The following is a 144,179-nucleotide window of genomic DNA, read 5'->3' on the forward strand; positions in this document are numbered from 1 at the left end:
GCTCTCATCTTGTCTGTGCTATCAAATGCAGTGCCATATTTAGGGTGTGTTTGGTTCAATTAAAACTAACGCTGGTGCGATTGTTCTGTTAGTGCGGTTCATTTAAATAAGTGTGCACGCAGCCATCTGAACCCTGGTGTGCATCAAAAAAGATGAGTCTCTGTCTGCTTCCAAACTAACTGGTGCGGTGCCAATGAACTATGAACGCATCTCGAACCAAAAACAGGAAGATGAGACCCTAAAAAGGACAAAATGCTCAAGCGTAGCCTACCTGTTTTTTCTCGTCATAGTTGTGACGTTGCCCATCACAGTTCGGTACAGGGGTCAGAACCGCGTCACCTCGCAGCAGGTCCTGGTTTGTGTGTGTGACGGAGGGATTCCTGACGCTGTTTTGACTCCTGTACACATTTATAAGCTCTTCACGAGTTCTCAGCTGGTTAAAATACCATCATACACTCACCTAAAGGATTATTAGGAACACCTGTTCAATTTCTCATTAATCTAATTATCTAATCAACCAATCACATGGCAGTTGCTTCAATGCATTTAAGGGTGTGGTCCTGGTCAAGACAATCTCCTGAACTCCAAACTGAATGTCAGAATGGGAAAGAAAGGTGATTTAAGCAATTTTGAGCGTGGGATGGTTGTTGGTGCCAGAAACCAAAAATGTTCATCCAATTGATGCATTCGGTCCGAATGCAATGATAGGATGTCCTGCCTCTGTATGTGAAAGCCTCACACATCATCATCAGCTTGTTTCATGAGGTTATGCGGAGTTGGAGACTGTGGACCTGACAAAATACCCACACTTGCAGTTTTTGCTCTTGACCACTTGTCTACTTGCATGACGTACATTTCCAGAGTTTGACCGGGCCAAAATGTTCAAGCGGGCGATTTTTATTTACTCACTGGTACACAATCTCTGAGTGATTGTGGTGCTTCCATTTAAAACGTTTTACAAAATACATATAATCTCTGCACCTTCTGCACCAATAAAATGTGCAACAGTACACTTAATTAATTTAAGTAACACTGGAAAGTTTTCCATGACGCTTCAACAAAAGCATATAGCTTACCATCGATTAACATCCTCATAGCTCACAGTTGGTCTTTAAAGTTTGCCGTTCAAAATCAATTCCCCTATGGAGAAAATGAATGGGATTTGTACTTCGGGAACCGGCTGTTGCACTCTTATTAGAAAGCTGCTATTAAATCGAAGGTAAATGTCGTATTATGCAACTATGAATTATGGCCGGTGCAACCCCACCCATTGAATTATGGGCCAATCAGACAGAAGATGTTTCTATTTTGCAATGTACATGCTGAAATGACATAAAAAAGGACAAAATAGCTACATTCGTTTAATAGAAAATGTTAACAAATTAGAACAAAGACAGGCTTCGTACGGAACAACCATATCAGTGTGTTATGTTTATCTAATCAAGAACATCACTATATAGCATTAACATAAGTTAAGGCCCTTTCATACCAAGGACTAAAACTATAACTATATTTGCATTCACAAGAGCAGACGACAACATTATGTTTACTATCTCTTTAAAGTCCGGTGGATTCTGATTCTGTGGATTCGTTATCATTATAGCTGTGGTGTGGACTTCACAATTCCCATAGAATTGGAACGATAATTAAAAAATTCATAGTTAGTTATAGTCATTGGTGTGAACAGGCCTTAATGCAATTCTAAAACGCTAAAATGGCCATCAGTTAAACAAATTCCATGAATTACATCTTGGTTAATTGGGAGACAGAACCTGAATGTAACATCCATTTAAACGAATGGCACACAAGAACAGTGGAAATATTCCACATCAGACACATCATATCATATTATGTGCAAAGGGGAAATGCCACTGGGTTAACTTTCATTAGTTTAGCTGCAAGATAAGTCTGTTAGCATTAGCATTATCCAACATTTGAATAAAAATATACATAAACTTTGGTACAACAAACAGGTTAGCTTCCCGATCAAATATACCTTTAGTGTACAATATACATATTTTGATAAAGTTTAAATACTATTTGGACTTATATAAGTTTAAAGATGTTCAAAAATAGTTCATGGTAACTTAACCCTGAATTGCTTGCTGTACATTGATCCTGCTCTAGTTACATAAGGCAGTGTTACTGTTTTCTTTTCAACATGTTCCCTTTAAAACCACACTTTCATACAAAAATAAATGTCAGTCATGTATTTTAACCTGCAATGTCATTAAGATACAAGCACCAAACCTTCCAAAGGCTAGGAAATGGTTACCTGCTTCACTTGCTGAAATGGATAAAAGTCACCTGTGCTCCTCATAAAACAAGATACTTTTTAGAGCTTAAATGCTTCGAAATGTATAGTTATATTAAAGGAACAGTTCACTCCAAAAATGTTAATCCTGTATTTTTGTCTTGATGGCATGTTTCTGTATGCATAATATTCATTCAAAATATTATGCTTTTGAGTTAAACGGAACAACAACAAAAAGGACAATGCAGGTTTGGATCAGCATTATGGCAAGTAAATCACTTTTTGGGTGAACTGTCCCTTTAATCTTTCAAGAAATGTTTTGAATCAGTGTAGTGTTTTGAAATGTATATTGCTTTAGGAATGATTCTCCTAAGTGCATTTCTTCTATCTGGGTCCATCATGTAAAATCCATTGGGGTCAAACTCAGTCAAGTCCACGGTTCAGACCCAAAAAGAACAACAAATGACAGGACAAAATGCAAAACACAATAACAAATATATATGCTGGTTGATTAGAAAATGGAATATAAACAAACAAGTACAAATGACACCTAGACTGACATTAGTCAGTGGTCCAACTGTGGTTCAAAAATGTCTGCGTGGTCTTTGTAAATGGAGGTTCCCACTTTTGTGTTCAAGAGTTCTTCTCAGCTCTCCATCGGAAAAATAAGGCAGAAGAAACCATGCTTCTATACGTAGATCTCTATCGTCCTGTTTCTGGGCCATCACAAAAAAAAAAACCAAACAATTCCATCCAGGAGAATTTTTAATCCAGCATAGCATCCAATTGATCAGCAAGGTCATCAAACATGTTCCCAATGTCATCCAGAATGTTCCCCGCAGACTTCACCATGTGAGAAGTGCTAAAAGTGATGCAACAGAATGTTTAATTAGGAGTGATACATTTGTAACGATTGAAAGGAAACATGAAAGGAATAGTTTCAAAAATGAAAGCTGGTGGAAAGTGTCTCTCACCCCACGTTGTTGTTCTCAAGAGTGAGTTTTCTCTCCACAGCCTTCAGTGCTTCCTCCAGGGATGAGCTGGTCTTCTCCAGCCTCTGATGCTTCAGTGTTGACCCTTGACCACCTTCCTCCAGAGCCTGGGACCTTCCTGACATCACACTTTGGCCCGTGTTCTCTGCTGAGGGGGAGTACGGCACTGGAGACTGAGGTGCTGCAAAGGCAACGCTCTGTACAACACTGAGAGTGACACTGGGGCCGACAGCTGTGGACAGAACAAGAATCACAGAATAAATGCAAAACTTACAGTCCTCTGCATATACTGTAACCAGGGTTTCCAGGTCTGCGCATCAAAAGTAGCCCAATGGCCAGTCAAAAGTAGCCCATCATTTTCTCCATCGGGCGGCTGAATTCTCCACTAAATTTGGGGTGTTTTGGGGGTGTTGGAGTGCCAAAATCGTACGTACGGGGGTAGAAATCAACGCCGAAAACCGGAAAACCTTTTGACTCGTGAAAACCGCAGACTTGGCAACACTGACTAGCAAAGGGTTGCGCTGAATAAGTTTAACCATTTATACAATTCAGGCAGTATTTATCTGCATCCCAATTCAGAGGATGCATCCTCCGAAGGCTGCATTCGAAGGCCGAATACATCACAGCGGTGCAACCAAGGCTGTCCCAATTCAAAGGCGTCTTTTTTCCCAGGCCACGAAGGTTAGAATTGATGAATGGAGTTGATCCTTTGCAGCCTAGCCTATCCCAAGGGTCATTGCGCTCCAGTGATGATAACATAGCAAATGTAAGTATTGGGTTTCAACTTACTCGAATATCTAATGATACAAAAGCGGTTCAAATGTTGACATATCTCACTAAGATGCGGTTTTATACCGTTTATACTCTTTATTATGTGCATAATTGGACCAAGGTGAACATATTTAGACAAGTTGTGAACCCTGTTTTGTTTTCAGACAGTTGAATATAACTTTCAAAAAAGGTCCAGTACAAATGTTACTGCCACTAGGCGACAAGAGCAATGCTCCATAGGCTAGACCTGGGTTCCTCAAATCCGGCCATGGAGGGCCCACTGTCCCGCAGAATTTAGCTCCGATCCTGATCAAACTCACCTACCTGTGACTCTGAAGTGTCTTTGATTAAAGTTTTAGCTCTGATTAAACTCTGCAAGGTAGGAACCCTTTACTAGATCTTCCCATTTAACAACGCTTGCTTTGACCTTCGTGGACTTCAAAGGCGTGTCCTTTGGTCCTGACCCAAATGGCACCCTAAACACTCGCGGTCTTCCTATGAGTCAGCACTTTCGTGACGTAATGCCGCTTTGGCTGTTGGGAAAAAGTCTGCAGCAGAGCTACTTCAATGTGGGCACCGCAAATGTGAGCATCAAGGGTGCATATTGACTACAAAGGGGGCGCTCGCAAGCACACTTCTGACACATAAAAAGTTCTTGTGGACTTAACGGACACGCGCATGCGGCAGCCATTGTAAGTCCACAAGACAGTAAGTGCATATGAAATGTGCCATTTGGGACAGGGCCAAAGTCTGTGTCCTTTGAAGGATGCAGCCTCTGAATTGGGACACAGCTTCTGTCAAGGACTTCTGGGAACAACTAACAAAACAAAACCATTTAGATGGACCTATTTGCTAGATCTAGTGAATTAATAAGAAATCTAAAATATGAAGCTTGAGGTCAATGAAATTGAGCAAGTCATCAACAATCATCAGAAATATCAAGTCAACTGGCTTTATTTGTATCTTTAGGCTGTACCTGTTACAGGAGGAGGATGAGGTTTGGGGGTGTGCCGTGTCGGATTCAGGGGGCTGGGAGGTTTAGGGGCAAGAGGTGGAGGTGCCTTCACTGGTTTGGCTGGAAGATCCACACATGGCAGACTCATATCTGTTTCACTGATGCGTAGCTTCACCATGTCCTGAGTATCTAAAGCAGGTGTGCCGTCTGTACTGCTGTCGGACGCTGTGTTTGGCTGCTCTTTCTCCTTTGGCTTCTGCCGTCTCTTCACTGTGTCTGACTCTTTCAGGTTGAACTCTGGAACTTCAGGGGTTTTGGCTGGTTTGGCTTTCTCTGGAGACTCAGAAGTGGTCTCCACCTTGAGTGGCCCGCTAACTTTGGGCCTCTGTTTGATGGTGAGGTTGCCTTCCTCCGCAAAGGGGATGCACTCACTGGAGCTGTTCTGAGGCGAGGATGAGCTCTCCAGGCCAGAATCCTTCGTCCCATCATCCTCCTCTGTGTCAGACTTTGTTGCTCTTTTAGTATCCGGTTTGGCGGGTACCGGGGTGGATTCACTCTGACTCAGAGGTCTGCGCCTAGACCCTTCGTTGGTGCTAGAGACAGCTGCTGTGGTTTCCTGGAGGAGCTCCACCGTAGGCACAGGTAGGACTGTTTCTAATGCAGCTGTGACACTCTTTACGCTCCCAGGTCTGCCGCTCTCGACTCCTCCAGAAGCTGGCGCTGGAGTGTCCGAGACAGTTTCGACACTAGTGCTGCTGCTGACAGAGCTAAGGCGTTTAGGTGGCGGTGGAGGAGGCCCTTTACGGCGGGCTCTAATGGCGAAAGAGTGGCTTCGACCAACGGACTGCTCAGGGGCCGACTGAAGACGTGCCAGCTGGCCCCGGGTAGGCTTGCGGCTAAGCGTGGCATACGAAGGCATGGCCATACTGGCTAGCTGAGCTGCTTCATCATCATCCTCTTCATCTGGTTCACCGTCCGACAAAGCATACCGGGACAGACTTTGTGTACGCTTCTTGGCCACGCTAGGAGAACGACGGTCAAGCGTGGCACTGTTATATTGTGCACGAAGATAATTGAAGGTTTTATGAGCAGGAGAACCTTGCGGAGAAGGAGCAGAGCCCAGTTTGGGTTTGGCAGGCACCGCTGGGTATTTAAAGCCTGCGGATGCGCTGAATGGCAGCTGCTGTGGTGGCTGAGGACGTGGGACTTGGTCACGGCCTTCTGGAATGTTTCGCTCTTTACCAGGACTGCTGTCTGGGCTAGTTAAACTCTCTCGGGACCGGCTGTAAGGGGTCGTGGCTGAAGTGGAGGAGGGAGTGCTGGGGGGCTCCTGAGAGCGTCCGGAGCCTCGAGAGCGTGTGTCAATGCTCTCCTGACTGGAGGACATGCCTACTGCGTTCTTGATGGCCAGTCCTTCCTGACAGCCGCTGTACTGGGAGGACATGGCGCTCTGTAGCTCAGTGCTCAACTCACTGTCCTGGAAAGTCATCATCTTGGGCGTGTGGGGTGAGGGGAGGTCACAACTCTCAGGGGGCGGCTCGATAGTGACCAGGTCCAGGGCGGCAGGTGTTTTGCGCCGCAGAGTGCCCTGCCCTGATTCCGCCTGCAGAAGGGCCTTATGGACATCACACAACTTCTTCACAGCAAGCATCATCTTCTTCTGATGGCCTGTCAGAGAAACACACACACTTACTGTACATGTCACACACAACAGGATATACTTCACAGGATATATGAACTGAATTGAGATGAATAATGAAACTATTATCTTGCTAAAGCTGATTCACTGCAGAATTTGATCCATGAATCGATCTCATATTTGATGAAGTTTATATAATTCTGACTTTAGTTCAGTGTGTAAGTTAAGCTCACCTAGTTTGGTGATGCCAATCTCCTGTAAATCTTCCCACGTGAGATCTCTGACAATGTTTATTGAGTCATAGCCGTTCTCCGAGAGTTTCTTGTGATACTGAGGCAGGCCTATGGCGCTCAGCCACTCTCCAAGATCCTGCTAAGAGAAGAGATTTGGCTGTGAGTGAACTGAAGACAACGCCATAGACACACATGTATGCATACAAGCTATAATGTACAGTGACTTACTGGTATGTACTCTGGGAGCCATTCTGGAATGCTGAGGTTGCCGATCTCCAGGGAAATCTTCTTACGGTGACCTGGTTTCGTCACACCAATAGCCGTGAGATCCTGAAAAAGAGGCATAATACTCAATCAACATCAATCCTATCTAGACTAAATGGCATATCTTTTCAAAGCAACAAGAGTGTACCTCTGGGGTCATTCTGCTGATGGTAGGCACATCATAGCCAGCGTTGAGGAAGTTTGCAGTGTACTGCTCCAGCTGAAACTCACTCAGCCACTGATAGATGGCCTCTGCGTCCTGACAGTGATAAAGATATGAAGATAGAACTGCTGTTATAGGACTCTTTTAATAAATCACTAATCTTGCTATCTACAAAACCAATTGCAGACCCAGCTGTAGAACGCTGTACCATTTTTTTTATTTTACAAATAATTTGCCATATCGAAATATGTTCAGGTTGGTGTAATTCCCTGTAATGGTGTTTTCTGACCTTTCCTTCTAGCAGCTGTTGAGGACGTACAAACTGCTGAGAGAAACCCTGCTCTCCCGGCCTCTGTGTGGCCAACACAGGTCTGCGAGGAACTCCTTCAAAACACAACACATACTCATGTTAATATATGCACATGGATTCATCTAACAGCATTTTCAATGTCTTTGAATCAGCTGGTGATTTGAAGTATTTTTAAGATCTTCAAGATCACACAGGTGACACTTTGATATTTTGTTATCTAATGCAACAATGTTCATATATTTTGCCCTATTTGGATTAACTAGTTTACATGGAGGATGTTAGAGAAATTTGTGTTTCACAAGCGTACTTTGTGTTTTTATTCCCATGTTTTTCTCACACAACCTGAGTAAAAATTCCAGAGCAAATTACCTACTGTTTTTCAGCAAACTCAACGGTCCTCTGCGAAATCTAATCCAGTCTGAATGCGAATGTCTGGGATTGCGATGTTGTATTTACGAGATTTCAACTTGTAAAAAGCACATATCAGAACTTGTAATTGCGACTTGCAAGTTGGGAATTTTCAGAGAGCTCCTACTTGTACCACGTGACCTCTGTACCACCTGGTGTCACACACGACATCACATGTTGTCATCTCGAGCCCACGGTAATTACGGCATGGTGTGAACGCACTAATGCTTCTCCTCATGTGTTTTTTGACCTACCTGAGGTACCCTTTGCACAACAATCTTTCACATGCATTCATTTAATTTCAATATGGATGGTATCTGATGAAAAAATAAAATGATAAAATTAAAAATCATGGAAACTGTGAAGACTACCCATTTTAATGTACGGTACCTGACTAGATGTCTCCACTCACTTGTGTTGCTACCTCTATAAACTCATGAGAAGTTTATTTAAATAGGGTTTTATTAATAAATTAAATTTATATCAATAAGTAATTCATTGAAAGATACGTCCTACGTGATGCACGCAAGCACAGCAGATGACCTTCAGTAATGCCCATGTCTAGACAACACACACTCCCACCTCTGTAATAAACACAGAGATGTCCAGTCCGAATCGGTACATGAAATTACAGAGCGCTAATTTCCCCGAATGCCATCCATATTTAAATGAACTGAAAGCATGTGTGCGTAGTGCACAAACGGGCAATTCCCATTTAGACTGGATTAAATTTCTCAGAGGAACATTAAGTTTGCCGAAAAACAGTATGCAATTTCCTCAGGCATTTTCACTGAGGTTGAGTGAGAAAAACACAGACATGACAGTGAAACTAGTCCCGTCTGAATAGGGCTAAGAGTCCAAATACTGTCACTGTAAGCTGTATACAGATGCACACAGTAAACATGTCACAGGTACAGTAGCTCATTACCTGTGGGTGCGTCAGGATGTTTTGTTTGGTCTGACTGTAGTAAATCCACAGCAGAGGGTGCCGCCTGCATAAAATGAAAGAAAATGTTGAAAGAAACCTTTCTATCAAATACAGAAACAACAAGCATATGCCTGAAACTAAAAGGGTTTGTTAAAATGAAAAGTCTGTCATTAATTACTCACTCTAATGTCAGTCCAAACTCTTCATCTTCAGAACACAAATTAAGATATTTTTGATGAAATCCGAGAGCTTTCCATGTGACTCCAGTGGTTCAACTTTAAAGAGGTCATGAACTGGCTTTTTGAATTTTTTTTATACTGTTGTCTGAGGTCAACTTATGACGTTCGCGTGGTTTTTTACATTCAAAAACATCATAATGAATAAGTAATAGGCTATTTTCTGCCTTGGTTTTGAGGCTCTCTGAAGAAATGCTTGGTTTTGGTACATGTGGGGATTGTTTTGAAAGCGTCTAGGGAAATGCTCAGAGGGCTCGCAAAATTTTTTTATCAAACAAACACAATGATTCTCATCCACCCGAGATTGATTGGAATGTTATTATTATTATTTTTTTTAATGTTTTTTTATTACTTGGCCAGTCCGATCAGTGAATATAACCGCAAACCGTACACACACACGCGCAAGAAAGGAATGTTATTTCACTATTTAGATAGCCCGTTGGCAGGACGGTGATACGTTTTGGTAGCCCTCTGAAAAACACATAGGCCCGGGACGTTGGGCTTTGTGAGCCCTGGCCCATAACGTTACAAGTCGGAGTCTGATCACGAATGAACCAATAACACCTCAAATAAAGGAACCTGTGACAGCGTGCTAAGGTATGTAATCAATAGATATCAAATGATCTGTAACAATGCAATACTAACACATATAAAAAGGAAAGTTGATTTCTCAATTCATCACAGGTTATATGTTAACAAAAATAATTACTTTATTCAACAATTTCTTCTCGTCTGTGCCAGTCTCCTACGCTGTTGACGTAGTAAATACAGCTCCGGGTTCTACGTCAGAATGGCGGTTCACCATTGGCCGACGCTGTGATACTGACGCAGGAGCCGGCCAATAATGAGCCATTTTTACAGGTTTTTTTGCTCACAAAAAATATTCTGTTTGCGTCATAAAATTAAGGTCGAACCACTGTAGTCACATAGACTATTTTAACAATGTTTTTACTACCTTTCTGGACCTTAAAAGTGGTAAATGCTGTAAGGTTGAAAATAATCAAAGATATTTGAAATAGAACAAAATCATCTGCTTTACTGTTGGCAAACCTCGTCGTGCCCAAGATATTTGAAATTGACTCAACCCCCTCCCCCCTTAACCTCATCAGAAGGGCCATTTGGAATTTCTAAGGACAAAGGAAGGCTTGCAGGCCAAATGTTTTTCACACCTTTTGTACAGTGGGAGAAGCTTCGTCTGATTGGTTACTTTGAAACGTCTCACGTTTTGGTCTGATTGGTCAGATCACAACCGGAGCTCTTCCTCTTTTGATTCTCTGCCTTTCTCTAGAGAGAGCTACTCTTTGGCTCTCTCTTTCTCTCTCTCTCTCCCTCTCTCTCTCTCTCTCTCTCACACAGGTAACATTCTATACATAGGCCTACTGAGTACAATTAAGGTAGGGCTGTGCAATTAATCGAATTTCGATTTCGATTTCGATTTTGCCTCCCAACGATCACCAAAATAGTACAATCGAGAAAAAACGATTATTTTGCCTTGCGTTCTGAATGAAACGCGCACGCGCACATCCGCCCCTCCCGAACCCACAAATCTCTCTCAGTTCGCGAGTCTCGTGTGCATATCATCCGCTGGAATTTAAAAACTCGGCGCGAGTAAAGATGGCAGAAGGAGGGCAGTTACAGCAGCGTTTGGTGAGCAAAAAAGGCAAAACCAACTCCGTTGTCTGGGAACAGTCTGGCTTCGAGGAATCAGACGACGAGCAGAAACATGCTAAGATTTGCTACATGGTAGTGACTGCAACGCAAGGGAACGCCACGAATTTGTTTAACCACTTGAAAATTAAACAGAGTGACCTATGACAATCTAATAAAGAAACAAAAACTGACGAGAGCAGGGGAGCCGTGTAAACGTCCTTTTTTTCCTTCATATTTTTCAAATAATTCTCTCTTTGTAAACTTTGTTCAATGCATGCGAGATTGCGAGTGCTGCCATATTTTCGAATATGACCAGTCGTTTTCACCGTCATCACCCGGGTTTAGTGCTTTAGGGTTTAGGTTTAGAATGAGAAGCCGCGCGCGCTGTGAGAAAATGTGTCTCTGTGCCCTCATCCGAGAGCGCGCACACGTCTCTCAGCGCGCAAATATTGAGTTCTCTTTCAGGTCTTGCTCTTAAACGGACAAACTCACACAAAACGTATGTCAACATGTCCATCTTGATGAGTATCTTAGCAGACATAGTCTGTATATGCCTTAAGTGAACTTTATACAGTCGATAAAGAAGACGCGAGGTCTTAAAGGGGCAGTAGCCTTTACTGCTGTCTGTTTAATGTCAAACAACAAAAGACAAGGACATCACTCACCGCTCTTGATTGAATAGCTTTTGTAAGTTTAATAGGATTAATCTTTAATTTATGCACTCAAATATGCAATGTTATTTTACATTTGATACATTTCTGTACCTGAAAACTAATGTTAGACGTACATGAAAAGCATAGCCGAACCATATTGTGGATCTTATTTATTTGTGGTTATCATTTTTACGTGAATACTTTTATACTTTGATTCTAATATATGTTATATTATTTATTTTAATAGTTCAAAAAGTACAACAAATGTTACAATTTCAATTGAATTGTTGAAAGGTGTATTTTTAATAAATACAACACATTCCCAAAGTCATGTGAAATAATCGTGTTACATAATCGTGATTTCAATATTGACCAAAATAATCGTGATTATGATTTTTTCCATAATCGAGCAGCCCTAAATTAAGGGTTTAAGTTTACATCCATTTGAAAATATTGTAAGTGTAACCATAACTAGAATTTGTGTTTCCTTTTAAAAGAGATTTATGTCTATTATGTAATTGACATTTTACATTTACCTGATTGTTAATAAATTGTTACATTTTGATCCTTTCTGAATTACTCTGTAATTATTAACTATCTCCAGTACGGAACGGTATAATTGCAACAAAGGGTTAAAACGGAATGATTAAATGTATGCTTAAATATCAAATATAAATTACCAAACAACCAATTGGCATTCTTTTCTAAATTCGACAACTATGATAAATGGAGTCAGATAAAGAATATTATAATCAAATCCATTCTACCCAGCTGGAGACACGAACGCGCATGTGACCTTCACCGCGGTTCGTTACCGATCATTGGAGCGAATTCAGCGGCCTTACAATGCGTTGTAGTATATGAGGGATCAGAGAGCTCTCAGATTTCATCAAAAAGATCTTCATTTGTGTTCTGAAGATGAACGAAGGTCTTACAGGTTTGGAACAACATGAGGGTGAGTAATTAATGACAGAAATTTCATTCTGTCAACCCTTCAACATTAAATTTTTCACCAATGAATTTCCTTGACCTTTCCAGTCATTTGTGATTGCTGGATGTCAGGTATGAAAGTAAAAGGCTGTACAGGGTTGGTCACTGGTTAATTTGTGTCATGTGTTTTTAAATGGGCATATGGGGGTTGGCTTCATGTTCATTATGGTGTTCGAAATGTTACAAAGTGGGAATTTAACAAAACGGATGTATTTTTGGAGCTGTGATGTGCCAACTTGGAATTAATGCATTTCATTATAGTCATGTTCACAAAGAAAATAACCCTGATTATTTAAACTCGAACAAAACATTTTACTAAAATAGCAAAATTAGCACTTTGAGATGATCCACAGAATTTTCTTTTTTTTATTTGCATCATTATAACTCACTACCTCTAACAGCAACTGTCCTTAGTGCATGACTCAATACTCTTGAGGCTGTCTTCCTCTCAAAACATCATGCCTGTGACTGAACAGAGTGGGTGGTTACCTTGCTGGTGTCAGGGTTGGTGGCCTGTTGGTGTTGTTGTGGTCCATTGGGGGCGCTGTTGCTTTCTGTGCTCTGGCCACTGCCTGCACTGCGGGTGCTGCCCACACTGCCAGTGCTTCCCACACTATTCCTGTCCCCTGCTGGGAGAGAGAGAGAGAGACAGAGGCGTTAGTCCAATGAGTAACTGCAATCATAACATGCCCGCGATTATGGCATTACAGCGGCCGTCTGCACTGCCATGCCAGTGTGCCACTCCACAGCCGTGAGGACACCGTACCCACTGGATTTCTACTCAAGCAGCAGGCAGGATGGGGTGGGGGTAGCAGGGCAAAGCCAGAGGCATGTGGTGATGGGGTTTACAGACGACAGCACACAACCTACGTTCTGCTACGGGAGCGGGAGAGGGTTCACAGTACACTAACAGGGAATTGGCATCAGGAGACAGACACACCAACTGGGTCTGTGGCGTCCGACAGGCCAGCCAATCAGAAGGTCTGTCTGCAGCAGGGAGGGGTGACAGCCAGTAGGGGGCGCAGGGGAGGAGCGTTTCAGCGGAAGGGAGTGCAGCGGTTCTTACCAGCGCAGGAGTTCCGCAAAACCCACACGTCCTCCATGCTGGGGCTTATGTGCTGGGACAGACTGCCAGGAGGCCCACCTAGGGGGGGGGGGGGGGGGGGGGGGGGTCCCAAATCAGGGGCTTCAGATAAGTGTGTTTATTTGCAAAGAGAGTGTTTGTACTATATCAGTCGTGCAGAAGAACCATGAGAACACCTAGGGTCCAAAGCCAACCGTTTGCCTCAACTGCCCAATAAATTGAGAACACTTACTGGCCATAAATACACATGTTAAATTTTTGGTACACCATTTATACTGCTGTAGATATTATTGTGCAGCTTTTCTTTAGTGTGTAATGTCTCTGTTTTTGCATACATAAGATCTGCACAGTTACAGTTATCTCACCATCATCGTGTCTGTCTGTGATTGCATGAAGATACAGAAAAAACTGAGACAGACTAAATCCAGAAGAACTACAGCATGTCTCCAAGACGCTCCAAGAAACCTACCTGCAATGCTACCTGAAAAATTATGTGCAAGTGTACCAAGGATAAAAGCTGTTTTAAACACCAAAAATTGATTTGATGTAGTAATAGAAGTTAATTGATAAATAAAATCTATTTATGACATTATTTTTGAAGCATCCTCTCACTTTACAGCACGTTTACTATAGCTTTGCAGGAAGGTTTCTTCAACCGTCTTGGAGACGCTGCCGCAGCCTCGATGATGGTGAGATCAGATCATTATGGCTGTTGTCAGATAAATAACTGGTAAATAAATAAATAGTAAATAACTGGCGTGAAACCATTTTTGGGGGATATCGTCATTCTGCCCAGCCCTAATTTGTTCTTGCAAGTTTTTGTCATGTCTTTAAACAGCATAGAAGGTCCAGCTTTTGAGCATGTGGCTGCTGAGGAGGGATTTAAACCATATATATATTAAAGGGATCCTCTGGTGTTAAGTCTTGTATGGCTTAATATAAAATAAATGATGTCTCTAAAAATGTAGTAGAAAACCCATGGAAGACGTTATTTAAAAAACCCATTACTTATTTGGACAATGGGCGGCGCCATTTTGTTTGCGTTCTATGTTGATGACGTAGAATGGTTGCATCGATCGCGGCTACCTTAACTTCATCCCACTGTGTCACAACCAGTAGCGTAGCTACGGGTGGGTAGGTTTTTAGTCTGGCCCGCCATGGCATGGCTATGCAATATTTGTGAACAAGTTTATAAATGGCAGGTTGTCGATACAGGACATTGTGATTTCTCTTCGTGATATAGTTATCAGGACTCGGATTGGATCTCTCTCCTGCTTTGTTTTTGTTTTCATTTTTTTCACGTTGCAGCCGCACACACTTGATTGTTCGCATGGAGCTTAGTGCGTACAGTATTTAGTTTCTGAGACACTAGTAGCACTAGCGGAATTTTAAAGCAAACTTGCAAACAGTCCTTCCGCGCGTCACGTTCAAACATCACAAACACAGCTCGTACGGGGGCTTGTGAAGGCATCAACATGTAGAAGTTGACTATATTAAAAGACAATAAAAGGTCCAACATATGCAGAATATTTGTATCTATTTTGCTATGTTTCAGTCAGATTTTTTTTTTTTTCTTCCAAATTAAGGGGTAATACGAATAATTCCGGCCCACCCACATTATTAGAGGCCCACCCATCATCAACTTTCTGCCTACGCCACTGGTCACAACAATGCCAGATTTGAGCCAATTTGAGCCAGAGCACGACATTTATGAGAATGAAAACATCGAAGACGTTGAATATAAATTACATCAAAACGAAGACAATCGGGGGGTTGAGGATGCGAGAGTGGGGCAAAATAGATGGTGTCTCTGTGGCAATTGCTTGCGATGCGAACCGAGAGAGGGTGTGTTTGCTGTAAGGAGATGCAATTTCTCGCTGGATCTGTTCAAGGTAAGTTTATGGATCAAACTAATGTTGTACGATTGATATGTAAAAATCGTCTGATACGTCGACATAGAACGCAAACAAAATGGCACCACCCATTGTCCAAATATGTCATGGATTTTTTAAATAACGTAGATCTTTCATGGGTTTCCTACTGCATATTTCAGTAAGAGACATCATTGTATCAAGTGTAAAGGGGGTCTAAAACATTTCGAGCTTGTCCACTTTCGACCACTTCCAGAGCTACTTGAAAACACATTCAACCAGATTGCTTTAGTAGTGTAGGCACTCATGTGGTCAAATGCATTAGAACAGCCACAAAAGACCATTCAGCCAATAGTATTCATATGATGCATGTAGCACCATCGCGCAAAAGTGATGTTGAGTGTGACAAGATAAGAGGAGAGTGTCTCAATAAAATACAAACACAAACAGCCACAGGAGAGGCATTTGAAACTCATCTTAATACCAGGTGGAAACAGTATGCGTCTCGGCTCACCACTAGTGATCGGATCACTGAAAACGCATCTCAATACCAGGTGGAAGCATGGCCTTGGTGAGAAAGCACCCTTAGAGCTGGGTACGAGTGTTATACCTGGGTTGGTGCTCAGACCGTTGGCGTGTGGGAGGACCAGGTGTGGGTTAGGGGTGTACAGAGTGTAGGAGTCGTCGGTTTGAAGGGTCCCGCCCCCGCTCAGACTCAAGCTGGGACTGAGGGCGGACCTGGAGAGTAGCTGCTGCCTTTGGGTGGGCAGAGAGGCGTGTCGTAACAGGGTGCCCCCTACAGGACAACACACACATGACAGGAGCAGAGGGTTAATGCAAGCGGATGGAGGTTAGAGATGAACACTGGCTGCGTCTGAAAGCTTAGGCACCTGACTGATCAGGCAATAACTTTGGAGGTAGCGTTTGCGCACAAAACTCTAACCTCAGCATAATGGTTTAATAATCTGCAAATAAACAGAGCGAGCTTTGGCGATTACAAAGCGAAGATTTAATTAGGGGCCAAGCACCGAAGGTGTATAGGCACTTATTGTATCCGTTTTATTATTCTGCTTCCGTTTCTTCTTCTTCTTCCGCTCTTGAGTCTACGGAAGCCCATAGAACCATATGGTAAAAAGTTGTGGCACACAGATAGAGATCAGTCCAAAACAGTCTAACTCAATCCCTCTAGCACCACCACCTGAGTTTGACTTGCGTTCGTGCTAATAATTTTGAACCGCAAGGGTTAGGAACAGAATAATTTTTCCCTCGGATTCCTTGGCTCGAGATTTGCACCATAATCCGTCATGAACATTTTTCTGCCATTTTGCAAACTCCTCCTAGGCCGTTGCTCCCATTTTTACGAAATTTTAACCAGATCATCTTCAGACAATGTTGACAAAATATTATGGATTCGTCAAACTATTCTCGAATAATGCGCAAACGAATTCGACGAAGTACCCACCAAAATGGACATGAGGCTATATCTCTACAACGCTTTAGCATATTTTGACCTAACTCGGTGTATGTTATGCCAACCATGACCTGAGGCTACCTGCACAGTTTCAAAGCAGTGCCACCTATTGGTCAGGAGATATGAAAAACACGTGGGCAAAATCACAAAATTGGCCTCTTTAGATTCGGTGCAGCATGCCAAGTCAAACGATGCCCAATTTTTCCATATCGGCCATTTTGAATTTTGTTGTAAAATACTAAATTTTACAAACGCATTGGCGTATTTACATTCGGCACCAGGCCTTGACAGTACTCAAAAAATTGTGGTCAAAAGTTATAATGAAATTTCCAAAAATTATGATCATTTTTTATTAAATTAACCTATTGTAATGAAACTTGTCTTATTAGATTCCTTGGGTCGTGCTGAGAACATAGACACCAATTTTGTCGAACTTCCTGTCCGCCATTTTGATTTTTTTGAATTTTTTTTTAAAAACCTACTTTTCCGAACTCCTCCTAGACAGCTTGTCCAATTTTCACCAAAAAACTATGGATTTCGTGTCAATAGAAAACAGCCATAACAAAGTTGTGGGATGATCCCAAAATGACTCTGAGGCTTTATCTATGCAATGCTTTGGCACATTGACACCAAACTTTGCATGTGTCATTGGGTGCGTCTCAATCAGCTCCCTAGTTCAATAGTCAGGGCACTAATCAGGATATAAGTCAATGGGCTGACTCCCTGATCAGTGCCCTGACTATTGAACTAGGGAGCTGATTGAGATGCACCCATTGTCACATTACTCTAACCACACTACATCAGTTTCGTAACAGCGCCACCTATTGATCGAAAGTGTTAAATCATTAAATCACATTACTAGTGATTGTATTTGATTTTTCAGGCATTTTGCCTAAAATCATCTTAAATAATTTAATTGCTTTTTGTTGCAGTTGGTCTGATGCTCACAGCCATGCATTCATGACTTGTCGTGCCTTCTTTGTGCTTAGCCCCTTAATGGCTCCTTGCTGCTATATTTACTTCTTGCGTTTTTCAGCTTTCGGATGCAGCCTTTTATTACATGGGAAGCAGCGGGATGGAATGTTGTAGGAGTTAATCTGTCAGCATGTTATTGATTTAGGAAGGCAAACACTGTTATTTGTGGGGTTAATGGCTGTAATAAAATCCCTAAAATGAAAATATATAGTGACCACAGGCTGTGAAGCTCCAACAATGAGAGTCAAGAAGGACAACCAATCAGAATTCAGGTTATGATTGTACCTGAGCGCCGGCTGATGACCTCAACTATGGAGGGGGGGAAGTAGCCGATTCGGTCTGTTCCTCTCTGGGTGTCATGAATGTGGCCCTTCCAGCGTCCGTCCACGTGCTGCTCTATCACCTGCCAATCATAACACAGCAAAACACATTGACGTCACAGTGACCTCATCCGATTTTTAATCAAGCAGTTTTTCACGTCCTTGACAACCAGTCAAAACAGAGGAGGAGGTCGAGAGTTCAGAGACAATGCATGATCTAAAAGCTTTTGAAAGTTAGATAACATGACCCCAGCCACCCACGCTAAGTAAACACACATCAAGCATACAATAGCTGCAGGCGCAACAACATTACAGCAGCTCACGAAATACATCTCCAAACCCTCCAGTAAACGACCCTTAGATTGTTTTCTTATTTTCTGCCCACCATTTCCTGTGAAACGATGCTCTGTGAAAATCTGCGTTGGTTTGAGTTCACAAATAAACACTTTGTGTGCTTATCTTCAGCGTATTTTAAAAACCAAGGCGGTGAATAGAAAGAGCCATTAAAACTCTTTCACTGGAAGGTGAAAGAGAGAGAAAAATCTGGCCTCCTGACAGGGATTTGGTATAGCACTTAAGACAAGTAAACACACCTGATCTTGATTCAAACACCCACGCTATCTTATTCCTAAATGACAACGATTGTGTGTTCAACCTTTGAGAAGTACGATCTCAGCAAACATTCAGATCTGTGTTGTGTCGCTGAGCCAGAGAGAGCAATGAGGTTCACAAACAGTCTTTTCAACCACATAGAATCATTATTTCTGTGTTGCAATAATTCAAATGATCACAGAAGCACTGGGATAAAAGTGTATAGTTCAGATATAAACATTCATGTTAACGGTAACTTGTCAAAATAGAGTAAATCACTTTTTGAAAGTAACTTGGCACATCAATTAAAGACTGTGTCAATGACATTGTTACACCAGTAGGTGGAGACAAGTGACTGTTAAAAAATGTATTTGTCATTGAATCATTCATTCAAGAGATTCGTTCAGAAAATTCATTCACTCAACCTGTTTTTTTAAATAATTCTATTTAATTATTATTATTTTTTTTAATTCTGAAACTCTAGTAAATTAAATGTTTTTTATTTTGTTTAGTTGAGGACCGTGGGAGAATGGTAATCTCTATTTGAAACAAAATAAGTGATTCTCAATGTATCCAGAATCGCGCAGCTCTAACACACACACACACGTCGACTCTGAAGAGGTTTAATGAAGTCAGGTTTAATGTGAGCAGCCGTACCGTGATGACGTCACCGGCGCGTATGGTGAGGGCCGTGGGGTCGTGAAGATTCCAGAAGTCTTTCAGAGCTCTGACCTGAAGAACTCCTGTAGCTTCTGAAAACACACACACACACACACACATAAATTACAAAACGCCATAAATTCACATCGTTCAGAGAGTTCAGACAATGGATGATACCACATACATTACATTGCTAAATCTAATGAAACCTGTCCAGACCAAAAATCATAAGGAAGAAATAAAAAAATGATACAAACACATATACATATTTCATATACATTTCATAGCTAGATAAATAAATAAGAATGTGTGTGTGTGTGTGTAGAATGTTTATATTTTATAAATGTTTTATTTTAAAATGTAAAAAAAGCTTACTTTAAGGCACATTTACATGTATTTTCCCATTATATTTCCCATTATATATATTTTTTGCTTCCATTAATGTGTTTGCTTGTTTTTACTGATTTCATTAATAAGAAATTCTGTTTAATAATCATAAAGATGGACATTATTCACCAAATTTTAATTTTCAATTTAATAGTATACAAATTTATAAGTATCTTACTTTATAAGTATAAACGGTATAGAATTTTTGCATACATTTTTTATTTACTTTTTTACCCATACTTTTAGGTACATTTATATGTATCTTTTTTTCTTAATTTTTAAACACATTTTGCCATTATTATTTTGTGCTTTCATTAATGTTTTTGGCTTGGTTTTACGTGAATTTCTGTTCAATTATTATAAAAATGCACATTCTTCCCAAAATTTTTTATTTAAAATTTTTCAATTTCAATTTTAAAATGCTAAGAAAAAAATCTTTATATAAGTATATCATGTATAGTATTTGTATAACATTTTATAAATGTTTTATAAAAATGTTTTTACTAATACTTTTAGGTACATTTATATGTATTTTTTCAAAATTTTTAAGCATATTTTGCCAATATTTTTGGTGCATTCATTCATGTTTTTTTGCTTGATTTTACAGCTTTCATTTAAATTTATTTTCAATAATCATAAAAATTCCTAAAAATAGTTTAGTGAGATCCTGCCATTTGGACTTCTCAGTGTGTCATTTGTGTTATTTTTATTCCAGTGGAAGGAATGTGCTGACACACGGACACACGGCAGGCTCGCTGAATCAATAATTAACACTCAGAGGATTTGGGAAGCGCTGTGGCCCACATAGAGCAGCTCTGGTTAAAGCAGACGGGCCTGTCTCTGTGCTCATTATCATAAGAGCTGTCTGTTTACTGCCTGAGCTCAAAGGAGATGACACAAACAGCATGAGTGGCTCATATAAACATTCACATCAAATATGTATTTATATTCACCGGTACAAACCGAAATAAATACTGCAGATGTTACAGAGCTCACTGTCACATTTGTAAACACGATGGCTTTCTTCTCTTATGAGGGGGTTTGGTCAAAGTTTGGTGTCATGGAGGGTTTCCGGGTGGACTATTAAAGAACACGACACACACGTCTCCTGGAAAACCAATCAGATGACGACTTTGAAACTCCCAAAGTTTTTCCCATTTTGTGTGTCTTATGCATCAGACGTTCAGACAGCGGTCCGTGATGGTCACGTGTGCAGAATTGTGCGATACCGTGTGAATTTTTTTTTGCATTCTTAAACTGTCAACTGTGAGTGTCTAGCGCTTTTTTATTGCCATCACATCATTTGAAATAAATTCAAGAATTGAAATCAGATGTTGCGTTACAATGGAAATGGTGCTTTAGTGGGCTCCTCCCCCTAGTGGGCAGTGTCAAATTTCAAATATTACACAATTTACAGCACTATTTAATAATCAAATATTTTTCTAAACTTGACTAAACACAGATCGATCATTCTATATTTTTGTGATTGAAGTGATATTGTGACAGAAATTTATTAATTTGTGTCAGGAGAAAGCATAAAAAAAATTTGTGTCACCCGATGGCTATTTTTGATATGGCGCCTAAACTAAATATCACAGGAATGTTCGTGATATCAACCTCAAATTTGGTACAAATCTTGTTTAGACAAATGGCTTTGTTTTTACAGCAGTTTTTGAGTGTTTTTCTTGTAAAATATATATTTTGTATAAAAAAAAATTATTTTTACACTTCACAGTAAACTTAAACTTAACTTTTTTACACTTTCATTTTTTGAACATTTAAAATGTTTCACTTGAGCAATAATCTGCTGAGATTCTTTAGCAAGAGACCAACCCTAGGTCTGTATTCCAAAGCCTTCATGAAATACAAATATTTAAGTAGAGATTTTTGCAGCTTAGAAGTTTCGCATTTTCACATCAATGCTCTAAAAGGGCGGTGGGTTGGGGTGACAGTTAACAGGTTAAAGGCCATATCTATTAAGAGAATAAGTAAAAGTACTGAACAAAAGGCTAAATTCCCCAAAATAACATCACTGTCTCCCATCAGCGTTACAGTTTCAACCAGATACAAGTGTTTGCGTATGACGTCAGTACTTGTGGGCGGGCCTGTCTTATCTTTCATAAATCTACATTTTCCATAGACTTGTAGTATGCATCCGCACACAAACACACACACACAGGAGATGTCTTTTATCTCTTTCATGCACTCAAAACTCCCCAGCAGGTTATATAATCCTGAGTTTAAACAGCTGCTTACTAAATGACAGCTCAAACGTCTCCCATAACCCCTTATAAACTAAAGAAGGGCCGTTCCCAAACACTCAAACTTCACACAGTCAAATGCAGTATGAGCACAAACACACTCCACATACACACTGTTAGGCACCAATACACACACTACAGCACACAGACAGCACAGCTATCTTAAAATAAATGTCAGATTGCATCTCACCTCGTAAGAGCTGCTTGATGTCTTTGCTGGCATGGCACGCGGTGAACTGGTTGACGATATCCAGGGCTGTTTGGTTGTAAGTGTTGCGGATATTCACATCGATCCCAGCCTGCCATTATAAGAAACAAACATTAGGCCAGATAAATGCTGTGTGATGATTAGCAGAAGAGCATTGAGCCATGGAAAAATCGATCAACAGAAATACACAGGACAGAACATTACAGATACTGCACAGGTAAGTGCCAAGCACATCTGCAGATCCGTTTATCATGAGAAAGTGTGCTTACACTGTGCAAACAAACATATTTGGGAGCCTTAAGTTTAAGCAAAGACAACAACTAACTGGCATATGGAAAACGAATCATTAGCATGTGGGCGAAAAAAGACAGAGAGATCAATATTATATGTCAGGATACTGAGAGTGAGGACCCAGATGCAGAATGAGCAGGGGGTGAAATTTATTAACAATATTTGACACAGGACAAGACTGGTGAGACGGGAACAAAGTCCAAACAATAGGGGCAGGACACAATGGGAGAAGTGGCTGGTCAGGGTAGAGACAGCAGGGATGGGATGGCCAATGATGGAGACGAGGCAGCAGCTCGAGGAACCAGGCTTGACAGTAGGTGATGTGACTTGCTGTGAAACCAGACTGGTTGCCAGACCAGGAGAGTCCAGGGTGACCAGGATGCAGGACGGGAAACACCACAAGACAACACACAAGACTCAAGACGAGACAACAAGAGAAACAAACATGAGCAAAAAGCAAAAACTAAGAAGAGGAATAAATGCCAACAAGGTAACTAGAATCCAAAACAGAAAACAGAAGAAAGATTTCTCAAAAGAGAGAAAAGGCTAAATAAATAAAAACTAAAAATAAATAACTGGAACTAGAAACTAAATCTGTAACGTTGCAGGAAACTAGAGAGAGAAAATAAGGATAGGGAAAAAGTAACCAAAAACTATACTAGACGAGATAAACTACTATCACCAGGACAAGGTAAGCTAGACACGAGGCATACAACAAAAGCACACAACGAACCAGCAAGGACAAGAGGGAAATGAGCTCAATATAAAAGGGAAGAGCACATGAGGATCAGGTGAACACAATTAATCAAACAAGGACTAGACGAGGACTAAACAAGGGGGCGTGGTAAAGGGAAACAAGGAGGTGGGACGAGAGGAGCGCATGGCCAACACAAACAAAGACAGAACCATGTGGTCAGACACAAGACAAACAAAGAAACATTGAACAGACACAAGACAGACAAGACTGACAGGGCAGGACCCTGACAGTACCCCTCCCCCAATGGACGCCTCCAGGCGTCCACACGAGGCAAAGGAGTCAAAGGGGGTAGCAACTGGGAGGGCAGGAGGGGTGTAAACATCGGCGTCCCATAACAGCCAGGAAACAGAGGGGGTGGAGCAGGGAGGGTAGGAGTCAATCCAGCGGTATGGTTAGGAACTGCCCATGGAGGTGCTGGCTTTGGAGGAACATGACGGCCAGGCAACATCAAAGACGGGATGGGAGGGACGGGAAACTGATTAGTGGCACTTCTAGAGATCGAGGGCCACTTCACTGGTGGGGACCTCCAGCAGGGTTTGGGGTCAGGAACAGATGCAGGGAAAGTCTCTTGATTAGGGAAATGCTTGGGAATGAATTCAGGAGCCATAACGGCACTGGCTGGTAATGACGACTGTTTTGACGACTCCCGGACAAACGTGATGTCAGGAACAGCTTCAAGGGCTTTATCAGATTTAGAAGAAATACACCCTGCTGAAGACTTTAGGGCTGAAGCAGACCTCTTGGCTGAGTCGAGAGTGGCAGAAACAATCTCAGTGGGCATGACGAGACTGGCAGGAAGTCTTTCATTAGGCGAATCATTGCTGGTGAGCAGCTCAGAGGTGGCCTCCGTGGCTATAACGGGCAGAGAAAGATGCCCTGAAATGGCCTCCGTGACCAGGTCAGAAGCAGACTCAGGAGAAATAACAGGACTGACAGGGTCAGTCTCTGTGGGCATGACTTCACTGGATAATATCCCTGAGACGGTTCTCGTGACTTTAACAGGAAGACATGGATGCTCTGGAGAAGCCTCTGTGGCTGGAACAGGAACGGTTTCAAGGGACATGACATTACAAACAGGAATGGTCTCTGAGAACATTACATGACAGACATCAGTTTCTGAGGGCTCAAATGGGCTTGCTAGCTGTTCTGAGGTAGCCTCCATGGCCAGGTCAGGAACAGTTTCCGTTGAGGTAGCGGTGTTTATTTGAATGCCCAGCTTGGCCATGACAGGACTGGTAAGTGATTCAGGCTGCGCAGTCACAGGTTCCTTCAGCACAGGAATAGCTGGTGAAGTAGGTGGCTTAGGGTTTGGTTCAACCAGACTAAATGCCTCTGAAATCACTGGATACAGATCCAACAGGGTTGGGTCTTCCTGGGCCATTTGATTAGAGACCGCTGAAACCGGACCCTCCTGGACCAGTGGGTTTAGGATCTCCAAAAGGGCATTTGACTGCACAGCATGCCCTCTCCTCTGGGGGCAGAACAGCGCATAACTGGCCGCTTCTGGTGTGACTGCAACCGTCTCAATCGACTGTGGGAGGACTTGAGTGAACTCCTGGGCAGGAGCTGACTTGACAGATTCTGGACTTGGCACAGGGGCTGGAGCCGACACTGGACTTGGCACAGGGGCTGGAGCCGACACTGGACTTGGCACAGGGGCTGGAGCCGACACTGGACTTGGCACAGGGGCTGGAGCCGACACTGGACTTGGCACAGGGGCTGGAGCCGACACTGGACTTGGCACAGGGGCTGGAGCCGACACTGGACTTGGCACAGGGGCTGGAGCCGACACTGGACTGGTCTCTGGGGCTGGAGCCGACACTGGACTGGTCTCTGGGGCTGGAGCCGACACTGGACTGGTCTCTGGGGCTGGAGCCGACACTGGACTGGTCTCTGGGGCTGGAGCCGACACTGGACTGGTCTCTGGGGCTGGAGCCGACACTGGACTGGTCTCTGGGGCTGGAGCCGACACTGGACTGGTCTCTGGGGCTGGAGCCGACACTGGACTGGTCTCTGGGGCTGGAGCCGACACTGGACTGGTCTCTGGGGCTGGAGCCGACACTGGACTGGTCTCTGGGGCTGGAGCCGACACTGGACTGGTCTCTGGGGCTGGAGCCGACACTGGACTGGTCTCTGGGGCTGGAGCCGACACTGGACTGGTCTCTGGGGCTGGAGCCGACACTGGACTGGTCTCTGGGGCCGGAGCCTCTTGATTCAGGCCCTCCTGGACCAACAGGTTAGGGGCCTCTAGAAGGGCATCTGACTTGCCAACATTGGCCTTCCTTCTCCTCCGCTTCTGAGGACTGGCAGGAGCGGACTCTGGACTGGCAGGAGCGGACTCTGGACTGGCAGGAGCGGAGGACTCGACTGGCTCTGGACTGGCTGCAGCGTCAGACTCGACGGTCTCTGGACGGGCAGGAATGGCCGGAACTGACTTGGTGGAACAAGAGACAGATGCAGTCCGAGCCGCCCTATTCCTTCTCAACCGTCGCTGCTCAGTAGGACTCAGATGATGATCTGGGACTTGACTCGACGAGGGTGGGAGAGCGGGTTGGCCACTGTGATCAGACTCCGGGGGCGTAAGGATCTGCCAGTCTTTGCGGTGGTGCAGGTAATTAGCAAAATTCCAATAGTCCAGTACCGCTAGCTGATCCATCTCCCATTGTGGTAGGGGATCATTCAAGCAGAGATTGAATGCCGCTTTAAGGGTTGAGTCAGGGTACTTCAGGCCCCTTGCCAAGGTCCAGAAAAACTGGGCAAAGGACCGTACCTCCCGGTCCTCCTGGCGAAGCGATAACAATCCCTTCTGGAATGCCAGTCTCTCTTGGGCAGTCGCAGGGGGAGAAACACGGATGCTCATTGCTGGGTCCTGTCGTGGCTGGTTCGTTCTGTCAGGATACTGAGAGTGAGGACCCAGATGCAGAATGAGCAGGGGGTGAAATTTATTAACAATATTTGACACAGGACAAGACTGGTGAGACGGGAACAAAGTCCAAACAATAGGGGCAGGACACAATGGGAGAAGTGGCTGGTCAGGGTAGAGACAGCAGGGATGGGATGGCCAATGATGGAGACGAGGCAGCAGCTCGAGGAACCAGGCTTGACAGTAGGTGATGTGACTTGCTGTGAAACCAGACTGGTTGCCAGACCAGGAGAGTCCAGGGTGACCAGGATGCAGGACGGGAAACACCACAAGACAACACACAAGACTCAAGACGAGACAACAAGAGAAACAAACATGAGCAAAAAGCAAAAACTAAGAAGAGGAATAAATGCCAACAAGGTAACTAGAATCCAAAACAGAAAACAGAAGAAAGATTTCTCAAAAGAGAGAAAAGGCTAAATAAATAAAAACTAAAAATAAATAACTGGAACTAGAAACTAAATCTGTAACGTTGCAGGAAACTAGAGAGAGAAAATAAGGATAGGGAAAAAGTAACCAAAAACTATACTAGACGAGATAAACTACTATCACCAGGACAAGGTAAGCTAGACACGAGGCATACAACAAAAGCACACAACGAACCAGCAAGGACAAGAGGGAAATGAGCTCAATATAAAAGGGAAGAGCACATGAGGATCAGGTGAACACAATTAATCAAACAAGGACTAGACGAGGACTAAACAAGGGGGCGTGGTAAAGGGAAACAAGGAGGTGGGACGAGAGGAGCGCATGGCCAACACAAACAAAGACAGAACCATGTGGTCAGACACAAGACAAACAAAGAAACATTGAACAGACACAAGACAGACAAGACTGACAGGGCAGGACCCTGACAATTATATGTAATTATGTCAAATAAAATGAAAAGTGGACACATATTTTAAATCTGTTATGCTTTTTTACATTTGTAATGTTGCTGTTTGAGCATGAAATAGGTCTGCAAAGCTCAATGTCCCTCCAACGGGAGTTAAAGAGTTGTTCTCTATCAGTGTACTGTTTCTGAACTGAACTCCCTGAAATGTCTCCAAGTTGAGTTTTCTTCCAGGAACGAACAAATCACAATATTCCTCATTTAAATAATTCCCGTCCAATAATTCTCACCCAACATAGGCCTACACAGAAAGGGGCGGAGCCTGGTTGAGTTGAGTTAGTAGTCTTTAGTAGGAACTAAACAGAGCGTTACTGACAGACTGGGAAGAGAGGAGCTGCAACAATGGAGAATATGGGAAAATGTTTTCTTTGAACATTAAAGCCTAAAAATAGTTTTTAATATGCTTAATATTGGATACCCGTAATACATTTTTAAGAATTCTTTGATCAATTAAAAGCTCAAAAGAACAGCATTTACAAATGGAAACTTTCTGTAACATTATAAATGTCAAAAAAAATGTTTTGAGCCTGAACTTTTGAACAGTATCGCAATATAAATATAACATATAAATATACAGTAATTATAAACCTTAAATATAAGTGTACATTTTAAACTCACCTGTAAATATTACAGTATTACAGATAACATGAAACTAATATGTGATGTGCTTCCAGTTCCAAGTGAAACAAAAAGTTATTGTGGGTCGTGATTTATTTTCCTTTTGTGTTTCTTGCTCTCGAAATGTTGTTCAGAAATGCATAAAAAAGTTAATTTGGGGGGAAGAGGGCACAGTGATTTTAAGGTTGTCAGAAAGGTTGTCAACCCTTGCAGTAGAGACATTTCTGAAAAATTAAGGATGAACTTACGTCCAGGAGTAGCCGCACTACCTCTGTCTTCCCATAGAGGGCAGCCTCATGGAGCGCTGTGCCAGCTTTAGTGGTTCTGTTGATGTCAATACCTGCTTTCAGCAGAAGCCTGAAGACAGAGAGATGGAAACTGAATGAATGGACTGGTGGCAGTACCCTACTACTACTCCAAAGAGAGGAGACGACATCCTCTTTAGCACTCTGTGTTATATTTACATACTGAAGGGCCTATAATACACACAGACTTGTGGAATTTATATACACACACACACACACACACACACACACACACACACACACACACACACACACACACACACACACACACACACACACACACACACACACACACATCAGGCAGAATCAGAGACGCTCATCTGTTGGAATGCTGGATGGAATTTCAGTGCTGCATTGGGAATGGCAGGCATTAGGGGATCTGTTAGCGTGACAGCCGTAGAAAACGTGCACACACACACACACACACACACACACACACACACACACACACACACACACACACACACACACACACACACACACACACACACACACACACACACACACACATACACAGACAGACAGACAGACAGATATGTCATGACCAAGCAAACTAAAAATGAACCACCTATTTTACTTTTTGGCATTGTGCCATTATATTCATGATAATTAACCACATATTCCCTTCCAAATTGTCATTACTGTAATATATCAGGATGTTTTTTTGGTATTTTTTATTTTTGTGGTGATTATCCTTACAGTCTCATTACTTTGATACAACATATTTAAATTAGAATAAATGTGCAATATAATAAATACTGACATGATATTATATAAAATATATACTAATATACTTATAATATATAAAATATATACTTTACAATTTAAATATTACAATATAAAAAGAGAATGTGCATGGAAGCCCAATTCTACCACGGCAGAAAAAAATATGATTTCCTAAAGCATGATTTATGAAATAAAAAGTCAGAATTATAACATAAAATGTCAACATGATGAGATACTAAGTCATATGTCTAAGATAAAAGGTCAAATTATAAAAAACACTAAAAGTTTGACTTTTAATGTCATAATTTAAACAAATTATGTGTAATTATGATTTACCAAAGGTTTCCTCAATAAGTAGAATTTGCTGCTAAATGTGCTTAATTGACAAGAAAACAATGTTACGATGCAAACAATATAGTGCTCCTAAATCAGGCTTTGTTTAATTTGGTATAATGTAATATATTATTTATTTTATTTTATTTTGATGTTTCGTGTGAATCACTCTCATAAGCGTCTCTCAAAACTGTAAATCTCTCTGATGATAAAGAGTTTGATCTGAGACAGGAAGTGCTGTGTGTCTTCGATGGTGAGAGTGATGAGTCAAAGCAGTGTTTAATCCACTCACAAGAACACTCATCTCAGACAGATCACACATAGAGGTGATCACACATATTTAGAGAGACTGGGACACTCCTATCCCTCGGGACGATCTTTCAGGGGAGCGTGAGTCAGAGAGACAGACAAAATGCTGATTGTCTGTTAGAACCAGGACTTTCCCAGTCTCATCCATACTGTGTGGGTACAGTGTCTGGATCGCACAGTGGGTGTGTCTGATCTCAAATCACAAAAATCTACAAAACTATAGTCAAAACATATGTCATATTTAAATGAATAGTTCAGAGAGTACTGACTAACCCACTAGAAAATATTTCTAAAATTTTTATCAAATATAATCCAATTATTCTGATCGTGTTTGCGAAGCGTAACATTTGTGATGCTGGTACCAAAGCGTTACTTAAGCGTGTTGCAAAACGTCATGCAAATACGCTGAGAAGTGTTTTGTGAAGCATGTTGTGGTATAAGCATGTTGTAAAGCGCTATTGTAAATCATTTTGTCACATAAGCGTGTTGTGAAGCATCACATAAGCATGGTAAGAAGTGTTTTTGTGAAACGTTGTGAGAGTGTTTTGTGATGCTGGTACCAAATCCTGACATAACCATGTTGAGAAGCATAATATCATGTTGTGAAGCGTGATGTAAGCGTGTTACGAAGTGTGACGTAAGCATGTTGTGAACCATAATATAAGCTTGTTGTAAAGTGTGACATAAGCGTGTCGTGAAGCATTAAATAAGCATGTTGTTAAGCATGATGCGTCACATAAGTACGCTAAGAAGTGTGTTGTGAAGCATGTTGTAAAGCATGTTGTGGTATAATTGTATTGTAAAGCGTTGTTGAAATAATAAGCGTGTTATGAAGCATCAGATAAACATGCTAAGAAGTGTTGGTTTTTTTTCAAAAAGCTGTGCAAGTGTTTTGTGATGCTGGTACCAAAGCATGACTGAAGTGTGTTGAGAAGCATGACGTGAAGAATGTTGTGAATCTTGACGTAAGCGATTTGTAAAGCACTACATAAGCGGGCACCGAAGCATGACGTAAGTGTTGAGAAGTATGATGTAAGCGTGTTGCGGAGCATGACATAAGCATGATGTAAGCGTGTTTCAAAGCGTGATGTAAACGTGTTGTGAAGCGGTATATAAGCATGTTGTGAAGCATGACATAAAGAATGACGTGTTGCAAATGATATAAGCATGATGTGGAGTCATTTAAGCATGTTGTAAAGCCTGTTGTGAAGCGCAATGTAAGCGGGTTGTAAGCGGGTTGTAAGCGTTGCGAAGCATTGTAAATATGTTGCGAAGCATGACATAAGCGTGTTGCGAAACGTCATGTAAGTACACCTGAGAAGTGTGTTGTGAAGCATGTTGTAAAGTATGTTGTGGTACAAGCATGTTGTAAAGCACTGTTGTAAATCGTGTTGTCACATAAGCGTGTTGTGAAGCATCACATAAGCATGGTAAGAAGCATTTTTGTGAACCATGTACGTGTGTTTGATTCTGGAACCAAAGCATGGCTTAAGTGTGTTGAGAAACGTGACATGAAGCGTCTTGTGAAGCATGACGTAATCGCTTTGTAAAGCTGCATGTAACTGGGTACAAAAACGTGACATAAGTGTGTTGAGAAATGTGATGTAAGCATGTTGTGAAGCATGATGTAAGTGTGTTGTAAAGAGTGATGTAAGGGTGTTTTGAAGTATAAGTATGTTGTAACGAGTGACGTAAACGTGTTTTGAAGCATGATATAAGCATGTTGTAAAGAGTGATGCAAGCATGTTTTGAAGTATGATATAAGCATGTTGCAAAGAGTGTTGTAAACATGTTTTGAAGCATGATATAAGCATGTTGTAAAGAGTGACTCAAATTAGGTTGTGAAGCATGATATAAGCATGTTGTAAAGAGTGATGTAAGGGTGTTTTGAAGTATAAGTATGTTGTAACGAGTGAAGTAAACGTGTTTTGAAGCATGATATAAGCATGTTGTAAAGAGTGATGCAAGCATGTTTTGAAGTATGATATAAGCATGTTGCAAAGAGTGATGTAAACATGTTTTGAAGTATGTTATAAGCATGTTGCAAAGAGTGATGTAAACATGTTTTGAAGCATGATATAAGCATGTTGTAAAGAGTGATGCAAGCATGTTTTGAAGTATGATATAAGCATGTTGCAAAGAGTGATGTAAACATGTTTTGAAGCATGATATAAGCATGTTGTAAAGAGTGACGCAAGCATGTTTTGAAGTATGATATAAGCATGTTGTAAAGAGTGATGTAAACATGTTGTGAAGCATAATATAAGCATGTTGTAAAGAGTGATGTAAACATGTTGTTAAGCATGATATAAGCATGTTGTAAAGAGTGATGCAAGCATGTTTTGAAGTATGATATAAGCGTGTTGTAAAGAGTGATGTAAACATGTTGTGAAGCATGATATAAGCCTGTTGTAAAGAGTGACGCAAGCATGTTTTGAAGCATGATATAAGCATGATATAAACATGTTTTGAAGCATGATATAAGCATGTTGTTAAGAGTGACGCAAGCATGTTTTGAAGTATGATATAAGCGTGTTGTAAAGAATGATGAAAACATGTTGTGAAGTATGATATAAGCATGTTGTAAAGAGTGACGCAAGCATGTTTTGAAGCATGATATAAACATGCTTTGAAGCATGATATAAGCATGTTGTTAAGAGTGACGCAAGCATGTTTTGAAGTATGATATAAGCATGTTGTAAAGAGTGATGTAAACATGTTTTGAAGCATGATATAAGCATGTTGTAAAGAGTAATGTAAACATGTTGTGAAACATGATATAAGCATGTTGTAAAGAGTGACATAAACATGTTTTGAAGCATGATATAAGCATGATATAAACATGTTTTGAAGCATGATATAAGCATATTGTAAAGCGTGACATAAGTGTGTTGTGAAGCATGACAAGCATGTTGTAAAGAGTGACGTAAACTTGTTTTAAAGCATGATATAAGCATGTTGTAAAGAGTGTTGTAAACGTGTTTTGAAGCATGATATAAGCAGATTGAAAAACATGACGAAAACGTGTTTTGAAGCATGTTGTAAAGAGTGACATAAGCGTGTTTTGAAGCATAATATAAGCATGTAAAGAGTGACGCAAATGTGTTTTGAAGAATGATATAAGCATGTTGTAAAGCATGATATAAGCATGTTGCGAAGCATGATATAAGTGTATTTTGAAGCATGATATAAGCGTATTTTGAAGCATGATTTAAGCGTATTTTGAAGCATGATATAAGCCTGTTGTAAACAGTGCTGTAACATGTTGCGAAGCATGATATAAGCATGTTGTTAAGAGTGACGCAAGCATGTTTTGAAGTATGATATAAGCATGTTGTAAAGAGTGATGTAAACATGTTTTGAAGCATGATATAAGCATGTTGTAAAGAGTAATGTAAACATGTTGTGAAACATGATATAAGCATGTTGTAAAGAGTGACATAAGCATGTTTTGAAGCATGATATAAGCATGATATAAACATGTTTTGAAGCATGATATAAGCATATTGTAAAGCGTGACATAAGTGTGTTGTGAAGCATGACAAGCATGTTGTAAAGAGTGACGTAAGTGTGTTGTGAAGCATGATATAAGTATGTTGAAAAACATGACGTAAGCGTGTTTTGAAGCATAATATAAGCATGTTATAAAGAGTGACGTAAACTTGTTTTAAAGCATGATATAAGCATGTTGTAAAGAGTGTTGTAAACGTGTTTTGAAGCATGATATAAGCAGATTGAAAAACATGACGAAAACGTGTTTTGAAGCATGTTGTAAAGAGTGACATAAGCGTGTTTTGAAGCATAATATAAGCATGTAAAGAGTGACGCAAATGTGTTTTGAAGAATGATATAAGCATGTTGTAAAGCATGATATAAGCATGTTGAGAAGCATGATATAAGCGTATTTTGAAGCATGATATAAGCGTATTTTGAAGCATGATTTAAGCGTATTTTGAAGCATGATATAAGCCTGTTGTAAACAGTGCTGTAACATGTTGCGAAGCATGATATAAGCATGTTGTAATGCGTGACATAAGCGGAAACTTGTAGTTTTGCTGATAGTATTTTTGATAAAAGCAGTGCTTCATTATGCAGTGATTATTAAACTGTTTTACCAGCATACGAGTTTTCCGTGTTAATTGTTTTGAGAGCAACTACATTTATTAGGAAGAAATGTGTCAAATCAACTGAGAAAAACTGTAATACAGAATTCAACTAATGTTCACGGGTGTGGATATCAGTTTTGAATGTGGCTCATCCCATTATCATTTTTATATGGGTAATTTTTACAATATATCAGCCATGTTTCTGTACTAACACTGAAATCAGCCGAGAATCAAATGCTATGTCAATGCATTAAACACACAGCACACATACAGCTCTCCAGGGAGACAGGACAGCCCGACACAGCTGAGACTGATGCCTACAGATGTGCTAAACACACACACACTTGAATTATTCAAGAGCTCACCAGATGACATCCTTGTGTCCGTTGCGAGCGGCGAGGTGTAGAGGAGTGTTAAAGTTTGAGTCTGAAGCATCTTTCCGATCCCCCTCTAACAGAGACGCAACCATATTACTGCTCAACAACAGCTGAGCCACCTACAAAAGAGACAGAGATCATTAGCATATTCTGCACAAGTGTTGTTACTAATAACTAAAACTATTAAACATAATTTTCCGTAAATGAAACAAAGCTGAAATACAATAAAATATAAAAAATAGACCTTAAATGAGAAATGGTGCCTTGTCAACTAAATTAAATAAGTCTGTTTAAATTGTAGTTCTAAATGACTAAAAATTAAAATAAAATAGAAATTAATTATTCAGAGCCAAAAAAATTACAAAAAAATTTAATGAATAAAATTCTAAATATGAATAAACATTATAGCAGTGTATAAACAATACTAAAATAACTCTATAAAACTCTAAAATATTTTATTATATTTTAAGTTACTTATTTATTCCATTAATATCACTATTTATTTACACATTTTGTACTATTGTCAGTAGGCCTCATTCCTAAAGCACAAGCAGAACAATTGAAATAAAGCCATTCTTACATAAACGGTGGCATTAAGCAGAATAAATGGTAGCCAGGTGAGCTACAAACACTTTTGCTAACGCAATGTAAGCACCGTCCAAAATCGAATATTGCCCTACTATACTGAAGGTGAAAATCAGTATGCCAAAAAAGTGTATTATATCCGAATTCACAGTACACATAAAAGTGTCAGTGAAAAGTCCGAAAAGCGATTCTGAAGTGAGCATTTGATGGACACTTTATTATCCCATGAGGCCATGGGAGAGAATTTATGAATGGTAGTGAAGCGACACAACTGACGCCATAGGTCATGTGACAGACAACATGGCGGATGTAGTATGTCCAAATTTCATTTATACTACACACATTAATACTATATAGAACTTACTTTTTTAATGGTCGTGAAGTAAAAAAAATTTAAATGAAGTACCTACTCATATAATAAGCGATTTCAAGTTGTTTATGCTAAAACTAAATTGAGAGAAAAATGATTACACGAAAGTGTAGAAAATAAACTGGAAAAGTTGGTAAGAAGAGAGAAAATGTGGTTATTAGGACACACACCGACACACACACACACACACACACACACACACACACACACACACACACACACACACACACACACACACACACACACACACACACAGCCTTGTGTTGGCTCTCAAAGACCTCACAGGTGAGGATGAGCTCATGTTAATGTGTCCCAGTGAACATTAACACCCAAAAACATCTGGGCCACAAGCTAATAGAGTTTCTCTTCATTTTCTGCAATTTGAGCGTCAGTTATGCGTCAGACTTGCACTGGGGATTGTGGCATTTACATGGCAAAAATACAGACACTCATAAAGTTCTAATTATTATAAATTTACAAATATTGAGTATATGTACACCTTTAACAGGTAGTAATAAAGTTTGAATTTGTAATCGTGCACACAATGACTTTATTGACCACATATTCAAAGCAATCATAGATTATGCTGAAGACAGCCTCGCTATGGTACATTTTAAAGGCACACCCTAAGCAGGCAGCACTGAGTAGGGTGAGAAAGAAAGACATTATCCAGTTGCTTCAGCCGCACCCTGATACCTCAATACAGCAGCTGATTAAATACCACGCATACACACACTGCCATTAAAGTAACACCTCCAAAAGGCTTAAATACACAGCTGAACTGAAATCACACACCACTGGGCATGTGTGTGCGAGAACATGTAAACCAGAGTGAATGAATGACACTCAGGACAGACAGGAAAAATACAAATCACAGCCAGGGCAGAAAGAGAGAAGAGAGGAAAAATAATGTCATTGCATGCAAACACGTATCTCCATGGACTGTCTTTTCTCAGGAAAACTATCAATTTACACTCTAAAAAATGCTGGGTTAAAAACAACTCCAGTTGGGTTGAAAATGGACAAAGCCAGCAATTGGGTTAAATGTTTGCTTAAAACAACCCAATTGCTGGGTTTGTCCATTTTCAACCCAACTTGAGTTGTTTTTAACCCAGCATTTTTAGAGTGTATATTTTCTCTTAAAGGTGCAGTGTGCAGTATTTATGAGGATACAGAAATGAAATATAATATACATAACTACGTTTTCCGTGGAGTATAAAGACCTTACATAATGAACCGTTATGTTTTTATTACCTTAGAATGAGGCATTTCTATCTTCACACACCGCGGGTCCCCTACAGTGAAGTCACCATTTTGCGCCGCCATGTTTCTACAGTAGCCCTAAACGGACAAACTGCTCTACAGAGCGCTAGCTACTCTCTGCTTTCTCAGACAACGACATCTTTGTCCTTTCTCGGCCACCGTAGCTTCTCTATGTGTTTCGAAAGGGAGGGGTGAGCAGTGGGCGGATGCAAATTGCTCAAATTTCCACACTGCACCTTTAAAGATACAGCATGTAACTTTTTTTGTTCAAAATTGACAACATTTTAATAATGAGTCAATACATCAATACATGTTTTTGTCTTACCGTGATTCACTCTATGGTAAGCCTATTAGAAGTGTTTGTAATTGCGTACATACGTCACTTGCCCATGCGTCTCGTCATATTAAAAAAATAGAACAAAGTTGCTCCGTCTACTTTGACGTGTATGTCTAGTGTTGGAGTGGCAGAGGCTAGTTTTGACAACGAGTGAAAAAGGTTGATATGGAGCTGCTAAATATCCAGACCTCTGGGGAATCACCCGTTTTAAACAAATGCCAAACAGAGGAGAGTCTGCTGGCAAAGCGAGAATGCGACAGAGCCGTAATAAAACAAGAATCAACACTGGCATGGTTTTTCGGAGATGGTGAGAACTGAGGAATTTGAAATGTTGTAAAAGTGACGCAACAGGTGAGTAAGGTATTTTATTGAACATATACATTGCCATATGTAGCTCTCGAACAGAGTTCATTGTAAAGCATTATCTATTGTGAAGGGTCATTTCATAATGGTTGTTGTAGCGCAACCAAAAAAAATCTTCTTCCGCAAAATGCATGTAGTTTTGTTTTTTATCCTCTAGAGGGCCAAATGTTACAAAATTAAGCCTATTTTAAAATCATTATGATTTTTTGCTTTATTTTCATAAAAACTCCCACTCATTTGCCACTCAATAATTCTCATTATAACAAAGAACAATAATATTATATATGGTAACACTTTATTTTGATAGTCCACTTTAGACATTCTACTAACTATAAGTAACTTTGCAACTACATGTCAACTAACTGTCATTAGAGTATTTGTAGACTGTCTGATTAATATTTACTAAAACTTTATTTTGTTGGTCCCCCAACATACATTCTACTGACTTTAAGTAACTTAGCAACTGAAATTCAACTTATTCTACTAACCCGAACCCTAACCCTAACACCTAACCATAACCTACCAGTCTACTGACAGTCAACTAATACTCTAATGACAGTTAGTTGACATGTAGTTGCAAAGTTACTTATAGTTAGTAGAATGTTTAAAGTGGACTATCAAAATAAAGTGTAACCTTATAGGGTATTTAAACTGTAAAGTACTGGGGCAGTAAATTTAACAAGTAATGCATTCCTCGTGTTCCTAATTCATGCATGCCTCCATTCCACAATAAAGAATTTTCATACCAATTCATACAATTCAAGTTTGATGTCAAATGAAAAAAATGTTTAAGAAAGTTCACAGAGAGTCCAGTTTTGTCATCCAATGACATATGTTCAATTATATGAAATTATTTATAGATCTATTCAATTCTTTTTTCATCTGCCACAACAATGATCTTTATTTGGAGGATTTTCTCAGTACATACTGATTATTTGAGATTCATTTAAAAATCAGAATAATCAAGTTAAATGTTTGAATCAATTGAGAGTCCTAATATGTATACAAGATTGTAGTATTTGTTGTACTCAATTATGCTGATTTCAATTATTGTATACCGTTTTTGGTCCCTCTTTATATTAAGTGTCCTTAACTACTATGTACTAACATTTAAATTAATCATTTGATACATTGCAGTTACTGTGTACATATTGTTTTACATTGTACTCATATGTATTCAAAATACATGCATGTAATTACAGCTGTGATTATTTTCAGTAATTACATCTATAACTACACTGTTGACCCTTCCCTTACACCTTAACCGACCCTTAAACCTACCCATACCACCACACCTGTGCCTAACCTTACCCGTATCCCACCTCAGTAGCAGAAAAATATGAACAATTTTATACAGCAAAAAATACTGTATTACAGTAATGAGAATCACCAGTAAAAATAAGAATGTAGACTTTAATGGCCCAAATAGACTGATTTATTTTCTTTAGGCAAAATTTATTCTTCATTTTTTGGGGAGACATTTTGAGGTGAAATATGGCCTGGGCATATTCTTGCCAGATTTTGTGAGATCTCCTGCACATCAGATAACATCATTTATGAGATCACAGTAGCCATAGTAACAGTGATGTAACAAATGCCATCGCACATGAAGAACGCCCATGAACATGCTAGAAATTAAATACTGACAAGTCCCTACAGAGATGAGATGACTGACCTTCACTCGGCCAAACTCACAGGCCAGATCCAGAGGAGTCTTCTTAGCCTTGTTTAGCACGCAGGGGTTCGACTGGTGCTGCAACAACATCTCAGACTGATAAACAGAGAGAGAGAAAAAATTTAAGAATTATTTTTTTGTACCATCATCTTAGTTCATATATGTGACATGAGAGAAAATAATCATAAAAACAGGCAGATTCTCCCTGATCCCTCAATAATACTGTACACACACACACACACACACACAAAAAAAACACATCTGGGGTCACTTGTTGACGTCGCAATGCAGATATCATATTTCTTTGCATTTCAGTCATCTGATGTCAGATGATTCACAGGTGCTGTAACCAACAACACTGCTTCTCAAACCGGGATGGACTGGACAGTTTTCTCTGTGGGCTGACCCGGCTGGCTTTTGGAACCACTTATTTAAACAAAGCAATTATGGAAAGATTTGTAATCGAAAAACATGGAACAATATCAGGCCGACCCATTGAGGCCACAGTGCTAAACTGCTCTGCTCTTTGTTCATTGACATATGACGTGTTTGATAATAGTAATCTGAGTGTGGTCTAATGGATACGCACCACCTCGTAGTGTCCGTACTGAGCGGCCAGGTGCAGTGGAATCTGCCCATCATGGGACGCGCTGTTAACCGCAGCCCCTGATCTCAGCAGCATGAGCACTGAGTCAGCTTTACCCTGCCATGCTGCATAATGCAGCGGCCGCATACCTGCAAAACAAAACATACACAATTCAATCTGATGCAGAGTTCTGTGAGCTCTGTACAAGACTGAGCAAAATTTAAGAATATGCTCCTTTTCAATTCATGTGTCAAAGGGATAGTTCACCCAAAAATGGAGAGGATAGAGCAAAACAAAACACTTCAGTCTGAATTCTGAATTAGAAGTCTAAAAGAAGATTTTTTCAAAATAAATGATTGAGTTTGTTGCCCAGCTCTATTTGTTTGAACCGCGAGAGGCGTTAGAAGCTTACGCTACTCCTACATCATGCCACAAGTTACTCTTTTGGTGCAAGTCGTCATGTGTAGGCCGTCTGCTAGTTATTTTAGTTTTTATTATAAGTTTTAAATATTGTTCTTTTTCTTACAAAAACCCATCGCTTTGCTTCAGAAGGCCTTTATTAACCCCCTAGATTACTTTTATGATGGATGTATGCACTTTTTTGGGCTTCAAAATCTCAACTCCCATCTCTTCACTCTCATTATAAAGCTTGGAAGAGCCAGAACATTTTTTAATATAACTCAGATTGTATTCATCTGAAAGAAGAATGTCATATACACCTAGGATGGCTTAAGGGTGAGTAAATCATGGGGTCAGTTTAATTTTTGGGTGAACTAACCCTTTTAGACCTATCCACAAGGATGATAACTATAATGATACTGATACTGATAAAGATATAGTCTTAATTTTTTTTTCTAAATGTTAAAGAATAGTCCATACCAAAACTAAAACGATAACAAGACACAGAAACAATGTCATTGGAATCTCTTTTTTTCCCAACTGAATCCAACCTGCTTTAAAGTGCTTGAGCATTTAAAGTGGCAGACGACAAAACTGCAGCATGTGCTTATAATAAACAGAACAATATAATATGTTGGTGTGGGCGCTAATATAGTTATTGTTATCTTCATAGTCATCATTCTTGGTGTGAACAGGCCTCTAGAATGTGAATTAAAGTCATCAAATGTTTCAAGAAATAGCTACTACATACTGTATGTTTTTATGGGTAATTCATACGGATTGGTTTTTTTATGTTATGTGTTACATTCCATTTTTCTATTCTACTGCTTTAAATTCAAATTATTCAAATTCATATTATTATACATCATGTTTGTTAGGAATTGATTTGGAATATAATAAGCATTCTTAATTCACTTTTGAATGGCCCTGCTGTGCACAGGTTAACAGAAGGGAAGGTTGAGCTCTCCTATCAGACTGAAGTTACGAGGTCCTGGGTTAATATGCAAATAAATCACAGCCAGTTGACAGTTTTACTAAAGGAATAGCTAAAGTTAATGAGGAGACAGTTCTAACCGTTGCTGTCCTTGATGTCCACAACAGCCTGAGCTTCCAACAGCAGGGACAGCAACTCCGTAGTCCCTGTGAGAGCAGCATGATGCAACGCTGAAAACCTGAGCGGGGGGGAAACAGAAAACTTTAAAGAGATGGAGAGAGTGGTGGGAAAAAAAACGTTTGACAAATAAGCAACAGTACTTTTGGGAAAGATGCAAGCTACAGCCAAATAATAAAGAAGCCACTCAATAACTTTTATCAGCTTAATTTGATACAAGAGCTCAGTTACACATTCTTCATTCCACACTTGAGGCCATGTGTGGTCATAAAGAGAATGGAAAAATAAAAAAAACAACAGTACATGCAAGATTGCCAACAAACCAACGTCTTGTAAAAGTGCCTCATATTGCTCAGGCTGTGGCACAATTAGAGACTAAAGTCTGAAATTTACAAGGTTTCTTGAGTCAAAAAAAGAATCAGGGCGACAAGGGGGAGATATATTCAATTCAGCACAAGCTCAGGCAATAAAAATCTGTGTCCTCTGGGCACAGACGCCCTCATATGATCTGATGTTTACTGAAGTATGACAAATGAAAATGCTTCTTGTCTGGGGTGGATGTATTTTGTTAGGACATGCCGAAACCAAAGCAAGACCTCTCACAGAAGAGTAACGGGGCTGTCTTCAACCACCCCTCCACAAACGCTTCAGATGTCCCGGACGTAAATCTCCTTCCAGAATCTTGTCTTAGTGAAGTCCTCACCCACAGCCATTACTGCAAACATATCACTTTTAGAAGGGGAAGCTGTCACTTGAGGCACAAGTGGCCCCATAAAGAATGAGCCAAGTTTGACTTGGCAAGTACAACATTGCTGTGGCGCTTTTGGAATAAACTGTGCACCGGTGGCCAAATAACCTACATTACCCCCTTAATATCTTTAATTGTCAAGTCACAGCTTGGCTGTCATTACTAAAACAATGACTATTTCATCAGGATGCATGAAAGGATACAGTGAAAATAAGGGAACATCTGACTTGTTGCTCTTATGCCTAAGAGGTAAGCTCTGTTGCAAAACCTATGATCAGCCTTTCTATAAATTACCGATATAGATTACACTGGATTACACTATACAACTTTTGCCCCAATTTGCAATCTGGTAGAGTCAATGCTAGTTGCAGAAAATCAGAGCCAGTCTGCAGATTTTGGTCAATTGGAGTTGACAAATTTAACAAAAAATGTCATAATGTATAATAAGCACGGACTCTGATGTTTTAGCTTCAGACTTTGATTCCACCCAGTCAGATGATATTAAACATGATATTCTGAGCTGATTTTAGAATACATATTGTTGTTATTTGTCATGTGTCTCCTAGAAACGCGGTGTGAGTTTGTTGCGTTCGGAACAACTTGAAAGTCTGGTAGTGTGTGTGATCCTCAGTCGTTTACTGTATGATGCTCAGTTTTTCTTTGAAACCATTTAGAAAGTCAGCAAGTGTATGATGCCTAGTGTTTTAAAATCTGTTCAGAAAAGTCATGTAGTGTACAGCATTGCAGAACCTCGTGAAGGACTCTTCAGGAACAGGTTAAGAGACTCAGCTGATTTCAAGAGTGCATTTTGGGTTTGCCTTCTTTGCAAAGAATATATGAAATGCTGTTTTAGAAATTTGTCAAAAGAAGCCATCTTAAAAGGCAGAGCAATCATGCTGCTGATCTTTGGGAACAGCTACAATGCCTAAAAAGCAAGTTTTTGGAAGTATTGGACAAGAAACATAACCTAAATTTTTAAAGAAAAATGTTGGAGGATTTCGATATAAGAGAAGAGCGGCATGAGTTTGTTGCCCAGCTCTATTAGTTTGAACCGCAAGAGGCGTCAAAGCTTACGCTACTCCTACATCACGCCATGAGTTACTCTTTTGGCATAAGTCGTCATGTGTAGGCCGTCTGCCGGAAGCTAGTTATTTTAGTTTATGAAGTTTTAAGTATGGATGTTTTTCTTACAAAAACCCATCGCTTTGCTTCAGAAGACCTTTATTAACCCCCTGAATTACTTTTATGACTGACTAACTAAGAGAGCTGACTGACTAAGAGACTCAGCTGATTTCAAAAGAGTGCATTTTGGGATTGCCTTCTTTGCAAAAAATATATGAAATCCTGCTTTAGAAATTTGCCAAAAGAAGGCGTCTTAAAAGGCAGAGCAATCATGCTGCTGATCTTAGGGAACAGCTACAATGCCTTAAAAAGCAAGTTTTTGGAAGTCTTGGACAAGAAACAAATCCTACATTTCTAGAAGCCTGCAGCATCAGTTTGGAAACTTTGCCTTAACCCACAACATGCCTGACTCATCTTATCAAGAATCATCGAGAAACATCTTATGCGGTCTACTTTGCAATGCAGATATTTTGGCCCAACATTTTATCACACTAAAAGCTGAGGGTCAGATGCTTTTACTCAATACGAAACCATATGGGGTTAGCCAAAGGAGCCATTCATTTCCTGAACCCATGGCCTCAGACTAGCTTCTCGGAGCAGACAGCTATGTCTATTAGATGTGAAATGGATCAGTACAGACAAGTAGAGTGGAAATGAATCAGACTGGATAAATATGATGGCTAAAGTTGACACACTGAGACTCCAGCTGAGGGAAAACACTTTGCCGACTGTGCCTTTGAAGAGATGGAACTTTGCAAGGTCTTTCTACCCTCGGAATCACAAGCTGGTGTCAGACTCTCACATTGTGTTGAATCACACAGTTTGCCATGCTTAGCGGAAAGGCTCGGATGTAAATCAGCTAAGTGTCTTCACAGTGGACGCTCTTGACACTCATGAGAAATGGTGTGACAGCTGTGAAGGTTTGAAAATGAATAATTAATTCTAAGTTTGAAGTGGTGGATGAAAGGGGGTGATGTGGCATAGTGGTTAAAACTCAGGACTATAAACCAGAAGGTCCCTGCTCCAAAAGGACAATCCCTGTACTTTGTTGAAACTTTGCAAGAAAGTCCCAAAAACAAATTCCATTGGTCTTGGTAGTTTGCCACTAAAAAGATTCTATTAAAGTAGAGTTCATTATACACAATTATTACACAAACATTCCACGGCACTACAACAAGAGGGCAGGTTAAGGCAGGAAATGGAGACTGCCAGAGGCTCCATGGCACAAAGCAAAAGGCATAACATCACAAGTTTAACTCCAGAATCTGAGGAGGGCAAAATCAGCCTCACAACTGGGACATTTGTGTTTGAGGAGAGGAAGAGAGTCAGTTTAGGCCCTAGCTGTGTTATGAGCAGGCCCACACAGGTCCTATGCCCGCAGAACTCAATTTTCCGCAGAATTGGAACCCCCATCATGGGGGTCATTGGATAATATGCATTTACTCGATAACACTTTTAGGTGGTACTCTCAGTTGTGTTTAATGCACTTTACCACATTTATATTCATTTCACAGGCACGCAGATTTCATCCCAGTAACAGTGCATGAAGAGTCTGCATATTCCGCGTGGGTCTGGTTATGAGGTGTGGGGCTCTGGGTAGATGGCACAATCACTCCCCTGTGCTGTCTTTCTTTGTACCTCTACCTGACCCGCTGATGGCCGGGCCTGAGAGCCCTGTGAGGGGATGTAGATGGTGAAAGAAACCTGTGTTGTAAAGGAGCTCTCTCTCTTGCGAACAGAAGACTGTACTCTTCTCTTCCACACTTCCACACACACTTCCATCAGCTTTCTAGGAAAAAAACTAAAATAAACTGGGAGCTGTGAGGAAAGATGCGTTGTTGAAGTGAGAGGTTGTTTCATCTCTCTTAATCACTGGATCTGGACTGGACGCCCACTTTACCAGGGAGTCGGGATGAAATTCATCCTAGCCTAAATCAACAATATAACCAAATACAAATGACATTGATGATTAGGAGGCACACACAGTAAATACTGTCATTATTAGTGATGCACCGATCATGATTTTACATGGCCGAATCTGATACCGATTTTTTTCAAGAAAACTGGCAGATTCCGATACCGATTTCCCATTTATTTATTTTTTTACACAAAAAAAGAATGAAAGTATACATGAACAAGATGTTTATGTGGTATTTAACAGGCTAAATTGGCTTTTGGCTAATGAAAACAAGTCCGCAATCTGAAATCAACGGGAAATTAAAGGCAACAACTGCATATTCTGCAATCCAAAAAATTATGTTACTTAAATCAGCATTTGTTTTTAAATTCAGTGTAAAGAAAAAAAGTCTTTACCAGTGAAATTAAATAAAACCAAAGTATGTAATTGTTCCAAAATGTTAAATCAAATAATGTTTAGTGCAACGAAAAAAAACGAATATGCAGCAGCAGGTGCTTTTTAAATCAAATTAAGTCAATGTAATTTTAAGGTAAAATAAAGATTATCATCCTATACAGAACTGATAGTATTTCATTTCAAAAGTGCAGTCTGTTTCGTTCTCATCCGATCCAACACGTGAGAAGCTGAGCTGAACAAACGCCCACTATCTACGCTTGTGCAGGGCGCGGAGAGGTAGGCTCACGCAACTTCAGCTCGCGCAGGAAAGCGGCTCTTCATTCCCTTCAGCGTATCTCGTCTCTTCCCTCAGTTCTCCAGTTTCCATTTGTAACACACAAGTGACATGTTCGCGAATTATTGCAGGCCGGTTCCGATATTTGGCCAGTCAACCGGTGCATCCCTAGTCATTATTTACTCAGCCTCATGTTGTTCAGTTCACGAGTTCATATAAAGAATTTGATCAATGGGGACCGAAGCTATTAAGCTTAAAAAGTAAAGCAAAACCACCATAAAATTATCATAAAAGTGGACAGCTAAATACTGGACCCTTGAGTGGAGAGCCAGATCAGTCCAATTTGTGAACAATTCAGTTTTTTGTGAACCAAAAGAAGCAAATAATTCAAAAGATCTGACTCAAAAAAATAATTTGTTCATAAAATTGACATCGCTACTTCTCTCATTAATGTGCCATGAAGAGCTAGGGTAGACTAGGGTAGTGAATAATGACTTACATTTCAGCCTATTGCTCAAATTATATATGGCTTTAAAACACATATTGACTAGTTTTACGGTGCTTTTAAGCTTGTCTCAATTTAGTGTAATTGCATGGAAAATGAGAAATCAGTTAAAGTGTTAAAGGGGTCATATTATGAGCCTTTTTACAAGATCTAAAATAAGTATCTGATGTCCCCAGAGTGTGTATGTGAAGTTTTAGCCTTCAAATAACCCAAAGATATTTTTTTTTATATGTTAAAATTGTCACTTTTTGAGGGTGAGCAAAAACGCGACATTTTTGTGTGTTCCTTTAAATGCAAATGAGCTGCTGCTCTTTCAAGAAGAGGGTGGAGCTTCAAGAGCTCATGTTAGCAGCTCCGATTACCTCACGCAGACACACACTGAAAATGTCAGAAACTGTTCAGCCTTTTATGTTCAAATCAGAGTCGGATAATTATGGAGAGACTCAAGAAGTGACAACATGTAGAATGTTACAGGATGTTTCTAAATGGTACCTAAATGGTTAGTTGATGAATTTATGTAGCTGATGAGGAGTTAACTATCTTCAAGTCATTGATTAGCATATTCTGTCATGATAATCTATAGACTGCTCGTGTGGGTACTGTTGTATACGGAGCAGTGATGCGCGGGTCAATGTATAAACAACCCGCACCCGACCGACGTTTTCAACTTACCCGCCCGCAACTCGGACCGCAAAAAAAAAGAAGAAAATATTGTACCCGACCCGCTTCCTGACCCGCATTTTTTAAAAGTAGTAAATGCTCATCGTAGCTCATTGGGCCATTGAGAAAATGTTTCAGGCCCTGGCGTGGTGCTCAGAGGTGCAGCAGCGAGAGCAGGCAGTTCTTGAGGCGGCCCATCATTTTCCATTTCAGCTCCAGATGCATATTATTGATGAACGCGATGTTTATGTTTCGACCCGGCTTGAAGAATTCATCAGCCCACATTTGGAAAACATTTGGAAAAGTGTGAAAGCCCTTAGGAGCGCAAACTGTTATTTTTCTGAATGCTGTATGATATAGCCTAGTGTTAATACAGGCTTGATTTATTCATTTATTTCGTTTAATTTTCTTAACAATTAAGATGCTGCATGTGTTTATCCAGTCTAATCGAAGTGTGCGTCTCTCCCCCGACTTTCCCAACAAAAATCCCGCCCCCTCTCAGAAAATACATAAAACTGACTTTAAATGCGTTTAAAAGTAGCCTATTAAAATGGTACAATGGCATTGCTCAGTTCAACGCTTTGGGAAATCGGGCATTTTGTCCCGCGTCAGCATTTATTCAAAAGTTAATAACGCTCAACATTCAAAAGGTAAATAAGGATTTATTGACGATCCGACCGACCGTGACCCGAATATCATTAAAAATATTTTTGGATGACTCGTAACCGCGGGTAACCGCGGGTGGCCGCGGGCACCCGCTCATTTTGGATCAACCCGCGCATCACTGATACGGAGCCCCGCACATGACATGCAAGAAAAAAAAAGTTAATTGTGCACAACTAATACGTACCTTTATAAATTGACATGCTATTGCAGACTTCCAAATGTGCTCTACTACAACAACTCTTGAAATACATTTAAAATATAAATACGTTTAAATAGCTACCAAGCAAAAATTTAAATGAGCAAAATTAGCAACAATTTTGGATACATGACAGAAAACCAAATGTCATAAAAACAACCAAGATTTTGTGGCCCAACAGGAAAAGTGTGAGTACTGTCATCTGGCCTTGGGCCATCCTTAATGATGAGCCTTGCCTACAATACACACTTAAGGGAATATGTTAGTACAGGTACACCATAAAGCGGTTTCCAAACCTCTCGAACACTGTAAACAAACGTATTCAGCTACAATTAAATGCCAATAAGGGTTAATTACTGCACTTAATACTTAAAATGTTTCAAACATACAACGAAACTTGTTCAATTAATTGAAATCATGTTCTTCATCAGTTACAAGATTTGGCTGCATTTCGGCATCACACCAGACAAAAACAGAGTTTTGCACCCCAGGATATATCACAAGCGGGTCAGACAGTCCGGTGACTGCCCACAGCGATATTGAGCAGTTGTTGATTTACCCACAAACACACAATTCGGAAAAGTTCCCAGAACTCAGCGAGGGTCTTGTGTTACAAGCCCTGTCCACTTTCGCCTTCATTTCGCGGGATGTCAGGACGGATTTGATGCGTCCTGGCAGCGCGGCCCTGGCTGGACAAAGGACAGGGCTCCAAAGAGTCCCTCTCACACCGGCCTGGCCATTCATTCACACACATTCCAGGACGTTTGCCATGGAAACGCCCCCCATACAAATCCCAACAGTTCCCCAGAAAGTCAAAGGCGGCTCAAATACTAATTTGTCTCACAGACAAGCAAAACCTTAAATGCTACACCACTATTATTTGCTGAACCCCCCCAAACCCTGCATTTCACTTTTACTAACAGACCTGTGCATGCAAAAATATTACAAACTTTCACAATCAAAAGTACAGTTTATGATGCATGCTGAAGTCATCATTAGGTGGCATGCAGAAACAAGGGTTCTCCTATGTTGCAACTCCAACATCGTTTAGATGGGTGTATCTGACGAAAATATGTTCAAACCCAAAAGAAAACTGTGTACCCTAGAGTAAACAAAGACTTCTTTATCACTATTAGGATTTTTGTTTATAATAATCAAGCACATTTTGACAAAAAATTGCCACGCATTTCCATTATCCCCTGTTGTGAGTTCCATTACCCCATTCTAATTAAATCACTGCATTATTAAAAAAATACTGTAATATTTGATTGGGATCATATAAATACATGAACAATTTTAATACTTTTTACAATATTGTGAATATTATGTTATATAATATATATTTTAATATATTTATTTATTTATTTTTGCATTCCAGTCTTGGAAATTTGGTGAGAAATGTGCTTAATTGTAAATTAAAGTCAAAGCTCCAATCTCCTCCCGAGAAAGTCTGTTGGTGCCTCAGTGACAACTTCGTTCAGAGAAGCTGTCAATCACAGCTGTCAATCATGACGTCACACATCCGTTTTTATAGCATCAAATAAACCCAAACCAAACTAAAACAAAACTTATTTTAAAAAATGAACACTTGAACTTATAATAGCGTGATAAAAACTACCTAAAATGACAGAAACCATCTTTGGGTAAACATTTTTGAAGTGTAATTTGATTGTTGAATTTGTCTCACTTCCCATTACATTACACGGAGAGGATGTTAAACGTAACTTTATATTGTAAAATAAATAGGGCTGTAATCAACCAAAGAAAATCTTGGTCGACTGAAGTCCTGAAATTTTCGACTAAAAATCGACTAAACTGATGTTAGGAAAAAAAAAAACGTTAAATGAATAAGCTGCGCACAGTGCGCAGTACTTGGTAGCCTTGTTGTCTGCCTAAATTAATTATAAATAAACATAAAAAACTAGTAGGCTATTTGCAGAATATTAAATCGTTTTTGAGCTGATTATTTTGCACTGAAATGAGTCTGACACACGAGTCTGTCGCCTCTGACAGCGGTGCATCACGTGCACCTGCGCAATATCATAGCCTATGACTTCCGAGAATATAGTACTATGTGCTGTCAATTAGATATCATCACAAGAACTTTTGAGGAATATGCAACATAATTTAGACAATTGTTTTTGTCATATGTATTATAATAACTGACAGCAGTATCATTTCAGCCACTCTGTGCAGCTCGAACAGGAGCTCAGCTTCGCGGCTGAGACACGAATAGACTATTAACTTAAAGCTTTTACTCTTAAACACAAAAGGCACGTCCACTTTAATAAAAAATGAATATTTATTAAACAAGCCAGATCAAGAGCAGAAAAAACGCTCACAATTAAATAAATAATATACAAGAAAACTAGCCTTCTTCAATCTGTCTCTCTTCTCCAGTGGGTTGGGCTAATCCAAAAGAAGTGGAAACAATGGGGGTGTTCTGAAGACAGACTGTTACCTGTGAAACAGGGCTGCTCTGAAAACACCCCCATTAGCAATTAGTGCTTTCCACCTGATGAAATGAACGCGGCGCGGCAAAACTGATGAAATGAACGCGGCAAAACTGACAGTACAGATCCACTTAGTGCGGTGTTGTGACGCTTCCCCTCATGTGTATGTTGATGGGCGTTCCTAAAGTTTACTGCTATGGGTGTGCGTTTGAGCCAGCGGGAATGAACAAAGGACCCGCGAGAGACTTCTCTTCTCCAGTGGGTTGGGCTAATCCAAAATAAGTGCGAACAAGGGGGGTGTTCTGAAGGCAGACTGTTACCTGTGAAACAGGGGTGCTCTCAAAACACCCCCATTAGCAATTAGCTTTCCACCTGATTAAATGAACGCGGCACGGCAAAACTGATTAAATGAACGCAGCAAAACTAATGAAATGAACGCGGCAAAAAATCGACCAATCAGAATTTTGGTCGAGCCAGAACGTATCGACTAATAATTGATTAATCGACTGGGAGATTACAGCCCTAAAAATAAACAACAAAAAGAAATGCGAGTGACTGTGGCATATAAGCATAATAAAATAAAAACAGCAAGGTAAAATGTCCCGGGCTCTCAGCCAGACCTGCTTCATACCAAAGTAACATTAATAAAACTTTAATACATTTGCTCATCCATGAACATGATTTCTGCCTGAGCCCGTCGGATTGCTTTCCATCGGCTGTGGAGGTGAAGCAACGACTCCCATAATTCCACGCTCATTCACGGCTTCATCAAGCTACGCCTTTGCTATTGTTTTGAATAAGCGACCTCTGGTGGCGAAACTTACATATTGTGCCTTTAATCTTTTTATTATATCATGGCCACGACCAGGTTGTACTAATTGGTTCCCCCATTTCGATTGAACTAAAACAAGGGAATTAATTATTATATCATGTGCACAATTTAGAAAATGAGGGAACCAATTATTATATCATGAGCATGATTTACTTAAAACAACAAGGGGATTAATTAGTAAAACATGCTGACGTATTAGTAAGTTGTGGGAACTATTTATTAATTTATAGTCACAATATACTTTTTTTTTTTTTTAAACCCTAATGGTCCTAAAAAGTAGCTTAATTTTCTTTATAAAATTTATTAAAAATATTTCTAATTTTTGCTTATTATTTTGGAGTATGAACTGGATATGTTGCATGTTTCGTAAGATTCAGATTCCTCTGCCTACACACATGGGTGAGTCTATGTACTTTATTCCCATTAATAAGTGATACAGGTCTCTGCATGATCGTGTTGCACACTCAACTACATCCTTTCACCCCTTTTCCTGTTTTCCTCTTCTGTCAGTAAGTTTCCATTGGATAGAAATGTTATATAACAAAAGACAGTCAGTAGATACCATGGCAACTTCACAGAACAAAATAGAACAACGTGACTGCATCTAAAACTAAGAGCGGACCACTTTAAAGACCTGAGACGTCAGCCAGTCTAACCCAAGATTTTATCTTCAATATATCCATTTAAAATGCCATATAGTGGCATATTTGTTCACACCAACTACACACAAGAAAGCATGGATCAGCACTCAACAACTCCCATAAATCTCCCTCCATCATTCCCTGTTTTCCTTTTGCCTTTCCCATCCGGCCTCAATAATGGCTGTTCGGTGCTTTGTAAACACTCCTATCTAATTCGTTACGGTCCTTATCCATGAATGGCCATCTCTGACCCCACAAATGGCCCACCCTCTTTCTCTTCTTTACGACAGAGAGATTGGGGTTCGACTCAAAAACAAGCACCTAAATGTCACCAAAGTCTCGACTTAAATATATGAGGTCAATGTACATTTTTACAGCCCTGTGAGAGGCCCATCTTATCTTAAAGACACTGTTGACTTAGCATGTTTTAATGGACTGTGGGAGCAACGATACTCGGTCAGTTTAAGACGAACCACAGGTAAATCTGGCTCAAGGGATCTAGTCTTATAAACAAAGGCTAATAGCTCATAGTGCACTTAGCGTGTATATGAAGTTGGCCAAACATGATAATTTCAGCAAAGATGGATGAAGACATGACCGAGTTATTATTCAGTGGTCTGTCCGAGACAAACAGAGAGGTTAGAGGTGTGTGGAGAGGACATTTACAGCATTTTAGCTTAAAAGACGGCACCACGACACGAGTGTGCTGGTGTGATTCAACTACTTGCAAACGCTTCACTGTCAATTTCACAAGTAATCAAAGTTTCAAAACGAATCATGATGTATCACACAGGAAGTCAACGTGCATGAACATGATCACAGGGGACGTGAGGTTGTGAGATATACATATAAAGTTACTTTATGAATAAACTTTACGTTTATCAAAGAATTGTGCTTCATACTCTATACTCATGTTCTTTGACGCCGACATACTAACAATACACAACAATAATTTGCTCCGGTAATTAAACAAGGAGCCTTGTTGGTATCTATAGCTCTTAAACTTGAAAACAGTTGCATGTTTTACACCTTCTCTGACAACTTCACATTTCCTCAGTTCTTGTGGCCTTATGGGAATATGTTCACTGACTCTGCATTTCAGAATCCCTGTTTTTTGATCTGGACATGTCCTTATTAGATTCACTCACGACAGAACAATGACTCACCCGTCTGGATCCTGATAGTTGAGGTTCAGCCTCTTGGTGGAGCCCAGTAACTCTACAACACAAGATAAAGAACACATACTGTCAGCTTCACATGAAGAAAGTCAGAAGAAACATTATATTTCCGAAGTAAGACAAGACACTAGGGTTGAGATTTGCATCAAAGCTCACATATGAGGCACAACCCAAGCCACAGTGGTTTAGATCTGATGGTGAACGGATAAGAGTGACTAGAAAGCAGGGTGCACAATTATATTTTTATTAATTGGCCTATTTACATCACACCGGCATTAGAACTAAAACGATTAGACAACATTATCGACAACGTCGACAATAAAAAATTGACGACAAATATCTTTGTTGATCTCATATGACCGATTTGAAGGGCCTGCAAATGACGTGGTTTGAGCAGTGGGGCGCTGTAGCGCAATATTGCAATGCTGCCCTCCCAGATCCAATCCAACAGAAGAAGACACGGCGCTTCGGAGTGCAAACGAAGCCAAACCCGTAACGTTAAATATGGGAAAGTTGAATGATTACGTAATTGTAATCACGATTAGAAATTTGATTAATTGTGAATCTATTATCTCTTCCTCTTTTCTTACTATTACAGCACGAAATAAACATGACTGAACACCGAAAGGTGTGTTGAAAGGTACAGTACAACTTACTGAAATGAATCCATCTCTAATGTAGTCATTTAATCAGAGTTTCATCCGACAGAAAATCACAAAACCATGTCACAAAACATTACATTTATCTCAGGAAAGCCATTCAAAGACCATAAACTCAATAGTTAGTTAAAAAAAAGAGCTCTAGAGAGGGGAATTTGTCCCAAAAAAATATGCACAATATTACATTTTCATATTTTTACTCTTATTAAAAAAGTTATTATTACAATTACACTCATTGTAACGGTCGGACAATTGATGACTTCTGAGGGGGAAAGAAAACCTGAAGGAGATTGGTCTATTCAATTGGCTCGAAATTAATTAAAAATACATTTTAAAAAGCTGAAGTGATTTCCTTATTTGATCTATTAGTTAAAATAGGTATAACTCAATATTGCAAAAGTGGGCTAATTGATCAAAGCATACCGATTAATCAGCGGAATAATCGATGATTGATTGATTAATCATGCCAATAATCGTTAGATTAATCAATAATCAAAAATAATTGTTTGTTGAAGCATGGCTGTAAATCGCCATTGATTCAGTGTGGTTCTCGAGTTGTCCGTTTGTCTCTTGGTCCTGACGATACATCCTAAAGGGAAGACTCATGGCTGATGTGTCACATGAAGCAAATGAGAGGGCTGTGTGTTGACAGTAGGGCTGTAATCTCCCAGTCGATTAGTCGATTATTGGTCGATACGTTCTGGCTCGACCAAAATTTTGATTGGTCGATTTTTTTCAGCGTTCATTTCATTAGTTTTTGCCGCGTTCATTTCATCAGTTTTGCTGCGCCGCGTTCATTTAATCAGGTGGAAAGCACTAATTGCTAATGGGGGTGTTTTCAGAGCACCCCTGTTTCACAGGTATCAGTCTGCCTTCAGAACACCCCCATTGTTTTCACTTCTTTTGGATTGGCCCAACCAACTGGCGAAGAGAAGTCTCTCGCCGGTCCTTTGTTTTTCATTCCCGCTGGCTCAAACGCACACCCATAGCGGTAAACTTGAGGAACGCCCATCAACATACATATGAGGGGAAGCGTCACAACACCACGCTTCAGTCGTGCCGCAAAAGTGGATCTGTACTGTCCGTTTTGCCGCGTTCATTTCATCAGTTTTGCCGCGCCGCGTTCATTTCAACAGGTGGAAAACACTAATTGCTAATGGGGGTGTTTTCAGAGCACCCCGGTTTCACAGGTATGAGTCTGCCTTCAGAACACCCCCATTGTTTTCACTTTTGGATTAGCCCAACCCACTGGAGAAGAGAGACAGATTGAAGAAGGCTAGTTTTCTGTAACTTATATTATTTATTTAATCGTGAGAGCGTTTTTTCTGCTCTTGATCTGGCTTGTTTAATAAATATTCCTTTTTTATTAAAGTGGACGTGCCTTTTGTGCTTAAGAGTAAAAGCTTTAAGTTAATAGTCTCTTCGTGTCTCAGCCGCGAAGCTGAGCTCAGCTGAGCTCCTAACGTTCGAGCTGCACAGAGCGGCTGAAATTATACTGTCTGTCAGTTATTATAATACATATGACAAAAACAATTGTCTAAATTATGTTGCATATTCCTCAAAAGTTCTTGTGATGATATCTAGTTGACAATAGTACTATATTTTGGGAAGTCATAGGCTATGATATTGCACAGGTGCACTTGATGCGACGCTGTCAGAGCTGACAGACTCGTGTGTCAGACTCATTTCAGTGCAAAATAATCAGCTCAAAAACTATTTAATATACTGCAAATAGCCTACTAGTTTTTTATGTTTATTTATAATTAATTTATGCAGACAACAAGGCTACCAAGTACTGCGCACAGTGCGCAGCTAATTAATTTAACTTTTTTTTTCCTAACGTCATTTTTAGTCGATTTTTAGTCGAAAATTTCAGGACTCCAGTCGACCAAGATTTTCTTTGGTTGATTACAGCCCTAGTTGACAGACAGTCTTTCATTCAGCATACGCTTTGGAATGTGTCTGTATAAACTTGTGATGGTCTCTAATACACAGAATCAGCAGTCAGCTCCCACGTACAGAAACATGGACATATTCACTTGAATTTTACAACAACCTATAACTAAAAAAGTCTAAAAAAGACTTTTGCTAATAGCATTATAAAGGGTTTGAAGTGTTTGTAGGCCTTGCTAGGTAGTTGCTAATGTGTTGAGTGGTTGCTCTGGAAAATAGATGTATTATGAGTGGATGCTAGATTTCTGCAAGGCAGTTCTTGATGGTTGGTAGGCGGTTATTAGACAGATATATTTTGGTGCCACTAGCGGTGCAGAAATTACTGCACCTTTAACTTTCAGGTTCATAACTTCATGCTAAAAACGAATTGCTAGGTAGTTTACATTGGTCTTTCCCATGAGAGCCTGAGAGGGTGTCTGGGATCCAGACAGATGAAAAGGTCCGAGGAGATTCCTGTTAGCTTACTAGGAGATACAGGACTAAATAACACTGCCTCTTCCTGTGAACAACAAAGGGCACTTCATTAACCTCTGACCTCTTCCTGACCTCACTAGCCAGCTCAGGGGTGTTAAACTGGCAGGAGGATAGAAAATAAGAGACCACTCAATAGTGATCTTGGGGTCTTTGATCCTCAGCAATGGTGGCCCTTAAGGGAGACAATTCTTCACTGCAGCACATGGACAGTGTCTCAAGACCATAAGCCAATACGTCAACACCCTGATTCGCCATATTCATCAAAATGTTCACAGAAGTTTTGTAAAATTACTATTAAAATTACTTTTTACTATTTAGCTTCTGAAAACATCTTCTGAAAGTGAAATTTAAATCTACTTGGCTACCCTGGATGGCTGGTTTGTTGAAATAATACTGTTAAATGTTGTCGGAAGGTACGAAAATATGGAGAATATAAAAAAATATAGCTACATCGCCCAGCCTTAATTCACACTTGGTAATGAATTATTTTTTGTGCTACTTGATTATATTTTGTTTCATTATTCAATCTACATGTTCTGTTTCACACCAGTTTTCCTTTTATATTTCCAAATATGTAATGACAGAACAATTTAACCAGACCACAGGAACGTCAGAGGAACCACATTGTCCGCCTAAAGGTGAACCAGTGTTTGTATTCCCAGTTTGGTGAGGTCAAAGTTCAAGACAGGAGGGAATTGGGATAGAATTGGACCTAGAACACAGACACTGGATACACCCACGATGTGGAGTCACAGTGACAATCCATCGCCCATCCTTATTATGAAGCTGTCACAGCCATGAGTGGCCAAAACACACAAAAAAACCTTTGAAGTCAAGCTCTATACCCTCAAATCCACAGGAGCGGTTAATTGACATGGTCTCAATGAAATCTAGTTACCTTCCATTCATAATGAGAAGCTTTGAAGTTAAGAGATCTTCCTTAAAAGATGGAAAACCCAAGGAAATTAACGATTGTGGTTCATATTGTTATTCCACTTAACAATTCCAAGTACTTTTAAGGGAGATGATTTCATGAGCTGGGTCTTTTTGACCAAATCATTAAAAAGAACCTGCTAAAAAGAGTCATTTAAATGTGACTACACTGGTCATGCTAAAAAAACACCTTCTAAAATGCTCATCTGCTAAACATTTGTTCAAGTTATTTTTAATACCGTTTATGAGCAAGAAAAGGCACCTCCTCTTTGGTTACCACACTGGTAAGGCTTAGAATAACTACTTATTTTTTTAATGCTAAAAGTGGCAGGCATAAAGCAGAAAGGGTTTTCCGCCACAAGAATGCATTTAGCCATTTTTGCTCAACTCTGCACAATGGAGAATTTAGCTCTTGAACTGCAATGCTGACTTCAGGTTTCTGCTTGTTTTTGTAAAAAAAAAAAAAAAAAAAGAAGAAGAAGAAGAAGAAAGAAAACACTAAATTTAGACAACCACTGCTTATATCAAAAGTACACAATTATACGTTCATCTACAAAAGAACAGCCAACGCCTTTCACTACTATAACTGACAATGCGTTGGAGCCAAGCTGTAAACATACACACCCAAAGGAAAGGCATGGCTCATGGTTTTACTCTGGCTGGAGTCATTGTGCTCCATCTGAAATGAGCCAGGAACACCGCCATATTAAAATATCACAGGTTTTGTTGCACAGATAGTCAAACCAAAACTGTTATGGTCTAGAATTTATGGCTTAAATTCTGTCTATTAATGAGAACCTTGCAACTGATGAGTTGCGCTGATGGCACAGCAGATAAAGTTGGAAACCCAAGGGTCTGTTTAATGTCTGATTTTGGTTCAATTGGTTAGTTGGAGAGTATTTGAAAAAGTGGTCGGCTTCACTACACATGTACCCCTATTGAAACTCACAGACTTAAGCCACTATTGATGATAAAATTGGCCTCTATGCATGGCAGTATTGCCACAAACTGAAGTATGGTTTACTAGTTTTGCATACCTTACAGAACATAACAATAATCGCTTCATTGTGATAGTTGTGCAGCAATAAAAAGTTACTCAGTACAATGTATGGCCAAAATCCCAATACTGTAGGTGGCTGTAGGAAAGGCCAGTCCAACTTATACAACTGAGAGCCAATCTCAGGGGTGTCCACTCCAACAGCAATTAAACACACCTGGACTAGCTAATAAATGTCTTCAGGCTTCAGGCAGGTATGTTGGAGCTAAATTCTGCAGGACTAGACCCCCTGTCCTATTTGGTAAAGGTATTACTGTGCGTTTTATTCCAGAACATGCAGGTGCAGAATAAAAAATAAAAAATGAATTGGAGAAGCATTTGGAGATTCTTACCTTTCCTATGCTTGCATTAACAGCTACTGTATCCTACAAACTGTCGCCAAGTACAGCTTTGATCCTTGAGCTGAATGTTTGATGTTTGATTTCCATACATCGGCTCCTTCCTGCACACCAACCCGCCCTGAGCAGTAATGACCACTGAACAATGGCTTAATGACTGACAACCTTCCTCTTCGGTAATGGCTACTAAAGAAACATCTTGATTAAACAGAAAGAAAGCAGTCAAAAGGAAGTTGTGGACTGCATATAGCATCTGTGGCCGATCTGTGGCCAACAGAAAGTCAAGAGGTGGCAGATTCCAGGAAGTTCACAGCTCCATTCCAGTCCTCTTGACCTGACAATGGAACGCCTGCAGTGCTGGGAGATTACATGTTTGGAGAAGGAGAAACGCACTTCCCCATGTCCTCTTATCGGCTGTGTAAATGAGCCTGGCGACAGCTACCCCTCTGGATTTTTGTACCATATCATTGCTGGGAAACTTGCTCACTAAACTAGGAGTGTTTAGTGTTAACAAAAAGGTGCGTTGACATTCCTCACCAAGAAAATAATTGCAAGAAACTAAGTACACTACATGGGCAAAATTATGCACGCACCCCCTTATAAATGAGCATGTTTGGCTAGGCAAAACCTTGCAACCATGTTCCAACCTCTATTAAATGCAATGCTCAATAAGCACATAAATGTAGTGTTTGAGTGTCCACATAAGTTTGGCCATATAGTATACACATTTTGGCTGTTTTCTTAGCACTTGCTTGATTATGTCACTGGAAACATGAGATCATAGGAAGCAGGAATTAGGCTTCCTCTAGTAGTACTAGACAGTGCTTAAGGTAACATCCATATCCTGTCATTAAGACTTCCTCCAGCACTTCATTGAACATCTGGGCTCTTTTCACATCTACAGACAGAAATCTTAGACACTGATCAGGGCAAATGCATCATCCCGCGCACCGCTCTTTCTCTTAACCAGTCTCAAGTTACGTAATGACACCAAATTCCAACCCATCTTCATTGTTTTGCTCATCTTTCTAGCTCTTGTGAAGCGCACATAGATACCGTGCACAACGTGAGACAGGGTGGCGCAGAGCACTTCTGCTCTAGCGGGCAAAGACAAACCCATTTCAGTTCACCTACAATGTCTTTGGTGGTCTTCTTTGTTTACATATTGTTTTCTTCATGGAAGAATACACTTCCCTTTGTGAGCCACTTTTCCGGTTTGTGCCATCCCAAACCAGGGGCGAGGGGGTTGGGATTCCGCACAGACGGAGAGTTTGTTAGAGCGGGGACAGAGGGTGCAAAAGCAAGTGTGACCCTTGGCGAGATTAGGTGGGGGGTCTGTTGACACAGGCCCCATCGAAAGCGGCCAGGCTTTTAAGGACTTGGGATAGGCCCCTTATTGCACTTCCTTCCCTAGACCATTGTTCCAAAAAGTAGGATCACTTAGACTATTGTGTACGTTCAGTCTTCCCCAGTAAAACACTTCCAGGTCTCCACGCAGAGGGTGAGAAGATCTCCTGGTGAGGTAACTCAAGAAACACTTTTGTTGTTCTTGCTCCTAGTGGTTAGCACATGTGGGCTTGGACTTATTCCATGGCGGTTCATTGTGTCACAACTAATGACACAAGGAATTAACCCTCTGGATTAAACCTCAACATCAAAAATACAGACATGGGAAGTTTGATCCAATTCTGGAAATCAGCTATATTTCAATTTCCATCACCATCCATTTCAATGAATCGTTTAGTTTGTGTCATCACTTACGAAGAAAACAAGACATTTATCACCATGCTTTTTACTGTATTGAACTTTTTAACATCTACAATTTACTTGGCAACAATGGCTTTTACTTCAAAAAGAAGATTCCTCTGATTTAAAAAAAAAAAAAAAAAACATAACTATCAGCCAGCCCTAAGCACTACGAGATATGTCTGGCTGTCAGTTAAAGGGGTGGTAAAACACATTGTTTTGAAGGCTTGATTGTGTTTGTGGGGTGCACTGTAACATGTGTTCATGCTTCGTTTTAAAAAAAATTGCCTTATTTTTCATATATTTGACCTATATTCTACACTGCTCTGTCCCTCCTTGTAAAACGGTCTGATGCTTTCCGGGTTGTATGAAGCCAGTCCCTCAAAAATACGCAGTGGGCTCAGATTGGTTAGCTGGCCCAGTGTGTTGTGATTCGCTAACCGCAGTGCACGTCGGAAACGTCACGCCCCTTACCGCCCGAATCAGACCCAGAACATTTGAGTGAAGATGATCGAGCAGAACCTGTTCAGTCCTCGAGAGTAAAGACTGCGGATCTATAATGATCGCTACTGAATGGCACTTTAACTTTTGTATTTTTAGAACGATTATAGCCAAATGTCTGTCGCAAGAACTAACCCAAAACAAACACTAAGCACTGGCTTTAACTAGTAAGTTAGCCAAATCACACACAGAACCATGTTTAGCATGCCTGTAGATAAACAATACATAAAAGCTCTAATCAAAGAATCATTTACACTAATGTCAGGTTCGCTGTTGAGATTTTAACGTTAGTGTTTGTAACGTTAGGTGTTCGTCGGATAACGTTAAGTATGAATGAGCATTTAACAGACTGGTTTGCAGAACAGCGCTGTCATCTGTTTACTTCCTTGCTACAACCTATTACAGGAAAACACATCGATGAAAAATAAATCAGACTTACAGGTTGTGGCCCGTGAACAGCTTCTGTTTGTAAATCCAGCTTTCAGGACAAGCCGTTGTGCATATCCTGTATTGAACTCGCGAAGTTTGTGGAAGATTGTGTTGTCCTCCGTGAAATGTGCAGCGCGCGCGTCGTGCATCCACGCACCGGCAGTGTTTTTTTCACGCAGCTGATGTTGTGCAAATCTGGTATTGAAATCGCGAAGACGGTGGATGCAGGGAGCCCTGCGCGCGCCTGATTCCCCGCTGACTCAAACACACGTGCATATAACATGCTGTATGTTAAACGCTCTGCAACGCACCCCCTTCCCAAGGAAGGCTGAACAGAGCAAGTACCCCAGACCTGCAATCCGGATGAAAATAACAGCGTTTCTTCGGCATTGCGGCAAAAACACAGCCTACTAACGCTTCCCCGCGGCGATACAAAATTGCCTCGCCCCCCTTATTTCATATTCCCCGGAGGAGGGGTTTATGTAAATATTGGGCCTGGTGATGTCAGCAAAACCTGGGTGAATGTGTAGTAGTCCCTAGCGGCCGTTTGCTGTAGTCCTTAGAAACTGATTTCTTTAAAAGCAAATATCTCCCTTTGCTTTAAACTTTGAACGTTGTAACTTTGCAGATGTTGTTTATGCTCAAGCAGCAACATTACACGCTAGCTAAAGTTAGAATAGTGAAATCGTGGTTTACCACCCCTTTAAACAACCTATTCTACATACTTAGAAAAAATGGGGAAACACAAAGCTAGAGGAAACGCAAATGTATTAAACTGTGCTCGATAATTTGTTCCACACTATCCCCAGCAGTTCCCCTGAGATGCTCACTGCAGCATTACATGCAAAACAACGCCTGTGAACGGAGATAAAGGTGAACAACTGGCCCATCTCACAGTGATTGTCATTTAAGAGGGATGGTAGACCTTTTACACACTTAAACCTCTGTACACTGGAATGCAGAGACTCACGTCAGCCTGTTCTCAAGACCCCTGATGAAGCCCTGATAACAGAAAGTCAGGTCATCCTTGAGAGATAAAGCTGGTCTTTATCTGTGTTATATCTGTCTTTCCAGTTTCATAGGACTTAAACATTGCATGCAAGAAAGAAGACCCCATACAAAACTTGAAAGTAAAATGGTTGCAAATATGCCATCATAATTTAAAATCTACTCAACAGTCAGGAAAACTTTGTGTCTACACTTTATTTTGACAAATTTCATTTCTGTTTGTAAGTTACTTCCAGTGTTTTCTGCAGCACTAACGAAACCATAAACCATAAGCCTAGTGTTTTCGTGTCACCCCTAGATGACACTACTTCTAAACCGTCATCTATTTAGTGCTATTCTGTAATTTGCCAACTGCAAAAAAGTAATTTTAGGAGGCAGGGGCTCATTTTTCTTGACTCTGGAGCCTTGAGAATGTCAACAGTGACGTCTGGGAAGAATCAAGATGGCTCAGAGTATGATATAGGGTGGTACGAAGGATGGATTAGCGTCAAGTTTAAAAGGAGGCAGGGAATGTACAGAGTTCGTCCTGTCCTGCTGCTGCTGAGGTTTGGGATGCCCTTGCCTGCTCGGGGTTAAGCATCACAGCGTGTAAATAAATAATCGTTGCAGATGGGCCCCGAGGAGCATGTGGTCACGCATGCAGCCAACTCAAACAAGCCGCAGAGCTCTGCCTTTAAACACACGCAGAAGAGTCCTCTGAAAAAGGTTGAACAAAGGCTAAAGTTCTTATTTAAACTGGAAAGAGAGTTCACGCTAGGGCTACTACTAACTATTAGTTAGTTTGTAACAAACTCAGCTCTGGTTGCACCATTTTTCTAAATGTAGAAAATAGCTAGTAGGTTTTCATTTGTAGTCACAATAGCCGCTTTTCACCAACGAATCAGAAAGAAATCAATGGAAACTATAGAGATCGCCAAATGGACATGATAAAAGTGTCCGTTTGTTGGCTTTTTTGTTGTTTACTTAAATATTTAAAACCCAAGCATCAATGTTTTACCACAATTTTTCTAATAATAAGTGATACATTGATCATAATTTAATTTGTGTCCCACAAGAAATAAAGTGTTATTTGCCGCTATTTCACAAAAGAAAGAGGACGTACTTATTCAATCGCATCTGTTTCTGCTTATTTGTAGTCACAGGACAGTGTTACATCACATTTAGAAAGAATGACCATTTCTAAAAAAAAAAAATCCACCAAAAAAGACACAAGGAGCTTTAACACTCTCCGGCGACAGTCCCAATACAGTTATATTTTAAGTCAGAGGAACAGGGGAAGCTCCCGAAAAAGTAAAGTTGCTTTATTTTATAACATATGCAGAGATAACTATGGATATCAGACAGTCTGGTATAAAGAGACGAGACATACTTACAGATAAAATAAATGCACGATTGTGATAGCCTATATCATTTGTCTGATTTCTTCAAGCGCTCGTATCAAGTTTACTATAGGAATGGTTAGCGTGCATGGTCTTTTGCATCGCAAATAAATATTTCTACCTTATACGGTGATCAGAATCACATCGGCTCACAAACAGAAGTTATTTAAACACTCGCTGCTGTCTGAAAGGGAGATTTGACCTAAAATGATTTTAAAAGTCTTTGATTCTGATGTTAGCTGGTATATGAAATCATTTGAAATCAAATCTGCCTTTGTTCTTAACCACTCCTCAAGCCCAAGCTGGCCCACTTTGGACCAAGGTATTCGGTGGGCCAAAAAAACCCTGCATGTTGGCCCAGAGGAAGCCCAGATGAGGCCTGATCAAGCCCCGGAAGTGACAGCGGAAACGGCCCCAAGGGTCTCAAAAGGTTAAATGTCAAGAAATAAAACAGGGCTCTGAATGCTGAAAGTAAATCCATTAACTAGATTATTGAGGAAAAGAGAAAACTTTCATCTTGGCTTTCATATTGTAAGTTTTGATGGATTAGGGTAATTTCATCCACAGCAGATGAGGGCTGCGACGTCCCCTAAAAGGGCCAGTAAATTTAGTTGATCTCAGAGGGCAAAGGGTTGAGCACAAGATTAGTTTTAACACCAACGTCTTAAGCTAAGGAAACAATAAGTTCCAACTGCTTTTGTGGGAGTGTGTTCAAACCCATTCCATGCTGGCAAAGCAATGCTAAAACAAACAAATCAAATGACCGTTGGCCTTTTTCAACACAATGTAAAAGTTCAAAGTTTGCCCATTCTCTTAAACTGAAAACGTGAAAAACCACAGCATACTCAAAGTTCGGCCCAATCCTTGTCTCCTCAATGAAGTCTCTCACATTGTTACAAACCACTTTAACGCAAATGCCAAAGTAATTTGCGATGATTCAATTTGCTTTCAAGCTCAGACTTTGTTAGTATATTAGATAAAATGCACAACTGCAGCATCCAATTTCACCAAAAGCAATTCGTGAGAGCTAGTCCTAAATGCAGGAAAGTAATAGAATTCACATTTGGTTTTTGCCACGCCTTCAACTTTAAGCACAAGACTGCATTTCTGAAATGGCATCAAGTCACAAAACTTTTCAAAGAGCGCTACCATTCTATAGAGAGACTGTGGCAGCCTGCCGCTGCCAAGGCCTGGATCTGTGGCCTCTGGAAGGCTATGCGTATCCAAACCAAACACATTCCATGTTTTTATGTCCTGCAGAAACCAATCCTGGTTTTCCTTTAAAGTCAGATAAAAAAATGATCTCTAGAGACTGAGGAAGCAATCTCCATACTAATAAATCAGTAATAGAAGTCGGTGGGTGTGCAAACTGAGCGTGTGACAGATTTCTCAGCTCCATCTCAGTCTCGGGGTGTCTGTTGTGTCAGCGGAGTCGTGCTGTCACAGGGCTAGTGGTGCAGTTAATGGGCACGTCTGTGACTGCACTGCGGTCAGGCCGTGTCACAGAGGACAGAGCAGAGCGCGAGACACACTTTCATCTCCGTGCCAAATGATGGGGCCCGGCAGCTGCGGGGCCGGCCGCTGGGGAGAGCAGAGAGGAGGCCTGCGACTCGCAAGAGAGCAAAACACTTCTTATCCTCTGTTAAACAACGGTAAATTCTGGGTCCTCTGGGAATATGTACGTGCTGAAAGCCAATTTTTCGAAGATCTGGAATGCCTGTCATTCACAAAGTTCTACACATTCCCTGCCCCTTCACATATTGTTCACATATTGCTTCCTTAAAGGGATAGTTCACCAAAAATGTACTCACCCTCAAGCCATCCTAGGTGTATATGACATTGTTCTTTCAGACGAATACAATCGGAGTTATATTAAAAAATGTCATGGCTCTTCCAAGCTTTATAATGGCAGTGAATGGCAGCCCAAAATTTGAAGCCCAAAAAAGTGCATCCATCCATCATAAACATAATCCACACTGCTCCTGAGGGTTAATAAAGGCCTTCTGAAGTGAATCAACGGGTTTTTGTAAAAGAAAAATATCCATATTTAACACGTTATAAAGTAAAATATCTAGCTTCCGGTGGACCGCCTACCGTATTCAACTTATGGAAAAGTGTAACTGACGCGATGACGCCGGATGTAGTGTAAGCATTTTGAATTGCGAGAGGCGGTACACTTTCTGCGTAAGTTGAATCCGGAAGGAAGCTGGATATTTTACTTTATAACGTGTTAAATGTGGATATTTTTCTTACACAAACCCATCGATTCACTTCATAAGGCCTTTATTAACCCCCGGAGCGTGTGGATCACTTTTATAATGGATGGATAGACTTTTTTGGTTTTCAAATTTTGGGCTGCCATTCTCTGCCATTATAAAGCTTGGAAGACATTTAAAAAATATTAAACATATTAATATGTGGTTCAGGAAATATGTGCATATGTTCTCTGATTATCTTCACTGTTATAAAATGAAATATGACATAAAACACAACCCCGTCTCTTTTTGTTAAATGTTAGTTTTAATGATCAATAACAGCCATTATAAAGGTATAAGCAAATCATTCAGTCAAACATACAAAGTCAGCGCTCTAGTAGGCTAGAAAAATAAAGTTAAATAACCTAAATATATAAAGTTATGAAACTTTGCCAGGGACCAAATGATAGATTCATGAGACCAAAGATCGGCCGTTAGATCTACACAAGACGAATTATATCTTATGTTTAACCACTACAGAGGACCTTTACTACGACTAGCTGAGGAAAAGGCTTCCCTCTGCGGGGTACATGAGAGCTGAGCGCCGGTGATCACCTGGATCTCAACTCCAAAAACGCCAGATCCAATTTTCAAATAGGCGCTCTCTTTATCAATAAACCACAGATTTGAGCTTTAAACAAATACATTCTCGCCTGAAAAACTCTTAAAACTACATTTTGTGACACAATAACAGTAGTATTTTTAAATGACGTGGGTTTCCTCATCCGCTATCCAAGATGCATTCTCGATAAAAGGGGCAGTCAAGGACACATTTGAACTGTACTTGGGCAGTGACTGATGACGTTTCACAAGAACACAAGTACAGACAAGAACGCATATTGAGAAATGGCTATAGGTTGTTTTTCAATATGCATTCTTAAGCGATCTTGTGTCCTTGTGTTCCCATACTACATAATCAACAACCATCAAAGTTCAATTCCAATACTCAAGAACGCATGTACAGAGGACGCGTGAAAGTACCCAGATGTGTTTTTGATATCTCGGATGCATCAAATGCAGAGAATCGAACCATTAGATATTAAAAAGACATCTGCATTTAAAAGACGTCTAATAGCCGTCTAAACACAGCCCTGACGTCTAGGCTAAAACAGCGCAAAATTTGGGCTGTCAGTGAAAATTTTATAGACGTCTAACCATAGCCCAAAAGTAGACTAGTCATCTAACATGAACATATCAAAGAAATGAAACCAAACACCTTACAATCACTGTTGACTTTGCTTACATGATGGAATATCACACATCTCGCAAGTTATTTGAGCAAAAACGACCAAAGCAATTTCAAGGTTATTTTGGCTAGAAGTGGGTTACTCATAGCCGGACTATATTGACAATCTTAAAGGTCCCATGGCATGAAATTTTCATTTTATGAGGTTTTTCAACATTAATATGAGTTCCCCTAGCCTGAATATTGTCCCCAAGTGGATAGAAATGTTGATCGGTGTAAACCCGAGTTCTGGCTGTCTCTCTCTGCCTTTGAGAAAATGACAGGCCAGACGAGCCAATCCTGAAGTCTCCTGGTTTGACGTCCAAGCAGGAACGGTTACCTCCCTTTCCTCCACCCAGAGAATCTGGCACGCCCATGCAAACGCTCGCGAGATCATGTGTTGTCAACGAGTGAACGCTGGCAGTTTCTCAGTGTTTGGATGTACAAATGAAAACAGAAGTCTTTTTTCAGTTCCTTCTGATCTGTGATCAGTGATTTCTGATGTGTAGCTAATTATTTATTATTCGTGCACACAATGCGGCTTCTCTCTCTCCAGACAGAACGGTGTTTTCGTGTTTTCTATCTTGTGAGTCAGTGTTTTTGTACGTCCTCGTCGCGTCTAACGGTTCTAAAATGTGCATACAGTCGTTTCTGCTCAACATCAGCCTCACACACGCCGAAGCTCGGGCTGCACTGGCCGGTCGGCCTTCAACATCCCCGACCCCCAGTACTGCATCTGGCCCACAGCGGAGGCACCAAACGCGGCGTGAGATTAAGCAGAAGGGGGGTAAGCGTGAGCATATTCGGGCTAGCCAGCCTAGCCCCACAATAAACTGGATTACATCCGATTACTGCTGTTGTGTCTTTGTTTGCGCTGTGTACTCAACGCGCGTCACTGACGCTTTTATTTTATTTTAAAAAATAATGCTATTATCAACACTTACTTTTAACTCGTTCATCTCGACAGCTGTAATGGTACTTTGCATGTGTTACAAAGTTGGTAATAATGATGAAGACGGACTCGGTGTGACTGGGACTCGTGTTTATTCAGAACTCTCAGATACAAACACAATAAACTCGCGCTGACTGACAGCGCTCTCATAACTCAATAGATACTATAAATAACTTTGTTAGCAATCGCTGAGCTCCGTCTCTGGTACATTAGTGATGTCCGGTTCGCGAACGATATTTCTTTTCAACCAGTTCTTTTTAGTGAACCGAATCAGTTCACCAAATCGGACTGAATCGTTCTAAACGGTTCGCGTCTCCAGTCAGCGCTGATCCATAATTTACTAAAGTTACTAACTTTCTGACATGAGTGACAGTCCCTCCGACTAGAAATAGACTAATAACCTGAAGTATATGCTGTAACTACAACAGTTCAGACATGCTGAGAACTGATGTGAAGTGAACTCAGGTCCATCGTCTCTCTGGCAGCAGCTCGTGCCTGCTCGTGCCTCGTTAAACCACGCCCCCTCCGCTCATTTAAAATGCAAAGATGTCAGCCAATCACAACAGTGGGCGTTTTTACTGAAGTCTCACAGCAGACACGCCTCTTGAAGCAGGGCATTCAGCCACAGGGTGTCACATGTCTGTCTTGTCCTGTGTAGCACATGGTGTTTTGGTTTATTTCTGTGTCCTGTGTGCGCCTGTCATCTGTCTTGACCCCACCCCTTGTTATCCGATTATTGGTTAATTTGACACACCTGTTGTTTTCACATTACCTGCCTGATATGTCACCCTTTATATCCTTGGTGTTTCCACAGTCTAGTGCTTGATCGTCGTCTTTAGTGTTTGGGTATGTTTTCCTGTTCTCTGGCTCCCTGTTCCTGACCCTGTTCATCTGTCTTTGTTATGTTTGGTTTTCCCCATTGTGGGCTTTGTTTTGTGTTTATTTTTATTTTGTATTAATTAAAACTACCATTTTTTCCCTGAATTTGAGTCCTCGTCCCTTTTCCTCATGCCGAACGTGACACAGGGCAAACAGCAGTATAGAAAAAATGCCTTTTATTTCTAAATTATGACATTTTATGATGTAAAAGTCATACTAACAATATAAGTACACCTCAGGAAACATTATAAAATAATAGAAAAATGCCATGCCATGGGACCTTTAACATTGACAAAGCATAGGTAACATATAGCCTACTCATTTTCACAAATACATACGGTCAATTAAAAGGATATAAAATTATATGAAAATAATGTCTGTAATAATATAAAAAGATATATTTTAATAGGTTGTGACAATTCTTTGTGATGTTATGTTGTATTTATTGTGCATTAGACACTACTTAATTCTCACAATGCATTCGGTGTCCTCACGTCCTTCCGAGTTCATTCTTTCAAGGTCGCCTGGCGAGACCGGTCTCCACGAGAACGCAAGTCCATTCTGTGTGTTCTTGGAATTGAATTCTCAAACGGAAACCTGCCTCCTAGTGAGGCTGTGTCCTTCCTAGTCCAGAGTCAGCATTAAAGGGGTCATGAACTAAGAAATGAAATTTTCCTTTTGACATAAAAGAGGTCATCATACTATAAGAATATCCTGTGTTTCAGAACTGAAAACTTCCTTGTTTGTCAAAAAAATCTTTTACTATTACCAAGCCCAGATTGACCATTTAGTCACTGGTTTGATTTATAGACACAAAGAAAAAGAACATCTGACTGGACATGAATCATATCAGAAATCACTGGTCACAGACCAGGCATTAAAATTAACACGGTTACTTATTTGTCGCATTACTGTCCAGTCCATATCGTAAAAGTCTGTTTGCAAAGCCTGCGCCAAAATTGCGACTGATTTACCAACGAATCCACAGTGAAATGTATTGCATACATAATGCTCAACTGAGACATTCATATTGTTGAAAATAAATAACCACATACCTCTCACTACGATACTCTGGAAGGTTATGTTATTTTTTGTGCAGTGATCCTGTATCACTCTTCTCTCCTTGTCATCTCACTAACACGCCGGTGGGCGGGGCCAAAGTTGCAATGATGAAGTAGGCGTTGATTTTCTTCTGCAGAGGCGGTCTTCCACCTATCTATTAGATTAAGGCATCATTCCACAATGAGTTGTTCGCTGCGCTTGGTTACAATAAAAGCTGTTTTTGGACTAACAAGGAAGTTTTCAGTTCTGAAACTTGCAGGATATTCTTATAGTATAATGCCCTCTTATATGTCAAATGCTCAAGGAAAATTAGATTTCTCATTTCATGACCCCTTTAGGCAGATTTTTCCCAAAAATCTGAATGGAAAATGTGTTAAAAAGTCTGATGAGGTGTTTCTGCACGTCTCAAAACAGTAGACCCATAACAACTGATGGAAAAATTGCTCAAGGAAATTTTCTCGCCGTTCCAAAAGAGAAAAAACTTCTCAACTGCTTCATGACAAGAGGACGCTTTAATTATATGTGTGCAAGAGCTCCAAAACTACAATTTGATGAGTAAAGTGCAAACAGGTTATGAAGCTAGTAATAAAACAAACCACAAATGTAAAGTGCAGCCTGTCAAGACAGAGAAAAATAAGATGCTGTCATTCTAAATTACGTGAAAGTGTTACAGCTGCTTTTCTGAACCAACACTTTGAGTAATGAATTTTATAACAGCGGAAAAGCTTTGCTTTTCATTAATATTTGTAATGGCACAAACCACCATCCAGATCACAGGTGCAAGGTTGTGCCAGTACCCACAAGGGGAATGCATTTCAACTAGGATTAAAACAAGCCGTAATTTCCTCCTGCTGCTTCCTATTATGTCTCAAAAGCAACAACAGAAGAGGTGGAGATTATTCAACAAGAGGGAAACATCTGTTTCAGCCATGGGTTTTCCCACTACAACCAGAGGATCTGGACGATTAAAAATAACACTCGTATTCACGCAGCACTCAAGTCATTGATCTTGAATCTGCAACTTTTATTGTGTTTGTTTAAAGAAATCAACTCATCTAGGATCATTTTTATGACTATAGTGAAATTATGTATCTTCAGTTAGCTGGAGTTACGAATGGTTTTCATCCAGAATTGTGGAATTTCCCAAAGAGAAGTGTGATGCAATCCCAAAACCATATTTTAGGGTTAATAAGGAAGAATGCAAAGCATCATATCAAGAGGCTGCGTAGCATGCAAATAATCATTGCTCTGAATGTGGGTGTGCGTGATACACGTGGACAAGGCAAATAGAAGAGAGCTCACAGCTCCAGTGTTGACAGCTGTAGCACCATGGCAGGCCTGTTTCTGTGTGACTTCTCTCAATCAGCATTCACTGTTTGTTGACTCAGCAGAACATTCAAAGTGTCACTTTAGCACAGGTGACGACACTGATGATGATGAGGGAGGAAGAGACCGATCAAAACTGCTGAATATGTGTTATGTGATGAATAAGAGGTGGTTTACTAAGCATGTTCTGCCAGTAGTCATTTAGCTAAGACTTTTATCCAACTTTGACTTACAGTTTACTTATTGCTGGTTCAGTCCTTCATGAGTAACCTGAGGTTAAAGGGATAGTTCACCCGAAAATGAAAATTCTGTCATCATTTACTCAAGGTATTCCAAACCTGTATGAGTTTATTTCTTCTGTTGAACACAAGAGAAGATATTTTGAAGAATGTTGGTAATCAAACAGTTGACGGTAGCCATTGACTTCCATAGTAGGAAAAATAATACAATGGAATTCAATGGGGCCCGTCAACTGACTGGTTACTGACATTCTTCAATATATCTTCTCTTGTGTTCAACAGAAGAAAGAAACTCATACAGGTTTGGAACAACATGAGGGCGTTTCACTTTTCATTTGGGTGAACTATCCCTTTAAATGTCTTCATCAAGGGTGTAATATGAATAGTTCATGTCCATTCAAATCAGCGTTTTGGCCACTACGTCATACTCCCTTTTACATAGGCTTCACTGTGCCACACAAATTCATTGTGTAGCATACAGTTGTCACATGTATTTTCAGTTTCTAGAAATATCAAGTAATTAAAAAGTAATTTTTTTGACATTTTCATGACAAATAAGCACATTTTCATCATACTAATTTCCCATTACTGTAACATAAAAAAAGATATTAAACTGATTATAAAGATATTTATACTGCACATCCCGATAATAAATGTTGTACTTCCTTTCATTTTTGCTGATTTAAATTTTAAAAAATTAAAAAATCATTACAATAATAAGGAGCATTAATATAAAATATATTTATTTTGACTTTGGGGTTAAAAAAGTGATCTGAACCTGTTTTCACGAGATTCACTTATTAAAACAAAAAATATTAAATATCTTAGTACTAATTTCTTGGCCAAAAAAGTATTTTTCTTTAGAATGCATACATCAGCTAAAACTGTTATTCAACACCACACACACACACACACATACACACAAAAGGTACGCATTTTGTTCCCAGGATGAAAAGGAAATTCACACCCCACGCTTTGTTCAGAAAGGCTTTTTTCTTCCTATCCCAAACTTTCATCGGAATCGACTCCCACTCTATTCCACAGAGATCACGTGCTGCTGGCATGTGATTGACCGTATCCGTCTGAGATATGCAGGCGCTACAGGAGATAAGGTGACAGATTAACAGCACCAGAGCTCTTCTCTTGCCGTATCAGTGCTTTGGCTCACGTCCGTTCATCTCCATATGAAAAGAGCTGGAGCATTTCCATTTCTCCCGTTAGGACCCTTTAAAGAGCCCATAAAAACTAAATCAGTATTTTGTGGCTTTAAGTCCACATCTATTAGCTTTGAGGTTGTCTATAAGCTAGAGTATCAAAAAAAACAAATATAGATACAGTTAAAATGTACAGACTTTCTCTTCCAGGAAAGCAGACCAAACATACAGATCTTGTTTGAAGGGCTTTACACACATTTTTGTTGAATTAAAATATATCCATCTTTAGTAAATTGTCAGGATCACGTTCTGTTTAATTGTTCCTGTTTTCCCTCTCTGTCTCCTGGCATGCTCATTGGTTGCTACAGTTACTGATTAGTGTCACCCTCATTTCATTTAGCTCCCTTTGTTTAACCTGTGTATATATAGCCCTCATTTTCAGTTGGTTTTTGTCCATTCTCGTCTGTGTTAAGGTCCTTTCACACTGGATGCGATTTTGACGCGCGAATAATTCGTGCAATGGTTTTATTTTTTGATCAGCTGTTGGTGTAATGAGTGTTTCCACACCGAACGCGAATGTGCTGTGACAAATTTTATTTTTTTTGCTTTGATGTCGATTTTTTTAACTCTCGCAGCGACCGAAAAGGCTTCAACCAATCACATACAAGGAAATAAAGGTGACGAAATGTCCAGTTGATGTCATTAGCTATTCAATCAACATTAACCTTTGCCAGGTATCGCATTTTTCATGAGATTACAGCTGTAGTTGTAGTTACAGCTGTACAGATGCAGCTGTGTTTGTCCACTGTAGGCTACAGACAATGATAACATAACCTTTTGAGTTAAAACTTGTTTATTTCTTTCTAAACCTAATTGTGTCCCCGACTATGGAAAGCGAATGTGTTTCCATCAGTACGACTGTGGCACTGAAATGTTTACATTGTGACTCAACTGGAAACACAACTGGAAACATAGCTGCTCCGGATCGATTGATTCCTGAAGTGTGTTTGTCTCGTCAGATGTGCTGCTACTGTCTCTGGAGGAGCTCCTCAAATTGTCCCACGGACATTTGAAAGTGCGTGCGGATCCGGCCATGATAAAGTTTTAGCTCCTGTACAAGATTAGCATACTCCCTTTCAGACTCTCTGTTCTTTAAGACTGGGTGCACCCAAAACCTACTTTTTGGTCTTTTAAAGAAAAAGAAAAACTTATCTTCACTGGATGATGAAGTGTCAGTGTTTTCTCAGCTTTCGCCGCAAATGTTTTGGAATGTTGGAGCTCTGAAACGTCACAGACGTCGCAAATTTGTGTCACGGCTGATGTGAATGCTTTTGATGCAAACTATTCGCACGCAAAGTATTCGCATTTCCACTTTGTTTTTCGTTACGTGTCCGGTGTGAAAGGGCCTTTAAGTGGTTGTTTTGCTCCTGCATGTGGATAAACTCCTGGCTGTTTGTTATCTTGCTTTATTGTTTATTAAAGTTTCACTGCTGTATTTAGATCCTACCACAAACTGTTCCTTGTTGCAACTGCAGAGTAGACTAATCACAACAGACTTCCCCATCTGACCAATAAGAGAAGACCAATCACAACAGACTTCCCCATCTGACCAATAAGAGAAGACCAATCACAACAGACTTCACCATCTGACCAATCAGAGCAGAGTATACAAATCACAACAGACTGGGCCAGCTGACCAATAAGAGGAGAGAAGAGAAGACCAATCACAACAGACTTAACCATCTGACCAATAAGAGCAGAGTAGACCACTCACAACAGACTGGGCCATCTGACCAATCAGAGCAGAGTCTGCTTGTGCAAAGGAGGGGTTTAGAGAGACTGTATCTTCGAGCAAGTCATTTTAGAAATTAAGTGATGTGCAATGTATATTATGAGACAATTAAAGTGTTTTTTGATCTTTTATATTGTATATATATTGAATATTGTCTGTTTTTGCTCTATTTCGCCAACAAAAATATTTCTTTATATACTGTAGTCTTTATTTAATATATTTTATCAGTTCCGTTCCTGAATGAATCAACATTTTTGAATTAATTGGTTGAATAAATGATTCAATGACTCACTCAATAAAAAAGTGTCTCACCACCTTTTTTACTTGTTTTAGTTTCATATTTAAAGTATCATTTGACTTAAAGAATACTTTTATATTTCAGTATTCAAAATATATTTTTTAAAACATTAATCTCATAGCATTAATAATTCAATTGACACACAGGCCAGGCCACAGGCCAAATTCCTTGGAGCACTTTTGAGAGATACTGATCACTGCAGACCAGGAACACCCCACAAGAGCTGCAGTTTTGGAGATGCTCTGATCCAGGCGTCTAGTCATCACAATCTGGCCCATGTCAAACTTGCTCAAATCCTTACGCTTGCCCCTTTTTCCTGTTTCTAACACATCAACTTTGAGGACAAAATGTACAGTTGCTGCCAAATACATCCCACCCACTAACAGATGCCGTGATGAAGAGATAATCCGTGTTATTCACTTCACCTGTCATAAAGTTATGCATGATCGGTGTATCTTAAATATATCTTGATGCTATTTTCATTTGATTGGTAACAGCCTGTAGTGCCTTATTATTCTAATCAAATTCATTGATTAAATGTAAGAATTTAACAAAAAATGATGCATAGCATACATCTTAAGGTTAGAAAAAATGCCCCTGGAAATCAATAAAAAATTTCTAACCACATCACAGAATATGAAGAATCTCCAAAGCTTTGGAAGCCAGCTGTCAATGACAGGCCTAAACCAGCCAAAGTCCAAGCACAAAAACACACTCAGCAAAATATGGTCTGATTATCGTTATCGACAATATCCCAGAAGATATCTAAAATTTCACCCTGCGCAGTGCAGTACACTAGTATTGTGTTGTGTTCACTGCCCTCGTCCACGACTGTCTCAGCACAGAATGTCTTGGCGTACCTGTTGAACGCATTCATTCAAACTCCATTAGAGGACACAGAGAGCGCTGTGGGGCGTACATTCCCTCTAGCTGACATCATCTCTCCTATTCTTGTGCATTTTTCCCCCTCATTCAAAGTTCGGAGTGTTATGTCGCAGCCCGGACAATGGTTGGCACGCTCGGAGAAGAGGAAGAATGCCAGAAAAATATCTGTGAAACACTATTAAGCTCCAGCTCTAGGCAGCTGTGTCTCATAAGTCACTGCATACAGTGTTATGAGGTAATATTGACCTATTTTCCACATGTACTACCAGATTCTGCTCCCGCATTCCTGTGTAGAAAAGAAACGTGGCGTAGTCACGCACAGCCCTGGTCGTATGCGACGGGGCTTAAGCATTAATTGACTGCAGTGTTATGGAGCTCTGCTGGAGTCTTACTGAGAGCTGTGTGCACTTATAGTAACTTTCCATCCCTAAATGCAGCCAAAAAAACCAGGCATAATACAGGCTGGTTGTGCATGTAAGCTGCGTTCTCTGGTTTATTCAGCATTATTCTGGCCTCAGGCAGGACTGCAGTACTTTTCTCAGTCATCTGTGTCAGGAAGATAACGTTTGAATAAGCATTCATAGGCAGAAAATAATTGCCGTAATCTCAAAGCTTTTCTGTGACACGCCAAAGACTGCATCTGTGCGTCTGATGGACACAAATGCAGGATAAGGAGATAAGACCGCGACAGAAAATAAACAGAGCATGGGTCAAATACACACACACACATACACAAACAGGATGATTTCAACCATTCAACAGTTCAGCTTGAATACTGATTTTCTACGATTGTGTTTCAGGCAACTAACAGACACATTTCATGTGGAGGGTCACTCATTTTTTTCTGAAATTCTCAGAAAACCTAAAAAATAAAACTATGTGGTCTATATCACATATTTCAGATATACACCACAATTTAAAAGTATGGGAGTTATAAATTCAGAATTGCGAGATATAAAGTCAGAATTGCGAGTTATAAAGTCAGAATTGCGAGATATAAAGTCAGAATTGCGAGATATAAAGTCAGAATTGAGAGATATAAAGTCAGAATTGCGAGTTATAAAGTCAGAATTGTGAGATATAAAGTCAGAATTGTGAGATATAAAGTCAGAATTGCGAGATATAAAGTCAGAATTGCGAGATATAAAGTAAGAATTGTGAGATATAAAGTCAGAATTGCGAGTTATAAAGTCAGAATTGCGAGATATAAAGTAAGAATTGCGAGTTATAAAGTCAGAATTGTGAGATATAAAGTCAGAATTGCGAGATATAAAGTCAGAATTGCGAGATATAAAGTAAGAATTGTGAGTTATAAAGTCAGAATTGTGAGATATAAAGTCAGAATTGCGAGATATAAAGTAAGAATTGCGAGTTATAAAGTCAGAATTGTGAGATATAAAGTCAGAATTGCGAGATATAAAGTAAGAATTGTGAGATATAAAGTAAGAATTGCGAGTTATAAAGTCAGAATTGTGAGATATAAAGTCAGAATTGCGAGATATAAAGTCAGAATTGCGAGATATAAAGTAAGAATTGCGAGTTATAAAGTCAGAATTGTGAGATATAAAGTCAGAATTGCGAGTTATAAAGTCAGAATTGCGATATAAAGTCAGAATTGCGAGTTATAAAGTCAGAATTGCGAGATATAAAGTCAGAATTGCGAGATATAAAGTAAGAATTGTGAGATATAAAGTCAGAATTGCGAGTTATAAAGTCAGAATTGCGAGATATAAAGTCAGAATTGCGAGATATAAAGTAAGAATTGTGAGATATAAAGTAAGAATTGCGAGTTATAAAGTCAGAATTGTGAGATATAAAGTCAGAATTGCGAGATATAAAGTCAGAATTGCGAGTTAAAAAGTCAGAATTGCGAGATGTAAAGTCAGAATTGTGAGATATAAAGTCAGAATTGCGAGATATAAAGTCAGAATTGCGAGTTATAAAGTCAGAATTGCGATATAAAGTCAGAATTGCGAGTTATAAAGTCAGAATTGCGAGATATAAAGTCAGAATTGCGAGATATAAAGTAAGAATTGTGAGATATAAAGTCAGAATTGCGAGTTATAAAGTCAGAATTGCGATATAAAGTAAGAATTGCGATATAAAGTCAGAATTGCGAGATATAAAGTCAGAATTGCGAGATATAAAGTAAGAATTGTGAGATATAAAGTCAGAATTGCGAGTTATAAAGTCAGAATTGCGAGATATAAAGTCAGAATTGTGAGATATAAAGTCAGAATTGTGAGATATAAAGTCAGAATTGTGAGATATAAAGTCCAATTCTGAGGAAAAAAAATCTACAAAAAGCCACAAAAAACTTGCAATTGTGACTATATCTTGGAATATTGTGAGAAAAAAAATCTGAATTGTAATTATTTATTAGGGCCCAAGCACCATCGGTGCGAGGAACCTATTGGAATTGCTCTGTTTATTATTCAGAATTGTGATTATTCTTATTATGATGATTATTGTTTATTCAGTGGCGGAAACAAGCTTCCATAGTTTCTTGAGCATCACATCACAATCATTATAGATAATTCAGGTGATAACAGACGCCATATAGCCTTATACAGGAACATCTTCTGAACAGCACCTGACATGCTCTCAGGACGTTTCTCTTTAGCGAGCCAATTAAACATTTAGCAGGCAAGTGTCAGACTCAACAGACAACTACCATACAGAGACAGAATTTCACAGTCTGTCAAAAAGGGTTTTAACACGTCCCCTTCAATATGTCCCCGCCACCAAAAGGAGAAAATCTCATTAGTTTCCCCTGCTGCCATTAGTTGTGGTGGGGGTTGCTTGATATTAAGGAGCACCGTTAACATGCAGTTAAACCACAAACTAATGAATGAAAAACCACCACAGAGGCTCTTTCAGAGGATCAAATGAAATCATCTGTGATTCTGATGTTGAACGGCGTCAATACAAACTGAGAAACCACCACCAGATCTTTGAGGTCCATACAAACGTGCGCCCCATCTGGTGGAAATGATCAAAACCACATTGATTGAAATGAGTATTAAACAAGAGAAAACACTGATGGGGAACTTCTGCACCCTGGCTCCAAGGTGCCGGAGGTTAGTGGTGGGTGGCATGACCAAAATCGTATTCTGCAATTAAAAACTATGAGGAACTTAAAAAGAAAATTAGTTAAATCACCATGAGGTAATGCCTATTTTTGGATAATCCATTGGATAAATACTTCACAATGGCACTTCATCTGAGTACATTCTCTGCAATGAGGATAGACATGCTTTGTGTCGACCACAATGTGCTTTGTGTGCTGAATTACTGGGTGCCGAGAGCAAGACACCATAGAAGTTCAAGAAACATTTAGAAACTTATAAACACTCAAACTATAAAGACTGTAAATGACACTTCTGTTGTTGTTTATGCATTTACAAAATTGCCAATTATGCATGCATTTGTAACATTATAAATGTCTTTACTGTAACTTTTGATCATTTCCACATGTCTTATACTTACCCAATATACTATGACAAAGTTTTCTGCACTGACAATTATGCATGCAGATGAAATTTCACTCTGGTTGAAGCAGCAAAAGTAGAAACCAAACGATAAAGTGTGCCTGCCACGGCAGACTGGGACAAAAACTCACTTTATCATGTTTTATATACAGGGCTGTTGAATGCACTTTCTACCCAAATCCTGGGCTGAGCCTTTTGGGTCATTTTTTGGGTTATTTTTTTCTGTATTTCGGTAGATTTTGAGTAACCCAGATCCTGGGTCAGACGTAACAACCCAGTGTTTGGGTAGTTTTTGAGTAACCCAGATCCTAGGTCAGACGTAACAACCCAGTGTTTGGGTAGTTTTTGTGTTACTCAGATCCTGGGTCAGATGTAACAACCCAGTGTTTGGGTAGTTTTTGTGTAACCCAGGTCCTGGATCAAACGTAACAACCCAGTGTTTGGGTAGTTTTTGTGTAACCCAGATCCTGGGTCAGACGTAACAACCCAGTGTTTGGGTAGTTTTTGTGTAACCCAGGTCCTGGATCAGACGTAACAACCCAGTGTTTGGGTAGTTTTTGTGTAACCCAGATCATGGGTCAGACGTAACAATCCAGTGTTTGGGTAGTTTTTGTGTAACCCAGATCATGGGTCAGACGTAACAATCCAGTGTTTGGGTAGTTTTTGTGTTACCCAGATCCTGGGTCAGATGTAACAACCCAGTGTTTGAGTAGTTTTTGTGTTACACAGTTCCTGGGTCAGACGTAACAATCCAGTGTTTGGGTAGTTTTTGTGTAACCCAGATCCTGGGTCAGACGTAACAACCCAGTGTTTTGGGTAGTTTTTGTGTAACCCAGATCCTGGGTCAGACGTAACGACTTACGTATCTGTTACGTATCTTGTTCTTTTGAATAACACGTATGCCTACAAACATCCCAGCACTAAAAACAACAGGACTTAGAGGATCAAACGTCTGGTCTTAATCTGGAATCATAGAGGATTACGCCATGGATTTACCACAAAACATTATCACATACACACAAACAAATTACTGCATAATTCCACCCAAACCACAGACTTCCATCTCTTATTGGAAAGAAAGAAAAATACCAATCCAGCAAAATCCAATGTCAACAGCAGGCGTATATCGGACGTGCTCCGGACTCTCCATGAGAACTTTACCTACATACAAACATGGAGATCTAAAATAGGTCATGATAAGAACAGAACCTGATAAGAAGGGTCTCATATAATACCCTATAATCTGTTTGGCCACCATCTGGGTCTTCATCATGATTTATGAGAGTCTGATGTGTGGCGAAAGCAGACCTGCGCTGGCAGATGTCAAGGGGAGCAACGGATGCATTCATCATCAATGGATTGCAATAAATGTTTGTTGGCTTGCGTAGCCTGGGTGAGCACGTGTACGAAGCACAAGGTGATGAATTAGTAAAGCTGCGAGTTCGAACAAAGGGTCGTGGGTAATCTGACAGGCTGCGGCGTAGCCCCTGAGGGACTGAGACAAAGCGGCGGGAACGAAGGGGCGGAGGCATACTGGGTAGGCTAGTCAGCTGGCCGGGTCTTCTCCAGCCTGAAGGATGAGGGCCACAAAAGCCTGCCGTGCGTTAATGACTGTATGAAAGCGTTTATGACCCTTAGCGCACTAAAGATGACATTATGGAGCAATTACTCAGCCTGTGTGCCACTCACACAATGGCTCAGGCGTTGATTCTGGCCTGAAAAGACAAAAGAGGAGGTTATACACAAGATCGACTCGCAACCCTGAAGTGGCTGCGTTATCTGTGCATGTTTACACACCCTTGGGTAAAGAATAGCTGAGGTGGTGCTGGGTTATCATACTGACCTCTCTCCGGCCTTGGAAATCAAATCCTGAAGCTTAAGTCCAAACAAAAACCCACCAGTCAATTGTAAAGGTAGAAATCTCAAAGACCAGGTGTTCAGATGGCAAGGTGTAGAGAAAACAAAAACACCTTCTCTTAGACCTACTCTTTCCCATGAGGCGCAGGCAAACATACAGCCAACCGGCGATAAATACAGGCACCTGTAGAGGACACAATCTTCAAAAGACAAAGTTCCCTGTTCTAATGGATAATTAAAAGCACCTTCACAACCATGTGAAAAGGTCACCTGTGAGGTACAAAGGTATATTTAGGGCTAAGGTCGTCCCAGGTGTGAAGTCGCATGAGAATATTTTCCTTTCAGGGCAGCACTTATGATGTGTATATACAGTGCAGTCATGTTCAAAAGTTTAGGATCAGTATGTTTATTTTTAAAGAATTTAATACATTAACCCTCTGGGGCTCTTCTGTCATTTCTGACTCGAATTCTTTCTTTTTTTTAAATGTTAAAAATCGTAGCTTCATCGGAATGGTCCGAAACTTGGTGACTTTATTGGTACTTGGTATATGAACACACAAAAAAATTGGGGACAGGATTTGAAAAGTCTAAGTGGTCGTAAAAAAAAATAATCACACTCAGGGTCTTCGGGTCAAAAATGACCCGCATAGGAAATGAATGGGAAATTGGCAAAAATATGAAGATACAGAGTTTTTTTGAGCATACAAACTACAAATCAGCCAGGATGCAGAAAAAAAGGACTCAACAGTGAAGGGGTGAATCTCTAAAACATCAAGAGTGCAAAACAGACAAAAAAACTCTCACACACACACACACACACACACAAACACACAATTAGCTTTTGGAATGGCACGCGTTAATTTGTGTGTGCGTGTGTTTTTGTGTGTATAAGTGTGAGTTTTTTTGGTCTGTTTTGCACTCTTGATGTTTTAGAGATTCACCCCTTCACTGTTGAGTCCTTTTTTTCTGCATCCTGGCTGATTTGTAGATTGTATGCAGAAAAAAACTAATTTCCCATTCATTTCCTATGGGGGTCATTTTTGGGCCGAAGGTCCTGAATGTGACTATTTTTTTTTACGACCACTTATGAGTGAAAATGAGTGTTTCACCCCCCCTTTAAAAGCCACTTGCGCTCGCGCCATGGCAGATTCACTATTTCCATGGCGGAATTTGCGAGCGGAAAGACTGAACGCTTCTCCTTTTATTTTTAATATTTAAAAATATTTTGTGTGCTGCTGCGCATCCCTGTGTGTGTAATAATCAGAATGTACGCAATGACATGTTTAACTGTTGTAGCTTATCCACGTTGTGTGCATGAAATACAAGCTGAACACAGTCAAAACATGCCATCAGAGAAGCGCTAATTAAATGCCTGTTTCAGTCACTGATTTCAGCCCTACAAAACCATATCATCCCTACATTAAATTGATCAAAAGTGAGAGTAAAGACATTTATAATGTTAGAAAATATTTCTATTACAAATAAATGCTGTTCTGGTTAACTAAATTCATTAAAGAATCCTGACTGATTTGCACAACAACACTTCTTTACCATAGTAAAATGACTTTAATATACAGACTTTAGTGGCATATTGCTTTTACACCTGTCTTTATACGTTATCACAGAGAAAAGACCTCACTTCTCTTCTGATGGCTGGCAGTCTGTGAGGTCTTACAGGGGGAGCATCTATCTCTCTTCCCCTCTACAGTCTGGACCACATCACAGAGCGCATGGGCTCTTTATGCTGGAGTCGAGTGCATACAGCTCTCTCTTAATGTGCTGCCATAAAGAGATAAAAGTAGAGCGCAAATAGACAGTACAGTCTGTTGATGTTATCAGGACCCGGTTGGCAAGATGTTCCAAAAGCCAATCACACTGCTCTTAAAGAACACAAACCAGGAGATAAAATAAACCTCAAACAAAGACCAAATGGTGGGACTGGGGAAAACAGGCATGAATGGGGCTCTCCAAGCAGTGAGTTCATTCATGTTAGATCATTCGAGAGTGCATAGAAATACACTTAACCAAAACAACAGTCACCATTGATCACTGCTGAGCAGACAAGCAGGTCCTGAACTTTGACCTCCTGAAATAAACCTGTGAAATGAAAAATAAGTAAATGGGCTCTATGTAAGTATATGTGCAAATGTGTTTCCCAATGAATTCTGTAGAAAGCGCTACCGATTTGCACTCAATTCAAAGTTCTTCACATTCCCACATTGCATGTTTATTAAGTAAATATTGTGGCTAATTTGATCATGCTTTCAAGTAGCCTAAATATTTCAGTCAGCTGCTCACTTGAAGTTATTGTATGGCTTAAATGGCAAGTAATGTATGGCAAGTAAAATTGACTACACTGTAAACTCTAATGCCCCAAAAAAATAATTAATTGGTTTTAAGTCGAGCAAACTTAAATTAAACAAATTAGTTCAATCAAATTAACTTTTATGAGAATTTAGAACTTTCTTTTCCTTTTGAGTTCACAAAACTGACACACTTTAAGTAGATCTGAATTGTTTCATTGCTTTGAGTTTTATGAACTTTCTTTTTTCTTTTAAATTTAGACTAACTTAAATATAACCAAAATCAAATCTTTCAAATCAAGAGAAATTAAAATGTATAAGTAAACTCTTAAAAATGTGTTGGCTCAACAAAAAAAGTTTGTTCAAGTTTGCATCAATTTTTTGAGTTATGACAACTTACGTTTTTAATTTACGTTCAACCAACAAATTACATTGAGTTAGAGGAACTTAATAATTTGTAGCATAAACACAATTTTTTAAGTTGATGACTCAAAAAAATGTAATCGCTCCAACTTACCACAGTTGTAACCCTGGAACCAAGTAATCTATTTAGCATAGCACATCCTAACATAACTTATTGAACATGTATATTTAATGAACAAGTAAAATATTACTTGTCAATGTAGTGTTCACCTTCATGTATCTACTCTTCAGCACAATGGTAACCACAAAAACTTCAACATTACAGAAACTTTTTAAAATGTCAAACATGTATAAATTATAATTTTTAACTTGCAACCATGCATTTATTTAGGTTGTGGTAACAGGTCCCCTGAATTCCTTTTTACAAAATATAAATCTGCAAGTTCTGCTTCCTCAAACTTTGAATTTCTTAGCTTAAAAATGTGATGTGATTGATTACCTGAAAATTTGTGCGTTTTGCCAACTTATTCAGGTTTACAGTACACTTTCATATTGCGTTTTTGGTCCTTGAATGCTCACCGTCTACTTTCATTGTATGAAAAAAGAGCAGCATGCACATTATGCTAAATATCTTCTTTTTTCCTTTTATGGAAGAAAGAAAGTCTAACAGGTTTGGATGGACATGAGGGTGAATAAATAACTACAATTTTCAGAACTATGGGTGAGCTACTCTTTAAAATCTTGCACAATGTCCCACACAATTCATGGAGAAAATGTGAAAAACATATGCAGAATCTGTTCAGACCTAGACATGAGCACCATTGCAGACCATTTTAGAGCAAATACATGCATATCAAGAATGTTTTTGAGGTATATGACCCAGCCATAGTCATGGTTGTAAGAGTATCATAACAGGATCATCTGAAAAACTATTCAAACATTTCACAACCCATCTTTCACCTCCCTAATTGCCAATGAAAGGCTGCGAAAGCAAAGATCTTCATGGATACACATGTCGTCAAAAACTGTGTTAGAATGGCAATGAACTGTTACTCACTGCTTTTGCTGGCTTTGACCTTGGCCAGAAGTTTCTGTGTAGTAGCTAAATCTCCATTCTTGACCGCTTGCAGAAGATCCTGCTCTTTTCCCATGATCCCCACCAGCCAGAACTCCACCAGCGTCCCACAAGAGTCCTGCTCCTCCCTTACACCTCCATACAGCGGCGCAACCGCGGCATGAACCTATCCCAGAATCCTCTCTTTCTTTCGGTAGTGCTTACTTCAGTCGGGGTAGGTGAGAGCCAGACGTCTGAGCAAACCACAAGCAACCAGATATCCGTATTTCTCCAACAATCACGTCATCAGAATAAACAGGCCGTCTACTTCAGTGCTCCGTCTGGTTATGGATGCGGAAGGTTGGAGAAATGGAAAATCTATTTTGCCTTATGAATTGCCTTCCGGTTTTTCGTTCTCAAGTTTCCAGAGCCTTTTTGGGCCGCGTGGAGCTCAGATTCTGGGAACGCAGGGGCCCTGTTGATGCTGTGGTTTAGAAGGTTGAGAAGACTGGAGTTTTGGACAGTTTGGATCAGCAGACCAAAACCTGGAAAAGAAGCAAGTCGGCAAGAAAAATACTACTGTTAATACACCAGCCAAGTACAGTGCATGAGCAAAGCAGCAAGACAGGGAAAGTAACTATGAGAACAGAAGCCTACTATGATGCTCTGACAGCAAGTCTTAGAGACTCTTTACACCTTGCACACTTGATTAATTCCTTCTCAAGGAAAAACTACAGGTTTTTCATGCTTAAAGGGAGTTCGCCCAAAAATGTAAATTCTGTCATCACACACCCTCATGTCACTTCAAGACTTTCTATTGTTGAACACAAAAAACGATACACTACTGTTCAATTGCGTTTAAAGAAACTTTGTTTATTCAGCAAGGATGCATTAATTGATAAAACATGACAGTAAAGAATTGTTTACATTATTCCAAATAAATGCTTTTTTTTTTTTTAATCAAAGAATCCTGAAAAGACGGTTTCCACAAAACTATGATGCAGCACAACTGTTTCCAAAATAACATACTCCACACGGAGGCCTTCTGAAGCGAAGTGATGCATTTGTGTAAGAAAAATACCCATATTTAAAACATATTTAAAAGTAAAATATCTAGCTTCCGACAGACCACCTTCCGTATTCAACCTAATATAACTGATTGTATTCATCTGAAAGAAGAAAGTCATATACACTTAGGATGACTTGAGGGTGAGTAAATTATGGGGTCATTTTCATTTTTGGGTGAACTATCCCTTTAAATTGTAATAATATTTCATAATATTACTGTTTTTTACTGTATCAAGTTTTTTGATCAAATAAGTGCAGCCTCAGTGAGTAGAAGAGACCCCAAACTTGTGACCGGTACTTTATTGTCCAAACTGTTACAATTAAAGTCAGTGAGGTTCAAAATAGCACTGTACCCCATTGGCATTTATTGCATTAACAAAAACCTTTTTTATTATTACATAACATGATGATAAGATTTTAATTTTGGCGTGAACTATACCTTTAAGCTAACTTTAACTACCAATATACATATATCTTGTCTTTGTGTCACTGACATGATGCTCACACCATTAATTTAGATGGGGGGGGCATGGGGGGTGGATATCATAATGAATAAATAAATCCTCATTAAAAAGATGAAATTCTTGAAAAGAAAATCTTAAGTAGTTTCAGAAAAAACTTAGAAAAAAATGTTTATAATTATCAAAGTATCTGCAGACCCGCATGACTGTGTGACAAGGTCAATAAGTCTCTTAAAATATTAGATTACTTGACCTTTTTAGCCACAAAGAAATGTAAGTTCAGGTCAAATGTGGTGCAGCCAAACTTTCAGCTTTAAACGGTTTGTAACAATCGCCAGTGAAACTTCAGCTTGAAGTATGCGCCTGCACATTTAAAATGTGTTGGCCAAGCATTTGTATCTGTGTTTGCATGCCTAACCCAAAGTTTGAGTAGTAGTTGTAGTAGTAAATACACCACTATTTAAAAAACTGCTGAGACTAGTAGTCTAAGAAAATGTTTAAACACGCCAAATGAAGCATGTGAACTAAAAAAGTCTTGATAGTATACCATCTCAAACATACTTGCTGTCAAAGCAAAAAAATAAATAAAATACAATCACAAGCTTAACAGTAAATGTGGTCAATAAAGGGAAGAGAAGGAAAAAACAACAATAACCATATGCAGCACAGCACATGGCAACTCCCCACTCACAGTGTGAACATTAAAGGTGCCCTGCAACACAAAACCGTAATATGGCAATATACCTGAAGAAGCCATTTCTGCAGCGATTCCAGACGATAGTAAACAAAGTTCCTCTACTTGTTGTGCTGGGTAAATGATGCTGATAGCCAGGCTATCATTGGCTAGCTGTTAGCCAATCAGAGTCAAGCAGCTTAGCTCGTTGAATATTAATGAGAACTGGCGCAAATCGAGGTGAGTCTTCCTGCAGGCTTTCTATACTGCGCTAGAATGGCTTGAAACAAGGCAACCAAGGAATTTTTTCCCCCAAAAAATATTACAGAGTCCATGGTAGAACTTCAGACATTACCACAAAAGTAATGAAATACGTGTGGCAGGGCAGCTTTAAATGAGCGCCACACGGCCGTCTCATAATCACTCCTCCATTGCATAACCCTGAACGATCTTGTCTTCTCTACACACCCAAAACACTCAAAGCTGTCACTCTCAATAGCTGTCCTCTTTCGTTTCCCTCAAAGCCAATAGTTTTCACACGCTGCTGCCAAACCGCTGATAATGTGCGAATTTTTGAGCCAGGGTGGAGTGCTGTTATGACTGGTTTATATAACGTTTTGATTGAACTTTATGAGCATGTTTACGGATGTTCTTTATTGCGAATAAAGCCACAGTTCGAAAAAAGAAAGAGGAGGAACAGGACAGGTGAACATGAAGGTGGATAGAACTGCTTTGAGTGATGAAAACAACTCACAAACAGGAATAATGGTTGGACAAGCCCAGTAACTGGCCCTCATGTTTACAAACCATCGTATTCATTTTAGAGATGCAAAGAAATAAGCGATGGGTTGCCGGAACAGGTGGTCGCTAATCATGGAGTTTGCAAGTCCTCTTGGGAAGCTGTACGTGTGACGTCAGGTGCATTCAGATCACTTTGGTCAGAGCAAGATGGCGATGTACATTTTCTTCAAATATACAGCAAGAACTTTTAACAATACTTCTACAGAATGATTAATGAAGAATGTACATCAGGTGTGTTGCGTTGTTTTTACTCGGTTGAACACTGTTAAACGTGCGTAAACTGATGGATGGATGACTAAATCGAAAGCTGTACAATAAATCAAATCGTGACATGGTCTGTGAATATTAGAGCACTAGACTGCTATATAAATATATAATCTGCTTGTTCTGCGTGTGTCTGTGTGAATGAGTTGCTCGTCTCCTACATACATACTTAAGTATGCAGGACGCTCATGCTGTTTTCAGCATCTGCCGTCTCACAATATGAGGACGTGAACACATAAACATATCCAGAGCTTCTCAGAGAGAAGGATTAATGAGCATTTCATCACTTTGTTTGAGAAAAAACATTGTCAAATACACTCTGAAAAGCAATGTCTTCACTACAACCCGTCAAAATAAAAGTTTGGTTTAACTTGAAGAAATTGACAGAAATATTAGCCTAGCCTACTATTAGAATGTACTTCTCAAAAAATATAATAATAAAATAATAATACAATTTATTATTTAAGGAATATCATTTTTGTGCCCATGTTTTAATTTAGAAAATCTCTGTTGTATAGCACAAAAAAACTAAAATGATCAAAGTTGTTCAATTTTCATTTGATTATAAAACATGAATACAATTGTTAGCTTTGTGCATTAATTTGATTTCCACCATTTTTGGTAATATATTTGTATTAAATCATAAAAGAAAAAATATTTTCTGAATAAAATACATTTCATAGGACTCTATTATTGTTACATTTTTTTATAAATTGTTGATGATAAAAAAAAGTTGTTCATCTAATCCATAATCAATACTTAAATGTAATAGATTAGATGTTAGATGATTAGATGTTTTTGATTATTGAAATGGGAATAAACAAAACAAACATATGGTTATAATGTCAGCTATACTTTTCAAACAAAGAACCTGTTTTTATTAATTTAACGGTCATTTTAATTGATGATAATATTAATAATTGATTGTTTAATACATCATGAAACTGATTTTTTTTTTTCTGAGATGGCTATCATAGCCTGAAAATCTCATTTTTAACACAGGCCTTCTCTGAACACCAACAGGTTCAGTCCTGAGTAACCTGAGGTTGATGAAGGATGTAATGGTCCTGGATCAGCTCTTGTGGGGTTTAAAGCTATACTCTTTATGTTACCAGAGTAACACAACCCCTTCCATCCATGCAGTAGGTCTCTGAGCACAGACATCACGTGTGTACCAAAATAAACAAACAATGACACAACACATTTCTTCATAACACCATTCAACCATAAATCATGCAATCGCTGGTGCTAGTTGAATATCTAATAGCACACTGTAATATAGTTGATAACATTATATAGTAATACAGTATGTTTGGCAGACAATCTGCAGAGAGCCTTAAGAAAATTCCCATGGTAACCATAGTGTCCGCCAAAATACTACAACTGAAAGGTAAGTTGTTACATGCAAAAGGCAGAATAAACAACAATAAAGCTTCTTACGCTTTATTATTACTTTACAACAAAAACATTGTTCTTTCGCGAAACTAGTTAGTATGGTGATTTAGTTTGAGAAAACACGAGAATGAAACGATAATTCGGTGAAATATCACATCTAGCACGATACAATAGCCTACAACTTGTTTATACACTATTGACTTTAATCTATTATTTAGCTCAAACAATACTTCTCCATTAGTTATAATGAACCCACTTACCATTAAATTAGAGTAAAGTATTCATTTTCGCTTTAGGTTGGTGCCATAACAGCGAGTTCAGGATCAGTGGCTCGTTCACTCTCTCCAGTCCAGACACTTCAACAACAACCAACTCAAAGTCACCTTTAGTCAACGCTTAGCCGACAAACACTCTTTCCTATAAGTGAGAACAACCTTCACTGCTGCTACTCGTGCTCGAGTCATTAATAAGTTATTTTCTCGCCAGTATATTCTCCAAACTGAACGTCTGCATGGATTTGCATGTGCGTGTTTCGAGAGCTCCAGCACTGTGAGTGGAGTCGAGCGGTAGTCAGAGAAGCTCCAGTGCGGGTCGGCCCTCCTCCCAGTGGGAGGGAGCAGCGCTGCCCTGACGCCCGTCCCGCTCCGGAGTAGCAGCTGTGCCGCTCTGCCGCCCTCTGGGACCCATCCGCTGCTCTGCCGCCAGACGCCACTCACTCACCGGAGCTCCTTCTGCCTCATCTTATCTGATGTATTCGTGAAGTAGTTATGTTATTTATATACTCACATATAAGTCATTTCTACATAGCCTACATTTCAAAGTCCAGAGCTATAAAATTAGTGTGGAGAGAACATCAGATCATTTTGTTTTGGGAGAATTTGATGCAAAAGAGTACATAGGCTACTAAGATTTTCTTATTGATTTCATGCATTGTTTGAGACATTATTGAGATTTCTTTCAAAACTCTAAAGGAGACGTGAAATTACTGGGGGAACGACAAAAGTATAGGAAACAGAACACATATGTAAAAGTTCACCCAAAATGATGAAAATTCTGGTAGGCCTATCATCTTCGGAACACATATGAAGATCTTTTTGATGAAATCTGAGAGCTTTCTGTCCCTCCATTGACAGCTAAGCAACTGACACTTTGACGCTTCTAAAAGTGTAAAGAGATCGTAAAACTAATCCATATGAATCGAGAGGCTTAGTCTAATTTTCTGAAAAGACTCGATCACTTTATATGATGAACAGATTTGACTAAGGCTTTTATCCACATTTAAACATTGATCAGCTGACATAAACAGAAGCTCGACCAAACCTGCTTGACGTACGTGCGAGAACAAACCTTTCGCTGAAACTCAAACGTGCCGCGTAACACTAGAATGAACCTCATTGGTTCTCGCTGAAGCTCAAATGTGCTGTGTAACACGAGATTGAACCTCATTGGTTCTCGCTGAAGCTCAAACGTGCTGCGTAACACGAGAATGAACCTCATTGGTTCTTGCTGAAGCTCAAACGTGTTGCGTAACACGAGATTGAACCTCATTGTTTCTCGCTGCTGAAGCTCGAACATGCTGCGTAACACGAGAATGAACCTCATTGGTTCTTGCTGAAGCTCAAACATGCTGCGTAACACGAGAATGAACCTCATTGGTTCTTGCTGAAGCTCAAACGTGCTGCGTAACACGAGATTGAACCTCACTGGTTCTCGCTGCTGAAGCTTGAACGTGCTGCGTAACATGAGAATGAACCTCATTGGTTCTTGCTGAAGCTCAAACGTGCTGCGTAACACGAGATTGAACCTCATTGGTTCTCGCTGCTGAAGCTTGAACGTGCTGCGTAACATGAGAATGAACCTCATTGGTTCTTGCTGAAGCTCAAATATGCTGCGTAACACGAGAATGAACCTCATTGGTTCTTGCTGAAGCTCAAACGTGCTGCGTAACATGAGAATGAACCTCATTGGTTCTTGCTGAAGCTCAAACGTGCTGCGTAACACGAGATTGAACCTCATTGGTTCTTGCTGAAGCTCAAACATGCTGCGTAACACGAGAATGAACCTCATTGGTTCTTGCTGAAGCTCGGACGTGCTGCGTAACATGAGAATGAACCTCATTGGTTCTTGCTGAAGCTCAAACGTGCTGCGTAACATGAGAATGAACCTCATTGGTTCTTGCTGAAGCTCAAACGTGCTGCGTAACACGAGATTGAACCTCATTGGTTCTTGCTGAAGCTCAAACGTGCTGCGTAACACGAGAATGAACCTCATTGGTTCTTGCTGAAGCTCAAACGTGCTGCGTAACACGAGAATGAACCTCATTGGTTCTTGCTGAAGCTCAAACGTGCTGCGTAACACGAGAATGAACCTCATTGGTTCTTGCTGAAGCTCAAACCAGAGCCATAGAGAGAGAGAGTTGCGACAACTCCATAGACTCCAATGGAACGTTTTTTTTTTACAGCAATGGCGGCTCGCGGAGACTCTCAATAGTTCCCGGAAGTAGCAGCCGCGCCATAGAGTTACAGCAGAACAGACCGTTTGTGATGCACTTTTAAAAGGGAAGACGTTTAATCAGTAAGATTTTAAATTATCAGCACATTTTAATCAAAATAACTTGTACATTAAAGCCTGCTTGTGTAGATTATTCATCATTAAAAAAATATATATTTTAAAAACAACATCGCTGTAACTACATACTCATGCTACATACACATGTCGATGTGTAATAAAATTATTGAAAATTAATGCATTTATTGACTATTATTTACCAAAAATCGCAGTTCTGTCACTGTGACTATCAATTTGAATTGCCCGTCAAAGCACTTCCTGGAACTATTCGAGGTCTACATGAATCACGTGACTATGAGGCGTTTTGAACTTCCGTTGTCGCAACTCTCTCTCTCTATGGCTCTGGCTCAAACGTGCTGCGTAACATGAGAATGAACCTCATTGGTTCTTGCTGAAGCTCAAACGTGCTGCGTAACACGAGAATGAACCTCATTGGTTCTTGCTGAAGCTCAAACGTGCTGCGTAACACGAGAATGAACCTCATTGGTTCTTGCTGAAGCTCAAACGTGCTGTGTAACACGAGAATGAACCTCATTGGTTCTTGCTGAAGCTCAAACGTGCTGCGTAACATGAGAATGAACCTCATTGGTTCTTGCTGAAGCTCAAACATGCTGCGTAACACGAGAATGAACCTTATTGGTTCTTGCTGAAGCTCAAACGTGCTGCGTAACACGAGATTGAACCTCATTGGTTCTTGCTGAAGCTCAAACGTGCTGCGTAACACGAGAATGAACCTCATTGGTTCTTGCTGAAGCTCAAACGTGCTGCGTAACACAAGAATGAACCTCATTGGTTCTTGCTGAAGCTCGAACGTGCTGCGTAACACGAGAATGAACCTCATTGGTTCTTGCTGAAGCTCAAATGTGCTGCATAACACGAGAATGAACCTCTTTGGTTCTTGCTGAAGCTCAAACATGCTGCGTAACACGAGAATGAACCTCATTGGTTCTTGCTGAAGCTCAAACGTGCTGCCTAACACGAGAATGAACCTCATTGGTTCTTGCTGAAGCTCGAACGTGCTGCGTAACATGAGAATGAACCTCATTGGTTCTTGCTGAAGCTTGAACGTGCTGCGTAACACGAGAATGAACCTCATTGGTTCTTGCTGAAGCTCAAACGTGCTGCGTAACACGAGATTGAACCTCATTGGTTCTCGCTGCTGAAGCTTGAACGTGCTGCGTAACATGAGAATGAACCTCATTGGTTCTTGCTGAAGCTCAAACATGCTGCGTAACACGAGAATGAACCTCATTGGTTCTTGCTGAAGCTCAAACGTGCTGCGTAACACGAGATTGAACCTCATTGGTTCTTGCTGAAGCTCAAACATGCTGCGTAACACGAGAATGAACCTCATTGGTTCTTGCTGAAGCTCGGACGTGCTGCGTAACATGAGAATGAACCTCATTGGTTCTTGCTGAAGCTCAAACATGCTGCGTAACACGAGAATGAACCTCATTGGTTCTTGCTGAAGCTCGGACGTGCTGCGTAACATGAGAATGAACCTCATTGGTTCTTGCTGAAGCTCGATCGTGCTGCGTAACACGAGAATGAACCTCATTGGTTCTTGCTGAAGCTCAAACGTGCTGCGTAACACGAGAATGAACCTCATTGGTTCTTGCTGAAGCTCAAACGTGCTGCGTAACACGAGAATGAACCTCATTGGTTCTTGCTGAAGCTCAAACGTGCTGCGTAACACGAGAATGAACCTCATTGGTTCTTGCTGAAGCTCAAACGTGCTGTGTAACACGAGAATGAACCTCATTGGTTCTTGCTGAAGCTCAAACGTGCTGCGTAACACGAGAATGAACCTCATTGGTTCTTGCTGAAGCTCAAACGTGCTGCGTAACACGAGAATGAACCTCATTGGTTCTTGCTGAAGCTCAAACGTGCTGCGTAACACGAGAATGAACCTCATTGGTTCTTGCTGAAGCTCAAACGTGCTGCGTAACACGAGATTGAACCTCATTGGTTCTCGCTGAAGCTCAAACGTGCTGCGTAACACGAGATTGAACCTCATTGGTTCTCGCTGAAGCTCAAACGTGCTGCGTAACACGAGATTGAACCTCATTGGTTCTTGCTGAAGCTCAAATGTGCTGCGTAACACGAGATCGAACCTCATTGGTTCTTGCTGAAGCTCAAACGTGCTGCGTAACACGAGATTGAACCTCATTGGTTCTTGCTGAAGCTCAAACGTGCTGCGTAACACGAGAATGAACCTCATTGGTTCTTGCTGAAGCTCGAACGTGCTGCGTAACACGAGAATGAACCTCATTGGTTCTTGCTGAAGCTCGAACGTGCTGCGTAACACGAGAATGAACCTCATTGGTTCTTGCTGAAGCTCAAATGTGCTGCGTAACACGAGAATGAACCTCATTGGTTCTTGCTGAAGCTCAAACATGCTGCGTAACACGAGAATGAACCTCATTGGTTCTTGCTGAAGCTCAAACGTGCTGCGTAACATGAGAATGAACCTCATTGGTTCTTGCTGAAGCTCAAACGTGCTGCTTAACACAAGAATGAACCTCATTGGTTCTTGCTGAAGCTCAAATGTGCTGCGTAACACGAGAATGAACCTCATTGGTTCTTGCTGAAGCTCAAACGTGCTGCCTAACACGAGAATGAACCTCATTGGTTCTTGCTGAAGCTCAAACATGCTGCCTAACACGAGAATGAACCTCATTGGTTCTTGCTGAAGCTCGAACGTGCTGCGTAACATGAGAATGAACCTCATTGGTTCTTGCTGAAGCTCAAACGTGCTGCGTAACATGAGATTGAACCTCACTGGTTCTCGCTGCTGAAGCTTGAACGTGCTGCGTAACACGAGAATGAACCTCATTGGTTCTTGCTGAAGCTCAAACGTGCTGCGTAACACGAGATTGAACCTCATTGGTTCTCGCTGCTGAAGCTTGAACGTGCTGCGTAACATGAGAATGAACCTCATTGGTTCTTGCTGAAGCTCAAACATGCTGCGTAACACGAGAATGAACCTCATTGGTTCTTGCTGAAGCTCAAACGTGCTGCGTAACACGAGATTGAACCTCATTGGTTCTTGCTGAAGCTCAAACATGCTGCGTAACACGAGAATGAACCTCATTGGTTCTTGCTGAAGCTCGGACGTGCTGCGTAACATGAGAATGAACCTCATTGGTTCTTGCTGAAGCTCAAACATGCTGCGTAACACGAGAATGAACCTCATTGGTTCTTGCTGAAGCTCGGACGTGCTGCGTAACACGAGAATGAACCTCATTGGTTCTTGCTGAAGCTCGATCGTGCTGCGTAACACGAGAATGAACCTCATTGGTTCTTGCTGAAGCTCAAACGTGCTGCGTAACACGAGAATGAACCTCATTGGTTCTTGCTGAAGCTCAAACGTGCTGCGTAACACGAGAATGAACCTCATTGGTTCTTGCTGAAGCTCAAACGTGCTGCGTAACACGAGAATGAACCTCATTGGTTCTTGCTGAAGCTCAAACGTGCTGTGTAACACGAGATTGAACCTCATTGGTTCTCGCTGAAGCTCAAACGTGCTGCGTAACACGAGATTGAACCTCATTGGTTCTCGCTGAAGCTCAAACGTGCTGTGTAACATGAGAATGAACCTCATTGGTTCTTGCTGAAGCTCAAACATGCTGCGTAACACGAGAATGAACCTCATTGGTTCTTGCTGAAGCTCAAACGTGCTGCGTAACACGAGAATGAACCTCATTGGTTCTTGCTGAAGCTCGGACGTGCTGCGTAACATGAGAATGAACCTCATTGGTTCTTGCTGAAGCTCGATCGTGCTGCGTAACACGAGAATGAACCTCATTGGTTCTTGCTGAAGCTCAAACGTGCTGCGTAACACGAGAATGAACCTCATTGGTTCTTGCTGAAGCTCAAACGTGCTGCGTAACACGAGAATGAACCTCATTGGTTCTTGCTGAAGCTCAAACGTGCTGCGTAACACGAGAATGAACCTCATTGGTTCTTGCTGAAGCTCAAACGTGCTGCCTAACACGAGAATGAACCTCATTGGTTCTTGCTGAAGCTCAAACATGCTGCCTAACACGAGAATGAACCTCATTGGTTCTTGCTGAAGCTCAAATGTGCTGCGTAACACGAGATCGAACCTCATTGGTTCTTGCTGAAGCTCAAACGTGCTGCGTAACACGAGATTGAACCTCATTGGTTCTCGCTGAAGCTCAAACGTGCTGCGTAACACGAGATTGAACCTCATTGGTTCTTGCTGAAGCTCAAATGTGCTGCGTAACACGAGATCGAACCTCATTGGTTCTTGCTGAAGCTCAAACGTGCTGCGTAACACGAGATTGAACCTCATTGGTTCTTGCTGAAGCTCAAACGTGCTGCGTAACACGAGAATGAACCTCATTGGTTCTTGCTGAAGCTCGAACGTGCTGCGTAACACGAGAATGAACCTCATTGGTTCTTGCTGAAGCTCGAACGTGCTGCGTAACACGAGAATGAACCTCATTGGTTCTTGCTGAAGCTCAAATGTGCTGCGTAACACGAGAATGAACCTCATTGGTTCTTGCTGAAGCTCAAACATGCTGCGTAACACGAGAATGAACCTCATTGGTTCTTGCTGAAGCTCAAACGTGCTGCGTAACATGAGAATGAACCTCATTGGTTCTTGCTGAAGCTCAAACGTGCTGCTTAACACAAGAATGAACCTCATTGGTTCTTGCTGAAGCTCAAATGTGCTGCGTAACACGAGAATGAACCTCATTGGTTCTTGCTGAAGCTCAAACGTGCTGCCTAACACGAGAATGAACCTCATTGGTTCTTGCTGAAGCTCAAACATGCTGCCTAACACGAGAATGAACCTCATTGGTTCTTGCTGAAGCTCGAACGTGCTGCGTAACATGAGAATGAACCTCATTGGTTCTTGCTGAAGCTCAAACGTGCTGCGTAACATGAGATTGAACCTCACTGGTTCTCGCTGCTGAAGCTTGAACGTGCTGCGTAACACGAGAATGAACCTCATTGGTTCTTGCTGAAGCTCAAACGTGCTGCGTAACACGAGATTGAACCTCATTGGTTCTCGCTGCTGAAGCTTGAACGTGCTGCGTAACATGAGAATGAACCTCATTGGTTCTTGCTGAAGCTCAAACATGCTGCGTAACACGAGAATGAACCTCATTGGTTCTTGCTGAAGCTCAAACGTGCTGCGTAACACGAGATTGAACCTCATTGGTTCTTGCTGAAGCTCAAACATGCTGCGTAACACGAGAATGAACCTCATTGGTTCTTGCTGAAGCTCGGACGTGCTGCGTAACATGAGAATGAACCTCATTGGTTCTTGCTGAAGCTCAAACATGCTGCGTAACACGAGAATGAACCTCATTGGTTCTTGCTGAAGCTCGGACGTGCTGCGTAACACGAGAATGAACCTCATTGGTTCTTGCTGAAGCTCGATCGTGCTGCGTAACACGAGAATGAACCTCATTGGTTCTTGCTGAAGCTCAAACGTGCTGCGTAACACGAGAATGAACCTCATTGGTTCTTGCTGAAGCTCAAACGTGCTGCGTAACACGAGAATGAACCTCATTGGTTCTTGCTGAAGCTCAAACGTGCTGTGTAACACGAGATTGAACCTCATTGGTTCTCGCTGAAGCTCAAACGTGCTGCGTAACACGAGATTGAACCTCATTGGTTCTCGCTGAAGCTCAAACGTGCTGCGTAACATGAGAATGAACCTCATTGGTTCTTGCTGAAGCTCAAACATGCTGCGTAACACGAGAATGAACCTCATTGGTTCTTGCTGAAGCTCAAACGTGCTGCGTAACACGAGAATGAACCTCATTGGTTCTTGCTGAAGCTCGGACGTGCTGCGTAACATGAGAATGAACCTCATTGGTTCTTGCTGAAGCTCGATCGTGCTGCGTAACACGAGAATGAACCTCATTGGTTCTTGCTGAAGCTCAAACGTGCTGCGTAACACGAGAATGAACCTCATTGGTTCTTGCTGAAGCTCAAACGTGCTGCGTAACACGAGAATGAACCTCATTGGTTCTTGCTGAAGCTCAAACGTGCTGCGTAACACGAGAATGAACCTCATTGGTTCTTGCTGAAGCTCAAACGTGCTGCGTAACACGAGAATGAACCTCATTGGTTCTTGCTGAAGCTCAAACGTGCTGCGTAAGACAAGAATGAACCTCATTGGTTCTTGCTGAAGCTCAAACGTGCTGTGTAACATGAGAATGAACCTCATTGGTTCTTGCTGAAGCTCGATCGTGCTGCGTAACACGAGAATGAACCTCATTGGTTCTTGCTGAAGCTCAAACGTGCTGCGTAACACAAGAATGAACCTCATTGGTTCTTGCTGAAGCTCGGACGTGCTGCGTAACATGAGAATGAACCTCATTGGTTCTTGCTGAAGCTCGATCGTGCTGCGTAACACGAGAATGAACCTCATTGGTTCTTGCTGAAGCTCAAACGTGCTGCGTAACACGAGAATGAACCTCATTGGTTCTTGCTGAAGCTCAAACGTGCTGCGTAACACGAGAATGAACCTCATTGGTTCTTGCTGAAGCTCAAACGTGCTGTGTAACACGAGATTGAACCTCATTGGTTCTCGCTGAAGCTCAAACGTGCTGCGTAACACGAGATTGAACCTCATTGGTTCTTTGCTGAAGCTCAAACGTGCTGCGTAACATGAGATTGAACCTCATTGGTTCTTGCTGAAGCTCAAACGTGCTGCGTAACATGAGAATGAACCTCATTGGTTCTTGCTGAAGCTCAAACGTGCTGCGTAACACGAGAATGAACCTCATTGGTTCTTGCTGAAGCTCAAACGTGCTGCGTAACACGAGAATGAACCTCATTGGTTCTTGCTGAAGCTCAAACGTGCTGCGTAACACGAGAATGAACCTCATTGGTTCTCGCACATCAAGCGAGCATACTTGATGTGTCCCACATCTGATGTGAGTTGATGAATGTTCATATGTGAATAAAAGCCTAAATTAAATCTGTTCATCATATTAAGCGATCAAGTCTCTTCAGAAACTTTTGACTAAACCTCTGTAGATAAAAATATGGACTACTTTTACGATCTCTTCATGAACTTTTTGTATCAAAGTGGTAGTTGTGTAGATGGAGGGATGGAAATCTCTCAGATTTCATCATAAAGATCTTCATTTTTGTTCTGAAGATGAACAAAAGTCTTACGGATTTGTAAGGACATGATGGTGAGTCATTAATGACAGAATTTTCACTTTTCGGTGAACAAACCCTTTAAAGTAAAAAAATAACCATAATCATTTACTTGTGCTCAAGTTGTTCCAACCTGTATGAGTTTCTTTCCTCTGCTGAACACAAAAGAAGATAATTATGTTGAAGGCTATGCTGTTATAACCAAACAGTTGATGGATCCCACTGACTTCCATAGTATGGAAGGAAAAGAAATACTATGGAAGTCAAAAATTGTCATTATTGGGTGAACTATCCATGCCTTTAAATATCTGTCTCTGGGAGAAAGAAGTTATAGGGAGAACTCAATTGTGATTTTTATTTCCTTTTATTCATCCCTAATGGCAGTCATTTGTTGCATGTTGTTGTGCAGTTAAAACTAATGGGGTTTGTTTTGTTCAATGTACTGAGGACATGCTATCAAGAAAGTGTCTAAACAATTTAAACCATCCTTGGACTCATTTATATGCTTGAACTTGCATGTGCACACACTGTGATTTAGAAGTCTCTTTTTTTCAGCCACAGATCAAAGTGCTTCCTGTAATGAAGTCATCTGGAACAGGATAGTGAATATGGCTCTGACAAGTGTCTGAATGAGACTGTGCGCTGTGGAGAAGCAGGTGAAAACTGAAGAACAAGCCTTGTGGTTCTGCATCCCTTCACCTGCTTTCACAAAGATAAGGGCGAGCGGTGATCAAAGGATCAGGGGCTGCTATCACCTTCCGGATATCCCACAAACAGATGTTGCACACCTGGGGCATGTTTAAATAGAGCAGTTAATGTCACTATCACAGTGATCACAAGCTAAAACAGGGTGAAACCAGCACACTGAAGCAAAAAATAGTTTTTATAGAGTAAGATAAATGAACAGGTTCACTGCACAAAGCAACGTATATTTTGAAAACATAATAATGTGCCATCAAGTACAGAGATTTGAGTGAGAGAACAGATTTGAGAGGCCATTATAGTGGCATATTTGGCAGGCCAAAAGTTTGGAATAATTAAGATTTTAAACAGTATTATTGTGAAATATTATTACAATTTAAGTAACTTTTTTCTATTTGAATATATTATAAAATGTTATTTATTCCTGTTATGGCAAAGCTCAATTTTCAGTCTTCGGTGTCACATGATCCTTCAGAAATCATTCAGAAATACTTTACTGTATATTGCAAAACTTTAGTCATTGGGCTGCAAGGGTTATCTTGTCAAATGTCAGGATGGTTTTGTCTTATTGGAAACGTGGGGCTATTGTCACGATCACCAGCTGGAGTGCCCTTGATAGCCACCAGAGGGCACTCCATCCCAGACTAGTGCCTCTCTGTCATGAACTTCATTCCCCACAATCCTTTGCCCGGACTCAGCACCCACCTTGTTAGCTCACCCTTTATAAGCCTGGTATAAGTCTTACATGTCTTAACTGCATTTCTGAGCCTTTATATCCTGGTTTTCATGTGTTTAGGTTTTTTGATTCTTTGCCTGTTAATTTGGATTTCTCTATTTGCGTCAGCCCTGAATTCTATTATTGTTTGGATTGTGTTCTTGTGTCTGATAGTGATGCAAAGTCCGAATCATTTCCGCGAACCGGTTCTTTTCTGACAGCTCGGCTCAATGAACCGGTTCAAAAAGCCGATTCATAGGTTCCGGACGTCATCATGCAACGATGTCACTATGCATTTCTTTTATGCTTTTTATACATTTCTCATGTTATATCAAGGAAACATTCTAATAAAATAATCTGTGTCAATGCATATTGAAACAACCGATTTAGGTTATGTGCGTGAGTGCATTTTGCTTAGGCTATTGCCTTTCATTCACGTAAGTTAATGGCGTTGTTTTCACAGTTGATTCGTTTGTCGACTGAAATTTGCGCAACTGCAAACATTACAGGCACTGATCAACAAACGCGGATATTTTCTTCATGTCTAAAGTACTAGGCCTTAAGTAACGAGTAGGCTAAACCAGTCTTAACTCCTTGTTTATTGTCCTTATAAACTCGTTGATTTAAAGTATAATCTGCATGCACAATATAATTTAATAATTTAAATTTAATTTATTTTAATCCCTCGACAGAAAAGTTTTTGCAGGTTTTAATAAAATGTATTTAATAACAGCCTAGTCATAAGCATATTTCCAGTGTGCCTCAGACTTGCGTCGCCAACTCGGTAATCGTCGGCATACCTCGGCAGCTGGTTGAACCGGCTCCTTCGGTTAATTACATTTTTTTTGCAGATATAGACAACATTTAAATTAACTTTACAAGCAATCATTGGATGACAGTTTAAAGTTATAATAGGAGAACAGTAGTCGGAAAGGAAATATAGCCTATATATATATAGCTATATATATATATATATATATATATATATATATATATATATATATATATATATATATATATATATATATATATATATATATATATAGGCTATATATATATATATATATATATATATATATATATATATATATATATATATATATATATATATATATATATATATATATATATAAAGAGGCAAGGAGTCAAATTACACCATTTTTAACAAATCATTGTATAATTCCACAAGTTTGACACTTTTTTTGTTAACTTCTTTTAGTGTCCTAATTAAGTTGTTCAAGTCACAAAGGTAATTATTAAATTTGGGTATTGATGATGAAAATACATTTATGAATAGTATATTTTGCCAGTAAGATACATTTCCTATAGGCCTAATCTATGCTATGATTACAATGAGTAACATTACAAATTATCTCACAGATGGTTAAATCAATGACAAAACTGGAATTTGAAGCAATTAATTTTGACAAATCAGACCAGAATTCTTTGATAAGGGGGCACTTGAAGAAAAGATGATCAATTGACTCAATACTGGAATTAGATTACATATTACTTATTCAAATGAACATTACCAAATTTAGATGTAATCTCGTTGGTTGGGTAAATATTATGCAAAAAAATTAAATGTAATTATATAATATAAAACTTTATTTGGTACACAAAATGTATAAGGTAGTAACCATGCTTTTTTCAAATTGATCTTATCTATTAAAGAATTCCAAAAGAATTTTCCCCTTGGGATGATTCGTTTCCTTAACTCAAACATGTTTCTTATAGACGTATTACTACATTTTGGGTCGTAAATACTCTTGTCTTCAACCAGGAAATTCTGTTCAATTTTAGCTATCTCTTCAAAAGATAGATGACATCGTTCTTTTTTAGTCGGACATGCTACTTTTTTTTGCTGCTTTTTGCGTCATCAAACCGGAACTAAAGTTCGATTCAGTCCGATTAGTGAACCGGTTTGACGGGTCACTGAGATTTCAGATTCTGGATTAGCTACTTTTCCAATAAATACTGCGTTTGGGTTTTCAATTGTACGTCTCCGTCTCCGAGCAGATTGTGATTTTGTTTATATATATATATATATATATATATATATATATATATATATATATATATATATATATATATATATATATATATATATATATTAATTATCTAGTGATAAAAAATTACTGTGGTCCATTCATTGATCTACCCCAAAGGAATGAAGGGTTGGCATGAATAGGGTTTATTTCCATAGTAGAAGCAGACTGTTAGAAACCAGCCTGTATTCTGAATTAATTCTCAATTGTTTATGCATTTGGCAGATGCTTTTATCCAAAGCAATTTACATTTCATCAGTTCATGCATTGAACTGATGTCACCCCTGATGTCCATGAATGCTATACAGTACCAATGATGAATGGTTTGTCTAATAAATATTTGGCATGACAATATACATTTTTTAATTATATATATTTTTAAAAACACACACACACACACACACACACACACCTTTTACACATTATACAGACTGAAGAGGAGAGGTCCACGTCACAGAGGTCCATTTAAAGGTGCCTATGTTCTCTTCAATATACATTTTTATATTTTAAAAACATTTTACACATTATACAGACTGAAGACGAGAGGTCCAAGGACTGAACCCTGGGGGACGCCACGTCACAGAGGTCCATTTAAAGGTGCCTCTTCTATATAAACTTTTACATTTTAAAAACATTTTACACATTATACAGACTGAAGATGAGAGGTCCAAGGACTGAACCCTGGGGGACGTCACGTCACAGAGGTCCATTTAAAGCTGCCTATGTTCTCTTCTATATAAATGTTTACATTTTAAAACACATTTTACACATCATACAAACTGAAGAGGAGAGGTCCAAGGACTGAACCCTGGGGGACGTCACATCACAGAGGTCCATTTAAAGCTGCCTATGTTCTCTTCTATATAAACTTTTACATTTTAAAACACATTTTACACGTTATACAGACTGAAGAGGAGAGGTCCAAAGACTGAACCCTGGGGGACGCAACATCATAGAGGTCCATTTAAAGCTGCCTATGTTCTCACAGGAACAACTTCCTTCTGTATATGACCTAAACCATGTCAGTATCAGTTTTCCAGTCTGTCTAGGAATTAACTGTGGTCTCGAGTGCATGCTGATACAGCACTGATATTTTGTCCGAATCATGTATTCATTTGAATTTCATTAAGTATTTTCACACGTACAGTCTCTATGCTTAATTTGTGATGGGAAACCAGGTTGGAAATCATCAAAACTCTTTGATTTAAATTATTTATTTGGCTTGTTAAAAACAAATTTTGCATGAGAAGCAGGGCGCAACAAAACGTCTGTGAATTTTTTAATTAATCTGACATTTTTAACTGATTAATCCAAAATACTTATTTGGCAATTTCATTTTTGCAGTCCTGTAACCTGTTTTTCCCATGTCCAAAGATTCACTGAAGTGACATCATTTTCTTACTTATCTTTGATATAGCCACAAGACTTTATGAGAGTGCAGCTGCTTCCACAGTTGTCCCTCCATCTTCATGTCATGGTTGGCATAGAAGGTCAGAGGCTTCATGACCTTGTCATAGTAATGGTCTGAGAAGTTATTGTAATTATCTGTGATGAAGCCATACGCAGAGACCTGAGAGAAAAGCCAACATCTATTTAGCAACACCTGTACCAAAAGATTTTGGGTTCACTCTAACAATAAAAATCCCATAAAAATAGCATTTTAGAATTTAAATGGCTGTTTTAATGATTAAAAACGCAGGAGGTGTGTTTACCTGGTCACATGTGTGTAAAGCAGTCAGCAGCATTAGAGCACCCGTGCTGGGCATGTACACATCTCTGTAATCATCCAGCTGTGGGGATTTCAGAAACCTGTTCATCAAAAATACAATGACATTACATTGAGGGAGAGAAAGAAATGTGACCAAATGATGTGTGTAGATTAATGCATTGGAAAATACGTTCACCTTTGAGTCACATATTGAATGAAGGTTGGATGGATCATCTTGAACTGATGATTTTCAGGATAATATCCAAAAAATGTTGAGGGCCTGTTTTATTAACCAAATAAACTGAAGTTAAAGAAACGTTAAAATAGCAAATCTAGAAGCAGACTGCCTTTTAGAATTTCAATCCAGTGCAATTCAAATAAAGTAGCAGAATTCAAAATAATAGTTTAAATTTAAAGAAGCAAAATAAAAAACTGAATAAAAGATATTTCCTTGTTCTGTATGAACAAAGGTATTGTCATATAAAACTCACATAAGCTATTTTAAATATGAACAATATACTGTACACCAATCAGGCATAACATTATGTGTGTTGGTCCCCCTTTTGGACTCCGCTAGACCCCTGAAGGTGTGCTGTGGTATCTGACACCAAAATGTTAGCAGCAGATCCTTTAAGTCCTGTAAGTTGCGAGGTGGGGCCTCCATGGATCGGACTTGTTTGTTCGGCACATCCCACAGATGCTCAATTGGATTGAGCATCTGTGTTGTTTTGGGGATGCTCTGTCCCAGTCGTCTAGCCATCACAATTTGGCCCTTGTCAAACTCGCTCAAATCCTTACGCTTGCACATTTTTCCTGCTTCTAACACTTTGAGGACAAATTGTTTGCTGCCTAATATATCCCACCCACTACCTGGTGTTGTGATGAGGAGATAAGTGTTATTCACTTCACCTGTCATAATGTTACGCCTGATCGGTGTATGTTCATCATATAAGATGAATTCAGGTACATTTTGGCCATTTATTACCTTTCATTTCAACAACAAAAGTAAATTAAAAATGTATATATTAAAAAAATATATTAGTAACAGCCATCTTACATATTCAGTACAAAAAACCCTCAAAGAATTAATGAAGTATAGATGTTTTGATTATCTATTATTAATACATATACTGTATGTGGTTAGCTCAATACTTTAAATAATTATCAGTAATCAGTTTTGGTCAATGTTATTGAACAGAGAAATGTGTCTGACCAGAGAATGTTGTTATTTTTATTATAAACATCAGGGAACGAATAGCCATAATTACTTAATTAAGGTAATTTTTTAGTATTGTATGTTGTATGTTAAGTTCTTACATTTCTTTAAATTTAAGAAAGTAAAATTTCTTTGAATTGTACATTTCTCTTCCTGTCATTCCAGTAACCCAGGAAAACAAAGTCTTTTGAATTTTATTTATTTATTTATTTTTATTTTTTTTATGTCATTACAATTGTTTAGAGCAGTGGTTCTCAAACTTGTCCTGGAGTACCACCAGCCCTGCTCATTTTTCAGGTGTTGCAGTCTCTACTAATGAGCTCATGAGTTGAATCAGGCGTGATAGATGAGGGAGACATACAAAATGTGCAGGGCTGGTGGTACTCCAGGACCGGTTTGAGAACCGCTGGTTTAGAGCATAAAAAACAAATAGATTTTTTTTTTTTTGGGGGGGGGGGGGGGGGGGGGGGGGGGGGTTATATTCCATTCATATGTAATGGTATGTCCTCGTAAGTGGACACCGGGACTCAGTTGTTTAAAAAAATAAAATGACATGTTTAAAGATGATGTTAAGAAAGATTGATAAACCATTTTACTTTATGCATGCGTAAAATGGCCATACATGGGTTTTCCCGTTCAATGCAATGTATATATACACTGTATCGAAATTGCATATTAATGTGTTCTTGGAGCAACATGTAATGAAAAAAAAGTGTAATAATGGGAGTAATAATTGGTAACAGTTTCATAATAATATCTAATATTTTATAGGAACATTGATATGTTATTTCTTTCCCTATTCAACAGAAACAGAACAGTCATATTTTGATTAGAAACCCAATAAAATATTCCTGAGATGTTGATTTATAACAAACAACTTGAAAATGAGTCAGATTTAAATGATAATTATAAAATATATTTCCTTAAGAGTGCTAAATTTGACCATTCAGTCATTTTTAAAGACCAAGGAGTTGTTGTTGTCCTGGTGAAACCTCAAAACAAATGTTGCCTCTAAAAAGCCCTGAGCGGGCTCTTTACAGGACATCCAGACTTAAAACTGTGACAGTATGGTGTCATAGAAATTCACTAAAATATAATGTCCTTGTACGAGGCTAGGACAGTGGCACCAACGAGGTTAAAATCCATTCTATGTTGGGCATGTGGCCAATTCAACTCAAATTCATTAACTGAAAGTGGCATTTGTCATAATATAATAATAATAATAATATGAAATTTGCCCCATCCTGACACTTGTCATCTTTTACAGCATATGATTAGTGTCTGTCATCTTGAACAAAATTATTTGGATGCCATACTTAAATAAGCCACTTCATCATTGTATTTAAATTTGAAACAAAATACCAAAATCAAGTGTTTTCAGAACATTTTGCACACAAATTTTAATCAACTTGTGTCAAGGTCATTATTAAGCCAGTTCCTTGTGAATTCTACCCAGCCCAAATTGTAGGAGTAATGCACCATCTGCTGCTCATTTTGTGCGCTGCAAGGTTCCTGCTAAAATAAACTAAGACGTCAGTAAATATCATCGTGTAGGAATCGTATTGTTACACCTACCTGTCACCTTTATCAGGTCTGGAGGGTACAGGCACACGCAGGATGGCAGCGGCCAACATAGTGTAGTCTCGAGTTTGCGCAGGTATAAAAATATATCCAATGCCCTGTGGTAATAACATATAAGACTTTAGCCATTTAGCACTTAAATTCACCAGCAAAGGGCAACGTTTCGATTTATAATAATTCCTAAATTGTAAACGGTTACCGGGTCACGTGGCACCTCTTTGAAGCCATCTTCGTAATAAGCAGCCAAGGAGTTCTCGAGGGTGTTGGTGGTGAAGCCGTAGAAAGACGTCTTTGTCCCAACATCATCTTCAAAACTTTTGAATACTGCCCCATTAACCCTAAAAAGAATTAGAATTATTATTAGCATCATGATTGTGGTAACTAATAGGTGGTAACTAATAGGCCTAATTTAAAGACAACAGAGTCAGAAATGAACAAGGGCTCAGGGGAAAAGGCCTCTGAAAGTGACAAAAATGCCCTCAAAAATCCTCATTTGATATCATATTCCATGATATTTTGTTCTGATAATTGGTTTAGTGTATGCTAGATCAGGGGCTTTTAATCTTTTAGATGCCATGGACCCCCAAATATGATTATTTTCCTGTGAGGGAGCCCATCCTAAAATTTAAAAAGGCATCTATAGTATAAAGTTTGTATCTTTATTAGGGCTGTCAAAAGATTAATCGCATCCAAAATAAAAGTTTGTGTTTACATAATATATGTGTGTGTACTCTGTTAATTATTATTTATATATAAACACACACACATTCATGTATATATTTAAGAAATATTTGCATGTATATACTGTAAATACATTTATATAATCTATAATATATATAAATATAAATGTTTTATATATAAAAATAACATTTCTTTCTTAAATATATACATGCTTGTGTGTGTATTTATATATAAATAATAATTAACAGAGTACACACACATATATTATGTAAACACAAACTTTTATTTTGGATGCGATTAATCGCGATTAATCTTTTGACAGCCCTAATAAAGATACAATTATACTGTGAAGGGGAAAAAAATACTGATGTCAGAATGTTATTTGGAAAATATTTTTTTTTACAGTATTATGTTTTTATCCTACTCTTCACAATACTGTACTGTTAAATTCATTTAATTATTCACTTATTTTATGCTCATTTTTGTTTATTTATCTGTCCACATCTGGTGCCATGCACCTAATAAGGATTTCTAACAATAATGGAAATTGCTTTTACTTATTTTTATATTGTATAAATATTATATCAAAACAATAGCATCAAGCAAATAATAACTTATTATTGTGCAAGAAAAAACTAATAAAATAACAACAAAAGACAAGCAATTAGTAAAATGATAAAATAAACTGTTATATTGTTCATCGTTACATTTAAAACGTATTAATTACACTGAGATCTGAATCAATCATCTAACATAATAACAATTATTCAGTGTATTCTAGGAATGTTAGCTGAAACTTTTTAAATAATATATAAATATATAAAACATATTTTAATAAAATAATTACCTTTCAATTCTACATCTATGAGCATTGATGCATCACAGACTGATGGCATTATAGAAAGGCTCTGTTCACTGTCTGTCACTGATTGGTTTAGAGAGATGATGTGGTTGGTCATGTGATCTCAACATGTCTGCCCCCATGAGGTGACACACTCCAAGTAAAATAAAACTGCTATTTATTTGGCTACTAATTAATATCTACTAGATAACTGTCCTAATTACTTTCTAAAGTATTTCATTACCTATTAATTACTTTCTAAATCCCACATCAACCGCCTTTTAAGCTCTTTCACTGCTGGTTGAACTGCAGGAAGCAAAAATAAAGCTGGATCTATTAGCCTGCAGTATGTAACAAAAACACTTAGGAAACTCTCTCAAAAACAGGGACAGAACCCAACTTAGACGAAAAACAAATAAAGAACGTCTGAAAACAAGCACAATATATATATATATATACAAAAGGCTGGAGCTGAATCAAAGAAACGAGTAAGGTGTACAAACTTAATTTAAAAAACCAAGGAAACTCTAACATGGGAAACAAAGGACGCGCAAACCCACCTAAAACAAACACAATAACAAAATTAGTTGCATTAAAACATGCATTTTATCATTAGGCATTAACTAACTAACCCTAACCCACTATTGTTTTATGTAGAATTGGTCTATACAATATTTAATGCAATTAAATTAGAAGTAACTGAAAATTACAGAAAGATTATATCTCATTATAATCCCTTACTTTACTTTTTCAAGGGAAAAGTAATTAATTAGTAATGCATTACCCAACACTGTATGACATATATGGTTTTAAACATTGTGTTTTTTAAACATTATTTATTCTTATATAAAAAAAAGGTTCTTATTGGATTCCACGAAGAACCGTTAACATCCATGGAACCTTTCCATTCCACAAAATATTCTTTATAGTGGAAAAGGATTATTAAAATGTTCTTTACACTAAGAATAAATGGTTCTTTGTAAGAACTCTTTACTGAAAGATTCTTTAAATAACCAAATAAGGTTCTTCTATGGCATTGCTGCAGAAACCCTTTTATTTCTGAGTCTGGAAATGTTACTGTGTGCACATATACACTCACCTAAAGGATTATTAGGAACACCTGTTCAATTTCTTATTAATGCAATTATCTAACCAACCAATCACATGGCAGTTGCTTCAATGCATTTAGGGGTGTGGTCCTGGTCAAGACAATCTCCTGAACTCCAAACTGAATGTCAGAATGGGAAAGAAAGGTGATTTAAGCAATTTTGAGCGTGGCATGGTTGTTGGTGCCAGACGGGCCGGTCTGAGTATTTCACAATCTGCTCAGTTACTGGGATTTTCACGCACAACCATTTCTAGGGTTTACAAAGAATGGTGTGAAAAGGGAAAAACATCCAGTATGCGGCAGTCCTGTGGGCGAAAATGCCTTGTTGATGCTAGAGGTCAGAGGAGAATGGGCCGACTGATTCAAGCTGATAGAAGAGCAACTTTGACTGAAATAACCACTCGTTACAACCAAGGTATGCAGCAAAGCATTTGTGAAGCCACAACACGCACAACCTTGAGGCGGATGGGCTACAACAGCAGAAAACCCCACCAGGTACCACTCATCTCCACTACAAATAGGAAAAAGAGGCTACAATTTTCACGAGCTCACCAAAATTGGACAGTTGAAGACTGGAAAAATGTTGCCTGGTCTGATGAGTGTCGATTTCTGTTGAGACATTCAGATGGTAGAGTCAGAATTTGGCGTAAACAGAATGAGAACATGGATCCATCATGCCTTGTTACCACTGTGCAGGCTGGTGGTGGTGGTGTAATGGTGTGGGGGATGTTTTCTTGGCACACTTTAGGCCCCTAGTGCCAATTGGGCATCGTTTAAATGCCACGGCCTACCTGAGCATTGTTTCTGACCATGTCCATCCCTTTATGACCACCATGTACCCATCCTCTGATGGCTACTTCCAGCAGGATAATGCACCATGTCACAAAGCTCGAATAATTTCAAATTGGTTTCTTGAACATGACAATGAGTTCAATGTACTAAAATGGCCCCCACAGTCACCAGATCTCAACCCAATAGAGCATCTTTGGGATGTGGTGGAACGGGAGCTTCGTGCCCTGGATGTGCATCCCACAAATCTCCATCAACTGCAAAATGCTATCCTATCAATATGGGCCAACATTTCTAAAGAATGCTTTCAGCACCTTGTTGAATCAATGCCACGTAGAATTAAGGCAGTTCTGAAGGCGAAAGGGGGTCAAGCACAGTATTAGTATGGTGTTCCTAATAATCCTTTAGGTGAGTGTAAACTGGGCTGCAGATTACACACTTCATCTTAAATGTTCATTTGTGAAAAAGGCAGCTCATGTGATTTTCTGATAGAGCGCACAAACCTGAAAACATAATCGTGACTGTCTATGACTTTCCCCTGCCGGGATCCTTTGAGGATTCCTCCATTCCCCACCACGGCGCAACGCACACATGCATCTGGCGTTTTCCGCTCAAACAGACGACTGTTGCCAGGATGTGAAAGCAAAGAAAGAGTCCTGCCAATTTCTGGAAAACAAAGGTGCCTTTATGATTTTGTTTTGTTTCCTTGTTTGTGCTGGTGTTGCTTCACAGTGACTGTAGTGAGGGTTTACCATCGATAGGCTGGTCCTTCCAGCCGTAAGGCAACGGTTCGTTCTGGAGCTTGTGCCAATGTGAATAAATAAAAGAATCGTGCCACTGCAGAACAGGCACTAAGAAGCTAAAAATTTTTCTCAGACTGTCGTCCTTCTTTATGATATATCTCAAAGAGCAGGCTGGCACCTCCTCTTCAGCTGTATCGCTTACAATCCAGCTTACTTCTGTATCCCTGCTGGGCAAACATAAAAGAAAGTCTTTCTTTAACAAGAGGGAAGAGGATATGAATTAATATGCAACGTTTTACCCCATTAACCCTTACACAACACATCCCCGCATATTAACCCTTACCTCAAAGTTTCCCCTTCAAATGTTAATGGGATATGACACAGAGTTTCATTGCATTTCAGCACATTTAGAAGAACAGTAGAAATTAAATGAATGGTTTAAATCCACATTGTCGACTATTGAAATTTGCTGAGGATATCATCTCGAATTTGCCTTACCAAAACAATGACCTTCCTGAAATGCTATGAAATCACTGTAAAAAGTGATCAGTTGATTTAACAAAACCAGTCACATAGTTTAATGACAATGTAACAAAGACATTCAAAAAGGTAATTTCGATGTGGTTGTGAGGCTATGAGGAAAGAGTGTGTAATAACTATGGTATGCAATTTAAAAAATTAACTTGGCATGAGGCGTATCTGTGTCAACACCTTTCCATCAAAGGAAAAATCAAATTTATTCAAAATAAATATCAAATCATGGTGTAGCAATCATTACTACGGTTCTTATATTACAGTATAATATTTGTATATGATAACTATAGTCCTCAGCAACAACTCATTGAAAAGTTCAGGGACGATTAGTCCCAGATGAGATTATGAAAAATGGGCCCCTGTGGTGTGAAAATGCTTGATTCTAAAAGAAGTGATCAGTTGATTTAACAAAATCACAGTCACATAGTTTAATGACAATGTAACAAAGACATTCAAAAAGTGGTTTGAAGACTATGAGGAAACAGGATCTGTAAGAACTATGGTATGCAGTTATAACGAAACTTTGCATGAGGCGTATCTGTGTGTATCTGTGTTTGACATTTATTCTTTCCCTGCCAACGTTTTTGAAAAAAGTTGCCAGCCATATAGAATATTTTGTTGTATGAAGATCTGAACATGTCGAAAGAAAGAATAGACCCTCTGCTTTTAAACAAATTAACCCATTTTATTATAGCTTCATGCACTCTTTTTTTTGTCAACACTTGAATATGGGTAAGTTTTATAAAAAAAAAAGCACCATTTTGAGGAAAAAGCTGAGAAAATCGTGTTTTTGTCAAAGACTGTGTCTGTATCTGATTCAGAATGATGATCAAAACACAGATGGAGTAGATGAAGTCCATCAACACCCCCAAAGCTTCACAGTCCTGTAGCTCGTCCTGGGTCAACATTTCATATTAGGCACTTTTTATTTATATGCAGTTTACTGTTACATTTCCTGTACACAATTCCAGTAGTTTTAGTTTCAGTAATGATTTTGATAGTCACAGTTTAGTTTTATCATATATATATATATATATATATATATATATATATATATATATATATATATATATATATATATATATATATATATATATATATATATATATATATATATATATATACTGTATATATATTTCTTTTTTTATATATATATATTTTATATATATAGTTATACTCTATATTTATTTCATTTTAGCATGTATCATTTTATATTTTAATTCATATTTTAGTTGTTACAGTTCGAGAAGGAAGCAACAGAACTTTGATAGTTTAGATTTACTGATAACCATGACCTTCAAGGAAAGTTTTACAAGAAAGGTCTGTTTTTCAAAAAATAGACTGTCACAAAGGCATGAATGTGCCTTTTGTTAATTATTGGGAACAGAATACACAAAAACAAAGCTGCCTGTGAATCAATTTACATAAAACACAGAGAAAATGGACACACACGGTGTCCACAAAATTTGCTTGAACTCCTGTGAACTCATTAACAAGGCAGTAGATTTGGTTTGAACACTGGTGGCTTAACATGTGAAGCATTTTATTTTTTGCTAAATGTTTTTGTAACATGTAACATTGTTTACTGCAATTGATGAATTAATAATTAACGTTCCTTGTTTGCATAGGATAAATATGAAGTATTTTATTAACTTTATTATTTAAGCATCCGGAACCTGTTCAGTTTGACTGTTCAGTTTTACTTCAAAGTGCCATGGGAAGTCTAACTTCACTTCACTTGGATTTCACGGGCCTTTAAAGCTCTTGATTATACTTTGTACTTGCCTTAAAAAAAGGCATTTGTTAAAGCTACTGTTACAGGTATAACCATTGATGGCTTAGGGAACTAAATTAAAGGATTAAATGGGATTTAACAGTATTAAAAGGGATAGAACGGTAAAAGTTCCTGTTGCCGGTTGCATAAACTGCTCAGACTAGCCTTAAAAGTTAGTCATCTAATTTTCTTCTTCAAGGCTGGTTGTAACTTTTTAAAGTCTGTTACCTAAAAGGGTAGATTGGTCTTATTTTAATCAGAGAATTAAGTCTTGTCTTGCTGCTGGTTGATCAAAACTAGTTAAAACTGTTTGAAAATAATATTATATTTTAAAATATGCACATTGTCTCTTATTTGTATTTTAAAAAACTAATAAAAGGTTTCTTGTCTCGTCACATTCAGTTATGAAGTAGGCTACATAAATCATGTAAATGATAGCATATGTTCAATTCAAAATGATGAAATTTTATTAAAAAGTTTGCATCACTGGATATTACTGTCGGTCGCTGAACATTTCTAACAGTTGTCAAATATTATCCTAAATGTTTAGCTACTTAGGGGCCGTTTACATGACACCATTTTCAACTAAAAACAGAAAACTTTTTATGCGTTTTGGCAGTTCATTTACACAACAACAGCGTTTTGGGGGCCTGAAAACGCAAACTTTTGAAACTGGTACTGTTATCATCACGGTGTAAACTACAAAAACGTGAATTTGTGAAATCGGTGACGTCATGCGCATGCGTATTTCATGTTCAGTCTATAGGCGCGTAGTGTTTCTTTACAAAGTGACATTGCCACCTACTGGCCTGGCATGAATAATACAGCATTTTTAGTCTCTATCACTGATCCGTGAGAACAGAGATCATTTTGATAAAGTTGTCATCAAAGTTGTCAAACTTTTCAGTTTTTAGTACATCGTTGTCATGTAAACACTTAGTTACCATGCACTCTTTCATTGCTAAAACTAAAGCATCTCATTCACACTCGTCTTCTGTGAACAGTAAGGCCCGCCTTCTTTGATTTGATTGGCCATCTCAATTACTTTGTCATTGACGAGCACTGAGGCAAAACAGCATCAAAATGTAACTTTTAACCCTTTTTCTTATCCTAACAACAAACAGAGAACAGCATCAAGAATATCATGGCCCAGTGTCACAGACAGGGCTTAGCTTAAGCCAGGATTAGTTCAATTAGGACATTTGCTTTTATAAACGTGCCTTGGAAAAAAACATTACTGGTGTGCATCTTGAGGCAAACTATGGCACTGAGTACTTACTTGATCATTTACTTTATATTTACTCCTGACTTAGTATATCTACCATTGTTGTGTTTTGCATGCTGACTTTTGAAGTCTGTTTGTGACTCAAGCATGGTCAACTGCAAGATATTGTTAAAAATATAGCATGATTATACACTCACCTAAAGGATTATTAGGAACACCTGTTCAATTTCTTATTAATGCAATTATCTAATCAACCAATCACATGGCAGTTGCTTCAATGCATTTAGGGGTGTGGTCCTGGTCAAGACAATCTCCTGAACTCCAAACTGAATGTCGGAATGGGAAAGAAAGGTTATTTAAGCAATTTTGAGCGTGGCATGGTTGTTGGTGCCAGACGGGCCGGTCTGAGTATTTCACAATCTGCTCAGTTACTGGGATTTTCACGCACAACCATTTCTAGGGTTTACAAAGAATGGTGTGAAAAGGGAAAAACATCCAGTATGCGGCAGTCCTGTGGGCGAAAATGCCTTGTTGATGCTAGAGGTCAGAGGAGAATGGGCCGACTGATTCAAGCTGATAGAAGAGCAACTTTGACTGAAATAACCACTCGTTACAACCGAGGTATGTAGCAAAGCATTTGTGAAGCCACAACACGCACAACCTTGAGGCGGATGGGCTACAACAGCAGAAGACCCCACCGGGTACCACTCATCTCCACTACAAATAGGAAAAAGAGGCTACAATTTGCACAAGCTCACCAAAATTGGACAGTTGAAGACTGGGAAAATGTTGCCTGGTCTGATGAGTCTCGATTTCTGTTGAGACATTCAGATGGTAGAGTCAGAATTTGGCATAAACAGAATGAGAACATGGATCCATCATGCCTTTACACCACCACCAGCCTGCACAGTGGTAACATGGTGTGGGGGATGTTTTCTTGGCACACTTTAGGCCCCTTAGTGCCAATTGGGCATCGTTTAAATGCCACGGCCTACCTGAGCATTGTTTCTGACCATGTCCATCCCTTTATGACGACCATGTACCCATCCTCTGATGGCTACTTCCAGCAGGATAATGCACCATGTCACAAAGCTCGAATAATTTCAAATTGGTTTCTTGAACATGACAATGAGTTCACTGTATTAAAATGGCCCCCACAGTCACCAGATCTCAACCCAATAGAGCATCTTTGGGATGTGGTGGAACGGGAGCTTCGTGCCCTGGATGTGCATCCCACAAATCTCCATCAACTGCAAGATGCTATCCTATCAATATGGGCCAACATTTCTAAAGAATGCTTTCAGCACCTTGTTGTATCAATGCCACGTAGAATTAAGGCAGTTCTGAAGGCGAAAGGGGGTCAAGCACAGTATTAGTATGGGGTTCCTAATAATCCTTTAGGTGAGTGTATATTAACCCAAGTTTTACACAAGTTTCAATCAAGTTTATGATATAGGCTACGTGTTAGCAATAAAATTGTAAAAAAATAAATAAAAAAAATAATATATATTTTTTTATTAAATCATTAACTAGATGACTTTGGGAAATGAGTGAATGCAACTAGAGAAAGATAACTGCAGAAGTGGAGGAAATGAGTGAAGTCTTGCTTGACAAAATTGCACTTAAACCAATCAATTACACTTATAGGGTTTTGAGTAAACAAGGTATTTGAATAGTACAGATTACTTGTCTGGCTATCACCAGACCAAGCTCAATTTAAGATTGAACATTGGTCTGGGGAGTCTGCTCTGTATTTTCTACTGCACAAGAGGCGTGATAAACGAGCATAAATTAAATGACATTAATTGGCATTTGGATAGTCTTTCAACCAATCAGACCACAAGAGGCGAGATCAACGGGCAACGACCCATCGCTTCTCTATCCGTCATCGTGTTAAACCCGCCAATAGCGTGCCAGGTGGATAAGCCAGTCTGTGATTGGTTCCCGCAAAAGTGTAACAGAAGCATTAGAAATGAATGTACAGGTTGCAAAGCGAAATCAAATCCCTGGCAGATCAGGCTGGGTTTACCCAGTCTAACAGATTACTAGATTTTATCATTAATTAAGACATTAAAGGTACTGTAGGAGATCTGGGTAAATGCTAACTTTAGCCTGATAGCACTGAAAGCATACGATCCTGCGAATCGCTGTCCAAAGCCACGCCTCCTGAAAGCATGAACACGAACAACCCAGAAGACCAGAGAAAACGTACAGTCATTCACCGGTGAGAAAACATTATAGTACAGTTAGTAACCGTACAACATACCAAACGTAAAAAACGAAATTAGATGCAGCAAGTTTTCGGTTTGTTTAGCTAGCAAAACTCATCAGTGTGTAATACCTGACCGCCGGGTCACACGTAGGAACTGCAGAGGATGAGACGGCCGTAGAAGGAGTGTTAGAACTCACACTGAAGGGTGCACGTTGTGTGCAAAATATGCAACTAGACGAATTGCAGATGAGCAGGCAACTGTAGAACGTTGTTTACGCCACTTGTTGTCAGTTCTGAAGGAAGGTCAAGTTATTGTTGCTGCTTGTCTGCCATTCTCGCTCTGTCTGCACAGCGTACGTGAACACACTTTGATATCCCACAATCCTGTGCTTTCCATTCTGTGACAGCTGAGCGGGTCAGCGTTTGCTGGTCAGTTTGTGTGTAAATGTATGTTTTTTTACCATCATTTTCCACTTCTGATTCATTTCTAGCAAGAAATTACTAATGTAGTATTAAATATTTGTTTTGTTCTCACCAAAGCTCTCTCTATTTTGATCATTAAATGGTTACACTGCCTAAAAAGTCTATCCGAAAGAGTTTCGTGAGGTGCCTTCATGCACAAACACTGCCTTACAAGCCATTGTCTGATAAGGCAGCGAGGCAACGAGTCAGCTGCCTAGGTATTTGGACACAGCCTATAATGTCGAGATAATATTGTATTTGAGATGAGTAACAATGGTGAAATCTGTCCAATAAACTTGCATTTTTGCTATTTCTGATAGAAATGTGATATTGGAATTGATCTACAACAAAATAGACAGAGCTTTGGTGTGAACTAAACAAATATGTAATTACTACATTAGTAATTTCTCACTAGAAATGACATCACACAAACTGACCAGCAAATGCAACTTTCGGGCGCCATCTTTTTTTCCAGCTCAACTGTCACAGAATGGAACGCACAGGATTGTAGGATATCAAAGGCAGCGAAGGATACAAATATGCTGCCTTCAAAAATCCATCAGATGAAGGTATCTCTGGAGACAGGAAGGGAACTACCATTCGATTCGGACGTGCCTTGGTGCCTTCCTGCCTTGAAATGTGTCCTCCGAAGGCAGCATTTTCCAGGTTTCGGACGCAGCCATAGTTTAAATAACTTGTACGCATGCTACACGCTCCGCACTCACTTTGTGACTTGAATAAGTCCCACCCACTCATTAATATAGAATTTGCATACAAGTTGTGAAATAAAGGGAAATAAAATAAAAACTACAACTTTACATTTTAATTTGAACTGTGTAATTATTGCATGAGTATTAATAAAAAGCTTTGTAAAAAACTGTATTTGCAGTTTATTTTTCACGTTTGCCTTTTCATTTTAATATCGGCAGTCTTGCCTCGAGGTGAAAGTGGAATGTCAAATCACCAATTTTTCCAATTGACAGGGATGATGCATTGTCACGGTGAAAATTACATCATTTAATTTCAATTTTGTCACATATTTTGCATAGTTTTCTATAATGAAATGGTTAATCTGGTAGAAATAGAAAATGTCTTCCGTACTTCCATACTAGTAAGAATTGTAATTATGTCAAACTGATGTTTTCAAATCACTCTTAGTGCACGAGACAAAAAAAGTGTGTCTGTAATTTACCTCTGAAATGCGCTCCAGTCCCTTGATGATATCAGTCCCAGCGAAGTCCAGCAGACAAAGCAAACACATAAAGCCATAAAAGATCTAACAAACCACAATTCCATGTTGCGACCACAGCGTGTGCGATAAATGCACGGAAAGATTGCCCTGTTTGGACAAGCAGAAAAGCTCTTCATATTGAATGCTTTTTAAACACCACCAACCTGCATTTGAAGCATCTGAACTGTTGTACAACCAGTTTTACAACACACAAGGAATTTGTGGGAAACGAACAGGAAACTTAATTTTACCTCTGTGCTGTAACTAATCTGAATTCACGTGACAGTGCGTATCTACTATTAGAAGTGAATGACACAAAAAAAAACATTTGCACTGTGAAATTCAGGTTCTCCAATCATCTTAATCCCAATGCTAGTCCATACAATGACTGCCACGGGTGGCTGCAAGTGTAAATCCAAAAGACAGAATGCATGACGCAGAATGAACAATGCTGGATAACTTCCAATAAAAATTGATAAACCCCTACACACATAAACCATTAACAACATCAAACAGTCAACAGAAAGAACTGATGGCTTAAATAGACAGAAGGAATGATTGATGGACCAAGAGGTGTGTAACTCAATCTGAAACCATGGGAACAAATGAATAACGCAAACTCGGTCACAGGGGAAACCATGCAAACAACATGACAATGCATTTATTAACTAAACAAGACACGAGCGTGGCAATGACATGCCATAGAGAATTCTGTGTGATAGTTAATGAGACTATGTAAAATAGTTTGATCTGCACAGTTCATTCTTTAAACTTTAGAACTTTAAAATTAAATCTGAATCATTTTCGCCACTATTAAGGTTGCCTATTCAAAACTAAGATGTTGCTGTGAATGATTGTGGAATCATGGAATTCGTCGTCTTCACCTCCACAGCTGATGGAAAGCAATCCGACGGAAATCATGTTCATGGACGAGTGAATGTATTAAAGTTTTATTAATGTTACTGTGGTATGATGGAGGTCAGGGGACAATTTACCTTGTTTTTATTATGCTTATATGCCGTAGTCGGCCGATGACACTCCTTTTGTATTGTTATTTTTTTATTTATTTATGTTGTGCCGTGTGGGTGGGGAATAACCACTGGAGTGCAGTGCTGGAGTTTCACCAGTTAAACACGTTTGTCCTAGCGAGGGCCATCAAGTGACAGTGACAGTAATATTTGAATGCGTTCAGCAGTAAATCTCTGAGCCATTTCAAGTATTTTTTCTTTTGTTTTCTGCCTGCGGTAACTATGAGTGAAACGTCACTTCATCATTGTGTTTCAGACATTGACACCTTGAGGAATAAAGGTCAATTGCACTTATTCAGTCATCAAAGATTCAGAAAAATGTTGTGCAGAAAAAACACACTTACACTCTTAGATCAGACAGAACGCGTCTTTCAGGTTCGAAAACGCGAGGCGCACTGCCTTTTATTGGTCGACGTTTTTCAATTTAGAAAATAGCAGTCCGCAGCGGGGTTTTTTTTTATGTTGCTAGGAAACCCCCGAATCAGCTGTCCTGTCAGTCTCATCAAAGTAACGGTCAACACAACGGAAGGCCCGCTTCTACATTCATTCGATTGGACAGTAGAAAAAAACCTGATTATTTTTTTACAACTTCAGCCGCTCCTTCTAAAACGCAAGGCACAGCAGGCGGTTAAAACGTGAGGTGCCCGGAGTGCATAAGCAGCACGCATAACGCTCTCTGCCAACAGAAATCTATTAAAAATAGGCGCCTCTCGCTGCAAAAATGTGTTCTGTCTGATCAGGGCCTTACACACTTTTGGTCATCAGTTAAGTCACTTCACCTCCATTCATAAATCCTCTCCTGTGGCCTCATGGGATAGTAAAGTGTCCATCGTATGCACACTTCAGCATCTCGCCAGAAGCAGTAGGTCATCCAGGTACTTTTTTGCCTACTGTAAATTCAGACATACTCTTCTCACATACTGCTCTTCACCTAGTAGAGAAGTATCCGATTTTGGATGCATCCTGAAATAGTATCTCAAAATAACACTGGTGCGGTGAAACTCTTTACTTTTACACAGGATTATTTTGGTTGTGTATGTGGTAGTTCAGTGTTGACTGTATTTTCTTATTTATGGAGTGATAACAAGAGAAATCCAAGAACTCTAGTTAACTTAATACACAGAAAATAAAATAGTTTGTCGTGGTAATATTTAATCAAAATCAAAAGTTGCTGTTGTGACGTCACAATCTTGTTGCTTTGGATCTGCCTGAAGTGTGTGTATGAGTAGACTCGCTCCCTTTGTCAAAATTAAGGGGTCGAGGGTCTGTCCAAATAAACTTCCCTCGTCCACTTGACGAAGTTGAACACACTTCAAAATGGTGGCGGGGATTCACCCGAGGGCAAGTGCTTAGGGAAGTTCACAAGTTTATGGCTGCATCCAAAATTGCATACTTCCCTGATATATAGAAGGTGAAAACAGTATCAAAAAGTAGCATGTCTGAATTCATTGTACTCATAAAAGAGTACACAAAAAGTCCTCGGATGACCTACTTCTTCCGGTGGGATGCTGAAGTGTGCATAAGATGGACACTTTACTATCCCACGAGGCCACGGGAGAGGATTAATGAATGGAGGTGAAGGGACGCTGGGAGGTCACATGATAATGACAACATGAAGAATGTGTACGTCTGTACGTGTAGATTACACTCATAATGTATAGAGCATACTTTTTTAGCTGTGAATAACTACTCAAAATAAGTCCCAAGAGAGTATGAGATTTCAGACATATCTTAAATGCAGCCCAAGGATCCTTTATGAGCTTTTCAAAGCTTCGAATCAATTGCTTCACAAAATGATTCACTGTGCCGAAGCATTTGAAACGCCACCTGCTGGTCAGAACAGTGGAAATACAACAAAAACTTCTTTGCATAAATGCATAAAAACACATTTAACTAACACATCGCAAATGTTTTATTGAACCTAAAATCCATCAAATGCAATATCAAGTGTCTGTATAATGTGTTTTTTGATCATTTTTCAGGGCTTGTTTTGTTTCTTCCATGGATGTCTCAGCTAAACAGGCCAATAAGAGACTATTAACTATTACTATTAATTTTAAATAATACTAATATCTCATTAAACTGTCTACAAATGTATAAATCTGATCATAGATCATGTAAAACCCATAGAGACTTGTTCAATGTTCTCAGTGAATCTGCATGATTCATGGGTTCACAGAGATCATCGCCCCCAGCTGTGAACGTGACTTTGGTAGTTTGATACATGCTCCGAACCACTGATTCAAAACAAAAGGTTCATAAAGGTTTTGAAGCAGTTCACCCACCAGAAATCGCCATCACTAGTATTCAATAACTTGGATGGGTTAAATGCAAAAGGACAAATTCTGAGTATGGGTTACCATACTTGGCCTTCACTTCAATATCCTAATAATTTGTTAACATTCATTCATTGCTTCAATGAGCTCGTTGTTTCTGCCTTAAATTAATACAATAAAATATTGTTAGCCTACTGTAATGTAGACTTGCATTTTCATTAAAGCTGCTTTAAAATATGTATTGTGAACAGCGCTAAATGAATTGAAAATTTTATTTCACAAGCTTTTCGGGGTTCGCATTATATGAGTAGAAATAAGGCCTGTGGTAAATATAACTCAACTATATTTGTGACTTTTTTTTCAACAAAGGACAGTTTGGGGGGTGTGTGCAGTGTACAATCTAGTTACTTATTAGAAAGATACAATTTCAAAAATAAACATAACCACTTCAAAATTCACAATTTTCGCTGTGGGTGTGTGTAATTTACTTAGTAGAAAAAACGTCAAGCTATGTTTAAAACAAACTTCCTTTACTCATAAATCGAAAAAACCCCATTATAAAATCACATAGGCAAATCAAATTAGTGTTCCGGGCTCTGGGCCCTATTTTAACAATCTGAGTGCATGGTCTTTGAAGCACGCGGCACAGGTACACTTAGTCCGAATCCACTTTTGCTAATTTAACAGCGGAAAAAAAAAAACGGTCGTCACGCCAGGCGCATGGTCCAAAAGGGTTGTACATAGTCTCTTAATGAGTATGGGTGTGTTTTGGATGTAACATCAAAAAACCAATCAGAGTCTTATCTTCCATTCCCTTTAAAAGCCAGTTGCGCTCGTGCCATAAATACTGCGCTATTGACTTTAGACCAGGTTTTTGTTGGTCAATGTCACAGTTGTTTTCAGTTCCTCAAAATAGCAACGCGACCACAATTTGCATGAACACACCTGGTTTTCAGACCAGCATGCCCATGGGTGAACAGACGGGCACGAGTGCATTTGCTATTTAAACAATGTGGTGATGGACGTGAAAATAATAACTGCGTCAGGCTGAAACTAGAAGAAAAAAAAAAACACTTGTGTCATGATAGGACCCCTCTGACTCTGAAGGCGTGGGCTTCAGACATGGGGACCAATCAGGTCACAGCCTGCCCAGTGCATGAAACAATCAGAAGCAGTTAGGGGAGTCACCAGGTCAGGAATAAGGCATATGTTCTGTACCCTGCTCAGTATCTGTCTGGCTGTTGTGTACAGTAAATCAGCATGACATCTTTTAGCGGCCATTTTGAAGTGATTTATTTAAAAACTACATGCATAACACACGCATGCATGATCCTATGAACACACTGATCTTATGAACAAGCGTGGGTGACATAAAAATCACTCGTGATTACAATATAAAACAGAGCACAAGCAACAACAAAAGGCTCAAGTCTAAACAGACGCATCATCTTTTGCCAGTCACTTTTTTGTGCGTGTCTGTCACATACATTTGAATGACATTCATTCTTTCAGCCAGAAGAGAGATTGCATCTAACATCTGTCTTTGGTCCACCCGAATATTATGGATTTCGTTTGACAACACACGAATTAAATTGATCAACTCTGAGAAATCCGCTCTCCGCAACACCTCAGCCTGGCGAAAAACATTGATCAACTCTTGAAATAAGATGGATATTGTGTTTTGTGTGTCGTTAATCTTCTGGGCGACAGGCTGAGCCAGAGAGTTGTTATTGCGTCTTGGGTCTCTGGGCAACTGTCGGCGTCTGCCGACTTGAGATAATTCATAAGCTTCACAAGCGGCAATTTCACCATCGATCCATAGCTCGGCGCAACTCGCATCGTAATCTTGTACATCTGTGAACCAATAAAAGATGCATTTGTGTCAGAATACAACTCTTTAAATACACAACGATTAGAGATGATGCATTCAGATTATTAACACATACTTTCTCCCTCAGTGTCCTCCAATAGTCTCAAACGGCGTTTGACGGGAATCTCAGAGGTGTTGTCTGATTCCCTCTCCCGTTTTTCCCCAGATGTCGAGGTGGGCGCTTTGCACCCGTTGGACTCAGGACCTGTTGTAGTCTGTGGTGAATCCTGTGGCGCCACTGCTACACCTCCGTCACAGGGTTTGGACTCGCCACTCAAAGTTACCGATACCTCGGTTATGAGGTTATTCGGGACTGCTGCTTTCTCAGTTACACAAAACCCAGGGACACCTGAGGCCGTAACAAGCCTACCTTGAGATGTGTTCTCATTGCCGTCTGTTGGAAAATGGCGTCACAGATTTTTAAAAAAAAAGAAAAAAAAAGAAAAAATGGTGTCACGGAAAACAAACAAAAAGAAAGAGCACACATTGTTCTTTACAGATACCACTGACATTGTCAAAATATAAATCTGGTTGAAAAAACAATTCTTTAAATCAATAACATTGAGCAGCTCATGGAATGTGTTGCAAGAAGCAAAACCGCGTGGACGGGCCGTCCTAAAGACCAAATTACTCTTGGGTTAAAATGGTTTCATATAGTTATGTATTTGTTGATCTAGTGTAGTTGAGCACTGTTAGGAGAAACAAACACAATTTAAGGTGCTACTATAGCACTGCCTTGTAGCCCATAATAAAGAGAAGATTAATCGTTTATGCGACCACCAAATTGCAGTAATGAAACCGAAAATGAGCCAAATATGGTAATATCCAAATAATTTGTTTTTAATTAAATCACAATCATTATGTGAAATGCTAGAATCATTGTCTAATTCATTGTGACAGAATAATTATTTTGCTGATTTTGTGAAATTATTGTCAAAACTGCTTAACAGGGTGGACAAGTGGTATAAAGAAAGGATGGGCAGATGATTTTCTGCCACTCATGTACATGATTGAATTTCTATCATTTTACTTTCTAACATCATGAACTGAATTTAGAAGGGAAACAATATATAAAACATTGCCAGCAAACTTTAAATGTACTATTTTAAACATAAATTACTTTCACAATCATATGCACACTCTAAGTGTCCACTCTGGTATAGCTCTTCAGATTTATAACAGGGTGGACATTCTGATCTAAAATCAGCCAGTGCACTGTCTGAGCGAAAACAAGCTAATATTGGCTTATCAAATAAAGAATTGCACGGTCTTTGAAAAGTTTTTAAAATATGATTTTTCTATAACCTTTCATATTTCCCTTAAAGGGTTAGTTCACCCAAAAATGAAACTTCTGTCATTAATTACTTACCCTCATGACTCACTCTCAAGACCCTTAAAAGGTACTAAAGACGTCGTTACGAAGTCCATCTCACTACAGTGGTTCTACAATAACTTTATGAATCGGCGAGAATAGTTTTTGTGCGCAAAAAAACCCTAAATAACGACTTATATAGTGATGACGATTTCAAAACACGGCATCATGAAGCTTCGAAGCGTTATGAATCAGTGATTCGAATCATGATTCGGATCGCGTGTCAAACCACCAAACTGCTGAATCGACTCACTGATTCATAACGCTTCGAAGCTTCATGATTCCGTGTTTTGAAATCGTCATCACTATATAAGTCGTTATTTAGGGTTTTTTTGCGCACAAAAACTATTCTCGCCGATTCATAAAGTTATTTTAGAACCACTGTAGTGAGATGGACTTTGTAGCGACGTCTTTAGTACCTTTTAAGGGTCTTGAGAGTGAACCGTGCATTGTGCCAATGGAGGCCTTTCAGAGCCATCAGATTTCAACTAAAATACCTTCATTTGTGTTCCGAAGATGAACGGAGGTCTGACGGGTGTCGAACGACATGAGGGTAAGTAATTAATGACAGAATTTTCATTTTTGGGTGAACTAACCCTTTAAAAAGGGTAGACGTACAAAGGTTGACCAGTGGCCTGTTGCACAAAGCCGGTTTAGGTTTTAACCCAGGTAAGTTTGCGGTTAGATTGAGTAAACACTGGTTTTTCAGGCTTATGAAGGTGGATTGGTTTTTAGCAGTGTTCATCACCGTAGTAACTTGCACTACACGGCTAACCTGGGGCCTATACCATGAAGCTGGTTTAGCTGGCTAGCCAGATTTGGTTAAGCTAGTTTGTGCCAATCCAGGGTTTTAGGTAACATTAAAGTGGTTTGGCTTTTAGACGTGTTCATCTCCATAGTAACTTACGCTCCACAGCTAACCTGGTCCAGGACAGGTTATGCTCTGGATAAGAGATCTCAAACTGAAATTAGACCAATCAGCTGTGAGCAAAGTGACACGCCTCTAATGCAATAAAGTCACTCCCCCAGTTTCTACTCCAAATTAAAAGTCACTACATAGCAAATGGTTTTTAAAGACTAAAGAGTCTGGCTTTTAACAATGCTTATTTATAATAATAATAATACTTTTGAATGATTTAGATATAATTTATGTAATTATACCCTTAATCAATTACACATCACAATCATTAATAGGCACTTAGTTAAAATTAATATAAATAGCCTACATAAAGGTCATACAAATAAGCTTTAAAAGCAATAAATAAAGCTATAAAAATGACTACATGTGAGCTTAAATGTTTAATTCTCTCTATATATCCACTAAACTAACTTCATAACTTTTACTTGCATTGACGTATAAGATATTTCTTTAAGTTGTCCTCTTTCATAGACAGCTCTTTTCTTACTGTCTATTTGTTTAAATTCTTAATATTTTTCAATCATGAAATATTCTGCAGAAGAGAGAAATTAATATCAGTTTCACTGATCCACAGCGTGTGATTGGCTGATCACTACTGAGGTCACAGCTAAACTCCTAAACTCTGGATCAAAGCCTGAGTTGACAGAAAAAGCCTGAATAGATTGGTTTGGTTGTCAACTCGAAACTAATCCTGTAACCCTGAGTTTGTTAAACTACCATCATGGTACAAGCCCCTGCTCTGAAGCAGGTTTTATTCTGGGTTAGAGATCTCAAACCCAAACTGGACCAATCAGCTGCAAGTAAAGATGCAATAAAGCCACACACCCTGTATCTCTCGTTCCAAATTAAAGCAGTTTATTGTGAGAAAAAATTTAGAGACAAAATTGCTCATCTTTTGGTGCTAATTATTTATTATACGAATTATAATTACTTTTAATTCATACAATATATTCATATAATTATTATATTAATAGACAAGTAGCCAAATATTAATATAAATATAATACATGCATTCATAATTCTTTTAAACAACGTGTATTGATTTGAGCTCTTTGAGAACCTATAATTATTAGGCATATTTCTTTGATTCACATCATGCATTGATATAATCAGATGTTCTTTCAGCTGCCTTCTCAAACTTTCACTGCAGCAGCAGTGTTTATTCCTGTTTTGTAAACGCATTTAATTTCATGATAATTTTCAAAATGATCTCTCAATCTTTGTGAGAAGTGAATCAAACGGACACTGTGATTGGCTGTTTACCGCACGTGTCACACTTTCAGGTGCATGCGCTTCAGAATTAATTGCAAACTCTGGATTAAACCAGTTGACAGAGAACATTTATACCAAGCTTTGAGAGACCGTTGAACTTGATCTAAACCAGGTTGGACTTATCAACTCTAAACCTACTCTGAAACTCAGAGTTTGTTCAGCTAGCTTCATGCAACAGGCCTCACATCAAAAAACCACGTGGAGGGGCCGTCCTAAAAGATGTCCTAAAGACCAAATTACTCTTGGGTTAAAATGGTTTCATATAGTTATGTATTTGTTGATCTAGTGTAGTTGAGCACTGTAAGGTGAAACAAACACAATTTAAGGTGCTACTATAGCACTGCCTTGTAGCCCATAATAAAGAGAAGATTAATCGTTTATGCGACCACCAAATTGCAGTAATGAAACCGAAAATGAGCCGAATATGGTAATATCCAAATAATTTGTTTTTAATTAAATCACAATCATTATGTGAAATGCTAGAATCATTGTCTAATTCATTGTGACAGAATAATTTTTTTGCTGATTTTGTGAAATTATTGTCAAAACTGCTTAACAGGGTGGACAAGTGGTATAAAGAAAGGATGGACAGATGATTTTCTGCCATTCATGTACATGATTGAAACTCAGAGTTTGTTCAGCTAGCTTCATGCAACAGGCCTCACATCAAATTTGAAAACACAACATCAATGGCCCCCTTTTAAAAAAAGTTTGGACACTCCTGTTCTATAGGCAATGGTGATCATCGCCCCCTGGCGGCAAACCATTGACATTTCAAAGCATTTATGACAAAACAGAATTTGGCATTGGCAGTTTGGCTCCCAATCACAACAAAAAAATCTTTCAGGTGCACCCTGGACACAGGAAAGAGATATGAGCTCTATAAATTATAAACGCAAAATTCATGCCACTTCATGTTTTCCTCCCAATTATTTAATTTGGAAACACCATCCCTGTTAGTTAAAACAACATCTCATCATGTATGTTTATACATTTCTATAGAGAAGAAACTCTTTGATGTATTCAAATTATGTTTCACAGGCCTTCACATACAAAACTGCATGTATTTGGAGCACAGACACAGTCAAGTCTATACAGATCATTTAAACCTGGTTATTGTTTTTGAGTAATATCAAAGGTTTTCCCCCTTACAGACCCCCTCCCCCACAATATGAAGCTAATTCTACCAGGCATTAGCATAGACCATAAAAAAGGGCATTAGGTGTAAAACAGTTAGGAATGAAGGATCATTGACTTCAAAGAGCCAGTGATTCTCCACCAGACACTCCATCTCGTTTTCTAGCACAGCATGAAATGTCCTGCATGATGCCGTAAACAGTGCGCTCTCTGTCTGTGTCTGTGTACCCCCATTTAGATATTTCTCATCCATCTTTTAGATATCAAAGACATTGCTTTGGCGCTCAGTTTCACAGTTGACCTTAGGTGAACATTTTCACAAGCCCTTTTGACTTTTATTCATTCAATTCTTCACTAGGCTACTTAAAAATGTCATCATATAGGTTGCCATTCAAATTCAATTGCTGATATCAAGAATTTATTTCTTACTACTTGAAATTCCAATTTCACATATCAGAAATACAAGTCTTAGTAAAAACCATATTCTTTATAGCAATAATTACATGGCTATAGTGCAAATGTCTGTTTTTGATAATCAAAAATTGAATTGCAACTAGTAAAAATGTTGATTTTTGATATCTTCACTACAATGTTCATTTCTGATATCATGAATGTAATTGTTACTAGTAATAATGCCATTTTAGATATCTGAAATTATATCGATATCAGAGATACATTTTCAGATGTCAAGAATTAACATTTCACCTAGTGAAAATTTTGTTATATAGAGTTCTTCCTAGTAAGTTTTCCTTTTACTAGTTAGAATTGGATTTCTGAAATGTGAAATTGGACATTTCAACTAGTAAGAAATTAATTATTGATATCAGCAATTGAATTTGAATGGCAGCCTATGGTGCTATTTAACTAGTGTAAATACAATTACAGATATCAAGAATTATAGTTTTACTATTTGAAATTGAACGGTTGATATCAAGAATTAACATTTTTACTACTGGAAATGTAATTCCTGATATCAAAAATTGCCTTGGTTACTAATAGAAATCTAATTCCTGATATCAAGGATTAGCATTTTAGCTAGTAACAATAGAATTGTTGATATCAAGGATATGTCATGCCTTCTCCAGTTGTAAATAATTTATTTCCACATGCTAATTGTTGTAATTGATCATAGTAACGTAGGGCATTCAATTTGATCAGTCGAAATTAGGTTTGTAATAGGCCTACTTTATTTTTATCTGTCTGAAAAATAATGGATCTCTTGGTACTTATGAAATTGGTGTCGCAAAAACAATTGTATGTTTGTTCGCCGCCTTAATCAGTTTGATGTGCAAGAAACTATTGCTTATGAAAAAATACTAGTAAAATTAATCTAGTAAATACTGTAGTGTTTTTGAACCATACTTGAATAAAGATACTGCAGTAAATTGAAGTATATTATAGTATTTAGGCTACTACACTTTGTTACAGCATACTGTAGTATTAAATATATATAGTCAAGTAAATACTGAGGTATACTACAGTTTACTGCTATTAGTATGGTTCAAAAATATAGCCAATTTACTAGAGTAATAGTATTTTTCTTGCTTTGCCATTCTGTCACTGCCTAAGTTATGTGAAACAACTTTACTTGACCAAACGCTGTTTTCGCTTCTTCTTTTTTTTGATAACATCAACAAAACATCCAAAGCCTACCACGTTGTAATTCGGTTTTGTGGGAGAGCGTCAATACACGGAGAAGGAGAGAGAGATGTATGTTTCTAACACAAGCTACGAGAAAAGCATGTTTATTAAATATCTTACCACACGTTGCAGCGTTTTTGCCGTTTGGAAGACGAGCTTCATCACCTGAGAATGAAAACTGTGGTTTAGCATATTGTGCATTTAAACAATGGGTTCTGTTACAGTCTGGTGTCGATTTTTTTCTATAAATTAATTGGCCCATGTCTAACTTATATATATTTTAAAAAAAATGATGCATACCGTTTTGTTTGGCCGCCATTTTAGCGTTGGTAATTTACAGGTCGATGCGTTGAGTTGTGCTGCTCCCGCAACAAACCTTTAAACTGTCCGCCAACAATTTGGGCGTTTCAGGCACGCGTTGCGGGGGGTGAAGTGGGGGGTGTCAGAGGGGACGTCCTACCAAAATCCCTAAACAGTAAATTACTCTCGGGTGACTATGTCATGTCCTCCTGGGACCCAGGAATATACGTTTGTCCTTTGTAGTAGACATCATAGGCTATTTTAGGGAATTTCTCTGACTAGGCCTATATCGCAGTTTTAAGTCTGGATGTCCTGTAAAGAACATTCAGGGCTTTTTAGAGATAATGAAAATGACTGGCATTAATTTGGTGATCAAATAACACTGATATGGAAATAGGCTATGATATTTTGTAATTATAATTTAAATCTGACAAATTGAAAAAAAAATATTTGTAAATCAACATCTCAGGAAAATGTTATGGGGTTTCAAATCAAAGTATGACTTTCTTTTACGAAACAGGGCATTGATTTCATACATGTCCACTAGCGAGGTCACCTTCAATCATTGGCAATCGCAAAAGCATTGCCAAATATTTTCTTTTTCCCTCACCATGTCCCGGGGCTCCGTAGCCTCCGTACATTACAAACCTAGTGAAATGCTGTAATCATCTGTCCACAAAAATGTTGGAAATTATGCAATTGTGAAACTAAAGTGTAATGGAGCCCGTTGCATTCCCAAATGCACATGCAGAGATGGAGTTTACTACACTAGAAAACCGAGCCGCTTCTATAAAAAGTGTGCTCCAAAGTGCATGCCTCTAGCCTAGAAATCTAGACGCATCCTAGCGGCAGCAAATGTAATTCAGACCAAACTCTAGTCAGGCCAATCACATCGTGTATAGAGTCGGTGGGCGGGCTTAACTTAATGACGGCAGAGTTGTGACGGTTCCGTGTGAATTCCCTGCTATAGGCCTACATCCCTGCTAACAAGGAATGGCGCTGAAGTCATTCTTAAAAAAGGAAGATGTGGTCGGAGTTTTGCCGACCGGATACGGCGAAAGTTTAATCTATCAACTAGCTCCGCTGGTGGGAAAACGCATGGGACTCAGCCAGTGGTGTAGTGGTGCCTCAACCCGCTTGTGATTTTTGTCCCACCACTGACTCTGGTTGGTTATAGCGCTATCCTATTGCGTGCAGAGGGAATTTGAAAGACAACCGTTTATCCCGCCCCTCGGATTAAGCCCTGCCAATGGTGTGTTCCTAGACCCTTTTACGATTTGATAAGGGCACTAAACCATATTACGCTTTCGGTGGCACAAAACTATGGAGCCCCTAAAGGAGACATGGTGAAGAAGAAAAAAATTAGATGGGAGGAAAAATTATTTGTCAATGCTCATGTTTTACTTGGCGCCGAGAAATGTTGTGTCAGATTGCAAGAGATGGTGGTCTAGTGGATTAAACCACTGAATTGATATGCAGAAGGTTGCTGGTTTGATCCCAGAAGTTGCCACCACCAGTGTGTCCATGAGCAAGGCACATTAAGTAAATAAGTGCACTGCAAATCATTTTGGATAAATGCGTCTGCTATAAATATAAAGAACACAATGTTTCTCAGGGGAACATAAACATTTTGCGAGAGCCTTTTTTTTCATATTTATTCCACCACGTCTCCAGCTTTTATGTTAGAAAGTTAAAAAAATATGTTAATTTCATTATGAAACTCTGACGGGATTTGACGACTCTGAGTGAGAAGGGTTTGAATATTCTCATCATCATAACTAGGGGTATCATAAATTGGGGGTATGCGGGGGAGGAAGCCCTTGGAGATAATTGGCACTGGGGCTTTTGCAAGCGCTGGCATCTGATCCGTTAAATTATGCTTTTATTAACAAAGTTCGGGAGGAGCATGTTCTACCCAATCAGTACAATAGAAGATATACCTATATCTATATACAGCCGGCTCACCTTCGTTCCTCAACAGTTTTTTCTGCATCCCTCCGCCACCCTGACTCCTCACTCTCGACTGGTTCCTATCCCAGCCATGGATGTGGGAGGAGCACTCTGAGTTCGGGACACATACCGAGCTCGGAGCCCTCCCCCCGGAAAGCACACCAAATACACTTTACGCTATCTGATTATTTGTAAGTGTGAACTTGTGACTCTTCCTTTGTCTCCACTCTGTTTACACTCGCATTTTGAATCACAAAGGCTACAGTAAATAACATATTTTCGATAAAAATAAATACTGTTGGTTTATATTTTAAAACATGCTATGTTTAGTTCGTTACATCTTACACCGGCCACTGTTAAAGGGATAGTTCATCCAAAAATGAAAATTAGCCCATGATTTACTCACGCTCAAGCCATCCTAGATGTATATATGACATTCTTCTTTCAGACGAATACAATCAGAGTTATATATAAAAAAAAGTCCTGGCTCTTCTAATCTTTATAATGCCAGCCCAAAATTTGAAGCCCAAAAAAGTGCATCCATCCATTACAAAAAATACTCCACAAGGTCCGGGGGGTTAATAAACCCATGGGTTTGTCTAAGAAAAATACCCATTTTTAAAACTTTATAAAGTAAAATATTTAGCTTCTGCCAGCGTCTTCCGTTTTCAACTTACGCAGAAAGTGTAACTGGCGCAACGATGATGTAGGACGTAGTGTAAGCGTTTTGAACAGCAAGAGGAGTTACACTTTCAGTTGAATATGGAAGGCGGATTAGCCAGGACATTTTTTTAATATAACTCTGATTGTGTTTATCTGAAAGAAGAATGTCATATACACCTAGAATGGATTGAGGGTGAGTAAATTATGGGATAATTTTCATTTTTGGGTAAACTATCCCTTTAATCCAGAATGCTTCAGTTAACAAGCCTGACCCTTGCTACTTCCCCCTTACAGTAATTCCAGTGAATGCTAGACCATATAATATTATGTATTTTATATTTTAGAGAAATCCCTGCATTGTTGTCTCTATATAATCCCCATGCTTCCATTTGGGTTTGATTACTTAAATCTTTAATTATTTTAGTAGCTATACTGTAATTATACAATAAAGAACAAGCTGGGTTTAGTGTTGTTATCTTTGCTGTCCAGACTCCCTGTGTTGAACCCAGGCCCATCACTATGGGGTGAAGTTGGTCATAGGTGTCGTAAAGCAATAACCAGTAAGGCCCTGGGTCACCCCTTACTGACCTCTTTACCTAGACAGAGGCTGGTATTCTGTGTATTTATGAGCAGTGTTGGGGTAACGCGAGTTCTGTAATCAGATTTCTTTTTTCAAGCAATGAGTAAAGTAACTGTTACTTTTAAGTGAGGTGCAGAGGTGTTGTGTGAGCTGTGTAAACATGATGGTTATTTTAGTTTCAGTATTCCTCAAAAGGAATAAAAAAGATTACGCAAACCTGCAATAATTCAAATGTTTAATAATAAGAATATACTTTATGTATTGAATCTCACTTTATTAAGCAACGTCTTTGCTGCTGACCTTTGATGATCCAATTAAACCATACCAATAAGCAAAAATAAGTTAACAACACAATTTTTTTATTGCTGAAGTAAGAGTGTTGAACCTTCTTCTCCTGCATCCTATTCTTCTGTGATAAAGAATGTAGTGACGGGCGCTTTTGAAACTCTGCTTCATGAAGCTTCGAAGCATTTACAAATCTTTTGTTTTGAATCAGCGGTTCAGAGCGAGTATCAAACTACCAAAGTCACGTGATATCAGTTAAAAAAGGCTTCGTCATCATAACTGTTTCGAAACTTCAAAATTTAAATTGTTCTCCGGTGGAGGCGATGATCTCTGTGAACCCATGAATCATGAGGAGTCACTGAGAACCATTGAACAAGTCTCTATGGGTTTTACCCAATCTATGATAAATTTTACACATTTGTATATGTTTTAATGAGACATCAGTATAATTAAAAAGAATAATAGTAGTTATTTAGTCTCTTATTGGCCTGTTTAGCTGAGCCATCCATGGAAAAAACAAAACAAGCCCTGAAAATTGATAAAAGAACACATACAGACACTTGATATTGCATTTGATAGATTTTACTTTCAATAAAACATGTGCAATGGGTTTGTAAAAGGTGTTTTTATGCATTTTACGTTGCATTCATAGTGTTCTGACCAGCAGGGGTCACCAGCATGTGTTGTTTCGAACACTTTTGGGAGAAACTAAGCGTTTCAACGCTGCGGAGCAATTGCTTCACAGCTTTGAAACACTTAGTTTCTCCTATCACTACCAGAATGGCAGCACAGCTGAATGGTTTGTTTTCAACGGCACCTTCTTCTCTACAAGCGTGAATTTGTATTTTCTTCTGCCTGAGGCTTATTCATGTCACTTTTGGTGTGAAAGGGCCTTTACAATTGCCAAAAAATTTACTTTTTTGTTATTAAAAAAACAAGCAAACCCAACCCAGGAGATTAAAAGTAACACAGAAGTGTTGGGGTAACAGCTTAGGACCCAGGGCCAGTAGTGAAAAAATTAAGACCAAGTCACAGGAGTTAGATTAATTAAAGAAAAATGTACTGAAGAATAGTTTGCAGTTTCATCAGCAGAAGCCAGCTTCAAGTCTCACAAGGAGTTTGTAGGCCGCGCTCCCTCTAACAGTCTCCCCGCCTCTGCCTATCGTACATACAATTTCTGAACAGTTATACTGTTTTCAAGGTCTAACCACGTCATTATTGCCATGTGGAATGATTCTGATTGGTAGAGAAAATCCACAGTCACGATAAATTTCCACACAAGGATATATAGCAGAGCATTTCACTAAACTAGGTAGACTAGTTGTCGCCCCATCACTAGAATTAGATCATTGTTGACCTCGGAGGTGTCAGAAAGGCGTCTTCAAGTCTGGTGTCGTATGCAGAAAATGTCCATCTTCAATATTGGGCCTGCACAGATCATGCAACGCACACACACAAAAGCACTAAGGTATCGCACTCAGTGTCAGTGGATCCTGACCTTTATCAAAAGAACACACAATACCAAAACAGAGATACAGCAATCGCTCTCCTTCGAGAGAGAGAAACATACATGATATTCTTTTCTTCTTTAAAGGAATGTAACAAAAGAATAGGGGCTTTAAAATAGGCCTGAGGGAAGTCAAGGGGGTAAGTTGCATGTGTCCCTAGGGAGGACTACTGAACTCCATTCTCTCATCGGGGCCTGTTTTAACCGCTGGAGGTCAGAACAGGCAGCTGAGGAGAGTGGATTAAAAACTACAGTGAACACAAAATTCAAATTATCCTTAAACGAAATATATGAAAGCAGAGAAAGAGATACATAATTTGATTATCCTTGATTATTCAGGTTATGGAAATAATAAACAGAAACATTGTGAAGGATAGGTGGATAAAAGAAGAGACACAGGTATCTGACCTGACCCTTCAGAAGTAACTTAACACATTACTTTCCATAAAAAGTATCTATCCACTCTGAACAAAATTATAAAGTTTATAACACAATTATAAAATTATCACATTTTAGAGTGACCTTTTATTGTGGCCTGTGCAATAATCATGCTGTCTAATCTCAGACAAAGGAGAAGTGCTCACTAACACAGATTTAGACAGATTTGTCAACAATATTTGAGAGAAATATGCCTTTTGTGTACATAGAAAAAGTCTTAGAAAAACAAAAGTGTTGCGTTTATAATTTTGTTCAGTGTATATAACTTCATTAATGCTTGAACAAGTCTAGACAAGTCAAGACATGCCTGAACAAGTATCAGTGGGTCAGTCTATAGGTGGAGAGACGGATTTGTTTTTTTGCACAATATGGAGTGCTGCATGTTTGTTATTCTTGAGTGGTTGATTAAAAAACCTACAAAGGCAAAACCTCATGCATGCAGAAATAAAAATCCAAAATAAAACCTCTCTCTCTCTCACTCTCAGGTTTCTCTATACTGGAAACTCTCACTACCATTTCTACTAGTGCAGAACCAAACCCAATGGCATCCCTTACGCTTGTATAGGAGTAATGCAAAATTGTAATGCACTACTTTAAAAGTAACTTTCCCCAACATTGCAGTGTAAAAATGTATACGATATAATCTCAATAACTGACAAAGTACAAAAACTATTTAATATATATATATATTTTTCATCAAGTAAATATAAACAAACAAAAGTTATAATAATCTACTTAGAAAATGCAACATGGTAAAATATTCTGAATATTCCATTTGCATTCTATATAATGGCTTTGAATTATTATGAAGCATTAATTCATAACACCACCAAAAGAAAAAACAATAGGCCTACTAATGCAGACTATTTACATTTCCCACTCATGCACTGAAATAAATATGAGTAAAAAGTTAGTGGTATCATACAGCAAGAGTTTTAAACAGTGATCTTGTTTCGATAAAGTCAGGAGATCAAGCTGAACTTTAACAATATCCTTTTTTTTGGTTGAAAGTGAACCCCTTTTCAAATGACAAGTTTTACAAGAGTTAAACACCATTTAACACTCAACCCATATTATTACTTGTATACACAACTGTCTGTGACCCAATGGAAGCTTGTTTCTGCCACAGAATAAAATAAAAAAAAGGTAATTGTTTTTATACACAAGTTTATATCTCACAATTCTCAGAAAAAGAAATCTGAATTATGAGTTAAAGTCAGAATTGTGAGATATAAATTCTTAATTGTGAGAAAAGTCAGAATTGCGAGTTTATATCTTGTCATTCTGACTATTTCTTGCAATTCTGACTTTATATATCGCAATTCTGACTTTACAACTCGCAATTCTGACTTTACAACTCGCAATTCTGACTTTACAACTCGCAATTCTGACTTTACAACTCGCAATTCTGACTTTATATCTCGCAATTCTGACTTTACATCTCGCAATTCTGAATTTCAACTCAAATTCGGACTATATAACTCTTAATTTTGACTTTACAACTCGCAATTCTAACTTTATATCTCTCAATTCTGACTTTATAACTCGCAATTCTGACATTACAACTCGCAATTCTGACTTTATATCTCTCAATTCTGACTTTATAACTCGCAATTCTGACTTTATATCACAGAATTCTGACTTAATAACTCGCAATTGCAAATTTACCTCGCAATTCTGAGAGAAAAACTCATAATTCCCCAGACAGCAACATAGTGTCGGCTCAGATCCGACATTATGTTGCTGTCTGGGATCTTTTAAAATGCTTTTTTCTGTGGCGGAAACAAGCACCCATTGTGACCCCAAGCATAAAATTGTCAATTTAAACAGAACACGAGTGCTACAGATGTTAACTCAGGGGAAAGTGCGGTGTGACAAGCCCATGTTCTGTCCCTATATGAAACTGTGTCTGTGTGGTCAGACTAAAGAGAGTAAAGTTTGAGCTGATCCTCCATGTCTCCCTCCGTCATCTCTCCGAACGCGTCCTGGTTTTCTCGGAGCAGTTTGAAGATGGCAGCCAGCTGCTCCTGCTGAACCCTACGACACAAACACAACAGCATAAACAACAATCACACACAGCTATCTACAGTCATCATCATTCACTCAAGGCTTAGTCTCAGCTCAAAAAGGGCTTAACTGAGGGAAATTCATTTGAAACATTAGGTTATATAATATTTTTGTTTGGAGTTACAGCGCATCAGAAGAAATGATGCCACAACAAACATTAAATCACATTTGGCTCTTTATTGATATTACAAAAGCCATAAGGTGTAATCGCACAAAACTCTGTCAAAGTCACATTTTACTGCAAAATCTAAATTATAGCCTCATAATCTCATTACAACAATGCAGAAAAGCATTCATACATGGTAATACTTGTACATATTACTGTAAAAAGAACTTTTTCATAATGCAAAAAACAGTTCTAAAATTTTTATTTTATTTTACTTATGCAAAATATTATAATTGATCCAATCTCTTCTGATTCTGGGGTGAAATGTCACCTGGACAGTAAAATGTTTTTTTTTTTTAATGAGATTCACCTTTTATTATTATTCTTTTTTGTAAACATTACCAACAACAGCGAAAAAAAATCTATATGGTTTCTATTTCATCATACAGATGTCTGACTGCAGTGTGAGCACATTATTTCCCATCAGCCTGTGATGGTCATAACGGTGTGTGTGTGTGTGTGTGTGTGTGTGTGTGTGTGTGTGTGTGTGTGTGTGTGTGTGTGTGTGTGTGTGTGTGTGTGTGTGTCCACAAGGGGGCGTGATGGTATTTCACAAGAGCAGGAACATATATTCATATCATGTTATTGTTCTTTGGTGATTTGCTTTAAGAAGCTTGCTATTCACAGACAGAAATGCAATGTGGCCTGTACAGAAAAAAAAAAAAAAAAAAAAAAAGCCGTTTCCATCACAACACATTTCAGAGACAGTCCAATGAAGAAGTCACTCCACAACGGTCCTCAAGGGGACACACTTTTCCACACGCTTTGACTTCTGCTTACTCAGCAATTCTGAAAAAGAAAAATACAAGGATATTCAGTATCATAAAGCCACAGCTTCGTAAACCATTAAACATGAACCTCTTGAGGTGTTCTCCACATGCTGTACAAACACATGCGCATGAATTCAAACTAGCACAACCTCAGAGAAACAATTATAGGTCAAAACAGAACCATCACACACTAACCAGTAACTGTCATGCTTAGCTTCATATATAGAACCCTTTAGAGGTTCCCATCATTTTATGGTTTTAGTTTTAATTCATATTTAATTTTAATTAAATTTGATTAATTAAATAGCTTGTAAACCTAAAAACCACAACAACAACAAAAAAAGTCATTAAACATGAGAGTATTATGCCATCATTGAAGACTTAAAAGGCATCTTTTTGCATAAAAGGTTCTTTAAAATGGAGTCAAGAACCCCAGAGTTCTTTATAGAACCCCATTGAACCCTAGTGACTCTAAATTAATTAGCAAGACACTTCAGGTCAATAGGGTAAAAATAGTAACAAATATTTCACCATACTTTCCCCGGTTGACTAATCACACATTAAGGCAATTGTAATTTGTTTTACATTCTGAAAATGGTATGTTTAGCTTATGAAACATTATCTAATTAAATATGCACTAGTTTGCACAAACGTCCAGCACAATAAAGCAGACATTGGTCATTGATAAATGCAGGTTCAAAGTTCTTCCATTTTGTTGACATATTAAAGGTTTTTACAGTTTTTTTTTTTTTTTTTTGAGCTCTTATTTTATCATGCTATAAATCCGAAAATACAGTCAGATAAAAAAAAAAAATCACCATGTTTTTAGGACTAAAATGTTACAATATATGAAAAATGTATGAACAAACTCCTCTGTAAAAAAAAACCCTTCAGAACATAAATGTGACCCTGGAGCACAAAACCACACACGGATAACAGTGAGATTTCTGGCCCAGCGTTGGAGGGAGAAAAAAAAAAAACGCCATTTAAAGATTTAGATAAAGTGTGATAAAATAAACACTTAAAAGTGTATTATGAATGTTTCCACTGTTATGAAGACATGTTATGGAAGCAATAATGTTATGCAAGCAGTGCCTGAAAATGATTTTGCCTGTAGTGTCTTGCACTGAAGTGTCTGTAATTTCTTTGTAATCATATTTAAAGGTACACTATGTAACTTATGTTCAAAATTAAAGAGGATGAACTGAGAATTAAAATTTTCCGTGATCTTTTGACAGTTAAGAAGCTTACTTTAAAGATATCCTGTAAGTTTTAAAACCCAAAACTCCCTTGTTATTTCAAAAACAGCTTTTATTGAAACCAAGGCCAGAAAACGACAGGATCTAAAAAATTTAAAAAAAGCGTGGAATTATGATATAGTGATATCATAAAAAGGCCACTTAGCAGAAGATGATCAACGTCTACGTCTACATCAACGCGAGAACGAGGAAAGAACGTCACAGGATCAATAACATTACCTTCCAAAGGATCCTAATCAGTCCCTCCGGAAAAAAACGTGATTATGCAATCGCATGATTTAATGCATAATCAGCCAAAGTCTGCATATTTATGCGGGGGCTGCATTTTTTCAAATACGCCGCACTTTCGCAGCGTAAATTGCCTATTTCCACGTACAAAATATGTGGGGCTAGCATGATTTCATAATGCCCGCATTTTCGTTGCAAAAGTCATATATATTAGCAGAAAGTTGAAAAATGTTTGTTTATGTCACACAAGAGCCGCCATTTCCCTCTATTGCCATGGGAACGTTTTGAAGTGACGTAATAACTCGACGTGAACGTCATCGAAAAGCTGCAAACCCCGTGGTGAAATCATAGATACAGGTGAAACCATGATGAAGCACGCAAATTCCCATTTGCTAACAAAAATAACAGCAAAAGACTGCGCAAAGCAGTTTCCCGGTTTGTTGACCGATTTCAAAAAACAGCATCATGAAGCTTCAAAGCGTTATGAATCAGTGAGTCGATTCAGCGGTTTGGATCGCCAAAGTCACGTATTTCAGCAGTTTGACACGCAATCCGAATCATGAATCGACTCGCTGATTCATAACGCTTCGAAGCTTCATGATGCTGTTTTTTGAAATCGCTCATCACTATATAAGTCGTTATTTAGGTTTTAGCACAAAAACTAATTCTCGTCGCTTCATAAAGTTATTGTACAACCACTGTAGTGAGATGGACTTTGTAACGACGTCTTTAGTAGCTTTTATGGGTCTTGAGAGTGTAAAGTGCATTGTGCCAATGGAGGCCTTTCTGAGCCATCGGATTTCTGCCAAGCTCGATCTTCTCCCTTTTCCCGTCACATATCACATCGGAAAGGCATTTACTTTCAATAAAAAATGAAGAAAATGTTCTAAAAGTGGAAATAAAGTGCCTAACAAAATGTTTAATAATAAAAGTAGGCTATTTATTGGGTATGGTTAGGGGTAGATGTCGGGAGGGCTTTTATTGTCCCATTAAGGTGACATCCATTTAATAATTTTAATAAATATAATCATTTACACTGTTATTGTTGCATCCTGTTAATGTACAACAATACGGAGGTGCAAATAGTTTGTATCTACAAAAATAAAGTATAAATAGCATCTAATTACTACGTACACACATTACAAAGAACTGCTACTTTTACATGGTCTAAATAGAATATCACTATTTTCACTTAGTGCAAATAGCATCGCTAAGAAAATGCTGCTATTTTCACTGTGAAAATAGCGATATACTCTATTCACACAGTGTAAATAGCATATATTGTTAAGAAAATATGCTATTTGCACTTAGTGTAAATAGCTGCTGCCTTAAATTATATAGAAAACAATCAAAAAACGCTCCTTTCAAATCAATGAAGTGGTCAAGCTGTAATTGTAAAAACGCAGTAAAAGTATTCAAGGTGGTTCCACTTATTTCATATGCAAAGATATCAGCCAATCACAGCAGTGGGCGTTTACACTAAAGTCTCACAGCAGACAAACAGAGCAGTCAAACCAGGATAGAAAATAGCCATTTAATTCTCAATTGTGACAATTTTATATATTAACATTATAAAGTGCACCCCAGGTAACATTATCAAATAATAAAAAAATCCAGTTCATGACCCCTTTAACAATTTAAATAAGGAGTCAATACATCATCAATCCTTCTTCCAAAACAAGTTGTGTCTGATTCACTATGGTAAACCTATTAGACTTGTTTACATTTTAGACCGAGCGTGACGGTTTTTGCAGGAAATTGCGTACATGCGTCACTCGCACGTGCGTCTCTCCATATATTCGTAAATAGAGAAAAGTTGCTTGTATGGTGTTGGAGTGGCAGAGGCTAGTTTTCACAACGAGTGAGAAAGGTTGATATGGAGCTGCTAAATATCCAAACCTCTGGGGAATCACCCGTTTTAAACAAACGCCAAAAACAAAGTAGAGTCTGCTGGCAAAGCGAGAATGCGACAGAGCCGTAATAAAACAAGAATCAACACTGGCTTGGCTTTTTGGAGATGGTGAGAACTGAAGGATTTGAAATGTTGGAAAAGCGACGCAACAGGTGAGTAAGGTATTTTATTGAACATATACATGGCCATATGTAGCTCTCGAACAGAGTTCATTGTAAAGCATAATCTATTGTGAAGATCATTATGGGTTATTGTTGCGCTGTGCAGGAATTTATTTTTAAGGAAGTAGCGTGTCTATTAATGGGTAAAGCTAGTCAGCTTGAGATCCTTTCAATCTTGACTGGTAATAGGATAATCATATTCATCCGCACATTCACACACAGCCAAAGAACAACTAAAACAACATTCTTCTGCAAAACGCATGGGTCATTTTAACCGCTAGAGGGACAAAAGTTACATAGTGTACCTTTAAGCTCTACCGCTTCTGTGACGAGCCGTTGATTTCAGTGAAAATCAAAAAGACTGTTATGAGAGATGAATCGATGAAGGAGCATGTCACTCACCGTTGGCAGCTCTGGTGTTGTGATGTTACTGGTTAAGGTTTGGCAGAGCGTGTTAGTCGTGCAGCAGTTGGAGGCGGTGGAAACATTCAGGAGACACGCTTGTAGTCGTGTTAGTAAAGTGTCCTGGCAAACACATTTGTTTTCATGCAATCATATTTAGTTGATTAGACAAATTTAGTTTATTACGGCAAATCCAAACGATTTGAAGCATGTGCTGCCGTGACCCACAAAGGCGTCATATCACGAGGAATCAATTGTCCTTGATCTTTTGAGATAAAGGAGCCTGGTGTTCAATGAAAAACGGTCCAGTCAACACATGACTGCCCACATTTACACATCAATGCTGCCAGAAACACAGTTTATTTCAAAGGATCAGAGAGAGGCTGGACAAATGGTCATGAAACACCTCAGGGTACAAACCATTTTTTAAAATGTCCCTTTAAGATTTTCTGAATGTGCCATTCTATCCAATACAGATCTCAAGAACGGTACAAAAACACATGCAAAAGACATGCAGACAGGAAGTCTACACAAGTCAGGAAGTATCCTAGAGCTATTTCAGTATGATTTCACTTTGCTAAAGAAGTATTTTCGGCACTTCTCGCCTCCCTTTGGTCTACTTTGAATAGTATAATCTGTTATTTGTTTAAGGTACAGTAAATCTCTTCTAAATATACCTCTGACTGGGAATCTATTATTACTACAATGAAGCATGTGATTATCTATGAATTACTTGATCAGCAGAAAATTATGACACGCCGCGGCTCCTACATGACTCAATAATAGAGGGTATACGCGTGACATCACCGTCGGCTGGAGTGACAGCGGTTTACGCCGCAAACAAATGGATCGCTGCATTTCACAGAAACAACTGAACTCCAGACAGATTTGCAGTTATTGTTTTGTCTCAATATGCTGAATTTTGGGGTAAAATCATAGCCTATAAATTGTATTGTTATATATTGTATTGACAACTCATCAATTAAATAAATCTTATATTCTGCATAATTGGATGTTTTTCAAATAAACAAAGACAAAAACTATAGGGCTGGACGTTATGACGATATAGATATATATATATATATATATACACACATTGATAGAAGTGATCAACCGGATTTAGACCCATCTATATTGGATTTATATAAAGCGTTCACAGGCAAATTTGCTTTATGTATTTCCCCGGCGTCAAAACATCCCCGGCGATTACATCTTTAAGGACATGGAATTAAATTTATTAATATGTAAATATTTTCTAAAATTAAATGCCCACAAACATCATGATTTGCGTAAAAAAACAAAAACAAAATCACTAGCTATGTTTCCATCCAAAGTTGCGAAATTTCAACTATTTCAATAATCGCATAAAACATTTGCGAATAAAGCAGTGTTTCAATCCCAATGTGTTGAAGAGAACAAAATTGTCACTTCCTGGGAAATTGGAAGAAACTGCGGCTCTTTTTTCCTCCATCATTAAGGGGTTGTGAGTGCAGATGACATGCAATAAACACAGCTGTGTTTGTGAACGCAATCGCGTGAGACGCTTCTGGGAGGGAATTAAACCAAATCATTCTGATGACAAACTTTGGCTCAGGCGTTTCAGAACGACCAAACCAACATTTGAGATGCTGCGATGAGATTGGTCCGCTGGTTAGTCCAGTTATCCAATCACATCCTCTGTAGAGGGATTAATTCAGCAAACATTGCCATCTTAGTTTATGTGCATATGGCATGTGTCTTTTTGGATACTTAAATTTTTTTTTTAAAGTACATACTTAAGCGTACATACGCTTTTAAAGCGCATTTTTAGGATTTATGTGTATCTTGGCATTTCCATCCAGCATTTTTTGTATGTGGTATCCCAAAATGCGCATTAAAATAGGTGGATGGAAACATAGCTAAGGAGTAAATCACTGAAAAAGCGTAAAGTTTTGATGGCTGTTTATTACTTTGACAGCATTTAGTTTATATAAATGTGTCTAATCAGTAGGAAAACATTCTACATATCAGGGAATAAAAAGTCTAAATCAATTGTGTAATTTATTCAAAAGTGTGGAAACTCTGTTGAATTTCAGCTCAACGTTCTGTGTGGTGTGTCAAATGCACTCTCATTAATAAAAAGGGGGACTATTCTTAATTTAAATTTTGCCTCACCCTGATATGTACCTGGTATGGATCAATTCACTGCATGACCTTTTATTTATGACATTTTTTTTGGAATGG

At 39.1% G+C, this 144,179-nt stretch overlaps 3 protein-coding genes across 11 annotated transcripts in view; all 3 read right to left on the reverse strand.

The window, feature by feature from the left end:
• Nucleotides 1-1,345: 1,345 nt before the first annotated feature.
• Nucleotides 1,346-89,051, reverse strand: LOC307136106 (CASK interacting protein 2). 5 transcript variants are annotated; one of them, XM_079832883.1, is made up of 22 exons: nt 88,724-89,051; nt 83,805-84,346; nt 52,178-52,229; nt 40,564-40,661; nt 39,094-39,239; nt 38,505-38,600; nt 33,900-34,030; nt 28,004-28,112; nt 22,257-22,365; nt 19,416-19,510; nt 18,133-18,250; nt 16,012-16,197; nt 13,513-13,590; nt 12,936-13,075; nt 8,918-8,981; nt 7,561-7,655; nt 7,257-7,367; nt 7,073-7,174; nt 6,845-6,980; nt 4,994-6,640; nt 3,229-3,478; nt 1,346-3,116 (listed from the first exon to the last, which is right to left on the reverse strand). In XM_079832883.1, the coding sequence occupies exons 2-22, from the start codon at nt 83,896-83,898 to the stop codon at nt 3,020-3,022; spliced, it is 3,954 nt and encodes a 1,317-aa protein (XP_079689009.1). In that variant the 5' UTR covers nt 83,899-84,346; nt 88,724-89,051; the 3' UTR covers nt 1,346-3,019. The 5 variants fall into 5 exon arrangements, with proteins under 5 accessions (XP_079689009.1, XP_079689008.1, XP_079689010.1 ...); XM_079832882.1 differs by having other exon boundaries at nt 6,845-6,983; XM_079832884.1 differs by lacking the exon at nt 16,012-16,197 and having other exon boundaries at nt 6,845-6,983.
• Nucleotides 89,052-101,990: 12,939 nt separating this feature from the next.
• st6galnac2 (ST6 (alpha-N-acetyl-neuraminyl-2,3-beta-galactosyl-1,3)-N-acetylgalactosaminide alpha-2,6-sialyltransferase 2) lies at nt 101,991-118,220 on the reverse strand. 3 transcript variants are annotated; one of them, XM_079833245.1, is made up of 9 exons: nt 118,005-118,220; nt 117,715-117,861; nt 110,325-110,542; nt 110,076-110,238; nt 106,353-106,491; nt 106,148-106,251; nt 103,553-103,636; nt 103,361-103,457; nt 101,991-103,218 (listed from the first exon to the last, which is right to left on the reverse strand). In XM_079833245.1, exons 1-9 carry the CDS (start codon nt 118,079-118,081, stop codon nt 103,051-103,053), a joined length of 1,197 nt encoding a protein of 398 aa, XP_079689371.1. In that variant the 5' UTR covers nt 118,082-118,220; the 3' UTR covers nt 101,991-103,050. The 3 variants fall into 3 exon arrangements, with proteins under 3 accessions (XP_079689371.1, XP_079689372.1, XP_079689370.1); XM_079833246.1 differs by having other exon boundaries at nt 110,325-110,539; nt 118,005-118,139; XM_079833244.1 differs by lacking the exon at nt 118,005-118,220 and adding an exon at nt 109,336-109,392 and having other exon boundaries at nt 110,325-110,539; nt 117,715-117,939.
• Nucleotides 118,221-135,641: 17,421 nt separating this feature from the next.
• Nucleotides 135,642-144,179, reverse strand: part of LOC307136312 (uncharacterized protein) — a 53,789-nt gene continuing 45,251 nt past the window's right edge. For 2 of the 3 annotated variants that reach the window (XM_079833215.1, XM_079833214.1), the window contains one exon: nt 137,218-138,013. In XM_079833215.1, the coding sequence (XP_079689341.1) occupies nt 138,001-138,013 (13 nt within the window). In that variant the 3' untranslated portion in view covers nt 137,218-138,000. Of the gene's footprint in view, nt 137,029-137,217; nt 138,014-144,179 lie in introns of those variants that run through there. The other variant, XM_079833213.1, reaches the window with a different exon arrangement.

Source organism: Gobio gobio (assembly GCF_949357685.1).
Source record: "Gobio gobio genome assembly, chromosome: 1".
NCBI classification, from domain to species: Eukaryota; Metazoa; Chordata; class Actinopteri; order Cypriniformes; family Gobionidae; genus Gobio; species Gobio gobio.

What these genes read in the sequence shown, in the direction of transcription:
- st6galnac2 (XM_079833244.1), bottom strand. Translation starts at nt 117,890, where the DNA reads ATGAAGAGCTTTTCTGCTTGTCCAAACAGGGCAATCTTTCCGTGCATT. An exon ending in ATTCAATATGTGACTCAAAG is followed by an intron (nt 103,458 to 103,552) that starts GTGAACGTATTT and finishes TTTGATGAACAG; the next exon opens with GTTTCTGAAATCCCCACAGC. An exon ending in CTTTACACACATGTGACCAG is followed by an intron (nt 103,219 to 103,360) that starts GTAAACACACCT and finishes CTTTTCTCTCAG; the next exon opens with GTCTCTGCGTATGGCTTCAT.
- LOC307136106 (XM_079832882.1), bottom strand. Translation starts at nt 83,898, where the DNA reads ATGGGAAAAGAGCAGGATCTTCTGCAAGCGGTCAAGAATGGAGATTTA. An exon ending in AACAGCTGCTAGAAGGAAAG is followed by an intron (nt 7,368 to 7,560) that starts GTCAGAAAACAC and finishes TATCACTGTCAG; the next exon opens with GACGCAGAGGCCATCTATCA. An exon ending in CTTGAGAACAACAACGTGGG is followed by an intron (nt 3,117 to 3,228) that starts GTGAGAGACACT and finishes CATCACTTTTAG; the next exon opens with CACTTCTCACATGGTGAAGT.